This window comes from Eurosta solidaginis, chromosome 4 (assembly GCF_040869045.1).
Source record: "Eurosta solidaginis isolate ZX-2024a chromosome 4, ASM4086904v1, whole genome shotgun sequence".
Classification (NCBI taxonomy): Eukaryota; Metazoa; Arthropoda; class Insecta; order Diptera; family Tephritidae; genus Eurosta; species Eurosta solidaginis.
In genome coordinates this window covers 58501203-58645381 of record NC_090322.1, presented here as the reverse complement: position 1 = coordinate 58645381, position 144179 = coordinate 58501203, and the positions used below count along the sequence as shown (strand labels likewise).

General features: G+C 37.8%; 2 protein-coding genes, 2 long non-coding RNA genes and 1 pseudogene across 13 annotated transcripts in view; 2 read left to right on the top strand and 3 right to left on the bottom strand.

The window, feature by feature from the left end:
- Window positions 1-1623, top strand: part of ND-ASHI (NADH:ubiquinone oxidoreductase subunit ASHI) — a 4262-nt gene extending 2639 nt beyond the window's left edge. Inside the window, exon 3 of the mRNA XM_067781801.1 lies at window positions 940-1623. Within this exon, the coding sequence (XP_067637902.1) occupies window positions 940-1155 (216 nt within the window). The 3' untranslated portion in view covers window positions 1156-1623. The remainder of the gene's footprint in view (window positions 1-939) is intronic.
- Window positions 1624-35244: 33621 nt separating this feature from the next.
- On the bottom strand, window positions 35245-130798 carry Rcd-1 (Required for cell differentiation 1). Of its 5 annotated transcripts, none has more exons than XR_010952563.1 (7): window positions 130656-130798; window positions 130144-130258; window positions 49300-49680; window positions 49018-49212; window positions 48863-48954; window positions 45853-46842; window positions 35245-43438 (listed from the first exon to the last, which is right to left on the bottom strand). XR_010952563.1 is itself a non-coding variant. In XM_067781797.1 (6 exons), exons 2-6 carry the CDS (start codon window positions 130195-130197, stop codon window positions 46662-46664), a joined length of 903 nt encoding a protein of 300 aa, XP_067637898.1. In that variant the 5' UTR covers window positions 130198-130258; window positions 130656-130798; the 3' UTR covers window positions 35245-46661. The 5 variants fall into 5 exon arrangements, 3 of the variants coding, with proteins under 3 accessions (XP_067637898.1, XP_067637900.1, XP_067637899.1); XR_010952564.1 differs by having other exon boundaries at window positions 35245-42289; XM_067781797.1 differs by having other exon boundaries at window positions 35245-46842.
- LOC137249836 (uncharacterized) lies at window positions 63613-69322 on the top strand. Of its 2 annotated transcripts, XR_010952566.1 has the most exons (4): window positions 63613-63783; window positions 63868-64006; window positions 68836-69052; window positions 69120-69322. It is a non-coding gene; the product is annotated as an uncharacterized lncRNA (long non-coding RNA). The 2 variants fall into 2 exon arrangements; XR_010952565.1 differs by having other exon boundaries at window positions 63613-64006.
- Window positions 97781-98676, bottom strand: LOC137247597 (tRNA-dihydrouridine(20a/20b) synthase [NAD(P)+]-like; annotated as a pseudogene).
- Window positions 130799-131922: 1124 nt separating the features above from the next.
- On the bottom strand, window positions 131923-139857 carry LOC137249833 (uncharacterized). 5 transcript variants are annotated; one of them, XR_010952561.1, is made up of 4 exons: window positions 139528-139857; window positions 138656-139377; window positions 133657-133837; window positions 131923-133586 (listed from the first exon to the last, which is right to left on the bottom strand). It is a non-coding gene; the product is annotated as an uncharacterized lncRNA (long non-coding RNA). The 5 variants fall into 5 exon arrangements; XR_010952562.1 differs by having other exon boundaries at window positions 138656-139369; XR_010952559.1 differs by lacking the exon at window positions 139528-139857 and having other exon boundaries at window positions 138656-138886; window positions 138959-139519.
- Between the last annotated feature and the right edge of the window lie 4322 nt (window positions 139858-144179).

The following is a 144179-nucleotide window of genomic DNA, read 5'->3' as shown; positions in this document are numbered from 1 at the left end:
TCTCTCTGCTATCGGGCGCCAATTGATCACACCAAGGGATTTTGAATCGTTTCCCACCTGGTCCTTCCAGCGGAGTGGGAGCCGCCCTCTTCTGCTTCTATAGGCGGTTTCCGATAGAAACACTTTCTTAGCTGGAGAGTCATTATTCATTCGCATAACTATGTTGATGTCTGCGTAAAGCTCGTACAGCTCATCGTTAAATCTTCTTCGGTACTCGCCAGCGCCAACGCGTAGAGGTCCATAAATCTTTCGAAGAACTTTTCTCTCAAACACTCCCAGAGCCGCTTCTTCTGATGTTGTCATGGTCCATGCTTCTGCACCATATTTCACTGGCATAGGAATTGTTGATGTAGAGATGAGCCAACCATGTAGAGATGTGTTGAACCATGTTATTTTCAATGATTTACGAAAAATGGAAAAATTCGAAAAAAAAATTGAAAACTTTGTTTTCGCTGCACTTGCTGCAAAAGATAATACATATGGCGTTTTCAAAAGTAGGCACATATTTGGTTAGGTGAACGTCTTTGAGTGGTTGCGCATGCATTTTATTTTGATTTTCTTTAAATGTAGTTAAAGAGGTAACGGCTACTATTATTTATATTGTTTCTTTGGGGCTTCTGATAGATGTTCCCATAATGAAGCAAGTGGGCCTGTGTGAAACGAAAACTTAATTATTTCTTTAAATAAAATTATGATTCGATTAAGTTTCTGTGTGAAATTGATATTAGTCAATAAAATTATGAGACGATGCTTATGATATAAATCTCAGCTACATATGGTGTTCTCCAAACGAGTTTTGATATAAGCCGTATTAACAACAGTAGTCGATGTAGAGTGAAAATCCACGCCATCGATATACTAGATGTTGGAAATCACATTTGCAATACTTAAATTATACATATTTAATTTTTTTTTATGTCTACGCATGTCTATTTTCAGCTTCATGCCGACATTGATTTATACGGCGAGGATCGTTACTCACAACCGGAAAAGCCAAGATTCACCAATGCTCAATATTGGTTGTCCTTTTTGGGTGTAATGACTGGCTGCTTTTTATTATATTTCTGGTTAGAAGATTATAAAATGTATAGACCTGTCGCAGTGAAGCAATACCCAGGTGATGGTAGAAAACACTACACTTTTGAACGGGAATAGAAACTGAACAACATGAATTATGTATGTATAGCAAGTAATCTGGAGCGATTGGTATGGATGAAAGTTAACCTATATCGCGCCATCGATTTTTCGATAGTATTATGGGCTCAGGAAAAAAAGTTCCACTACGCATACCCAAAAAAATAATTTTTGAGCCTGCAAAAAAAATCGATTTTTCGACCAAAATTCTTCTAAATCTCCATAAAAGAAATTTTTTTTTCAAAAAACTGCATTTACCAATTTTGTATTTGCCAATTGACACGAAAAAAAATACATAAAAAATGATTTGGAGCCTTGAAAATGAAAAAATGTATAAAAAAAATTATTTTTTTTGGGTATGCGTAGTGGAAATTTTTTTTCCTGATCCCAAATCCTATTGAAAAATCGATGGCGCGATATAGGTTAATAAATCGACCCAGTCTAATGTATAGGAACAACTCCAATAAATTATATTGCTGGTTCAAAGTATATTTCGTTTTGCAATGTAGATCCGATTGTAAGTAAAAGGTGAATAGTAGGGCTGGGACTATCCGCATATTCGAATATCCGGATATCCATACGGATATCCGTTGACACGGATAAAATCCGGACGGCATGGATATCCGGTTAATATTCGTTTGTGAAACTATACGGTTAATAACCGTATTTTTGGATATAGTGAAAGCAACAAATTGATGTACCATATATGTTTATTTAACATTAATAACAATAAATTCGTGGGGCATTTAAACCAATTAACAGCGTTTTTTTCACAATATAAACCAGAGCCGGCCACACAAATACTAAAACAATTGCATAAGTGTGTGTAAAAATTGAGTGACAAGTCCCCACAGTGTGCTAAAAGAAAATGTGTACTGTGAAGTTCGAAATTAAAAAGGACTCTGGTTATTTGATTTCAAGCTAATCCTAACAATATTTACTCATATTCATATAACAACGCGAAGGTCGGGCTAGCCAGATAAAACTTTTTTATAAAAGAAGGTATGGTGTTTCTTCAATGCAAAATTTACTTAAAGAAATCACTTTTTCATTAAGAAAGAACTAAAAAACAAAGTAAATGAAAAAATAGAAAGAAATGTTTTCAAAACATAAAGTTATTCAATAAAAAAAAATGTATAAAAAGTAATAAAACTAAGTAGAACGTACAAAAAGTACTTATATTGAATTGTCAATATTTATTAATAATTAATTAACTATTATTAATTATTAATATTTAAATTGTCAATATTAATATGTATGTTCATAGGAACTTAATAATACTAACTAAAACGTTTTAAAAGTCACTTTAACCTTGCAGTATATTGTTTTTATTATGTGCCCAAAAAGTAGCATGGACTTTTCCTTTTGCATTCTCTATTGATTTTAGTGAGTGACAAGCGATCGTGGTCGCACATCGTTAGTGTCTGTGTGAAATACGAACTCAAATTGCACAATGTGCAACTTTTGGCCGGCTCTGATATAAACAAATGGTACTGTCGTTATTTTCACTTGTTTGTAAAATTGTAGCTTTTTAATTTTTGACCTTAATTTAATAATCTACAAACATATTTTGTGAATAATTTTTCGATGTTTAGTACGTTCAATTCTAATATGCAGATATTCAAGTTTTATATTCCAGTATCCGGACATACGGATATCCGGATTTTTCGTTTACGTATCCGGATAGCCGAACTGCGGATATCCGGATTTCCCATTTGTGAATCCGGATATTCGGATAGCCGCATTTTTTGCTTAGCTATCCGGCTATTCGAATATCCGGTTTATCCGGATAGTTGAAAATCCGGATGCAGTTCACAGCCCTAGGTAATAGGCATTTCCAATAATTTAAAACAAATATGACACTGTCTAAATTAACCGGAGCGATCAGGCGATATGAAATTTTTACCCATAAAGCGCTGTAATCGGATCATAAAAAACGCTCGACATTTTTTTATTTTCTTTTGTAAATCAAACATAACGTTTTTACACCTTTCATTAAAATTAAATGCTGTATTATTATGGCGGCCACCGTGGTGTGATGGTAGCGTGCTCCGCCTACCACACCGTATGCCCTAGGTTCACACCCCGGGCAAAGCAACATCAAAATTTTAGAAATAGGGTTTTTCAATTAGAAGAAAATTTTTCTAAGCGTGGTCGCCCTACAGCAGTGTTTAGCAAGCGCTCCGAGTGTATTTCTGCCATGAAAAGCTCAGTGAAAACTCATCTGCTTTGCAAATGCCGTTCGGAGTCGCATAAAACATGTAGGTCCCGTCCGGCAAATTTGTAGGGAAAATCAAGAGGACAACGACGCAAATTGGAAGAGAAGCTCGGCCTTAAATCTCTTCGGAGGTTATCGCGCCTTACATTTATTTTTTTTATTTATTATTAAGTTTGGTCCGAAATCGAAAATTGTAAGGAAAAAAGATAGACCCAGGACGACCTGAGTTGATTTAACCATGTTCGTCTGTGTGTATTTGTATTTGTATTTTATTTGAAAATTTGTTCCTAGCACAACAATTTTCACAAATTATTTAACAGTGCTAGTCATGAATAGCATGAGCTATAAAAATTGAACATTTATAATAATAAATTAGATTAATCGAATTAAATTAAATATAACAGATAATAGTTAAATATTTATGTATTTTTAGATATAAATCTTAAAACTAAACAAAAGTAATTAATAAATATTAAAAGACAGCAGTAGTGATGATAACCTTTGGCTGATTATAGATTGAATAGTATTTAACAAATAAAGAAAGAAGACACAGAGACAGGAAAAGGGACTTAGAAATAAACATTTGAACAACAACAAGTTGAGAGCGAGTTTAAGAGTCGTTAAAAAATGATGTTAGCTCTTTTTTGAAGTGCAGAGTATTACTTAAGAGTCGGAGACTTGTAGGTAGGGAGTTCCAAAGACGTATTACAGTAACAAAGAATTGGCGTTCAGAGGTTAGCGTGCGGTATCTAATGTGGGAAAGAAAAGCACCGATCTTGATGATTGCAGAAAAATAAGCTTACATAGGATAGTCAGGTTCTTTCGTGTGTATCAATTTATAGAGGAAGGACAGTGTTTTGACTTTTAAAAGATTTGCGAAAGAAATGTTTAGCATCCTTTCAGCATGTTGTGATACGTGATCAAGTCAAGTGTTAACCATAATGTTCGAAGCATTCCATACACTTTTCCAACCGTTCTAAAAATATGGTCTTTCCATGTCAATGTTTTGTTAAAAGTTACACCTAAGTTTTTCGCCGTATCTACGTATTCTATAACGGAATTGTCAAACACTACATTCTCTAAATCATTAGTGGGAAAAGGCCCTCTATGAATAACAATACATTTTGACTTATTCGGGTTTATACATAACCCATTCATAGTAGCCCATGAAAATATTTTATTCAAATCGTGGTTTAAGTTACTTATGCACAAGTTAGTTTGATCACGAGGACAACACGTAAACAACTGCACATCATCAGCGTAGATATGAACATTACAATACTTAAGGACATCGGGTAAGTCATTGATATACAGAACAAATAACAGAGGACTCAGGATAGAGCCTTGAGGGACGCCTCTTAAGACATGTAGGAAGTTAGACCTTTTACCATCTATACATACTGCTTGAGTCCTATCGCCAAGGTATGGTCTTATAAGGGCAACTGCATGACCAGAGAAGTTAAATAAGTTTTCCAGCTTCCTACAGAGCAGAGTGTGGTCTACAGAATCAAAAACTTTAGAGTGGTCAAGAAGTGTTAAGAAGGCAATGTAACTTTCTAACTTTCATCCACTCGCTCACGAATTTCTTCTGTCACAGATAATAGTGCCGTTGTACAGCTTCGCTTTGACCTAAAACCGGACTGACTGTCTGAGAGGAGCTTGTATTCATGTACATATGATACGATGTGCCCATGTAGAATACGTTCAACGACCTTAGAGAGGAAAGGGAGTATGGCTATTGGTTGAAACTCATTATTTTGTTTACGGATTGGAATAACTTTTGCAGCTTTCCAGTATATTGGGAAGACACCGGTCGTCAAAATTGAGTTGACCAAGTAAGTAATGTGGGGAAGGATTTTGGGAAGAATGACTTTTAAAAACTTTGAACATAGACCATCAAACCCCATTGCGTTAGACTTCACAGATAGTATGGCTTGGATAACATCACAATTATCAACACAAACAAACTCAAAAGGGCTAGTGTCAACATTAACACGCACGGAGTAGTTATCAATACACACATTGTCGGCTGAGTTTGGCAGTCTTACAAAAGTATTATTTATTTCGTTGATGTCAACATCAGGGGGATGAGACAGGTCACTTTTGGGCTTTCCAATTCCTATTTGTTTGATTTTGTTCCACTTTTCTTTTGTATTCAAAGTAGAACTAAACTTATACTTAAAATAATTTGCCTTAACCAACCTTATGGCTTTGTTTGCAGTAAGCCGAGCTGTTTTAAAGCAGCTATGCGCTTCGACTGTTTTGTACCTTTTCCACCGTGAGTAGGCTTGGTTTCGAACGTGGATTAAGTGTTTTAATGTAGCATTGAACCAAGGGCTATTACTGTATTTAGGTGTTTTTATTTTTAGTGGAACGTGATAATCGAATAACTTATTTATGTGTTTGAACGCAAACTAGTACATTAATTTTCGAGATATCTTGTTGTTGTTGTTGTAGAAGTGCTTCGCCCCATCCAATAGGCGCGACCGATCACAAATTGTCATCAATATCCTCTAACGGGAGTCATTGCAATCAGAAGTTACATTATGTATCTGGATAGGTAAGAGTTTAACCTGTTACAGTACCCAGATCGAAGTTGAGATAGTCACGCGTGTTCCCCTGAGGAGAGTGCGTTCCTCTTCTGCGAGTTCAGGATATTTTTCTTTAAAAATTGGATTCGCCGGGCAATTCCCGACATAGAGGTCCGACGCCTGTTTATGGATATCGCTGAGGACCTGCTTGTGCTTCTTTGTCATACGGCTGTATTCTCAGGTGCCGTATTTCCTAATTATGCTTACGGAGATGGCCCCTTAAGCCCCTGGGAGGTGTAGCCTCATCAATCAGATGTCTGCTGGGGTGCCCAGGTTACTGGGTATTCAACAGAAACTGTTTGTTCAACATTTCCTCTCTCTCTCTCTCTCTCTAATGGGAGCACTCTCGCCTCATTGTGTAGGTGGTGTTCTGGGGACATAGGAAGACAGCCAGTAGCGGTTCTGAGAGGGCAGTGTTTTGGCAGACCTGTGTTTCCTTCCAGTGAGTAACCTTAAGGCTTGGCGACCATATCGGGGACGCGTAGCATGCAATTGGCCGGCCAATTGCTTTGTATGTAAGTGCTAATGAGCGTTTCTTTGTCTTTACCCCAAGTGCTGCCGGGAAGAGATTTGAGGATCATATTACGGCTCTCAATTTTAGGCACAATTGCGGTAGCATGCTCTCCCAAATGTAGATCCTGATCGAACGTCACACCCAAAATGTTTGGGTGTAAGACAGACGGTAGCGTAATGCCATCGACGTGGATGTGCAAAATGGTCGACATTTTTCGCGTCCATTTTCCAAATAAGGTCGCCGATGATTTGGTCGGTGACAATGTCAGGTTTCACGATGCGAAAAAACTGAAGAGATCAGCGAGATAGCAAGCGATGTGTCCTTACATGACACAAACCACTGCCAGTTTCTTTGGACTCCCGTTAGAGGACTTTGATGATGTAAGGAGATATTCACCATACCTATAAACGGGCCTCTAGCTTTAATACAAATGCATCTGACATCGCTATTGATTGACCACACAGATGTGTTGCAGCCAATATCGAGTGAAAAAAAAAATTAATAGATTGATTCGCACACTTAGCGCGCAGCAGTACTTCGTTTTTAATAAAGTATATACATATTTAAAATATAAAGTTAAAACGCGAGTTTTTTATTGAAAGCAGCACAACTGCAAAATGCAACCGATGTAGGTGACCTACGAGGCATTCCACCAACATAGGCACCCACATAGCTACCATTTGGAGGCGGCGTCCTCCACGACGAACTTTTGGCTTTGGAGGTAAAGCAACCAGGACATTCTGTCTGGTTTGCTAATAACGGAGACTATATAAACGGTGAGTGCAGCCACATAGATTTATATCCAACATATGCGAATATATGTGCGATAAGTGCGGCTACCTCAAATAAATGCAACATATACGAATATATGCGCGATATGGCGACCGTGACGGTGGTACAGGGGCGGTGACAAAATACTACACACATTTTTAAAACCCAACCTACAAAAACCAAATATACCATCACATGTACCCTTGCCCGAAAATTAAATTGAAATTTGGATGTGGGTTTGGTGGTTAACCAAATATTTAAATATTTATTTTTAGAAATATTATTTTATTTACTTTTGAGTTTAAATATTTTCAAAACTAATTAGAATTTTCTTTTTTTGAAGTTATTCAAAAATTTTAAGTTAGCATGAAAACTCAATTAAAAATTATTTTAAAAATTAAAGTAAAGAATACAAAGTAGTTAACACTATATTTACTCCCCCTCCAAGAAAATTTGAAACAAACAAATTATTAATTAATATTAAATGTAACCTTTTTTTGTTTTTTGTTGTTTAATGTATTTGTATTTAAATTAGTGTTAATAAGTATGTTTGCTGGTTTAAGTAAATCAATTGAAATATTTTTAATAGTATTTTTGTATTGAATTGTAAATGTTTTATGTTTCTTAGAGATAACTTTAAAAGGTCCTTCATAAGGTGATTCTAAATTAGATTTACGAAGAACTTTAACAAAAACATACTCACAATTTTCTAATTGTTTGGGAACGAAAAAATGTTCTTTCTTATGATGAAAAACTTTAGAACGAACAAGTGAAAAATATTCTCTTATTTTATGAAGAGCGCCATCAGAAAAATCATGTTCTTTATTACTATTTGAAATAATTAATTCACCAGGTATTCTAAGTGTTTGGCCATAAACAAGTTCAGCAGATGAACATTTTAAATCTTCTTTAATAGAAGTTCGTAAACCAAGTAGAATGAATGGTAAAATGTCAGACCAATGAACCGAGTCGTTTGATGCTATAATTGCTGCTTTTAAAGTTCGATGAAATCTCTCTATCATGCCATTTGCTTGGGGATGGTAAGGAGATGTATGAATTTTATGAGAACCTAAAAGTTTAGTTAATTCCGTAAAAAATTTTGAGGTGAATTGTGAACCTTGATCTACTGTAATATTCAATGGTATACCAAATCGTGGTATATAATTTTGAATAAAAGTTTTTACTATAGTATTTGTTGAAATATCTTTAAGTGGATAAGCTTCAGGCCAACGTGAAAATCTATCAATAATTGTTAAAATATCAGAATTTTCATTTGAAACTGGAAGAGATCCAACAATATCCATATGAATATGTTCAAAACGGCCTGATGGTATTTGAATTTTTTGGATAGGAGATTCAGTATGTCTTGAAATTTTGGATTTTTGACAATTGATGCAAGATGAAGTCCAATCGTTAATTTCTTTACGCATGTTAGGCCAATAATATTTATTTTGAATTAATTTTCTAGTTGTTCTTATACTTGGATGAGATAATGAGTGAATTTTGTCAAATATAATTCTTCTCATAGAATGTGGAACATAAGGTCGAAAAGGTTGTAGAGAAACATCACACCAATATGTTTAAATTAATAATTGGAATATGAATTTCTTTTAAATTATTTTTAGAATTTGGATCAGAAATGGTTTTTTGTAAAAATGTATCAGTTTGCTGTTCTTTATATAAATTTTCTAGATTTATATCTTGAGTTGAAATTGCATTTATTTTAGGAATACGGGAAAGTGTGTCGGCAACTATGTTGTCTTTTCCACGTATATATTGAATATCATTTGTAAATTGAGCAATATATTCAAGATGACGTAGTTGACGAGGAGATCTATCTACTTTAGAATTTAGAACATGAATTAAAGGTTTATGATCAGTATAAATTGTAAAAGTTCTACCTTCAAGAAAATGTTTAAAATGTTTAATTGAATTATAAATTGCTAAAAGTTCACGATCAAATGTTGAATTTTTAGTATCTGTTGTAGTTAATTTTCTTGAAAAATAAGCTAAGGGTTCTAGTATATTATTGCTAGTTTGTTGAAGAACTGCTCCAATAGCAACATTTGATGCATCTACTGCTAATGATAAAGTACCATTTTTGTCGAAATGTGTAAGTAAAGTATTTTTAGCAAAAAGTTTTTTAACATTTTCGAAAGCTGTTGTGGTTTCATTTGTCCAATTTAATTGTTTGAGTTTGTTTTTAATTGCATGTGTTAACATTTCATCAAGTGGACTAAGTTCTGTTGCTAACATTTTAATATATCTGTGATAGTAATTTATCATACCTAAAAATTTTTGTAATTTATTTATAGAAATTGGTTTTTCAAAATTTGTTATGATTTCAATTCTATACAAAGATGGTGTAATACCTTCGCCTGAAATTTCGTAACTTAAGAAATTTAATTTATTTACACCGAGAGTACATTTGGAAGGTTTAATATTTAAATTATATTCTTCAAGTCTTTTGAAAACTGATTTTAAATGATTTATATGTTGATCTTCATTATCACTGGCAATAAGAATGTCATCAATGTATGTAAATACAAAATTGAAATCAGAAAATACTTCATTAATAAAGCGTTGGAAAGTTTGAGCACTGTTTCGTAAACCGAAGGGCATTCTTACGAATTCAAACATTCCAAAAGGGGTAGTTATTGCAGTTTTATGAATGTCTTCTTCTGCCATTGGAATTTGGTGGTAGGCACGCACAAGATCAATTTTGGAAAAAAATTGTTTGTTTTTTAAATCAATTGTTAAATCGTGAATATGTGGTAAAGGATACCGATCTGGTGTAGTAATAAAATTAAGTCTTCGATAGTCTCCGCAAGGTCTCCAATCATTTGGTTATTTTTTAGGAAAGAGATGAAGTGGAGATGCAATAGGAGAATTTGAGGGTCTGCATATACCAGTTTTAACTAAAAATTCAAATTCAGTTTTAGCAATTTTAAGTTTGATTGGATCAAGACGTCTGGGTTTCGAAAATGGTAAAATACCTTATGTTTCTATCCTGTGAACCGTATGGTGTTTAACTTTTTTAGTATAATCTGGTTCGCAGGTAATAGATGGAAATTCATTAAGTAATTTTGAAAACTTATTTTCGACAATAGGAATTTTGAGTGAGAAAATATCAGAAAATCCAGAAGATCCAGCAACTTTAATTTTTGTAGTAGAATCCATTATTTCTTTATTTTTAATATTGACAATAATTCCGAATTTTTCTAAAAAGTTTGCTCCTAAAATTGGTGTATCAATATTCGCAATAATGAATGGAAATTCAAAATCTCTTCTTAAACCTAAATCAATTTTAAGTAGTTTTGTACCGAAAGTTTCAATTGAAGAACCGTTTGCTGCAGTCAAAGTAAGATCCGAATTTCTTTTATAAATTTTAAATTTAGAAAAGGGAATAACTGATACAACTGCACCGGTATCGACAAAATTAAGTTTATTGAATTTATCAAATATGAATAGGCGACGAGTAGGTTTAATAATAGTTCCATTATCCGTCACCGTCATAATGGATCGTTTCAGTTTAAATTTTGTTCGTAATTTGAATTATGATTTTGATTAAAATTGTATGGGGGTATACATTTGAGAGCGTTATTCTTAAATTTTTTGTGATACCAACAAATAGTTGTTTGTGAATTAAAATTACGATTGTTTGAAAAATTTCTTGATCCTGAAAAATTTCGAGATTTAGATCTATTTCTATCTTTAGATCTTGAACGGATTTGTAATTGATTAATATAATTAAAAATTTTATTTAAATTTTGAAAAATAGCCGTGGTTAATTCAGTTAAATTTTTAACGCATTGTTCTAAAATATTATTATTTATACTTGAGACTACAGGAGATTTGGAAAAATGAGGATTATTGATTAAATCAAAAAGTTTGTCAGCTAAAATAATAATTTCATCTCTGTTTTGATTATTATTGGAAGTCAAATGAATTTTTATTTCTTGTGGTAATTTACGAATCCACAATTTAAAGAGTAATTCTTGGCTAACTATGGAGTCAGAACCTATAAGTGATTTCATAAATCTGAATAATTCAGATGGTGAACGATCACCAAGTTCAGCTTTTGAAAATAATTGATCTAATCGTTTTTTTCGCTAAGAGAAAATCTTTCACATAGAATTTTTTTGATTGTATCATATTTATTAAAAAGAGGAGGAGGGTTAATAACATCTAAAATTTTAGAAATAGTATCTCGTTGAAGAGTAATTAGAACATTTTGAAATTTTAAATTATCATCAGTGATATTATTAATTTCAAATTGTCCTTCAACAAGTAAAAACCAGGCATCAGGACAATATTGCCAAAATTGTGGTAATTTAATAGATTTAGTAGAAGGAAAATTTGTAAAGTTATCTTGTGTTGAAGTATCTTGTGTTATATTAGAGATGTTGTTTTGTGTTGTATTAATGTTAGAATTTTGAGCTGTATTGTGAGTCATTGTGTTATTTGTATAATTGTTGTTTTGATTTTCCGAATTTGTAAACTTACGGGTTCGTATTGGTGAACGTAGAACCATATGAAAAAAAAAAAATTAAATGAAAAATTTGAAAATTAGGAAATATTTAAGATTTTTTTTGGATAGGGAGTTAACAATTTGAATAAAGTATTTATTTTTATATAAACAATAAATAAATTTAAATAATTTATATAGAATTTTTAAAATATAAAAATAATCTTAAAATAAATTTGAAAATTTAAAGGGTTTAAAATTTTAATTTAAATTATAATAGAAGATTTTAAATTTAATATTAAAATAATAATTATACTTACATAAAATTTAATTTAATAAAAAAATATATATATATATATATATTAAAATTAATAAGTAGTTGATTGAGGATTGTAGAGATTTTAAGGGAATCAATTGCGTTTTTTGGAAGTGATAACAATTGAATACATCGTTGTTGCTGTTTATGCAATGGCTTTGTGGTTTTCTTTATAAATCTCGTCATTTTCAACGTGATGTCTTATATTTTAAATCCGTTCTTGTGGGTATTGTGCGTAAAATAGCTCTTGTTGTAATGAAGTGGATAACTCAATTGTAAATAGTTTTTAATTTTTAAGTATTTAGTTAAATTTTAAAGGTTTAAATATAGATAATAAAGTTTTTAATATTTGTATTTACGTAGATAGTTTTTTTATATTTGTATCTTTGTTCATAGTTTATATCTTTGTATACTAAATTTTTAAATTTGGATGTTTGTTTTATTATAATAACTTCTTTAGTTCACTTCATATAACAATTTTAGAGTTATTTTTAGATAAATTTCGGTTAAGAATTCACTATTTAATCTTCACTAATTCTTGTAGATATTTATATTTTCTTTGAGAAATCAGTTCACGCATTTTTGTATTGGGTCGTGTGCACATTTGCCGAAACCGGTTGAAAGTCTGCAATTGGTTCAGACAACTTAATAATTTTTTTTTGTTTTTGGTAGCACGTCACTTAGTTGCACTTCTATTTGTGATTTTGCATTGTTCAGTAGCTCTGTGATACGTAAAGCGCCACATTCAGCATTTGTATCAAATATCGATTTAAAAATTAGGTCCGGTGGTAGAATCGCCAATATATTTGATGGTTAACCAAATATTTAAATATTTATTTTTAGAAATATTATTTTATTTACTTTTGAGTTTAAATATTTTCAAAACTAATTAGAATTTTCTTTTTTTGAAGTTATTCAAAAATTTTAAGTTAACATGAAAACTCAATTAAAAATTATTTTAAAAATTAAAGTAAAGAATACAAAGTAGTTAACACTATAGTGGGCATACAATTTTAAAGGTGAGTTGGAAGAGTTAACCACGTTTTCGTCTAATGTATCCCAAATAATGGCATAGAGAAAAAACCAAAAACCACGCCACTCAAATAACGGGTCCGCAAACTGTACCACCGCCAGCAGCAGCGAACGTCAGCAGCAACCTACACCCTCAGCAGCGACGCCCAGCAGCAGCAAACACCATCGGCAGCGAAAGCCAGCAGCAACAGCGGAAACCGTCAGCAGCAGCCACAGCTTTAACGCCAGCGGCAATATAAGTATACGTAGGTATTAATATATGTATGCATTAATAAAAATTTATTTTGCCTACAAGTTTTACTACATATGTATATGTATACGAAAATTACAGTTTCTATTAAATATCCGGATTAACTATGATACATTTTTTGATAACAACGGTGCGTCCGTTCATATAAAAAACTAGACTTGCGTCTAAACTTTACTATTAATACTTTTTCAGTTTTCAACAATTTTAAAATTTTCTAACCATTTCTTCGACATTTGCATACCTACATTTAAATTTTTGCACCATTTTTCTCAATTTTTTTTTAACTCATTTTTACAAATTTACAATTTTTTCATATTTTCAAATTTCTAATTTAAAAATTTCTCAATTCATTTTATAAATTTTCATACTTTCAAATTTTCACACCATTTCGCAAATCTTCCATTTAAAATTTCTCTTAATCCAGGTAGAATTCCTTTAATACGTTCATTTTCCAACAAAATATCACCATATAAAACTGAGTGAATCAGATAATAGTTTACGTGTAATCGGTAAATTTTGGAATTTTGGAATTTTGATATAAACGGTGGTTGGTGGAAAACCAATTCAGATTTTTTGATATATGCGGTGGTTCCGTTAAAGACCAATTCATTTTTTTTTCTTGATACATGCGGTGGTTCCGTTAAAAACCAATAAACTTTTTTTAATATATGCGGTGGTTCCGTGAAAAACCAAATTGAGATTTTTTTGAATAAAGCGGTGCGTCCGTGATTACATTTTGGAATTTTACCAATTAATACACATACTTTTGAGCCATTTTAAAATCAATTACTTTTTACAGAGTTTTCATACAAATACTACAGTTTTAATTAATTCTTCCAATAAATAGTTAAATACTCCTTTAGTGACTATTTAGCTGCAAATCAATTCCCTTTTAAAAAAAATTTTTTTCTTCTATCTTTTCCTCAACAATTCAACTTTAAATATAAATTTAGACATTCAAATAAGTAATTATTAATTAACTTCATAGTTTGAACTGAACTATTTGTGCTATTCTGATAACTACATATGTACCTTAGAAGTGGTAAGCAAGTGCAAAAAAATTCAGACTCAGAATCCGATTCCGATAATTCAGCCTCAAGCTACGAAAGTTTAGCTTCATCCTCGACAGAAGCAATCACAAATAGATTTTCTTTGTCAACAGATTTTCCAGGCTTCGAAAATTCTTCCATTAAAAATTCAACTTCTAATTTAGATTCAAATCTTAACGATTCAAATAGTGCAAAACTAACTTCAACTCCTTTTACTTTAAAATCAGATCTTAACGATCCAAATAGTACAAACGTGGCCTCACCTTCTGCTAATTCAGCTCCAGATCTTAACGATCAAATCATGGCAACACCTGAGGAAAAGAGAATTTTCATTAACACATGTGCTAATTCTATTAGAGAAAACTACAGTGGTGATCCTCTAGCACTTGATTCTTTTATAGACAAAATTGCATTATTGGAACAATTCGCTACTGCAGATTTAAATGATACTTTTATAGCGTTCTTAAAATCAAAATTAGAGCGTAAAGCCCGTGAAGCAATACCAACACAAGTAACTTCAGTCAATGAAATTAAAACAGCTCTACGTAATAGGATCAAACCAGACAAATCGAAAGTTGTAGCAGGGAGAATTGCAGCGTTGCACGTTAACGGTAACAATTATACAGATTTTGCCAAAAAAGTTGAAGATTTAGCTGACTCACTTGAGCGGTCTCTTATTATTGAAGGGATCACTAAAGCGAAAGCTCATGAAATGGCAGTCGAACAAACCTATAACATGTGTCGTTTAAATGCAAAATCAAATTTGGTAAAAACCATTTTAGCCTCAACGGCATTTACTGATCCGAAAGACGTAGTAGCAAAGTTAATTGTAGAACAAAACAACGAAGTAACTGAACGTCAGGTTCTAGCTTTTCGATCACGTGGTAACAGTACATTCAGAAATTCACGTGGTAGTTATCGTGGCTTTTACCCAAACCGCGGCTATACTGGTTATAGAAACAATAATTCATTTGCATACAACAGCAACTATAACGGCAATAATAATCAAAGATATAGGAATTATAACGGAAATAGATACCAGAATAACGACAGTAATAATACGCGTCCAAATACAAATTCCAATTCATATACAAATAATAGTAACAATAGAAGCAACAGTTCAAGATCTTCAAACGGTAGAGGTCGAAACGCAAACGTTCGCGCTTTAAATGCCAGCGCCCCTCGGGAGCGAACACTGAGGGAGGACGAATTAAGCGAGTAAGCGAATTTCTTCACAGATAGCCATCTATTGTTTAAATTTAAACTACTCTGATTTCATAGTATTACAACTTAACGAGTCACAAAAATTTTGTTCTTTCCTATTAGACACTCAAGCAGACATTTCTTTTATAAAGATATCATGTTTAGACAATAATATTTCATTAAATACAAACGACATTATTAACATTACCGGTGTCACTTGAAATTCAGTTTCTACTTTAGGTAAAATTACCGTAAATTTAAATTTTTCTAACTTTTCTATTAAACATACTTTACATGTAGTAAATGAAGACTTTAATATTCCATCCGATGGTATACTGGGTAAAGATTTTCTGAAAATTAACAAATGCATTATTAATTATGAAAGAAGTAGTATTTCCTTTTGGGTAGGTAATGAAAAAGTCGCGATATCAATCCTACATGGAACAGAAAGCGATAGTTGTATCATTCCTCCCAGATGTGAAATATTCAGACTTTTTGATTTAGGAAATTCACCCGAGCCACTTTTCGTGGACTCGCAGGAAATTGAAAAAGGTGTTTTCACAGCTAGGTGCATTCTTAATTCCAGTAACCCAATAATTAAAGTCATAAATACCACGGATGATATAAAGTATGTGAAAAGAAAAAGTATTAGGACAGAAAAACTTTCAAACTATAATTTTTATACAATTAACAAGACAGAAACAGAGGACAAACGTACGAAAAAACTTATTTCGATTTTAAAAAATCAAATACCTCAACATGCTCTAAGTAAATTAATTGACCTTTGCATAGATTATGCCGACATTTTCGCTCTTGACACGGACAAAATGACTTTAAATAACTTTTACGAGCAAAAATTAAGACTGACAGACAACGAACCGGTATATGTTAAAAACTATAGATTGCCATACTTTCAACGCGAAGAAATAAATCGCCAAGTAAATAAACTATTAGACAATGATTTGATTGAACCCAGTTATTCGAATTACAATAGTCCTTTGATTGTAGTCCCAAAGAAAGATACAAATGGTCAAAAAGCATACCGTATGTGCGTAGATTTTCGCGCAGTAAACAAAAAACTCATTGCTGATAAATTCCCACTGGCTAGAGTTGACGATGTTTTAGACAATCTCGGTAGAGCAAAGTATTTTTCCACATTAGATCTTTTTTCACGATTTCATCAAATCCCCTTGCATCCTGACTCTCGTGACATTACGTCTTTCAGCACTGACCGTGGCGCATTTAGATGGAAAGTGCTTCCATTCGGCTTAAATATAGCACCAAATTCATTCTCACGAATGATGACCATAGCTTTTTCGGGTATACCACCCAATGTCGCATTTTTGTACGTCGACGATATTATCGTCATAGGGTGTAGTGAAGTACACCATATTAAAAATCTTTCAAAAGTCTTCGATACTTGTAGATCTTTCAATCTCAAACTTAACCCAAATAAGTGCAACTTTTTACGACCAGAAGTTACATTTTTAGGTCATAAATGTTCAGCCAAAGGTTTGTTGCCAGACGACTCTAAAATAAAAGCAATTAAAAAGTATACAAAACCGACTGACAAAGACGCGGTACGACGATTTGTCGCGTTTGCAAACTATTACAGACGGTTTATACCTAATTTTGCGTCTCTGGCAGCGCCTCTGAATCGATTAAGCAGAAAAAGAGTTGAATTTGTATGGGATGTTGAGTGCGAAAGAGCATTTTTATCTTTGAAAGCAGCGTTACTTTCACCAAAATTACTTCAATATCCAGATTTTACTAAACAATTCATTATTACCGTTGATGCTTCCACAACTGGATGTGGCGATATTTTAAGTCAAGAACAGCAAGGTAGTGATTTACCAATTTGTTTTGCTTCTAAAGCATTTAATAAAGCAGCGCAGAAAAACCAGTTATAGAATTGGAACTCTTAGCTATTTACTTTGCAATCAAGCAATTTCGACCATACGTTTATGGCACCCATTTCATTGTAAAATCAGACCATAGACCTCTAGTATACTTATTCAATATGAAAGACCCATCTTCAAAACTTTCAAGAATAAGATTAGAGTTAGCAGAATATAACTTTACTATAGTTTACATAAAGGGAAAATCAAACGTTGGTACTGTTGCACTATCGCGTATTACAATCGATGAGACTAAGGAATCGAACAAACAAGTTTTAGCAGTTCGGACAAGATCAATGACAAAACGGCAGAACGACAATAATCTTCATATTAAAACAGACAAAAACGTCGAAAGACAACTTACTTTACATGTCTACGACAAATTTTCATTTAATTTTTCGAAAAAAGTTCCACGAATAAGATCTGAAATTACGTACGATAAAAATAATAAAACAACAAGTTTAAGAATTTTTGCGCATATTAAACATAAGAAACTCTAGTTACTTAGTTTTGAGCTTGTTATCGAAAAAATGGCTTTAGAGAAATTACTTTCGAGGCTTGAATCAGAAGCCGGTAAACACAATATTAAGCAGATTGAATGGCCTAAAAACGATATTATGTTCGAACATTATACTATTACAAATTTCAAAAATATTGGAAATAAAATTTTAAAATCATTAGAAATTATACTAACAGATCCAGTGGAGGCAGTAACAGATGAAGATACAAAATTAAAACTTATGAAAATTTACCATAATGATCCCATTCCTGGTGGACATTGCGGAATGAAAAGACTTTACGCAAAATTGCGAACAAAATTTTATTGGAAGAACATGACTCGTGATATATAGAAATATATCAAAAGTTGTAAAGATTGTCTTTTAAAAAAGGTTAAACCTAAAACAAAAGAAAAACTTGTTTTAACACCAACTCCTTGTAAACCGTTCGATATACTAGTAATTAACACAATAGGACCCCTACCGGAGTCCAAATATGGTAACAAGTTCGCACTTACCATGATTTGCGACATAACTAAATACCTGGTAACAGTCGCTGTGCCAGACAAATCGGCAAAAACAATCGCTTCAGCAATTTTTGAAGGATTCATTTTAACTTATGGCACAATGAATGCCATAAAGTCAGATTTAGGTACTGAATTTAAAAATGAATTATTCGAAGAATTAACAAAGCTTTTAAATATTCAACATAATTTTTCAACTGCATAACATCATGAAACTGTTGGCACGATTGAACGTAATCATAGGGTCTTTAATGAATACTTACGTGCATATTTTAAAGATACTTTTTCTGATTGGGATGTTTATTTAAAATACTTTACTTTCCTACACAATGCTACGAGTAGCACAGTTTTCGACAATCAATTTTCGCCTTTCGAGTTAGTTTTTGGGAAAAAGGCAACTTTGCCAAATGAATTAAGTAAAGAAAAAATTGACCCGATCTATAACGTCGAAAACTATGCCAAAGAAGTTAAGTATAGAATGCAGTAAATGCACAAAATGGCACAAAACCTAATTAAAAAAAATTATTTACAAAGCAAAAATCTGTACGATAGAGCGGCACGACCATTAATTGTCAAAATCGAAGATAAAGTAATTTTACAGAAAGAACCCCACCACAAACACGAGAATATATATCAAGGTCCGTTTACTATAACTAAAATTAACGAACCTAATGTAACTATTTGTGATGAAGTTACGAGAAAAGAAAAAATTGTACACAAAAATAGAATTACTAAAATACATTAATAACTACTTGTTTATATTATATTCATATATATTAATATTCTTTTCAAACAGCCAAGAAGGCAGAACAAAAATAATACAAATTTAAATGTAAAACAAAAATATACAAATTTAGATGTCAAAAAAAACAAACATATTTTCCCATATTGTACTTATAAATTTTAATATAAATTTATGAAAATGAAAATTTATAACTAAACTTTGTATATAAAAACACAAAGCCATAATATAACTTGTAAAGCAGAAAAAATACTAATGTAACTGTAATTAATGTTAAAAATCTGGCAACCCAACTTTATCTCTTTATGTTTCTCTATTCTTCTACTTAATGTATTCCACTATAGTTTAGTCTGAATAAATCACTTAAAGCGTAAACGCGTGTACCTCTATTGTTTTTATTATTACGGACTCAACAAACGGTAATTTAACCCAACAAAGGTTATGGGCCCAGACACGTGGGTATTGTGATTTGCGAAAAGTTTATTTTAAATCGGAAAAACCGTGAGTGCTATCGCGAATATAGAAAAACTTTCTTCGGAAAACTACGCGACGTGGTCTGTGCAAGTTAAAAGTCTATTAATTACCCTAGACTTGTGGAATAGTGTAATTGGACAATGCCAGAAACAGAAGCGGAGAAGGCTCTGTGGCTTAGGGCTGACCAAAAGGCTTTGGCAAATATTACTTTGTGTGTGAAGCCAAGTGAATTAATTCATATAAAACAATGCACCACAGCGAAAGGTGCTTGGTTGGCTTTAAATTCAATTTACCGAACGCAAAGTGCGGGGCGGAAAGTTTCGCTATTCAAGAAACTAATACATTTTAAAATAGCAATGCAGGACAAGTTCGCGACGCGTTTAAATGAGTTTTGCTCAATCGTTGATGAGCTAAAAGAAATTGGTGTTCTAGTTCCAGACGATTTTAAGTCAATAATTCTTCTTTGCAGCCTCCCCGAAGAAATGGAGAGCTTTGTTGTTGCCATTGAGAGTCGGGACACTTTACCAAAGTTAGATATGTTAGTGTCGAAGGTTTTGGAAACCCAATTTCGACAAAGTGATAAAGTAGTTGGAAATGACGAGAAAGTATTTTTGGCCAAGTCAAAGAAATTTCGTTCTAAAAGTTGTAATGGCGATAGTCGTACAAGTGTTGTGTGTTATAAATGTGGGAGGAAGGGCCATATACGCTCCCAATGCAAAGTTTCCACATATAAGGGAAATTCTGGAGAAAAGGCATGTGGTTTGTTAGAAAAATATTGTGACAATCGCGATATGTGGATTATGGACAGTGGTGCCAGTTCACACATGTGTATGGATAAAAACAGTTTCATTAGTATTGAACCTAAAAGGCAAGAAATAGTGCTAGCTTCTGGAAAGAAAATTTATGCAGAAGGTTTAGGAACGGTGTGCTTAAAAACAGATTTCACGTATTTGAGGTTATGTAACACGTGGTATGTTCCAGAATTAACGGCGAATTTTTTCTCAATAGGAAAAGCCTTAGAATACGGTTATACAGTAAGGTTTTCTAAGAGTGGCGCGATAATGATAACGGCAAATGGTGAAAATACACTTAAAGCAAATTTAATCGGTGGTGTGTTCGTAGCAAACATGACTGTAAGAGAAAAAGTTGAAAATATAAATGCAGTGATGGAAGCCAATACACCGGAGATATGGCATAAGAGATTTGGACATGTAAACATGAGTGATTTAAGAGAATTATCTAATAAGAACTTAGTTCGAGGTCTAAGTGTGGGTACAACACCAAATGTGCAGTGTATGACTTGTGCTTTGTGTAAAATACACAGCTTTCCGTATAAAAGCTACTCCAAAGTATTATCAAAAAATGTACTCGATTTAGTACATACCGACTTATGTGGACCAATGCGTATTAAATCGTTAGGTGGTGCATCCTACTTTATAACCTTTATAGATGACTTTTCTCGGTACACAATGGTATATTTTCTAAAAAATAAAACTGAAGCTTTTGATGCATTTAAACATTTTGCTGTGACAGCGGAGACACAGACAGGCCGCAAAATAAAATCCGTGAGAAGTGACAACGGTAGAGAGTTTACTAATAAGTTGTTTGAAAAATATTTTAATGAAAAAGGAATTTTGCACCAAACAACAGTGCCGTACACGCCACAGCAAAATGGCGTGGCCGAAAGAGCCAACAGAACACTAGTGGAAATGGCCCGTTGTTTACTACAGGCTTCAGGTATGCCGCAATATCTGTGGGGTGAGGCGCTTAATACATCTGTGTACCTACGTAATAGATGTGTGACAAAAGTGTTAAGTGATATAACCCCGTATCAGGCGTGGTACGGTAAAGTGCCTTCGGTATCGCATTTTAAAATTTTTGGCTGTGATGCAGTAGCGTTGAAGAAGGGTCCACAAAAGGGCGGCAAGTTTGATCCAAAGGGTACAAAGCTCAAGTTTGTAGGTTATGCTGGTGCAAAAGGTTTTAGATTTTATAATTCAACTACACGAAGTATTGTATTGGCACGAGACTGCGTATTTTTTGAGAATTCATTTGAGCGTGTTAAAGAGGTTAACCCTACTGAGGAGGAGCCTTTCTATTATGAGGCCGAAATCACGTATGAACCGGATACGAATAATGAACGGGTAGATGAAACGCAAGTCGCACACGAAATTACTGAAGAGAAAAATGATATTGAATCGGAAACTGAAAGTGATTGTAGTGAGGTATATTCTTCAGGTGATGAAAACGCTCCAGTGGTTTCAAGAAAAAGAGGGCGGGGTAGACCTCAAATTATTCGGGATGGTAGCGTGGGTAGACCGAGAAAACAATATAAGTTGGCAGAGACCTTGAATTATATCATTGAGATTCCACAAACAGTAAATGAAGCCCTGAATTCGCCACAGGCAGAGCACTGGAAGAAAGCCATGCAAGCATAAATCGATTCGCTGGCTAAAAACAACACGTGGGTGCTTATCGATAGACCAAAACACAAAAATGTTATAGGAAGTAGATGGGTATTTGCTGTGAAACAAAATCCGAGTGGTGGTGTTGAGAAGTTCAAAGCAAGGTTGGTTGCGCAAGGGTGTTCGCAAAAAATCAACATTGATTTTAAAGAATCGTACGCTCCTGTAATCCGTCATTCTACAATACGGGTTTTGTTAGCCTTAGCAGCAAAATACAAGCTTTCGGTTAACCACATTGATGTGGTGGCAGCTTACCTAAATGGTGAATTGAACGACGAGGTGTATATGACGCAGCCACTTGCGTTTGAAGATCCGAGTTACCCAAATAAAGTGTGTCATTTGAAAAAAACCTCTCTACGGTCTAAAACAGGCAGGACGTGAATGGAATAAAAAGGTTTCCGATATTCTCATGACTATGGGTTTTCAACGGTGTAAGGCAGACAGTTGTGTATATTTTAAGAGGGAGCCCAACAACAAAATGTGTCTGATTGGTCTCTACGTGGATGATATTCTACTTGCTTGCTCAACCGCAAGTGATGTTAGATATATTTTAAAATAATTAAATAGTTTCGTCGATACTGTGGACCGTGGCCCGGTGACATTTTACTTAGGTTTAGAAGTTGATCGAAATCCCACTACAGGCGCCATATCTATTCACCAGACATGTTATATTCAGCAATTACTGAAGTCATGGGGCATGGAGAATTGTAATCCAGCAGCTACACCGTGGGTTGACGGCACTATATTGAAAAAGTGTGAGAAAAAATGTAATAATATTGATGTAAAGAACTATCAAAGTTTGATTGGCGGATTGATGTATTTGGCAGTACTGTCTAGGCCAGATATTACTCATGTTATCTCAAAATTATCCCAGTTCAATAACCATCCGCACGAAGAACATTTCAAAGCAGCTAAACATGTCTTACGCTATTTAAAAAATAGTTTGGAGTTTAGAATTACGTATTACCGGCACCAACGACAACTTAGTATGTTATACTGATTCCGACTGGGCTGGTGATGTGGAAGACAGAAAATCCTACACAGGCTACGTGGTGTTCATGTCAAATGGTCCGGTGTCGTGGGAATCCAAAAAGCAGTCTATTGTTGCCCTCAGTACAATGGAAGCTGAATATATAGCTCTGTGTCAAGGAGCGAAAGATGTCGTTTTTCTGCGAGGTTTGCTGAGTGAATTGGGTTACAGTGACTACGTTAGCGAGCCTAGAACTATTTATTGCGATAATCAAAGCGCGCAGTGCTTACTCAAGAACCCAATGGTTCACAAGCGCAGTAAACATATAGACTTAAGATTTCATTACGTAAGAGACGTTTTTGAAAAAGGAAAAATACAAGTTCATTATGTTAACACCGAAAATAATGCTGCAGATGTAATGACAAAATTTTTGAAGAAAATTAAACATCAAAATGGATGCAAACTATTAAAGCTAAAAGTTTAAAAGATTTGTCGCATTGTATAATTCAAAAATTATAATAATAATACTATGAACTTCAAGCAAACGTTTGGGTTGAGAGGGAGAATGTTAAAAATCTGGCAACCCAACTTTATCTCTTTATGTTTCTCTATTCTTCTACTTAATGTATTCCACTATAGTTTAGTCTGAATAAATCACTTAAAGCGTAAACGCGTGCACCTCTATTGTTTTTATTATTACGGACTCAACAAACGGTAATTTAACCCAACAATTAACTTTAAAGGCTAAAAGAAATTTCATTTAACATTAAAAATGTATAGTTGCTCCGAATGAACGAATATAACAAAAAAAGGAAGGTATACCCTAATGTAAACATATTCATTCAATCGAGGCAGCTTAACATATTTGTATAAAAAGAAGAATGTGACAAACCTGATCAATTTGTCAAATTCTTCTTTTCCTAAGGAAGGATGATGTAAGGAGATATTCACCATACCTATAAACGGGCCTTTAGCTTTAATACAAATGCATCTGACATCGCTATTGATTGACAACACAGATGTGTTGCAGCCAATATCGTGTGAAAAAAAAAATAATAGATTGATTCGCACACTTAAGCCCCCCATTACTGATACTTAGCATAGACTTGACTTGGCGTAAACTTGGCAACTTAGCCACGATTATACTCCACTTGGCGCATAAAATCTGGCATCATAATAAGCGTTGAAATTTATTTTTAAATAAATGTCAATTTGTATGACAAAATGTCAAAATGAAATGGAAACAAACAAATGGCATCTCAAAATGTAAACGTCACTTAGAACTTACATAGAACATCAAAATTCAACAGACTTCTAAGTCAAGTTAAGTTTTGAGTAATCAGTAACATGCAATGTTCATTTAACAGAACTGTAAGTGACAGTTCTCAAGCCAAGTCAAGTCTATGCTAAGTATCAGTAATGGAGCCTTTAGCGCGCAGAAGTACTTCGTTTTTAATAAAGTGTACATTAATTTGTTTAAGTCGAAACCTTGATCTTCATTCCGAGTGCAACCTTTAGCGAGTGTGGATGTTTTAACTAAATTTTAAAGTGAAACTTATAAATTGTGAAGTACAGTTCCTCTTTGCACACTAAGTGATAAATTTTATTGTTTTTGTATTCGCAATTGTTTTATGTGTCGCAAATTGAGACAAAATAGATAAAATAAAGTCTTGAAAACGTTTGTAGTGCGTTTATATGCACGAAAGTGCTTTAATATGTTTTATAAATAAACTACGCGTTAGTGCTTCAAACTAAAAGGACAATTTTTAAACGCGGACAAGCATAATAAAAACTCTGGGTAAGTGAAGTGGCTAAATTGTTAAATTCTAGAAAAGATAAATAAATTTCAACCCTAGAGTGCAGCTCCAAAGCTCACTCCTGGGTAAATTTAAAGATAGAGTGTCCGTTGGGACACGAAAAAGAAACACCAAAATGGCATCTTCATCGTCTTTAAGTAAAGATGGTGAACGTGGGCCTACAAAAAAGCCTAAAATTTTAAACGATGAAAATGTCACGAGATTCTTTGAAATGTCGAATAACGGCATCGTCAGAATAAAAGAAAAAAATGTAGGTAACGGGGATTCTGTTGCGTCTTCTCAGACTCCGTTAGCTACAGGAACAAAGACAAACGAAACATTAACACAAAAAACAACGGACATAACAAATGACAAAACTACTGCAGAAAGCAGTGTTGCGAACACACAACAGCACAGTGATGTACCAAAAAACAACAACTATGACTCAATAAAAATTTTATATCCTCCCAGATTTACTGGTGAAATTTTTGTATTAGTAGATAGCTGCCAATGCCCCAGCTTAAAAAACGAAAAATGTACAACTGGGCTTACTTTATGTAGCCAAATAAAAGACTTACGTTTTCGTGACATTGATCATGTCAAGGCCTTAGGAAGAACGCTCTATAAAGTAATTTTCAAGAATACCTATTCGGCAAACTCCTTCATTATGGACGAACGCCTAGCCAAAAGAGGATTAAGGCAATTTGTTCCCAGAACAGCCTTAGAAATATATGGGGTAGTTAGAGGTGTTCCCACATGCTACTCGGAACAAGATATTTTAAAAGAAGCTGAGTCGAGTGTACCAATAGTGTCTGTACGCAGATTTATCAGAAAAGATCCCACAACTGGTGAACAAACTCCATTAAATTCAATAAAAATTGGGTTTACTGGAAGAGAACTGCCAACATCAATTTTCTTCGAATATACTAAACTTGATGTAGATTACTACATCCCGCCCTTACGGCAATGTTCAAAATGTGGTCGTATTGGCCACACCATGTTAGGATGCAAAGCCAAGGAAAGATGCATAAACTGCGGCAGTAATGAATACAAAAACGCAAATTGCCAAAGTAACAATTGCATTCTATGCGGTAAAACTGGCCACAGTGCCAAAGAAAAAAACAAATGTGCAATGTGGGAGAGGGAAATTACAATAAACCGTATCAAGACAGTCAAGAGTCTCAGCAGGAAGGGAGTTTTAAATACGTATTTCCCTACCAAAAACAGGTTCGACATATTTGATTTGGATGAGGAAACACATTTTCCAACAATTCCACACAATTCTGATGATTTTCATGACAGGGAAGTAGTAGTAAACAAACGCTTAACAAGAAAGTTATATAGCGAAATAGCCAGCAAAGGTGACGAAATAGCTGTCAGGAGACAAATAACCCCAAAATCTGCTGAAAAACGAGAAAAGAAACTATCAACTAAACCTGCATTTGAAACCGATGAATACCAAAAAGGTATTGTAAAAGAATTTGAAAAAGTCATGACTGATCTCATGAAAGTCACACAAACAATATCCCTCCAAATTAATAACAAGGAAGTCTTGGAAGGTTTTTTCCAAGTTAAATCCAAATATGACAGACTAATGATAAAATTGGACGAGGAAAAAATTAATACCTTGTCACATTCCAAAAAACCTTAATGTTAATTTTACAACTAAACTGCCAATCATTTAAAGCAAATTTAGATGCCATTGAATTTTATTTATCTAAATATAACTTTGATATAGCTTGCTTTAATGAAATTTTTTTAACTAGAGTTAGTACTCATAGAAAACTTATAGGATTCAATTTAATCAAAAAATATAGAGAAGATGGTTATGGGGGTGTCGCAATAGCCCTCAAAAATACCATAAAATTCAAAAAAATAATTTTTGCTACCAACTTTGACATTTTAGTTATACAAACAACAAATCTTAAACCAAACCTAACTGTATGCACAGCATACCTTCCACCGAGCGTAAATACCTCCGAATTCAGCATTGAAATCCAAAGAACTCTAAATTTTCTTGACTCGCTTCCAAATACTCTATTCATTGGAGATTTTAATGCCAGGCATAGCAACTGGGGTGACACATTAAGCTCCAGCAAAGGAAAGCATCTCTTTAATTTGATTCAGGAATCTACTTTCCAAATACTTAATAATGGAGACTACACGTTCCAAAAAGATATCAGATCACCAGGTAGATCTGTACTTGATCTCGCTTTCTCCAATTTCAATGCCCCTTTTAAATGGTCAGTGGATAAAATCAGAATTGGGGGTAGTCACCACTATCCTATAACTATTGACATAAACAACATCAAAACCAACATTACCACCTTTTTGTCCAAAAAAAAGTTATTAAAAAACTTAAGCAATCTTGAATGCGAATCAAATTTAGAAATGTTTGAAAACAAATTCCAGGAAGAAATTAAGAATGCTACTGTCACAAAAAGTGATTCAAAAGTACTAAAAAGCTGGTGGGATTACAATACTGAAAAATTTTATAGGTTTCTCATTGTTGCTTTCAAAAAAGCCAAACGATATCCAAATCCCGAAAACTATCATGCTCTAACAGAAGCGAGGAAACGTTGGAAAAAAGAAATAAAGCGAGCCAAAAAAGCCAATTTTGATAATAAAATTAAAGAACTGAACTCCGGTATTGATAAAAATGGGTGGAAGTTCGTTAAAGCCATCAGGGGGGATTATAGTTCCAATAGTAAAAATGCATGGAACAGTGATAATAACTTAAATTTCCTGACCATGTTACAAAATCAAGTTCATCAAATATCTACCAGACTAGAAATTAACATTGCCACAGACACAGACCCAAACTTAATTATAACATACGAAGATCTGCAAAATGCTCTTAAGCAAAAGAAAAAGGACACAGCTATTGGAGTGGATAATATTTCCTACAGCATGATAAAGTCACTCCCTGATGTTACCTTAAATAATTTCCGAGCAGCACTAAATGACATTTTCCTTTCCAATAAAATACCAGACAGCTGGAGAACAATAAAAATTGTTCCAGTCCCAAAAAAGGAGAAAGACCTAAATAATTTCGAAAATTTTAGACCTATCTCATTAATATCTGTCCCTCTCAAATTATTAAATACATGCATTAAAGACAGAATATATAACTTCTTAGAAAAACACAACAAGTTACCTTTATCAACGTTTGCCTATAGGAAAAATAGATCGGCAACCTCATGTGTAAATCACATATTGCATCAACTTAAAGTCCTGAAAAGTAATAAAGCTCACTCCATTCTATGTACAGTCGATTTCAGTAACGCTTACAACTGTGTAGATATACATATTCTTAAAAACATTCTCTTGGACATGCAAATCAATGAAGCATACATAGAATGGATTTGTAATTTCTTATCATATAGGAAATTAAGGCTAGGTAATGACGAAGCTGAAGTTTTTAATGGCCTTCCTCAAGGCAGCTGTCTGTCGCCTCTTCTATTTAATTTATATACAGCCTCCTTACACAATCTCAGTGATGACTACACACATATTTACCAGTTTGCTGATGATTTGTTTATAATCTCATCAGGAAACAATTTCATTGAAGCAAATTTCAATCTTCAATCAAAATTGGACATTCTAATGGAAAAATGCAATCTACTTAACCTCAGTTTCAATCCAAACAAAACTAAAGCCATGTACATCAACCAAAGCAGTAAGAAAGAATTGAGAGTTGAAGTAAATGGCATCAATATAGCTCAAGTCCGTAACATTAAAGTCTTAGGGCGGTACATAAATTCATCCCTTAGTGCGAAGGAACATTTCTCAAACGTCATGGAAAAATCAAAATCCAATATCAACTTATTCAAATGTCTAACAAATATCAAATCAGGACTTCATCCGCAAACTGGTTTAAATTTATATAAGTCCTTAGTAAGGTCCAAAATTGAGTACTGTAGCACAACCTGTGTAAATGCTGCTCAATCTTCACACAACAAAGTTCGATCACTGCAAAACAAATTCTTACGTAGAGCTTTAGGTCTCACTCCGTCTACGCCGGTACCCCTACTCTATGCTATCGCAAACGAACTTCCACCCCAAGGAAGATGTAAGTGGCTTATGGCAAATGAAATGGTTACGATATTCACTACAAATGATCCAATAAGATCTTCTATAACTGAGTATTCGCATTTAAACACTAATTACACAACAATTTACAACCAATTCAAATGGATTTTCGACAGTCTTGGTACGGTGGATTTTTCTTTCCCTTACCCCAAGATCATCATCCGAGACAAAATTTTAAACTTAAAAAAAGCCAATATGACAAATGAATATGCTGTTGCAAACTACCATGAAATAATTGACAATTACAAAAATTTAGCTTTCGACATTATATTTACAGATGCTTCTCTTGGCGAAAACAAAACTGGTTGTGGTATCTTTTATTTAAACACCAACAGCGAACACTCTTTTTGTTTGCCCTTCAAATCCTCTTCTGCTTTTGGTGAAATATTAGCCATTAATTTGGCCATTACAAACGAAAGTGAAAGTATAGCTATCTTCACAGATAGTCTAGCGGTTTGTCACATTTTAAAAGACCGTCGAACAACAACTATATAGCTCAAAATATTTTTCGTACTATTCAAAATCACAATTTCAATCAAGTACACATAATTTGGACACCCAGTCATATGGGTATACCAGGAAATGAGAGAGCCGATACAATTGCCAAGAAAGCAACCGAAACTGACATCTTCAAAGATGTTAAACTTACCATACAAGAGGGTCTTAGACTCATTCGAAATGAAATATACGACACTTGGTACAACGAATTTTTGGAATTTTCAATTGAACATCCAAATTTATATGCAGACATACATAGAACTAGGAAAAATCACTGCTGGTTCAGGAAATTAAAATTTCCGACAACGGAACTGAAGAGACTAAACAGAATCTTGGCAGGTCACACATATGACAAGTCCTATTTATTTAAAATTGGCGCCAATAGATCCGAAAGATGTAGATGCGGCCATATTGATGACTACATTCATCAAACTTTCGTATGTAGACTTCTCAGCAACACCCGTGACACCTTCAATCTTTTTAAAAAGCATCATAATTTTAAAGATATTCTATGTGATAACAATTTAGCCAAAATCACTGAGCTCATATATTTTTTCCAAAAAGCCACTTTTAAATTTTAATCAACTTGACTAGCTATCAATGCTTAATAAATTTCATGTAATAACATGTTTTGTACCGTATATGCATATTATAATTTTTTATATAAAGGATACAACAAAATTTTGTTTGTAATCCTGTATGCCATCCACCAAGCATAAACCAATGCACGTCGGTTACTCGGTCATTATGACTTCAACATGTCATATGAAATGCGCTCGCTAAACAAACGTCAATTGACCAAATGTCATTCCGTTTCATTCAACACATTTGTACATACAAAAACTTTTTGTAATAAACTACAAAATCTCACACGAGTCGAATATAACCTGGAACCTTAAAACTAAAACGCAAACCTGGAATCAACAACACTACGGAATCACAACACATTTGGAATACAACCTGGCCTATTAGAGATTCAATTGATCCTGGCGGCAATAGAACTTTGAACCCAAAAAAATAATAAAGTGTATACATATTTAAAATATAAAGTTAAAACGCGAGTTTTTTATTGAAAGCAGCACAACTGCAAATTCCAACCGATGTAGGTGACCTACGAGGCATTCCACCAACATAGGCACCCACATAGCTACCATTTGGAGGCGGCGTCCTCTACGACGAACTTTTGGCTTTGGAGGTAAAGCAACCAGGACATTCTGTCTGGTTTGCTAATAACGGAGGCTATATAAACGGTGAGTGCAGCCACAGATTTATATCCAACATATGCGAATATATGTGCGATAAGTGCGGCTATCTCAAATAAATGCAACATATACGAATATATGCGCGATAATGATAATTTGTGAGTGGTCGTGCACACTGAATGGGGCGAAGCACTGTTAAGACAACAACAACAGTCGCCGTAAAACATATAGGTTTTGTCCCGCCAATTTGTAGGAAAAGATAAAAGGAGCAATACGCAAATTAGAAGAGAAGATCGACCTCTAAATCTCTTCGGAGGTTATTCCGCCTTGTATCTATTTTTTTTTTTGTGTGGATGACTCTGGGGGCCTTTTTGTAATTATAATTTTTTAAACGGCTGACTAGTGCAGAAATCCTTCATAGTGCTTACGGATATGACTCCTTAAGCTCGTAAAAGACGGGGCCTATTTAATTAGATGTATGTTGGGGTGCCCAGGTTTCTGGGTATTTAACAGAAACTGTTTTTTCAGCATTTCCTTTCCCTTATTTATGGACAGTTTTCTCGCATCACTGTAAAGGCGATATTAGACATCCCGTGGCAGTTCTGAGCGTGGTGTTTTGACAGGCGCCTGCAGTTTTCTCCAGTGTAATTCTTTATAAGTGGCTATGAGCGTTTCCTTGGGCTGTCATCGAGAGACTTGAGATGTTTGTAACGGCTCTGGAATATACATAAGTCCTGATCGAATGACTAACCCAGTGTTTTTGGATGTAACACAATCGGCAGCGTAATGCCATTGGCGTGGACGTCCAATATTGCCGACATTTTCCACGTCCCAGGACTAGGGAAATAGTCGTTAATTTCATAGCAAAGCCCATTAGTGGATGGGGCATAACAACTTGCCATTACCGTGCAGTCATCGGCGTAGGACACAATGGTAACGCCTTCTGGTGGGGAATAAGCTTCGATGTGTAAAAATTAAACACAAGTGGGAATATGACACCACCCTGCGGCACTCCTTATTTAATTCTCCTGGTTTTGATGTTACGTTTTGGAACCGATGCTTGCAGTCCACTTTTGTAAAAATGGGAGGAAAGGTAGACTTACAACTCTTTCAGTAACGTGCTCGCGCCCGGTTCTACTGCTTTAGATGGTTTAGCAAGTTCAACGGCTTCTTTAATGCTGGCCTGCCGTCTAGATTTGTCGACCGAGGAATGCATTACATATTGCCAGCAGAAAGCGCTCGTGCATTTCTGCTTATCCGATAACACATTATCAGCTAAGGTGATGGATATTTTGTCATTGTGCTTAGTCGGGTTTGAAAGGGACTTTACGGTTGACCATAACTTGCCTACACTGGCAGAGAGGCCCCCCAGCGGGTTAAGGGATCAGAATATACCCGCGGTAGGTATGCCTGTCGTAAGAGGCGACTAAAGTACCTTATTCAAGGGGCTGTGTAGCGCAACCCTTCAGGTTGCCAGCGCAATATATAGCTTCTCCAAACCCAATTGTCAACCTCACCTATCCGCGGCGAATCCTGTTTCACTAACAGACGAGGCTCTGGCGACCCCAAGCTCCTCATGGAATTTGGGGGTAGGGAGGGAGGGGAATGGCCTGAAGGTTTAATGTGGCCACATAAATCGTTCCCGAGATGGTCGGGCTAGCACCTTAATGGTGCTATGGCACCGGAGCGTACCGGATATGTATCCGGCAAAAGACCATCACATCGATGACACTCCCCAAAGCCTTCGGGGAGCAACCTTATCGCTACAACAACAACAACTGGCAGAGAGGGTCGTTAGACGTTCCTCTCATTTCGCCCTATTGTGTTTGTCCACAACTGTCTGTCTGATGTGCAGGTTTATGTGGGGTTGGCCAGGGTTTTTGCTGTCTTACAAAGTCACGCTCTCTCGCTAAATCGCCCTTGGGAGGGCTTCATATTCGTCCCGTTCACGTTTCTCGGATGCCATGAAATCGGCTGATCGCTCAAGCGAGAGGAGCATGGGTAGGTGGTCGGATGTCTATGTTACTATCGGCTGCCAGTTTACGCAGTTTACAAGCCTTACCATAAGTGTGGGGGTGTCCCCGTATGTTATGCAAAACGCCGTGTCCTCTATTTATTCCGCCATCCCACTCCCCTTTGCCTGCTTGTAGATCAGAACGCCACAGGTCATGTTGGGCATTAAAATCTCCTAGAATAATACGATTTTCCAATGGCGTCTGATTTAATGTATTAATGGCAGGATACCGGGGTCTGTCACCTTCCAATTGCAAAGGTTGGCCACATTTCTTAATTGTGGTAATCTAAATACTGCTAATAAATTCTAAAAGAAAAAATACGGTTGTCGCTTTGTCTACATGCTAAGTATCCAATAATTTTATTCGTTGAGCAAGAGGGAGAATTCGCTTATTTGATTAATAAGGACCATCCAAATATATATTATGTGGCGAATATTAGCGATACCGAAACGTGCACAGCAGCAATGTAAGCGGATGAGACAACAAATAGCTACGCACTATACACACATAAATAGAAGGCAAAAGCGAATATGAGATGCTGAGACACGAGAGAAGTGAATAAGGAACTAATCGAGAAGGCTGTCCGCGAAAAGTCCGGACCGTGATAGAAAATGGTGAACGAGGCAACCGAGTATAAAAGCAAGGTAAGGAGAAGTCCATGGTGGAATAACCAGGTGAAGTAAGCCGTCAATTGTCTCGCTCTAAATTCTTCTATGTTCTGTCATTCGGCTATCTGAAAAATTTTCACCAATGTTGTCCCAAAAAAGTGTTGATTTTTGCATTTTTCAGGAGTAAAATGTGTCACTTTTAGTACTTTTTTCACATAAACTATTAGGTGAGAACTTTACTTGGATTTAATTACAGAGATTCATCATTTGGGTATCTTCGGTGTTGGCTTCCATATGTAAGCCGTGCTAAACTAATACGTTCATATTTTTGGTGTTTCCATTATATATGTTGAATTTGTTCCGAAAAATTGACACAGATCTTTATTAAAACAAACGTTCTTCCCCTGTAAAGTGCTACTGAATACCTTCGGAGAATGTTTTTCTCATTCCTGCAAAAACACGAAAATTGTCGTATTATACATTATTTATGATAGGTTAGGTTGAACTGGCCGGTCCATGAGTACCTCACATAGACTGAATAAGTCCGTAGTGTTACCAGAAGTTTGTTTTAACGATCAAACTGAAAAACCATATCAAAAACCAGGACCTATGTTATAAAATAACTCCGTCCTCTTGGCAAATACTAGAAGCTGATAACACTTCGCTAAAGCAAATGATAAATTTTGGGGGATCTTCTGAATAAGTTTGTTGTTATATACATATTAGAAGGATATGTTTTACTTCCGACTCTCAACGACAAATCAACAGAGCAGATGAACATTTCAATGAATTTTTAGCGATGAAAACACATTTAAGAGTATAACGATCACTTTCAAGTGTGCCTGTAAACCTTTTCATCGAACCCGAAACCCATTTAACTTCTGCAAAAGGCGGAAAAGTTCAACTAATTAACTGGCGTATATACGTACTATATCAGACCAATTCTAAATATTCTCGCGGAATTTTGTTCTCCTAGGGAGAAGAATAATTGGGGAATGGGAATTTCGAATTTTCGAAGTCAGCTGTTTTGTCAATTGAAATTTCGTTGCGCATTTCTTATTTTGTTTAAAAAATAGAAAAGTTTATTTATTGCTGCGAATTTGTTTGAAATTAAGAAATAAAATATAAACAATGCATAGTATTGCATTTCATGTGGTATTCACTGAAATTAGTAATGAATTGGTGCCACAGCAACATCAACAGAGGAGCATAAGAAGAAGAAGACGGTGGGATAACACAAATCCGCCGGAGTTGTCTGCTTTCATTCAGCAAAACTATTTTCTGGCGGCCAAGTCGAGTTGAATTAGTCTTTCATCATATGCCAAAATCTATTTAAGTCTTCTTAAAAATCCTTGCGCAATTTCTGAATGGCTGCATCAAATATACGAAGAGCTCTTCCGCTGCTTAAGATATACTTTTCGACTTAAAATTAAGAATATTGTGGTTGTTGTTGTTGTTGTATTAACAGTGAAAATATTGTGGCAGGATGTAAATACATATTTTAGCACAAATTTACAAATAAGTGTTCTTTCTTAAAATAACCAATTTCCTTTAACTATTTTGATGCATTCCCTTTAATTTAACTAGTGAAAAAACTCCTATGAAATGGCAGAGAAATCTCCCTCTCCCTCATTTTCTCCCATAACCGGTTTCCGCTTTTTCGAACATTGTTCAGAATAGGAGGAAAGGGAGAAGTGAAAAAACTCACAAGGAATTTTTATTTAGAATACGAGGAATGGGAGAAGGGGAAAACTCGCACGGAATTTTCGTTTAGAATTGGGCTGATTGTGAAGTTCTACTACCAGAGCAGTGTTGTAAATAAAGCGTATTTTTTTCCTAAGATTCGCAACAATATGATATTTACATGTTTGTTGCGAAAAAAGTAAAACGGAATTGCAAAATAAAAACGATAAAAACTAATTTTTCAAAACTTCGGCAAATCGCACGATTCATCTTTAATATAAACATTTAAAAATAAATATAAATGTGATATGAATAATATGTAGGTATGTATGTACTTTTAATTATATAATAAGTATACATATTTAGTAAGTAATGCAAACACTATAAAAATATTAATTTGAGTTGTAGTAATTAAGTATACAAACTAAATTAGGCAATGTTTTGCTTTAGGATAAAAATTGAAAATATGATACAAATTTTAAATTATAGTATACATTTAAAAAAATAAATAAAAAATTTTTTACCTCGGTGTACAGTGTAGTATTTTGGATAAATTTCATAATCAACTGCCTATAAGTTTATTAATTTTTAAAACGACGTATATTAGTAAAAACAGTAAATGTAAACATCGAAAAAAACTCGAAAACGTTTACTGACGGGCAGGATATTCAATATGGACTTTTAAAGCGTTTTGACAGAATGTGTAATATGGCGGCGATCTGGCCAGCAATCCTCAGAGAGTGATAGACGTAGGGTGAGACCACGATAATAAAGAGGCGAATGCAGCTCTAAAGAAAATCAAAAAGTCTATATAAAAAGACACTCAAGAAATGTTTAGAAAAAAGTTCGTCTATCAAATTTCATTTTAAACTACGCAGCTCTCCAGAAATTTCTAACACTAAATTTTAAAAACTTTAGCAACAAGTTTACCCTATGGACACATTCAGTCTATGTAAGATCTTTATTCACCGGCCAGTTCAACATAGAAATAAGTTTACACGGAAGTTCGGGATTCCCAGAAATAATTGATTGGGCATTGTTTCTTAAAGAAAAAGTGACGTTTTAGACAACAAAAAAGTAAACAACAAAATCAAGCATTCATTAAAATCAGGGGTGGCTTTCCGTATTTCGATATCGATCAAGAACGAGTATAAAATAATCGTTTTCGCTTTCCGTAACACAAATTGTAGACGCGTCGTATCGAACGTTCGATACAAAGTGTTCGATAGCAAATTAGGTGTCGAATTGCCTTTTTGAAAGTTATAATTTTATGCTTTGGTGATTATTTAGAGAATGATTTTTTCTTCTGAGATTAAGAAACAAACGATATTTATAAAAGAAAATATTTTGGTGGCTCCAAAAAGCTTTCTAAACACCCTTTGAAATCTGCAAACAAAAGAGATCATACCAAGATAGGGAACTAAAATGGCATCATCGAGCGTTCGATATCGACTTGACGTATCGAATCAACGGGTGTCGACTATCGAATTACGGAAAGCCACCCCAGTTAGAATTATATATTCTATGTTTATTGTGCACCAATCACAAGGTGTCGCCAAACGACAAAAATTCTTGGTTGCTCCTATTTCTATGCAAAAGAAATAATTCAAATTATTTACCTTAGAGCTGCATAGTGCCACCAACTTTAAAAATCTGTGAGCATGTTTGTTTGTTATTTTGACGTCTACGATGTAGATATCACACTTGTGTGATTCATAATGGCTATACATTTTTAATATCGACGACTGAGTGGAAAATCACACTATGCCAGTTGGCAGCTCGAAAACATCCTAACTGAGAATATTTTTCAAATATATCCTGTTTCAGAACTCGTTTCAAAAACGTTCGTCATAGAATTCATTTGAAGAGCGCCATATATCAGATTGTTTTTTGTTTTTTTTTTTTTAGAAAGCTACAGTGAAAATGTATTAGATAGCGCAATTTTAAAACAAATAAAAAGCTACTTTAAAGACGTTTTTTAATACTAGTTTTTGAGTAATAAAATAAAATCACATTAGCATACATTGGAACTCTCTTCGCTGCAGGTCATTTTAATTTTTCAATGAGATTTTTGCAAAATACCTCACTGCACTGTTACACGTTTTATGTAACATACGTAGTTTTTTGTTAGATTTAATTTTTTTTTTTTAAAAAAAGTATAATTACAGTTAAACTTAACTTATATAGGATGCTGTGGTGATTTACAAAGAATGAATAAGGTTTGTAACTTACATAAGTTGTGATTAGACTATCCTACATGAAGGTTGTAATTTAACCCAACAATTATATTTTACATTAGGGAGAGCTAAATAAAAAAATGTTTTTAATTTTTTTTCAACATCTTGAGGTGACTCTCTGACAGAAAATAGTAATGAGTAGAATGTGTCGAATGCCAAAAGGACCCAACGCATCGGGTTGCATTGGTGAGGATGGAAAAAAAGTCTTCGTGAATGTCCTCAATGCAAACATTCCCTGACCCTGTGATGATCGCGAACTCAACAACACGAAACGTAGTCTTTAATTTTTAGGATCTGCTCAATATGGATTTTAAGTTTTTGAACCAAAAAAACATTGACTTTAATGTTTAAAAAAATTAAAATGATCTGGTCAAAATTTTAAACTTTTTAAACATATGTTTCATATTTATTTTTAATCATAAGTAAATCATTTCAATGTTAAAAAAAATTTTTTAAATATTCTGTTTCGAAAAAATTATTCTGTGATTGAGATGTTAGCCGGGAAATTGCGTAACCGGAATATGCGATCCGTATTATTTGGTAAAAATTTGGTATCTTAATATCGAAAAAGTAAAGACCCGCATTTACTTTTATTCATGACTTTAGAAAATAAACGTCCAAATTTTACTATTATACGACTTTACGCGCGTCTCCCTGGAAAGTCTGCTTTCCTCTTCTGGGTATTTAACTCTGGTAAGGGGTTCATCATAGTCAGATGATATACAATTTGTACACGCGCTGCACAACATTTTTGGATCTTCGATTCGGAAAATAGCTATTACTATTATTGATCAATTTGTAGCGCCCCCAGCGGGTAAGGGGGTCAGAATATACCCGCGGTAGGTATGCCTGTCGTAAGAGGCGACTAAAATACCAGATTCAAGGGGTGTGTAGCGCAACCCTTCAGGTTGCCAGCGCAATATATAGCTTCTCCAAACCCAATTGTCAACCTCACCTATCCGCGGCGAATCCGTTCCCGAGATGGTCGGGCTAGCACCTTAATGGTGCTGTGGTACCGGAGCGTACCGGATCTGTATCCGGCAAAGAACCATCACATCGACAACACTCCCTAAAGCCTTCGGGGAGCAACCTTATCGCTACAACAACAGCAACATTAATTTGTGGCTTTTGACTACGAAGCGGACATTAGCTTAGCCAGATTTCAAAATCTTAAATTGGATTATTTAAAAAAAATGGTTTTTATTTTTTTATTTCGCTCCATCCTGTGTTTATCATTAACAATATGTATGTACATATGCAAGTAGACAATTTTATATTAAAAGAGATATTTTTTGGTTTCGAATTTTCTCCTTTGACTTAAACGCATAAATAAAAATTAATATTAAGTTTCAAAATAAATCTTTACACAATTAAACATACACTAGAATGAGTTGCAGCTAGAAGTGTTTGCAGTTTGCTGTACATAAAACATGTCTAAGTTCACTTAGCTGAACATTTTTAGGGACTTTTCATCTTAAAAAATATTTATTTAAGTTTTCAAAATAGTTTTGTACACATGTCTTTAAGTGAATTAAATAAATAATAAGCATACATTATATTTTATTAAAAAAAAAAAATAACAATACGTTGTGAAATTTTCATTTGTTACAAATAAATCACAAAAAAATTTATTGGCATATTTCGAATTGTTGTTTTAGAGTTTTTACAGTTTTTGGAATTCATGAATATTGGCAGCCCACATTTTGTAGGGACAGTATCTACATTTTTTCTAGGGCAGTTTAAAATTTGTTTAACAGTACATCTGAGTTTGTGTTCTACAGTGTTGTTGTTGTTGTTGTAGCAATGTTTCGCTACCTAATAGCTGCGACCGATCACAAATTGTCATCAATATCCTCTAACGGGAGTCCAAGGAAACTTGCTGTTTCGAGAGGGGTGGACCATAATGAAAGGGGTGTTAGAGGCGTTGGTTCCACACTACAATTAAAGAGATGGTTGGTGTTATGTGGGGACACATTGCAAGCGGGCATACATTTTGTATGTCGGGGTTGATTCTGGATATGTAAGAGTTTGACCTGTTACAGTATCCAGAACTAAGTTGAGCCAGAGTGACTCTCGTTTCTCTGGGAGTATGCGTTCCTCTTCCGCAAGTTTTGGGTACTGTTCCCTGAGCACTGGATTCACCGGGCAATTCCCGGCATAAAGGTCCCACGTCTGTTTGTGGAGTTCACCAAGGACCTGCTTGTGTTTTTTTGCTTCATACGGCTGAGTTCTCAGGTGCCGTATTTCCTCAAAATGCTTACGGAGATGACTCCTTAGGTCCCTATGCGGTGTTGGCTCATCAATCAGATGTCTGTTGGGATGCTCAGGCTTCTGGGTATTCAACAGGAACTGTTTGGTTAGTATCTCATTTCTCTCCCTGATGGGGAGTATTCTCGCCTCATTATGTAGATGGTGTTCTGGGGACATAAGAAGACAGCCCGTGGCGGTTCTGAGCGCAGTATTTTGGCAGGCCTGTAGCTTCTTTCAGTGGGTAGTTTTTAGGCTTGGCGACCATATAGGGGACGCGTAGCACGCAAACGGCTGGCCAATTGCTTTATATGTGGTAATGAGCGTGTCTTAGCTTTTTTCCAAGTACCGCCAGCAAGGGATTTGAGGATTTTATTACGGCTCTGGATTTTCGGAACAATTGCGGCTGCGTGCTCACCAAAATGTAGATCCTGATCAAACGTTACACCCAAGATTTTGGGGTGTAGGACAGTCGGTAGCGTAGTGCCATCGACGTGGATGTTCAAAACGGTCGACATTTGGGACGTGCAAGTTGCAAATAAGGACGCGGATGATTTAGTCGGTGATAATGCCAGGTTTCGCGAGGTGAAAAAACTGGAGAGATCAGGGAGGTAGCCGTTTATTCTACAGTGTCGCAACCTGGTGTGCTTCTAAGAGATTTGAAAATTGAGCGATTACAGCTGAAATCCGAAAATATACTTTTCTTACATATTTTCGTAGAAATCGCAAATTATAGCTATTGCAGCGTGAGATCCATGTGCGGTTTTAGAAAAAAAATCATCATCAAAAAAAATCAACTAACTCTGCACTGAGGTAAGGTAGCGCATAAAACATTAAGAATGTTACTTTAACTAATTTCTGACCGAACCCGAACGATATTCAATATTCATTATAAAAACTGTAGTGAAAAACTGTACTTCTACTTAGTTCAAACAAACAATGTATATACATATGTAAATTAGAACAAAGTTGAAAATGTTCCCGTGGGTCCATTTATATTGTGACGATTTCAAAGCTGCAACCATTGCGTTAGTGCGCGATTCGCTATCTGCATATGTTTGTCTTTCTAGAAAATATCAATTTTTATTGGAATATCCAAGATTTAGTTCATAATATGGACATTTCTCAACCAAACAGCTACATTTTTCCCGGCTTAACCCAACACTTCACAGTATTCAAACAAAATTTTTTTTTTTTTAATTTTAATGTCAATTTCTACATTAAAGCCCCTAATGAACTCAATCTTCCATACAATATTCAAATTCTTAATTATCTCATTATTGCTGTATTGAATGCCTAATGGAGTGAAAAATCTATGTAGTCGATTTTGCTTAGTGTTTCGAATTCTATTGTCAATGTAACAAATGATAATCCAAAATAAATTATTTTCAATAATTTACAAAAAATAGATCATAAGAAAAATGCAAATTTTTATTTTCACAGAATTTGCAGAATTTTGGTTAGGTGCAACATCTATGAATAGTTACGCATGCATTTTATTTTGATTCAAAGTTAAAGAGCAAGGGGCTGTTATCCATTTCAACTTTTTTTTTTTTTGTAAAAAGCATATTTTTTTGGAGCTGCTGACGTTAATGAAGCAAAAGGCCCGGTGTGAAAAGGAAAAATTAGTTATTTCATTAAACGAGAGTGGGATTGCATTAAGTTTCTGTGTGAAATCAGTAAAAGCTTTGCAACGCAAAAAGCAATTTTAAAAATTAACTACCAAAGGGTTAAAATCAGAAAAGTTAAGATACCTAAAAATAATGCGCCAAAATTTAATCACAGAAACTGTGCAAAGTAGAGATGGTGAGAAACAGCACTGGGCCAATATGTTAAAGCAATTGACTTGCGATCCATTGCAACCCGCGCCATCACGCACCGATTAGAGAGGCATTCAACAAAACAAAAACATTTGCTGCAAAGAGTATATTTATAAAAGCTCGGTTATTCAACGATCCGTGAGCGAGTCCCGTTTTTTAAATCACAATAGCTCCGAAATGGTATAACGGATTAATAAAATATGTGAACTAGAGACAAATACTACTCGTCAAACCCGTAACTTATTATAATTTTGTGAAATAGTTTGACAGTTGCATAGTTATCGTTTGAGTGTAAATGGTTTTCAGCAGGCATGCTTAACCAACGAAACGATATCATTTCGTTACGATAATCAACGTTAATAAACGAAACGAAGTCATTTCGTTTCGTTTATTAACGTTAAGATCGTCAAATTAACGAAATGATTTCGTTTCGTTTTCTGCCATATCAAAACGAAATCAAATCGTTTATGTTGATTATTAATTTCAAACTATGCTGGCAAAGCTGATTGATGGCGGAGTCATTAAAGGTGAAAGCATTATCCAAGCTGATTGCAACTTTTCTCATGAATTTTGACAGTACGAACATTTCTCAGAGTATTTTTGACATTACCACCAACGAATTACACAAACAAATTACATAGAGTTTGTGTGTGTATGTGCGCTCGTTGTTGCCACCTTACGCCTTCACCATGGCTATAGCATTGCCAGCACAATTCAAACATAAAGTATCACGTTTTCGTTAACGTTTTTAACGTTAACGAAAGCTTTTCGTTTCGGTTAAAAACGAGATACAATTTATTTTGATAATTTCTTTGTCGATAATATTTCGAAGTGTTTCAACGGAAACGGTGGAAATTTTTTGATAAACGATTAGCTTAACGTTAAGGTGCAACCCTGGTTTTCAGTTACTGAACGTAAATCGGAACACGTGCCCCGTTCGGTACCCAAACTTTTCGGTCGGACACAAGTAAAAACCTGAAATAGAGTGTAGTTCAACATTATATACATATATATGTATATATACATATTTTTCATTAATGGTTGGAAAGATTTCGAAATACCAAATTTAATTTGCAAAAAAAAAAAAAAATTTAATTTAAAACTTTTATATCATCGTCCTCTTGCTAGAAACACAAATGTACTAGAAAAAAAGTTTTGGGAAATCAAGCATTAAAGCTTACGGTTTTCGAAAACCCCATACATTTCGTAACATCTATTTTACTTATAATGTAAAAATTTTTGGTTTCCTTTTATGCTTGGTATTGGGGATTTTAATATAGCTTAGACCACGAAATGATGATCGCACATTAATGCGAATATATGGATGTATTTGAGCGCAGTTGTTGCAGCAGTGTTACTTTGTAAGACAGACTATCACGTTTTTCGGCAAAGTTTGAGTTTGGAAATGTTAACCATGCATTTATCATCGTTAGCAAATCAAACGAAACATAAAAATTTTCCCTGCGCTATTGCAGCAAACTATCAGCTTGAGTATCAGCAACATTCCACCCATATCTAAAATGTATAAGCTTTTCGAGGTTGCAAAATGTAAATTTTAAGTCACTTTTGTATACCGCAGCATTTTGACAATTGGGGAGTTGCATGCAAAGAAAGTTGCATATTGAGATTTTATAAATCTTTTGAAGTATATAGATATTTCGTTAAATAAAGCAAAAAACTAGCATAGAATACTTTACAGAATTGCATGGGCCACCAAAACGCTTACTCGAGACATTTTTACCAGTTTTGAAATATTTATACTGCTTTCTTTAAATTTGCGAACTTTCGTAGTTTTATGTTGAAATATTCAAATTCAGCAATTAAAAATCGAGTAAGGGATTCACACTTTAATAAAAACTTTAGTTTCTATAAACACCACTCGTTTCGGAATCCGAATCCTAAAGAGTTTTTCTAAATATCTGGATCCATGCAGTTCATACTTTTCTTTTCACTTTTATATGCATTGAACTCAGGCTCCGAACTATATTACGTTCAAGGTTCTATGCGAAGTTACATCAAATCCATTGCAATATTCCACAAACACCCACTGAAATATTCGGATAAGCGACATGCCTTAGAAATTGTGGACCGCTGCTTGGTTCTTTTTACTGATCCCGAATGTATCTTGAATAAATAATAAAAAAAAACCTAAATAAGGCAAAATATCAAATTATTTCTTAATCATGCAGAATTTCCGACACCCGCATAAAACAAAAATTTACATTAGCAACATCCCTAGTTGTAACGCCCTTTTCATACTTGAACTGTTTATGTAATTTCCTTAATAACTACGGGAAAACAAACATGAGTGAACAAACCATATCAAAATCCTCAATAGAATGTTGCAACTTTCAAATTAAATTTAGATTTTAAAATAGCGTACATTTTGGCTCTCTTAAGTACAAATGTGGAATAGTCACATATATTATCTTTTTTTTGGCTTTAACACAAAGTGTGTATCAAGAAGTATTGTCAACACATATTGAATATATTTGTTAGTTCGATTAGGTATCATAGATATTACCACAGTCATCATCTCAATCAATCAACATCACACACTGTACGAAAATAAAAAACTTAAATCACGCTTTTGTAGCATGTATGTATCAGTTATCAGCCAGCTATAAGTTTAATTAATTTACATAATTTAGTACATAATTTAAATTTTTTAGAAAAGACTTACGAAGTCAATACTTCTGTCCACAATTGTATTACATTATTTTATAAACTCTTAGATTTGCTATGCATTTTATTGTTGAATTTTGCTAAATTCAAATACTGGAGGTGCTCATTGTTAATGTTGCTTTCAACCAACAGGCGTTTTTTTAACTTTACTATAATTTGTTTATATGAATTTTATAAGCGCTTTACTTTTTGGAAACAATTTAATTGATATAAAAATGATTTGATACTGTATCTGGTATTATTTGTCCACTGGATACAATATTACAAGCATATCATTGGAGAAAATGTTGTATGAAATACAACCCCTACCATGGAATATGATAATCTGAAAGTATATTATGTACTTAATTTTGTATATTGCAACGATTTTCCGTCATCCCTTGTCAAATTTGGTTTTGAGACAAACCGGTTTCGGCGTTGTGCCATCATGACGGAAAATCGTTCCAATATACAAAATTTGTCCACCCTGTCGGAAAATCAACCAAACAAGATAAGTACTTAATTTTCGTTCTTTGTCTGTTTCAGTTCAGTTTTTATATTTATGTACAATAATGCAAAGGTAAGTATCAGGTAAGTATTTCACAAAACTGGCAAATAATCTAAGAAATTTGAAACACACATATGTATATATAATTATTGAATACACGAAAATTGGTTTTCAGCTCTAAGCAGCATTCACTTGCATACGAAAAAAGGTAATGTTTAAGATTTGCATTAAAAGTTATATTTTTTATTTTTTAACTAACTTTGTAAACTAGATCTACATTTCCTTTACAAATAAAATATAATGCTTGTAATTGTAAACAAAGATTCAAGAAATTGTGGTTTAAGTAAAAAAAAGTTTAATAGCTTACACCTATAATTTTTATATAAAAGATGTAGACAATTCATAATCAACAGTGTCCCTGCAATGGATGCACTTTAAAGTGGTGAAATTATCGAGCAAAACATAACATATGCGATATAATACAATGCAGTTATATCTAATTTGTAGTATTTGCAAGAATGTAATGTAACTTCAATCTGTAATAAATTACAGTAATTACATATACACTTAGTATTAGACAATAACAGTACATAAATATATTAACTTAAAATATATGTAAGTAAAATTTTAAATTATGTATAGTTTTCCAATTATGTGACGCTGATCCGTTTACAGCCGGGGTTTGATAAGGAATAGCAAGCGTGGGCGATTTTCAATATGCCCATATTAATATCACAAACAATATACAATATAATTGAAGATTATGCAATCTCTTTTTGGAATAGTAAAAAAATAGCATCTAAATAAACATATAACCCGGTTGATATTTATGTTGCAAGATATTTCATGTTAAAATTCGTGTAAACTTTCTCCCATTCTGGTTTTCTTTTAAATTGTTTAATATGTTATGCTGATAACCATTAAATTAATTTACGATTTTATTGGCCCATATACATATATGCTTTTTTTAAATAAATAATGTAAAATTCCATTTCACATTTGCATTCTAAATATACAGTTGACCTAATAAATTATTTGTTTAATTACAAATTATTTTCCACTATTTATTAGCTTGAAATGTTTCAATATATTGCAACTACTACCGTATTTATACAACAGAGCTTGGCGATATGCTTACTGCTTACCCTTACATATTATGATTTCTGTTATCATGAAATAATATTAATTGTTATCATGGAAAAGGCATGTCATACATTTTAGCAGCATTAATTGATTTAAATTCCCTATTTAATATAATTTTTGTGCAAAAGAAATAAAACCTGGTTGGTTGCAATCTTGATCAGGCATTTGAGTTTTCGAGATTGCATTTATAGTAACCGTAAACGTAATGGTAATCTTGACTTACCCAGCTCTGGTATTCGGGGAAATGTTTGGTGTTATTTTTTTCCTTTCACTGGAAAATTAATATATTCGACTTTCTATTAAATCTGTGGTGTATTCGTCTTAGGTGAAATCAGCTCTCGTAGCAAAATTTTGTATTTATATATGTATATGAGTAATGCATACATATGTAATACATATAAGTATACTTAGCATTTATAACTTCAAATTTGTATGTTAGGTACTGTTATTTTCTAATTATTACACCATTTATTTTACGTTTTTCTACATAAATTTCTTTATATTTTTCATCAGTAATTAAATTTTTCTCTTTTTTTGGGATTTACTTAAAACCTTTTTCGTATTTTTTATGTTTTATCATATAAACAGTCTCCTTTATATATATCTATATATATTTTATCCTTATTATCATAATTTTTTTTATTAGTTTAATAATGCATTGATTTTGTTTCAATTTCTATCACGACTTCAAATTGTTTTTGTAATATGTTTAATTATTTCTTAGTGTTAAGTATTTAAGTATTCCCTTGTGGTACTGTGTGTGGTTTGATTTGCTTTGCTTCCAATTAGTTATTGTTATAAGTATTTTTTAATAAAAAATTATTTGGGTTTTTTTTCATTATTATTCTAGTTAGTTGGGTTTGAGTGTGTCTGTAGTCTTTTTTTTTTTATTTCATGGCTGGGTTTTGTTTGGACTGCACTGCGCGTATAATCTCTTATCATACAACAACAGCACCTTTAGCTGCACTTCGTTTTTGTATATGTATGTATTTTTTATATGTACTTTAAGGGCGCAAATTTACTTGCTGTTGTTTATGACGTCAGTGGCGACATGCCAATTTGACGTGGGTCTGTTGGCGCAACAGATCCCAGCTCTAAGTTCTTAATTAGTAAATGTAGCCAGTGTTTTGTGGATTTGTCATCCTGAAGACATACTGAAAATGTCGCATCACGAAGCTGGTCTGGAAGACATTGTCGCAAAGCCTCACGTGCTCTATAAGAAAATAATACGTAAGCTAAAATTAATCAAATGTTTTATAATATTAGAATAGATCTTAACTTTGGTTAGATATACATACGAATATATGCAAGTAGTAGTAATATAAACGTTGCAATCAAATTATACATACATACATACATATATGAATTAAATTTGCTATCTCAATCGCAAAGTTTCTGCACTATCTTTAAAATTCGATTAAATGTTTCGAATTTAGTTGTTAGTAATGGCCCCGCAGTAAAGTGGGCTTGCCCAGGTCACAGATTTGAGAAACAGTTAGTCAATTTAAAAAAAGAAATCGATCCTCGGTTCGGAATCCTGATTTCCGTTTGTAATACATCGAACTCAATGGCTCAGGAAATTTATTCTGTTATTCAATCGACTTTTATTTTATTTTGTAAGAACAACCAAAGTAAATTTCAGGTTCAGGTAAATACTTAATTGGTCCTTCAATAGTGAGCTATTTTAAAAAGAGCAAGCACAATATAGTGTTATAATAGCTAACGTTAAATCAATATTTGAAAACCTCAACAAATAAAAAACGATTTGGAAAAAGGCACATTGTCTATTTTGTTCTATATCTCCTTAAAATTTTAATTTTACTTTGAATATCAAATAGTAAACATTAATGGAACTATTCAGTACTTTTGGTCGAAAAGCACAATTACAAGTGTTGCAATAATCAGCGACACCTGTTAATGGATATACCGTTTTTGAAGTAAACATTTGGAGAAATGTGTGTGGCTAGTGCTAATCCGATACCAACTTTTGTACTCGATACTGGTTCTCATTTAAAAGTAATCGATACCAAAAAATGTCAGTACATTTTTTGCAAAATTTATGTTACTTGATTCATTTACTCATAACTTTCGAACGATAAAATAGGAAAGGTGAATCGGTGTTTGGACACCCCGCAAAAAAAAAAAAAAAAAAAAAAAAAAAAAAAAAAAAAAAAAAAAATAGTCTCACTTTTTATCATAAACTGCACTGATATAAATTTCCTGCTTTTGTTTTAAATTTTATGTGAATCTTACTAAATGCACAGACTCCTTTTGTTTTTGTGTGCCGTAACTAATTGAAACGCACATCGATGCTTTGTGCCAGCTACTTTATGAGCCGAAGTCTATCGTTTTTTAAGGTAGCATTTCTTTTCGAAAAGTACTGCAGCCCAAACTCAACCAACTGATTAGACCTTATCACTGCCAAAGACTGATGGAAGAGTAAAGATGTTGCAGGCGCAAACTTCGGTGGAAAGCAGCGGAGCGTAACAAAATTCTAGTAGGTTACTTCCACCACACCACAAACTTTAACACAAGTTTTAACATAATTAAGGCACACAAAATTTACTGATTGTTGTTTTTGAGTGTAAAAATGTAAATTCTGAACAGATTAGCTGAATAAAAAGTGCACAAATAATTGTTAAATAACAAATACAGACAGTGGTAGTTTAACAAATTCTGCTGTGGTAAGTGGTGAATGTGACCTACTAGAATTTTGTAAAGCTTGCTCCACATTATTTTTCGTCCTTGCAACATCTTTACTCTTCGATCAATCTTTGTCACTGCTGCTTCAGAAGCAGAGGCCTGGCTTTTGGATTGCCTTTTTACGCAACGGCCAAAATCGCTTAGGCGCTTAAGCGAAAATTAATAATGGTGATTTATTCTAAAGTTTTCAAGAGGTCGGCTTTTTTCTGGAAGCCAGTTTATGAACGGAATGCAACATTCTTTTTGGACAATTTTTATATGGGAACTCGATACCTCAGAAGGTTCTTGTATCGATATTCAATTAATCTTGGATAAAATCTGGACATATACATGTGATTCTACTCCATTCACAGGTTAATAGTAAAGTAACTCAAAAACGAAGCTATTTTCATATAAATTTGCGATGTTTACACGATCTAAGACCTTTGCGAATGGTTTTTAAGCTGTCATGCGTTGCCCTGGTATTTGTTACATACATATATATTTATTCACAACTGTACATATATTTGTTCACAACTGCACAAACTCACCTGGGATTGTCGGAAAGGCGCAAATAGCAACGTACGACATGCTTCAGTAGACGTGCAGATGGCTCCTTGGCGAGTTGTATTACCATTTTGCCCTGTAATTTATAGTATAAACTAAAAATTTTATATACTTTTATTTACTTTGTAATAAATTTTACCAAAATTATAGCAACATGCGAAAAGCGCTCATACGTTTGGCAAATATACGAGAGTCCACTCTCGTCCAACAAAATTTTTTGCAGGATAAATGTAGCTACGGTTTTGCTAAGTTCAGAGCCGGTTTCCATTATTCGCAGACACAGTGGAATGATTTCAGTTGCTAACAGGAAAGTTATCACTTCTTGCTCATCAGCCTAGTATAAATAAAAAATTGAAAAATTAAAAAAAAAAAAATTATAAGCTGTATAACTTTTTTCTTTAACAATTAAATGAAAATATACCTTTACTAGTGCACCTATAACACCTAAACTTGTAAGCCTAAGATATTCAAACGGTCTTGTTTTTGATGTGGTTTGTAAAAATGGATACAGGAACAACGGTATTTGTGCCTGCAGGAACACAGTACGAGTTTCCGGATGTGATGCGACACATTGTAGTAACGACAACGCACTACAAACTCGATTTGATTGATGCGCAGTAAGTGTGGCAGGATTGATCGATGGATAAATGTTAATTATCTCCTGTAGGAGGGCGGCAGTAGTGCCAAAGCTATGCCATAGCATTGGCGCGAGATCTGTCACTGTTTCGCGTTTCTTACTCAATTCCAGCAAAGCAGTTTCGCGGCTTTCAGGGTGTGCCAATTCATTGATCCATTGGAAGACCTATAATTATAAACAATAAAAATAATCAATTAAGTTTTGACTTCATTAGCAAATGCGATACATTTTTTGACGAACTTGTTAACTAGTAAAATGTAATAATGAAATTGTCTACATTAAGCTAACAAGATACAATAAAAATATATGTTCTGACAACAAATAAAATGTTGCTCCCTGGGCAGGGTAGGGAAATTTTAAATAAGTTTCAAATCAGCCTACCAAACGGAACATCTAACAAATGGCCTTAGTATTTTTGTTCTTACGGGCTGCATGCCAAGTCGGCATGACCACTCAGAATTGTCTTGAAAATGTTTTAATAGAAGTAACAGAAACCTTGAAGAATCGCTAAATTTGCGAAAAGGAACAATTTGTTCAAATGTATTTTATTTCATTTTATCCCTTTACAGAACGTGAGTAACGCCCTGTTCGTTAAAAGGTTTATTTGGGGTAGCAATTGAAAAAAAAGCTTAGTCATGCGGGGACATACCGGCTGACTACACGATATACACTAGGTATGCCTTCTCTTTAGAATTACTAGTATTTAACCTATTGCTGTATTCAGATCGAAGTTCAGCCAGTGATTTAGATGATTCATTCTGAGGATTTAGCACCGACTCGGATCATTATCTCGTCGCAGCCAAGATACGCGCCCGAAGCTAAAACTAAAAAATGATTTCGCTAGTCGACTCGCACGCCTGCTCTCTGATATCACAAGTCAACCCGACGGAATACAGGAGCAGTGGGAGCATATCTCTAAAACATTTCTGGTTACCGGCTACCACAAAAAAACCACTGGTTTGAAGAAGAATGACGCGTTACAAGAAGAGTGTGTGAACGGTATCGCGAGTTGAAAAGTGAGTGCGAGGAGCTGAGCTGCTAGCCACCAGGAATAACGCGACAAACGGAAGTTTTTAAGTCAGCGCAAACTCCTATAAAAATGAAAACGGCGACCTTGTAACCGATGCACAGAGAGTACTAACATTATGGAGGGAACACTTCTCGGTTCTCGGGAATAGAAACAGTGATTTACCGCAGAGGGATGATCAACCCGATCCCGCAATTGATGATGATGGAATAAACGTCCCCCACCCGATTATGACGAAGTCATAATTCCAATAACCAGATTGAAAAACAACAAGGCCGCGAGCGCGGATGTATTGCCTTACGGAGCTATACGGAGGTGAGGAATTGGTGAATTGAATGCAGCTGCACGCCGGAACCTTGTTTCAGAAAAAAACGCTATGGACGAGAGCACGCCCGACAGTTGGAATCTAATGGTTGTTTGACCCAGTACGAAAGCTTGACGCTCACTGTGAATCGACTGATTGGCCTTCGACAGCACGAGAAGGAACTGTCTACATGCCTTGATGCTTGAGAAAATTATACTAGCTGCATAGCGTACGGCCTGCACACCCGCCGTAAGTTCTGCTTACTCCAAACTGAAAAAAAAAACGGAAAAGATAGGTTTAACCTATAACTCACTTTTCGTATCCGTCCTGGTATATGGTGCAGAAGCATTTTCCATGACAACATCAGACGAAGCGGCTGTGGGGGTGTTGACGACAGCGAATACCGAAGAAGATTTAATGATGAGCTGTACGAGCTTTAAGCAGACATCAACATACTCCGGCGAATTAAAACGCTGCAGCTATGTGGCTAGGCAATGTTATATGAATGAAAGTTGGCGCTCCGGATTGGAAAGTTTTTTATTGGAAGCCGCCTATCGAAGCAAAGAAAGAGGGCGGCCCGCACGCTTCCCAAGGCAGTCGGTTCTATGTACCGGAGCGACTCGGGATTTTTCCCAACCATCCGACCACCTGCCTATACTTATTTTGCTCGAACGTACCGCCGACTTCTTCGTCACAGAAAAAAGCACTTTCATAAATTTTAAAAAAGGAAAGTGGGAAGAATACAAATCCTTTACAGACAACCGCTTTGCTGCCCTCCCCATCCCGACTGATGCTGTTGTTGTTGTTGTTGTTGTAGCAATGCTCGCCCCACCTAATAGCCGCGACCGATCACAAATTGTCATCAATATCCTCTAACGGGAGTCCAAGGAAACTTGCCGTTTCAACAGGGGTGGAAAGGGGTGTTAGAGGCGTTGGTTCCACATTACAATTAAAGAGATGGTTGGTGTCATGTGGGGACACATTGCAAGCAGGGCATACATTTTGTATGTCGGGATTGATTCTGGATAGGTAAGAGTTTAACCTGTTACAGTATCCAGAACGAAGTTGAGCAAGAGTGACACGCGTTTCCCTGGGGAGCATGCGTTCCTCTTCTGCGAGTTCTGGATATTTTTCTTCAAGTACTGGATTCACCGGGCAATTCCCGACATAAAGGTCCGACGCCTGTCTATGGAGTTCACCAAGGACCTGCTTGTGTTTTTCCGCTTCATACGGCTGGGTTCTCAGGTGCCGTATTTCCTCAAAATGCTTACGGAGATGACTCCTTAAGCCCCTAGGCGGTGCTCGTTCGTCAATCAGATGTCTGTTGGGATGCCCAGGTTTCTGGGTATTCAACAGAAACTGTTTGGTCAGCATCTCATTTCTCTCCCTGATGGGGAGTATTCTCGCCTCATTATGCAGATGGTGTTCTGGGGACATAAGAAGACAGCCCGTGGCGATTCTGAGAGCAGTATTTTGGCAGGCCTGTAGTTTCTTCCAGTGGGTGGTTTTTAGGCTTGGCGACCATATGGGTGACGCGTAGCACGTAATCGGCTGGCTAATTGCTTTGTATGTGGTCAAGAGCGTTTCTTTATCTTTTCCCCAGGTACTGCCAGCAAGGGATTTGAGGATTTTATTACGGCTCTGAATTCTTGGAACAATTGCGGTTGCGTGCGCACCAAAATGTAGATCCTGATCAAACGTCACACCCAAGATTTTGGGGTGTAGGACAGTCGGTAGCGTAGTGCCATCGACGTGGATGTTCAATATGGTCGACATTTGGGGCGTCCATGTTGTAAATAAGGTCGCGGTAGATTTAGTCGGTGACAATGCCAGGTTTCGCGAGGCGAAAAAACTGGAGAGATCAGGGAGATAGCCGTTTATTTTATTGCATAGCTCATCGATCTTTGGGCCTGGGCCTGTAGCCATTATTGTGCAGTCATCGGCGTAGGAAACGATTGTGACTCCTTCCGGTGGTGAAGGTAGCTTAGATATGTAGAAATTAAACAAAAGCGGGGATAGGACACCACCCTGTGGCACCCCTTGTTTAATTCTCCTTTGTTTTGATGTTTCGTTTCTGAATTGCACCGATGCCTGCCGACTACCCAGATAATTTGCGGTCCACCTTTTAAGACATGGGGGAAGGGTAGACCCTTCCAGGTCTTGCAGTAACGAGCCATGGTTGACCGTATCAAAAGCTTTTGATAGGTCTAACGCTACGATTACTGTTCTATGGTGGGGATATTGATTCAAACCGCAATTTATCTGGGTGCTAATGACATTTAGCGCGGAGGTAGTGCTATGGAGTTTTCTGAAGCCATGCTGATGAGGGGCTAGCTGCAAATGTGCTTGGAAATAAGGGAGCAAAATGGCTTCAAGCGTCTTTGCCACTGGCGATAGGAGAGATATCGGACGATATGACTCACCTACGTTAGCTGGTTTCCCAGGCTTTAGTAGCGGAACCACCTTGGCCATTTTCCATTTCTCGGGTATGACAAAGGTGGAAAGAGACAGGTTGAAGACATGCGCCAAATATTTGAAACCCTCTTTCCCTAGGTTTTTAAGCATCGGCATGGCTATGCCGTCTGGGCCCACTGCTTTGGATGGTTTAGCGCGACCAATGGCGTCCTCAACCTCTCTAGCGGTGATGGTAATTGGTGACGCGCTGAGTTTGTGTTTATGTGCGTGTCTATTGGCTCTCCGTCTATCTTTGTCGACCGTAGGATGCATTATATATTGTCGGCAGAAAGCGCTCGCGAATTTTTTCGCATCCGACAGCACCTTATCGCCAAAGGCGATGGAAACTTTGTCTTTGTGCTTAGTCGGATTCGATAGGGACTTTACGGTGGACCAAAGTTTACCTACACCGGTAGAGAGGTTACAACCTCTTAGGTGCTCTTCCCATTTCGCCCGCTTGTGTTCGTCCACAAGCAATCTGATGCGTTGGTTTATATCCCTTATTTGGGGGTCGCCTGGATCAAGCTGTCTTATAAGGTCGCGTTCCCTCGCTAAGCTCGCGGCCTCCGCCGGGAAGTGGGGCCGGATTTCGGGAATTCTCCCGGCGGGAATGAAATGTGCCGAGGCGGATTCAATGACCTTACGGAAGGCACGCTCCCCTTGGCGGGCATCAGTCGGGATAGGGAGGGCAGCAAAGCTGTTGTCTGTTGCAGATTTGTATTCTTCCCACTTTCCTTTTTTGAAGTTTATGAAAGTGCGTTTTTCGGTGACGATGAAGTCGGCGGTACGCTCGAACGAAATAAGTATGGGCAGGTGGTCGGATGCCAATGTTACCATCGGCTGCAGTTGACGCAGTTTACGAGTTCTGCGCTCACGATTGAGATATCTGGCGAGCTATGACAGCTTCCTACCATACGTGTGGGGGCGTCTCCGTTTATTGTGCAGAACGTCGTTTCGTCTATTTGATCCGCCAACATCTCACCCCTACCGTCCGCCCGCAAGTTTGAATGCCATAGGTCGTGATGGGCATTGAAATCGCCTAAGATAATGCGATTGTTGCCAGTGAGTATGGCCTCGATATTAGGGCGGTATCCACTGGGGCAACAGGTGACAGGAGGGATGTAGATGTTGATGATTTCTAGATTTGCATCGCCTGACCGGACAGATAGGCCTTGACGTTCTAAGACATTGTCACTGCGGTCGATGCCAGGATCAAATATATGATATTGCACAGAGTGGTGTATAATAAACGCGAGGCCGCCTCCATTTCCGCTCTCGCGGTCTTTCCTGTGGACAATATAACCAGAGCAGGTCTGCAATGCAGATCTTGCTGTGAGTTTAGTCTCTTGAATCGCAGCAATGCGGATGTTGTGCCGCTTCATGAAATCGACTATCTCCGTAATCTTCACAGTTAGTCCATTACAGTTGAACTGCAGAATTCTGAAGTGCATGAGGGGTGACGCCGCCACTCTAGGGGTAAGTGAGGGGTGACTACGCCTAGGTTGTGGAAGGCCAGGACGCAATTGCTGTTGTGGCCTTGGGACTGGGCGCCCTTGGGCAAGCATTGGGGTACCCGGATGATTTGGGTTTGCGACCTGGCAACATGGCGCGATGAAACCCGTCGAGGGGTTGCCGTCGCGGAGACCAGAACATCTAGGAAAGTGGCACCACCCAAGGCAGGAGCTGCATTGAGCGGATGTCGCAAACCTGTATATTCTGTGCTGGCAGACGGTGCAAACGGAGGCAGGGACTAAGAGTCTGTTTCCCTGACCTGCACGATTGCTGCCAGAAAAGAGGGGGGGGCGGGGGAGAAGAAGACGGGGGCAGGGGCTGATGCTCAGCATTGCTACCAGCTCTACTACGAAGATAGTAGTTATGAGTGGTATCAGCTGTTTGAGTTGTTGGCGCCGTGGGGCGCGAGCAGCAGCGGGTACTTGTTGTGGCTTGCTGAGCAGCGAGGCTGCTGGAAGGTAGTGGGGGGCGCTTAGGCGTAGACTGCGGGACGCCCTTGAGCGTGAGCAGCAAGGAGCCACAAAAGATTTATAAAAGTTACGTGGACGTCGGGTTTTGGGATCAAGCCCAGAACAACCTGTCCGATGCAACCATCCCTTGCACGAGACACACTGAACAGAGTATGACCGTCCTAAAAAGATTCTTTTCTGGCAAATGCAGCAAAACCATTTCTCAGGACCGGGGTCAGGAGACGGGCCCGGATTGGGTTCGATACCTTCCCGGAGTAAGAGAATATGTAGCAGTCCTGCTGCAAGGAGCTGCTGGGAGGATGACAATTTGTGGGAGGGACGAAACAAATTAAATGGGGTCACACTGAAATGACAGTCCTTGGTCGGGAAAAATCCCGAGTCGCTCCGGTACATAGAACCGACTGCCTTGGGAAGCGCCCGACTGATGCTCGCGAAGGGGAGCGTGCTTTCCGCAAGGTCATCGAATCCGCCTCGGCTCGCTTTATTCCCGCCGGAAGAATTCCCAAAATTCGACCTCATTTTCCGGCGGAGGCTGCAAATTTAGCGAGAGAACGTGACCTTATAAGACAGCTCGATCCCGGCGACCCCCAAATAAGGGATATACACCACCGCATCAGATTGCTTGTGGATGCCGGTGTAGGTAAGCGTTGGTCCACCGTAAAGTCCCTATCGAATTCGTCTAAGCACAATGACAAACAATTTCCATTCTTTCTGCCGACAATATATAATGCATTCTACGGTCGACAAAGATAGACGGATGGCCAACAGACACGCACATAAACATAAATTCAGCGCGTCACCTAATACCATCACCGCCAAAGAGGTTGAGGATGCCATCGGGCATGCTAAACCATCCAAAGCAGTGGGCCCAGACGACATAGCCATGCCGATGCTTAAAAGCCTAGGGAAAGAGGGTTTCAAATATTTAGCACATGTCTTCAACCTGTCCCTTTCCACCTTTGTCATTCCCGAAAAATGGAAAATGGCCAAGGTGGTTTCGCTACTAAAGCCTGGGAAACCAGCTAACATAGGAGAGTCATATCGCCCGATATCTCTCCTATCACCAGTAGCCAAGACGCTTGAAGCCATTTCGCTCCCCTACTTCAAAGTAAATTTGCAGCTAGCCTGTCATAAGCATGGATTTAGAAAACTCCATAGCACCCTCACCGCGCTAAATGCCATTAGCACCCAGATAAATTGCGGTTTAAATCAAAACCCCCACCATAGAACAGTACTCGTTGCGCTAAACCTATCAAAAGCTTTTGATACGGTCAATGATGACACGCTACTGCAAGACCTGGAAGGGTCTACCCTTCCCCCATGCCTTAAAAGGTGGACCGCAAATTATCTGGGTGGTCGGCAGGCATCGGTGCAATTTAGAAACGAAACATCAAAACCAAGGAGAATTAAACAAGGGGTGCCACAGGGTGGTGTCCTATCCCCACTTTTGTTTAATTTCTACATATCTAAGCTACCTTCACCACCGGAAGGAGTTATTATCGTTTCCTACGCCGATGACTGCACAATAATGGCCACAGGCCCGGCCCCACAGATCGATGAGCTTTGCAACAGAATAAACGGCTACCTCCCTGATCTCTCCAGCTTTTTCGCCTCGCGAAACCTGGCATTATCACCGACTAAATCCTCCGCTACGTTATTTACAACATGGACGTCCCACGTGTCGACCATTTTGAACATCTACGTCGATGGCACTACGCTACCGACTATTCAACACCCAAAAATCTTGGGTGTGACGTTTGATCAAGATCTACATTTTGGTGAGCATTAGGCCACAATTGTACCGAAAATCCAGAGCCGTAATAAAATCCTCAAATCCCTTGCTGGCAGTACTTGGGGAAAAGATAAAGAAACGCTCATTACTACTTACAAAGCAATTGGCCAGCCGATTGCATGCTACGCGTCCCCTATATGGTCGCCAAGCCTAAAAACTACTCACTGGGAGAAGCTACAGGCCTGCCAAAATACTGTGCTCAGAACCGCCACGGGCTGTCTTCTTATGTCCCCAGAACACCATCTACATAATGAGGCGAGAATACTCCCCATTAGGGAGAGAAATGAGATGCTAACCAAACAGTTCTTGTTGAATACCCAGAAACCTGGGCATCCCAACAGGCATCTGATTGCTGAGCCAACACCGCCCAGGGGCTTAATGAGTCATCTCCGTAAGCATTATGAGGAAATACGGCACCTGAGAACTCAGCCGTATGAAGCCAGAAAACACAAGCAGGTCCTCAGTGAACTCCACAGGCGTCGGACCTTTATGCCGGGAATTGTACTATGAATCCAGTACTCAAAGAACAGTACCCAAAACTTGCGGAAGAGGAACGCACACTCCCCAGGGAAACACGAGTCACTCTAGCTCAACTTTGATCTGGATACTGTAACAGGTTAAACTCTTACCTATCCAGAATCAATCCTGACATACAAAATGTATGCCTCGCTTGCAATGTGTCTCCAAATGACACCGACCATCTCTTTAATTGTAATGTGGAACCAACGCCTCTAACACCCCTCTCATTATGGTGCACCCCTGTTGAAACAGCAAGTTTCCTTGGACTCCCGTTAGAGGATATTGATGACAATTTGTGATCGGTCGCACCTATTGCATGGGGCGAAGCACTGCTACAACAACAACAGGGCAGCCCGCACTGCGCTGAAAGGACCAGGTGGAAAATTATTTAAATTCCCTTGGTGTGACCAATTGGCGCCAGTTAACCCAGCGAAACGAATAGCGCTGCTTGTGGGCGGCCATCTATCAATCTACAATTCAATTGCTAAATAAAAGTTTTTGCGTCACTCGTAATGTATTTCACTTCGCGGCGGTGACTTATTGTATCTGTTAAAGCCATAACTTCGGTCTAGTCGTCTGGAAACAATTTCAAATACTCCGAGCACTGACAGCCAAATACGAGCGAAACGTATACAACCGCGATACGTTATTATCGCTTCGCACGGCAGCCGGTTCTATGTGCCAGAGCGACTGGGGATTTTTGTCCTCGACCAAGGGCTTTAATTTCAGTATAGCCCCATTGAATTTGTTGCGTCCCTCCCACTTTTTTGTCTTTGCTATCTACCTCTCACTCTCTATGAATATCTCATTCTCTTGATGTTCCTTGTTCAGTTAAATCTTACGTCATTCCGTTATAATGAATCTATCATCCACCACATCACCCCCTTTCTGTACCACCTAATCTTTATATGCTTTCCCTACATATTACTCCATCCATCTCTCTTGATTTTCTTCAAATGTTTGCAGTGATGAACGTTTTTGAAACTATGCGCCTCATGCCTCATATTTTGTTGCTGGAGCAGAAATAAAAAAAAACCCACCTTTAACTCGAAAAATTCAGTCTGAGCAAATGCTCGCTTTTTATGCATGAGAATCTTTGTGAATTACGACAAGCACGCCTACCGATGGAATATTCTAAGCCCCTCAAATCACATGCGACAAGTTATTGTCGCTGGGTGTAGCGAATATCACCACAGTTAGAGTGTTGTTTTTGTTGTAGCGACAAGGTCATTATCATTATCCTTAAAAATAAAATTAAAGAAAAGAATTTTTTAAAAATGAGCTTTTATTATTGGTTAATAAAATTTGGTAAAATTGGTTAATAAAAAAAAACAAACGCTATGAATTTATTCAATCTATATTTTATTTTTACCAAACTGTATGGCCATTTTGCGCAATTTTACTAACTCGTAATTTTTCTGTTCGCTTATGAGCTAGTTTACCTGCATCTTTCCTCATTTGGCGAAAGTCAGCCCAGTTGTTGATAGCATTGTTTTGTTGACGTCGTATGATTCCCACATTTGGCAGCACAAACAAGTAACACAAGTCTACGCAAAGATTTTGTTTATTTGGCTTTGCGTTCTGCTCAAAAAACAGGTACAGCATATTTATAGGTACATACATAAGAATAGAAATGAATTAAAACAAATTTAAGTATATACATACTATATCATGCTCAAAGTAATTTAAAAGCCGAAGTTGTTATTTTGAAAATGTGTACAATAATAATCATGATACAAAAAATGGAGGTAGTTCCATTTAGTGTGACGTTAGCCACTTGACTTTTGCGGGGACAATGACAATTTCACCAAAAACAAGCTACCTGATTGAAAAATGTTACGAATTTCTCTAATTTTGATGGATTTCATATTAACGATTACTTTAATAGTTATTTTAAATATAAAAAAAAAACAATGAGCCCCATGCCTTGGAAATATTTTAATACGAAATATCAGCATAGAAAAGAAGGGTTCTAATAAGATTTTCGAGCTCCCGAAAATTGTTTTGGTGGAAGAAATATGGATCGAAGTATGCAAAGCAAGGGAATATAGCCTTCTTAAGTGTCCGTACGTTTGTTCAGAACATTTTGACAAAACATACACGGTTTGTCAATTGCTTGCTCAGAGGAAGTCCTTATAAACCGACACCGCAATTTCTTGATAAATTGGCTACAACCACATTTTTTATTTATTTATTGTATAATTCAAGCGTTGCGCTTTATGAGGGAGTTGTTACAACTATTTTTTGGGAGAACATTACTCTGTAGCTCTGCAGGTTAGCCACTAGTTATGAGAGTGTTTCTGCCCGTTGTACCAGGGATCACCTTGGGGCAGCCCCCCTTATACACATTCTGTGCCCTTTTAGCATTGACATGGATGTGCAGACTTTGGAGGTACACTTTTTGTCAACACGCCTAGAGAAATATCCACTGTAGGGGCACGAGAATAGGGCCATACTAGAACAACAGGATTTTTCGTGTATTTTTTTCCTGTCTAGGGGTCAAGCTGCCATAAAAATATTAGTCATTAACCAATGTATGAGTCATCCACTATTTTTCAATAAAATTGCATGTTTTACGGTATTGTCAATCAATATATAAGCACATATATCGTGCTAAATCATATTATTATTGTCTCAGGTGACCATTACGTTTTCATGCTAAAGGAAATTTCTATCTCGAAAAACCACAATTTCGCATTAAACAGTAACGGTATGGCAACGCTTCTCGCAAAACAACAAACATTATGAAACGTCAAAAATCCCCAAATACGTCAAAAAGATTTGAGTGGAACTACCTTATATTTTGTATCATGGTAATAATACCAACTTGTGGATAACACATTAACATACATTTCAACGGCTGAGAAAAGAGTTGTTATTTTATAAGCTTTTATTTACTTTCACTTGGCTGTTGTCTGTAATCAAATCTTGCAAGTTAAATTTGATATACTTCCCGGTGTCCCATTGGGCTGAAATTTTGCACACATGTATAACTCCGATGATAATGCAATATTACTTTGCGAGAATTCGATAAATTAATCGATAACAGAGTTATCGGTAAAGCTTTGTATTCACAAGGGAATAAAAGCCTAAGTCCTCAAGAACGCAGGTAACTTCGCCTTGTTTGTGTATGCAACAAACGTAGAAGTTAGGCTGTTATCGCTAAATGTTGCATACTTTTCTGCGCACTTGATTTTGCTTTACAGATTTTTGGCGATGGAACAGAGCAGAGATCTGCAATGAGTAGTTGTAAACTGAAAGCGACATAGGCAAAGTCACAAAATATGATTTGAAGTTAGTTAACACTCGAATAGAAGAACTTGACTGTTCAAAGTTGACTTCGAAGAAACCTTGTAATGTTGATGCATTAAAAGAAATGGATAGGATGAGCAACGTTACAAATAACTAAGTAAAGATTACATAACTAATTTAAACAATATTTTACGCTACTAAAAATTAAAAAAATCATATTTAAATTAAATTTAAGAAAAAAGCTTTTCTAAGAACAAGCTTCTATTACTTGTTAATAAAATTAACTAAAAAGTAAAAAATAAATTGACTGTAAAGAAATATAACACTTTATAAGTTCATTGTAACCTTTAACGATAATTGGGCCTCTTCGTCTGCAACAAAAAAATTCCATATTGTACATAATTATATATTTTTAACATTAAAACTTTACACCTAAATTATTAAATCTTACAGTTTATATCACAGTCCTAATTGTTCTACATTGTGATAGCAAGAAAAGGAGGTCCTAAATGTTCTTAATTATACCATCAAAATTTAACACGCTTTTTATTAGATTTTATTAGGACTGTGATATAAACTGTAAGATTTAATAATTTAGGTGTAAAGTTAATTTTATTAACTAAAAAGTAAAAAATAAATTGACTGTAAAGAAATTTAACACTTTATAAGTTCATTGTAACCTTTAACGATAATTAGGCTTCTTCGTCTGCAACAAAAAAATTCCATATTGTACATAACATTAAAACTTTACACCTAAATTATTAAATCTTACAGTTTATATCACAGTCCTAATAAAATCTAATAAAAAGCGTGTTAAATTTTGATGGTATAATTAAGAACATTTAGGACCTCCTTTTCTTGCTATCACAATGTAGAACAATTAGGACTGTGATATAAACTGTAAGATTTAATAATTTAGGTGTAAAGTTTTAATGTTAAAAATATATAATTATGTACAATATGGAATTTTTTTGTTGCAGACGAAGAGGCCCAATTATCGTTAAAGGTTACAATGAACTTATAAAGTGTTATATTTCTTTACAGTCAATTTATTTTTTACTTTTTAGTTAATTTTATTAACAAGTAATAGAAGCTTGTTCTTAGAAAAGCTTTTTTCTTAAATTTAATTTAAATATGATTTTTTTAATTTTTAGTAGCGTAAAATATTGTTTAAATTAGTTATGTAATCTTTACTTAGTTATTTGTAACGTTGCTCATCCTATCCATTTCTTTTAATGCATCAACATTACAAGGTTTCTTCGAAGTCAACTTTGAACAGTCAAGTTCTTCTATTCGAGTGTTAACTAACTTCAAATCATATTTTTTGACTTTGCCTATGTCGCTTTCAGTTTACAACTACTCATTGCAGATCTCTGCTCTGTTCCATCGCCAAAAATCTGTAAAGCAAAATCAAGTGCGCAGAAAAGTATGCAACATTTAGCGATAACAGCCTAACTTCTACGTTTGTTGCATACACAAACAAGGCGAAGTTACCTGCGTTCTTGAGGACTTAGGCTTTTATTCCCTTGTGAATACAAAGCTTTACCGATAACTCTGTTATCGATTAATTTATCGAATTCTCGCAAAGTAATATTGCATTATCATCGGAGTTATACATGTGTGCAAAATTTCAGCCCAATGGGACACCGGGAAGTATATCAAATTTAACTTGCAAGATTTGATTATAGACAACAGCCAAGTGAAAGTAAATAAAAGCTTATAAAATAACAACTCTTTTCTCAGCCGTTGAAATGTATGTTAATGTGTTATCCACAAGTTGGTATTATTACCATGATACAAAATATAAGGTAGTTCCACTCAAATCTTTTTGACGTATTTGGGGATTTTTGACGTTTCATAATGTTTGTTGTTTTGCGAGAAGCGTTGCCATACCGTTACTGTTTAATGCGAAATTGTGGTTTTTCGAGATAGAAATTTCCTTTAGCATGAAAACGTAATGGTCACCTGAGACAATAATAATATGATTTAGCACGATATATGTGCTTATATATTGATTGACAATACCGTAAAACATGCAATTTTATTGAAAAATAGTGGATGACTCATACATTGGTTAATGACTAATATTTTTATGGCAGCTTGACCCCTAGACAGGAAAAAAATACACGAAAAATCCTGTTGTTCTAGTATGGCCCTATTCTCGTGCCCCTACAGTGGATATTTCTCTAGGCGCGTTGACAAAAAGTGTACCTCCAAAGTCTGCACATCCATGTCAATGCTAAAAGGGCACAGAATGTGTATAAGGGGGGCTGCCCCAAGGTGATCCCTGGTACAACGGGCAGAAACACTCTCATAACTAGTGGCTAACCTGCAGAGCTACAGAGTAATGTTCTCCCAAAAAATAGTTGTAACAACTCCCTCATAAAGCGCAACGCTTGAATTATACAATAAATAAATAAAAAATGTGGTTGTAGCCAATTTATCAAGAAATTGCGGTGTCGGTTTATAAGGACTTCCTCTGAGCAAGCAATTGACAAACCGTGTATGTTTTGTCAAAATGTTCTGAACAAACGTACGGACACTTAAGAAGGCTATATTCCCTTGCTTTGCATACTTCGATCCATATTTCTTCCACCAAAACAATTTTCGGGAGCTCGAAAATCTTATTAGAACCCTTCTTTTCTATGCTGATATTTCGTATTAAAATATTTCCAAGGCATGGGGCTCATTGTTTTTTTTTTATATTTAAAATAACTATTAAAGTAATCGTTAATATGAAATCCATCAAAATTAGAGAAATTCGTAACATTTTTCAATCAGGTAGCTTGTTTTTGGTGAAATTGTCATTGTCCCCGCAAAAGTCAAGTGGCTAACGTCACACTAAATGGAACTACCTCCATTTTTTGTATCATGATTATTATTGTACACATTTTCAAAATAACAACTTCGGCTTTTAAATTACTTTGAGCATGATATAGTATGTATATACTTAAATTTGTTTTAATTCATTTCTATTCTTATGTATGTACCTATAAATATGCTGTACCTGTTTTTTGAGCAGAACGCAAAGCCAAATAAACAAAATCTTTGCGTAGACTTGTGTTACTTGTTTGTGCTGCCAAATGTGGGAATCATACGACGTCAACAAAACAATGCTATCAACAACTGGGCTGACTTTCGCCAAATGAGGAAAGATGCAGGTAAACTAGCTCATAAGCGAACAGAAAAATTACGAGTTAGTAAAATTGCGCAAAATGGCCATACAGTTTGGTAAAAATAAAATATAGATTGAATAAATTCATAGCGTTTGTTTTTTTTTAAAGAATGTTTTATAAGAAAACAGAAAAAAATTTAAACCTTGGGATTCATCCTTTTCCCAAATATTCCTTTGTATCTTTGAAAGTTTATATATTGTATATATTGTATGTAGTTACAAGAGTCCTGTTGTTGTTGTTGTTGTTGTTGTAGCGATAAGGACACTCGCCGAAGGCCATGGGGAGTATTATCGATGTTGATGGTCATTTGCCGGATGGAGATCCGATACGTTCCGGTAACAAGCACCATTAACGTACTAGCCCGACCATCTCGGGAACGATCACATGAATCCTTCTAGGCCAGAACGCCCTCCCACCCCTACATCCATAACGAACTTGGGGTCGCCAGAGTCTCAGCTGTTAAAGAAACAGGATTGGCCACAGGTAGGTGAGGTTGGCAATCGGGTTGGAGAAGCTATATATTACGCTGGCAACCCCTTGAAGGGATTGCGCTACACCACCCCTTGAATCAGTTTGGTAATTAAGTCGCACGACAGGCATACCGGCAGCGGGTATATTCTAAACCCCCTAACCCGTTGGGAGTCCTTTTCGTCATCATCATCGTCATTAATTGACGCTTATCCGCCTACGCGATTTCGGCCGTTTTGTAACAAGTCACACCATCTATCCCTCTTTCACGTCAACTGATGCCAACTGGGAGCACCAAGGGAGGTCTAGTCTTCCTCCACTTGCCTCTCCCAACTCAGTGGATGTCTCCCCCATCCTCTGCTTCCAAACTGCGGAGCCGAATGAAACACTTTCTTGGTCGGAGCGTCTTCTTTCAATCGCATAACATGAGCTAGCCAGCGGAGCCTTAGGGTTTTTATTCGCTGCACTATCTTCATTCATATTTCTTTTTGATCCGAAACTGTGTTTCAACATGTATATTTCATCTATTGCCAACAAAGCGTTAGGAGTACTTGTGTTCGTTAAAAGATGGGCTAAAGAGAGATGATCCGTATCTCACTAAGATTCTTTACACATCGCTGGTCCGTCCAATACTCGAGTATTGCTCTTGCGTTTGGTGCCCTGTTTCTCAAAACATCATATAAAGCGTCTTGAGTCAGTTCAAAAGCAATTTTTGATATTCGCATTACGTGGCCTTAACTGGGACTCAAGTCTCCACATTCCACCATACAGAAATAGACTTCTTCTTTTTAGCTTACCCACTCTGGAAAACCGGAGAATATAACTGGGGGTATTGTTCACCCATAAGCTCATTATTGGAGAAATTGATTCTGCTGACCTTCTCAGCCGATTTTTTTTTGCAGTTCCTCCTAGGGTTTCCAGACACTACGTTCCTTTTTATTACCCCCTATGTTTATCTGGTGCTCGCATTACAATGACTTGTATAGCTCTATCAGTCTTGAATGTACTTTTGCCACTATACGTAATGCAATACTCGCCTATCTAAACTAAGAGATACAAGCTAATTTATTTTTTAAAAGCTGGAATTATTATTTCTTCCGTAGAAAACTGGCACGATATCGTATAAGGATGGATTGGATACATCGATACTTCAACCGATTCGCGCGTTCCCCCTACTGGGCATCCGGCTCCTTTATGAGCACGTTGCGTCAGCCCCCCTTATGGGCACCAAGCTCCTTTCTGAGTACCTCGCGTAAGCTCCCTTCTGAGCTCCTCACGATGACCCGCCACTGGGGACACTTATATTAATCTTATATATACTATATATATTATATTTAAAATTTTTAGCAGTCGACCGCTTTGTTTTTGAGTCGACTATAATTTTTTTTTTTTTTAAATAAATAAATAAATAAATATCTGCGTAAAGCTCATACAGCTCATCTTATTCCTCCTCGCCGTCGGCATTACGGATATGACCATAAATCTTCCGGAGAACTTTCTCTCGGACACTCCACGAGCCATCTCATCTTCTCTTAACACAGTTCATGATTCCAAGCCATAACATCAGGTCAGGTATGATGAGCGACTGTGATTTTTGTTCGTCGAGAGAGCACTTTACTTTTCAATTGCCTACTTAGTCCAAAGTAGCATTTGTTGGCAAGAGTTATTCTCCGTTTTTCCTCCAAACTGACATTGTTTTTGCTGTCAATGCTGGTTCCCAAATAAGCGAAATCCTTCAGTCTTGAATTCTTATCCGTCAACAGTGGCGTGGGTGCCAAGGCGCGCATGCGCCGCTTCTTTCTGGGATGACCGCTTCGTCTTGCCCACGTTCTTTGCTTCTTTATCTAATCCCGAGAAGGCGGAACTCACAGCGCCAATGATATCAATATTGTCAGCATACGCCAATATTTGTACGCTTTTATAATAGATTGTACCATTACGGTTTAGTTCTTCTGCTCCTTCCTCGAGTATTATGTTAATGAAATCGCACGAAAGGGAGTCACCTTTTATGAAGCCTTGTTTGGTTTCGAATGGCTCGGAGAGGTCCTCCCAATCCTTACGGAGCTGGTGGTGTTGCTCAACGTCATTTGGCAAAGCGCTATTAAATCTGCAGGTAACTTAAATTCAGACCCAGCAGCTTCTTTTCACGCTGTCAAATGGTGCTTTGAAGCGAGTCTTCTCCAGGAGCTGGTGCATCGTGAAGATCAGGTGGATAGTAGATCTACCAGGACTTTTCGTCATACTCGTAATTTTTTTTATCTTGCTTTTGGTGTCGGATGGACAGAACTTAGCTTCCAACTTGTTACTCCTTGAATAAGAAACATCAGTTTTAAGGTACCTTCATATTTTTGAATAAATAAAATAAGATTTTTAAACCACGTAAGTTTTTTATGAATATGGGAGTTAGCAGTTTGTAATAAGGATGCTATATTTAAACTATAGCTTTCGAAAATATCATAGCACCGTCACAGTGCTAAATGCCATTAATACTTAAATGATTTCCGGATTGAACGACGTGTGGGAAATGTCGGCAAAATTGTACATCTACGTCGATGGCATTACGGCACCGAATGATCGGCACCCAAAACTACGGGGTTTGACTTTCGATAATGGCCTGCATTTCGGCGAGCTTGCAGCCGCACTTGCACTTTTAGTTCAGAGCCGTAACAAGATTCTCAAGTCCTTCGCTGACAGCACAATTTGGCAAAGATAAATAAACGCTTATAGCGACTTATATTGCAATTGGTCGGCAGCTTGTGTGCTACGCGTCCCCAATATGGCTGCTAAAGTTAAATTAAACACATTACAGGCCTGTTAAAACATCGCGCTCAGTTCTGCCACGGGTTGCTTTTTTATGCCGCAAGAACATCAAGTACACAGTAAGCGGAAATACACCGCACCAAATGCTGAACAGTTTCAGTTAAATACTCAGCCGCTTGAAATAGAAAGCATAAACACGCCCTCAGAGAATTAAAGTCGTATGCCGATAAATGCCCGGCGAACCCCATAACCACAGTCCAATGTCCGAAACGCCCATTAAAGAAGAGTTCTTAGGGAGATTTGTAGTTGAACGCACCTATTGGCTGAGGCGAGGCACCGCTCTAGAAGACGAACGACCCCGCTTAATAAAACTGTTTCTTAAGTATTTTTTACTTTTCCCAAGTCTTGGAGCCAGGACCACAGGTTTGATAGGCGAGCACCGTACCTCCAAACTACGGTGGCAGCCATTCCTGCTGACACATTCCTTAGGATTTAAGAATTTAGTAATGTAATAAATAAATTTTCAAAGTTCAATTGCTTTTTTGCAAATATGAAATTGAAAATTCAAAATCAACAATTTCTTGTTTGCATGCTTATTCTAAAATATATGTTATATATTAACACAAACAAAATATTTATTCAAGCGATAAAAAGCAATGATTTGTGTGCCCTCGCGAATCCATTTAGAACGCAATTTGTACCTGAATATCTATGCATGCGCTCCGAATGTAAATATATACGTACGTACATACATACATACAAATATGCCTATCTACTTCAATTTAGATGAAGAAATATGTATGTATGCATAGCTGAATTTCATTTTAGGTAAGTTCTACAAAATTTAATATTACTTAATCTCACTTACAACCCTACAAGGCGGAGGTAACTAGTTCACCCACACATTCAAAGCTTTTTTCGCTCTCCACTAACACATCGACGTTTCATGCTGTCATCGAAATGACAGTTCATTAATTATTCCGGAAAACATTAAAACGAAGAAAAAATATAATTGGTGAGATGTTAATAAAAGTCTTACAAGGTCTCGCTTAACCTGGTGTGTAAAAAGGAAAAATTCTTGTGCTTTTAGTTGTGACATGTGTTAACTTATACGTTAACCTGGCGCTTTAACTAGAGGCAACCAAGTCCTCTTGCCACCAATTGGAATTGGGAGATTCGATTTCGAAAACCAAAAAAAGGTAACTAAACTAAACAAAGGTGGTATCAAAAGACGCGTGTCGAGCTCCGTTTTTAGAATCCGAAAGCGGAAATTAAAAATTTTGTTCCACAGAACACCTTTCTGCGTTGGCGGCTTTCCCCCAAAATAATATTAAGTTGTGTAGAATCAACGAGATGGCCTAGAAGGTTTCATGTGGTCATACTAAATCGCTCCCGAGATGGTCGGGCTAGTACTTTAATGGTGCTTGTTCCCGGAACGTACCCGATCTGCATCCGGCAAAGGACCAACAAAGTCCATAACGGGGAGTGTCATCGGTACAACAACAACAACATTATTTATTTTCTGCTTTTCATTCATACGTATGTGCATTTTTAAATAATAAAATAATGTTATATTATTCTAATAGATAACATCTCTGCCGGGGTGCGATTCAGCTCAGAATATGCCAAAACAAGAGGAAACATGCAATTAAATGCAGATTCACGTATCATTTGCCAAGGATTTACCGGTAAACAAGGTACTTTCCACAACCAACATGCTTTGGAATACGGTAACACACTGGTTGGATGTATTTCCCCAAAAAGGGTGGAACTACGCATCTTGGTTTGCCAGTATTTGCTTCGGTAATTTATATATGTGTTGACTAAAATTGCAATAGTAGATAATGTAATGTGAATTAAAATTGAATAGGTAGCCGAAGCAAAAAAGGCAACTGATCCGCATGCAACTGTTATTTATGTCCCGCCACCGGGAGCTGCTGCTGCTATCCTAGAAGCATTAGAAGCAGAAATTTCTTTGATTGTTTGCATCACCAAAGGTGTGCCCTAACATGATATGATTCGCGTTAAGCACGCTCTCTTAAGGCAAAATAAATCGCGTCTAGTCAGACCCGATTGTCCAGGAATCATCGCACCAGAAAGGGTAAGTAAATTGCCTACCATTTTAAATATGTAAACAACATGTATGAATTTGTTAGTGATAATTTGTCATGCTTTGGTTGATAATCAACTGAAGAAAGCAAATACCAACGAGTTCGAAGTTCATGTAAGTACCAATTGATTTCTTTAATTAGCGTTTGGAGAATAAAATACATATGTATGTATACATAGAACTGCATAGAAAGGGAGGAATTAATTAATTATGATCAGTAGATTTACAAGATTTTTGTAATTTTCCTTGCGTCGCCGTTGTCATTACATTGCGTTAAGAGAGGACATCATCACCTTATTACCGACAGCCAGTTAAAATTTTACTAAATTTTGCTCTTTTCATTACTGATTCAAAACGTGGAAAGTTATATATCGAGCATTCCATGGAGAATGGTAAATTTTAGCAGACTTTCGCATTGCGGTCATTATTAATATTCAATCCCTAGAAGGTTTAATGTAGTCATATCAATAGTTTCCGAGATGATCGGGCTAGTACCTCAATGGTGCTTGTTACCGGAACGTAGATATATAGATAATTTGTTGAGGATTGCACAGTGACTTGCACATCTCCTTCACAGCACCTCATCCTAGTCGACTTCCTTGATGGACTGTAGCAGTGTTCTTGGCTTGAGGGATTAAATGTGGGAATGCTCTGGCCATGGTGAGCCCATGAACTTACCCCTACGTCTTGAGATTGCATCGCATTCTGGGAGGATATGGCCGTCTGCTGATCGATCACAAAATCAGCATGTGTTATTCGATAGTATGCCCAGGTTCTGCATACGGCTGTTCAGTCTATAATGCCCTGTAAGAACAGCTCTTGGGATTCTTAGGTTATCTTGCGACAGGTCTATTATTGCCCTGTATCGACTTGTGCTATAACCTCCACAGTATCTTAGTTTGTCTGAAACCTGGCTTATGGCTGCAGTGTTCTTCTCTCTTTTCCCTCCCTTCTGAGCCAACTGGCACGAACGGCTCAGGATCGATGGGTGATGCAGTTGCTGCCTCTGTTGTTGTTGTTGTAGCAGTGCTTCGCCCCACCTAATGGTTGCGACCGATCACAAATTGTCATCAATATCCTCTAACGGGAGTCCAAGGAAACTTGCTGTTTCAACAGGGGTGGACCATAATGAAAGGGGTGTTAGAAGCGTTGGTTCCACATTACAATTAACACACTGACAAGAGTATGACCGTCCCAAAAAGATTCTTTTCCGTCAAACGCAGCAAAACCATTGCTCAGGACCGGGGTCAGGAGAATGACCCGGATTGGGTTCGATACCTTCCCGGAGAGGAGAGTATGGCACAGACCCGCTGTAAGGATCTGCTGGGAGGATGACAATTTGTGAGAGGGACGCAACAAATTAAACACTGAGTCCGCCTGCTCATTAACCTCTACTCCCGTGTGGACTGGGACCCAGGGCAACAGTACTACGTTGTGTGCTCCTAATTAATTCAGCTTTTCTACGCACTCAACGACCAGTGCTGGCTTTATTTCGAACGACGGAATTGCCTTTAGTGGGGCCTGACTGTCTGACTAAATATGGCAATTGTTTCATTGTAGTATCAGCGCTTAAGCGTCAGCTTAGCGCACTAACTTATAACGGATGTGCTTTTAGAGGTACTGATATTTTGGCTCTGGGTCCGAAGACCAATGCCCAATGCCCTCTGGCGTTTTTGAGTCATCTATGGACCATACGATCTTGAGCAGACTAGTAATACATTGCACCCGCCCATACTTATACAGCCGTACCAAGAGACGGAGCAGCCCATTACATATTGGCACAACCGGAGCACTGCTGGACATCCAATCTATATTAAAGCTATGCATTCAAAAGTGTTTGTACCAGTGGCTGGTGCAAATCGAACTGGACCAATGTATGCTATATTGATGCCTGCACAAATACCAAGCAATGTTTATGTAAATAATGTTACTGCTAATGTCAATTTGCACGGTTGAGCACATACAATACCTACGTTTATATAAGATGGAACACCGCACTACCTCCATGGGGATGTAGCCACCGATCACGTTGTAAGAGATCACTTTAAATATGTTATTCATAAACACTAATTCTTATATGTTCATTATCATTAAAAAGAGAGGACTGTAGACTCATAACGGGTATTCTGACTGGACACTGCTCGTGCCCTGCGCTTGCCAGGCTAAGACTCAAGCTATTAGGTGTGATACAGCTGTCAGATCTAGAAGCAGCAAGTAGCTTAAATCCTAGGAAGCTTTTTATTATTATTATTATTTATTTATTACGGCCAGAAGCCTAATTCGTAAATTAGAATATATTACAGTTTTTTATCTTAGGCGGCCACCGTGGTGTGATGGTAGCGTGCTCCGCCTACCACACCGTATGCCCTGGGTTCGCACCCCGGGCAAAGCAACATCAAAATTTTAGAAATAAGGTTTTCAATTAGAAGAAAATTTTTCTAAACGGGGTCGCCCCTCGGCAGTGTTTGGCAAGCGCTCCGGGCGTATTTCTGCCATGAAAAGCTCTCAGTGAAAACTCATCTGATTTGCAGATGCCGTTCGGAGTCGGCATAAAACATGTAGGTCCCGTCCGGCCAATTTGTAGGGAAAATCAATAGGAGCACGATGCAAATTGGAAGAGAAGCTCGGCCTTAGATCTCTTCGGAGGTTATCGCGCCTTACATTTATTTTATTATTTTAAGGTTTTACAATATTCATACAATTTTGTTTTAAATACTGTTATTTGGTTGCAACTTTTTATATCCATATTTATTATTTAATAGGGGGGAATGACCCGACTTTTATTACTGCGGTAAGGGAGGAGGTCCTGGACCTCACCCTGGTTAGTAGATAACTGGTCGGTCGGCCTTTCAGCTGTCCTGCCCATTGAAAACTTACAGGGGGAAGGGCAAGCCGCCCTGGTGGTTGGATTCTCTTGGCGACCTAAGAGCGCCCAGTCGGCGGCTCTTCAACAGAGCCAGGAGGAGTAAATTACCCTCGGACTGGGAGCTCTATAAGGTGAGTCTGGGAATTTATAAATATGAAATAAGGATAGCCAAGCGAAATGCATGGCGAAGCTTCTGTGAAAACGTAGAAGGCTGCAATGAATCCGCGAGATTTAGAAAAAATACTCTCTAGGAACCCCGCTCCTCTGGGGTATCTGAGAGATGATGGTGGGGACTGGTCGATGAGTAGCGAGGAGTCCCTAAGGCTTTTACTGGACAATCATTTTCCCGATGTCCCAGTTGCGCAGGGATCTTCGCCTGCATGGTCGGCGGTCGTTGGCCATGCAGAAGTGCCTGCCATTCCAATACGGGAAAGTCAAATAACCTGGGCTATAGGGTCGTTCCAGCCCTATAAGTCTCCGGGCCCGGATGAAATCATTCCTGTGCAGCTTCAAAGGTCTTTGGGGATTTCCTGCCGCTGGTTGGCCATCATATATACTAACTGCCTCAGGCTTAACTATATCCCGAAGTCTTGGCACACGGTTAGGGGTATTTTCATTCCGAAGGCCGGCAGCTCTTATTTCAGTCCAATCAGTCTCTCGTCGTTTCTTCTTAAGACGTTTGAGCGGTTGATTGACCTGTACCTACGGGAAAGGATACCTCGGGGGTTACTGTCGGCTTCAGATCGACGGAAACGGCTCTTCATTCGATTGTAAAGCAAATAGAGGGGTCCCTAGAACACAAAGAGTATGCTCTGGGTGCCTTTCTAGACATCGAGGGAGCTTTTAACAATGTCTTACCGGGGGCAATCGAAAGAGCTCTGGTGGGTTTAGGAGTCGAGGCGACTCTGGTTTAATTTATTAGCAAACTTCTATGCGGCAGAATTGTCGCAGCGGAGTGGGGAGGGGCCATAATTAAGAGGAAGGTGTGCAGGGGCACGCCACAGGGGAGTGTCCTATCTCCTCTCCTCTGGGTTGTGGTAGTCAACGAGCTTCTTGTGGGGCTGGAAGCCAATGGTTGCCGGGTGGTTGCCTATGCAGATGACCTCGCTTTCCTAGTAAGAGGCAAATTTCTGGGCACCCTGCGCGATGTTCTGCAGGGCTACCTGGATACTGTGGCTAGGTGGGCTGAATCATGTGGATTGGCGGTCAACCCGGGAAAAACGGAATTGGTCCTTTTCACAAGGAGATATAAGATGCCCGATTTCAGAACTCCCTTGATTGGAGGGGTACCGTTGGTACTTTCTGATAGGGTTAAATATTTGGGGATTGTTTTGGACAATAACTGTCCTGGAGACCCAATGTGGAAGATCGGGCCAGGAAGGCCGCCATTGCCTTGTACTGCTGCAGAGGAGCTATCGGAAAGAGATGGGGACTCTCGCCAAGAATAGTACACTGGCTTTATGAGATAGTGGTCAAACCGATTCTGCTATATGGGGTGCTGGTCTGGTGGAAAGCACCTCCAAAATGTTAGTGTCAGTGCAACGGACGGCGCTGATCGGTATCAGTCGCGCTCTCAGAACAACACCTACCTTGGCACTGAACGTCATGCTGAACATATACCCAGTAGATATTGCGGGAAAGGCGGCCGCGGCAAGGTCGTTGGTCAGGCTTCGTGATATGGGATATAGACTTTCTGACCGCGGACACTCTAGCCTTCTTACCAGTTTCGACTTCATCCCGGACAGAACGGACTACTGTATGCCGATAACTGCTCCCTATACAACCTTCACCCCAGTTATTCCAGAGAGAGGATTGGGGAAGAGGAATTATCTGGGGCATGGGCCCGGTTAACTTGTTCACGGATGGGTCAAAGCTGGATGGAAAGGTTGGTGGGGGGGTCTTTTGTCAAGAGCTAAATTTAAGCCGCAAGTTTAAGTTGGCTGATCACTGCAGTGTATTCCAAGCGGAAATTGCTGCGATTAAGGATGCGGTGGATGGAATGCTATCCAGTGCTACCACGGTTAGCGAATTTAACATCTAATCTGATAGCCAAGCGGCTATCAAGGCCTTGAGCTCAACTACAGTGCGATCGAGGGTGGTCTGGGAGTGCCTGACCTCGCTTGCGATTGCATCGAATTATTTTACAATTAAGATTACCTGGGTCCCGGGCCATAGTGATATCCCGGGTAACTGTCAAGCGGATCTCTTAGCCCGCATCGGTACAACTGAACCGGATGAAGATGGCTGTAGGGATTTCGGGATCCCGCTGGCCACCTGTGGATTGCTCCTCCATAGTTGGGCCTCGAATCAGCTCAGCAAACGTTGGGCGGATACCACGTCTTGCAGGGTAGCAAGATATGTCTGGCCAAAAGTGGATGGCAGGAGGTCTGCTGAAATAATTGGGTTCACTAAGGCTCACCTATCAATGGTCATTGGGGTTTTGACAGGGCACTGTCCCATGGGTATCCATGCGGTACGTCTCAATATACTGGAAACTCCATACTGCTGCAGCTGTATGGAGGATGATGAGGTGGAATCACCAAATCACTTTATGCTTGATTGTCCAGCTTTTGCCAGAACTAGGCGAAAGTACTTCGGTCGCGACGCACTTGGATCTCCCGAGGATATATCCAAAGTTGAGATCGGTATCATTCGGAGCTTTATCGTTGCTACCCAACGATTCTCTAAGTAGCTAGATCTAAGTCACCGTTATTTTTGGTGTATGTGGTATCACAACGGACCTTCGTGTTGTCCAAGTGAGCTATCCTTATCAGGGCAGCTACCACCTAACCTATATCCATAGGCAGATCATTGCAAATTTTCAGACCCTTGTAGAAAATGTTCTGTTGATCAATTTCAGTTCTTGTATTTATGTTGTGAGTTTGCTCAACTAATGCTATATTTTTATTTAGATACTCAGGTACATTTCCATGTTTGATATTAAATATGAATTTCATGGAGTGGAAAAAATCTTTTGTTTCACACTTAACCAGTCTAAAGCCTTCAACATGTCAGCCGTTCGTGTATCTCTAGGTTTCTGAAGAATAAATCTCATGTATCTATTTTGAAGCTTTTGGAGCTTGTCTACTTCTTTATCCGATATTATGAATAGAATGGACGGGCAGTACACGAAGTGCTGTTCTATAATTGATTTATATAAAATTATTTTGTACTTTTTTTGAATGAATTTAGTTGTTCTCTGCATGACTCCTATTTTATTAGCAACTTTTTTAATTGTATAATTTATATGATCTTCAAATTTGAGTTTATTATCAATTATTATTCCTAAGTATTTTATACTGTTAACTCTTTGTATGATTTCATCATTTATTTTTAGCTCGGCTATATCATCCTCATTGATAAAATGCTCCACGTTATTATCATATATTTAGTTTTATTTATATTTAGTTTCAGTCTATTACCACACAACCATTTATACAAGTTATTTAGTTCATGTTGAATTTTGGCCAGTGCAGTATTAATATTATTTTCACTTATCATAATTAATGCATCATCCGCAAAAAGTCTAATTTCACAAACTTCGATATAATTGACTATGTTATTTATGTATATAAGAAATAATATAGGTGCCAATACTGAACCTTGAGGTAACCCTATGGGTAGCTCTAATTCATCCGACGTCACAGCATTTATAACTGTTTTCTGCTTTCTCTGCTTCAAATAGTTGCGGAACCCTTTAAGTTCAATATAAGTTATGCCAATCCGCTGCATTTTTTTTATTAATATCTCTCTATCCAACGTTTCAAAAGCTCTTTTGAGGTCAAGGAAAACTGAAACCACTACTTGTTGTTTAGCTCTTCTTTCCAATCAGATATCGCCAAGTTCAGCGGTGTCTCACAGGAATGTTTTTTCCCAAATCCTGACTGTTGGTAGACTAGTATATTATTTACTTCAAGATGATTCACCAACTGATTCTTAACAACGACTTCGAGAATTTTAGCATCACTTGGCAGGGTATTTATGGGTCTAAGTTCTTCAGGATGCATTGTCTTTTTAACCTTTCCCCAAGTATTATTGTTGACGTTTTCCACATTTCAGGTACCACACCATCTTCTAAGCTGTTATTGATTATTTGAGCATAGAAATATCCGGTATACGATATACCTTCTTTTAGTACACCTTCGGATATAAGTTTTCTTCCATCTATTTTATATTTAAAGTCTTTTAGGATATTGTGACGAGTATGAGTGACACTAAGTGATACTCACATCCCTAGTCTGATGCTAAGTAAATGAAGTCACAACAACAATAAAGCAGACAGTCACTTGTATCTACATAAAGGAATCAATCATTATGTCTACACATATGTACGTACACGTAGCTGAGAAGCCACGCACAACCACATGCATATATCTGAGATACTCCCGAAAGTAGGCAATGAGAAAAGCTATAAAATCGTGCATCTGTAGTTACAGCTGAGAAATTTGATAGCTGATGGCCAACTAGTAGATTCTGGAAATGGAAGCGCCTAGAAGATGCGAACGAGGAAATCAGAGTGTATAAAAAGCAACACCAGTAGAGGCGCAAGAATCAGTTTTGATTAAGAACGCAATCTGTCGGGCAATAGTAGAGTTATTTATCGTGAAGTACTTTAATAAAGGTCATTTTGCATTATTAAATATTGGAGTTATTTATTCAACAGTTTAGTGATTCGAACTTAGCAGAAGGTTGCAAATAAGAGAATTTGCAAGTAAATTCGTTACAATATTAATAATATCATTGGTGGTAATTTTAGCAAACTTTAATTTTGAATGGACTTGTGTATCCTCTAGTGCTACTTGACAGGTTTCTATGTTATTATTAATTTCAATCACACTGTTTACAAAAAATCTATTTAGACCATTTGCCAGATCGGTTTCGTTTTCAACCAGTATGCCATCCAGTATCACCGTTTTTATCCCTTAGTTATCTTTAGTTAGGTTAACCGTTTGCTTGAGATATTTCCACATTTCTTTAGCATTATTTTCATTCAAAATGATTTTATTCTCCATGTAATTTATTTTTTTTAATTTGACTAATTTTTTGTATGACCTATTTATATTTTTATATTCATCCCACTCTCCAGTTTGTAACGCACGCGTGTACATATTGTATTTGTATTTATTCATTTGTGCCAATTCTCTGTCATACCATTTATTCATTAACTTGATATGCACTTCTTTCTCGTGGGTTAAACTTTCCATAGCCTGAATCATTATATTATTAATTAATTCAACTTTTACATCAATTGGTAAGTTTATAGTAAAGTTGAAGTTAAATGATCTAAGGATGCTTATTAATATATCACTATTATATTTGTCCCAAGCTATGATTTTCTTGGTCAGTCTCATCTTGTATACTTTGGACGTTTTAATATTAAATTTTATAGTTTCATGATCAGATATTTTGTATTCCTGCAAATTATTAGAGTGAATTTCATCCGAGTTTGAAAATAATAAATCAATTTTCGATTCACTTGTATCTGTGATTCGCGTATTAAATTCTATTTTTTGGCTCATACCCATCACAGCAAATATCTCATTTAATTTAGTACTATATGTTGAAATGCAGTTCATGTTAATATTAAAATCACCGACTACTATATTATGGTTACTTTTTTCATATTTATCAATTAGAATTTCATTTAGGTATTCTACAAAAGCTGCATAACTAGTGCTTGGCGAGTGGTACAGAACTCTAATCTGCCACTTTTTATCAGCCTTTTTCAGCTTTATTACAATGCACCATACGTTTTCATTTATGTTATCATTATAAATTACTTTAACATCAATTGTACTATGTACATAAACTAACACACCTCCTTTGTGCCGGCTATGGGAATCACATCTTATCATTTTATAGGTTGCTATTTCTAATTCATTGTCTAGAATATCTTTGGTTGTACATGTTTCAGAGCACAGTATGATGCCTGGTCTATGAACTTCCGCCAACACTTCCAACTCTGATTTGTTAGCTACTAGGCTATTTATGTTTAAATAGATGCATTTAAAGTCATTGTTGATGTCCTTTGTGGATCTTCTTTGGTACCTTGATACCCTACGTTTCATAACATTAGCATGGTCCAGGTGAGTCAGTGGTCTGATTGTTAGTTGCTAATACTCTAGCCTTTGTTTTTTTACATTTAAGTGTTTTAAGTAGACAGGGCAATGTCTGCTATTGCACGGGTGATTGATATCAAGCCCTAGATTTAATTTCTCATTAGCTCTAATACAATTTATGCACATGTTTTTAGGTGGTTCCTTGCACTCCATGGGTTTATGTTTACCCAAGCATTTGCTACAAACATCTTCATTTTTGCATTCACTAGCTTTGTGGTTGTATCCTCTTTACATTTAAAACACATTGTTATATCAACACCATCGTATACTTTGCACCTTTCCCATCCTATGTTCAGTTTATCTAATTTTAACGCTTCAGTAAATATTTCCACATCCACATCATTGCATTATAATAATTTTTATACTCAGTTGAGCAGAGCTCACAGAGTATATTAACTTTGATTGGATAACGGTTGGTTGTACAGGTATAAAGGAATCGAGATAGATATAGACTTCCATATATCAAAATCATCAGTATCGGAAAAAAATTCGATTGAGCCGTGCGTCCGTCGGTCTGTCCGTTAACACGATAACTTGAGTAAATTTTGAGGTATCTTGATGAAATTTGGTATGTAGGTTCCTGGGCACTCATCTCAGATCGCTATTTAAAATGAACGATATCGGAAAATAACCACGCCCACTTTTTCGATATCGAAAATTTCGAAAAATCGAAAAAGTGCGATAATTCCTTACCAAATACGGATAAAGCGATGAAACTTGGTAGGTGAGTTGAACTTATGACGCAGAATAGAAAACTAGTAAAATTTTGGACAATGGGTGTGGCACCGCCCACTTTTAAAAGAAGGTAATTTAGAAGTTTTGCAAGCTGTAATTTGGCAGTCGTTGAAGATATCACGATGAAATTTGGCAGGAACGTTACACTTATTACTATATGCCTGTTTAATAAAAATTAGCAAAATCGGAGAACGACCACGCCCACTTTTTAAAATTTTTTTTTTTTAAATTCAAATTTTAAAAGAAAAGTTAATATCTTTACAGTATATAAGTAAATTATGTCAACATTCAACTCCAGTAATGATATGGTGCAACAAAATACAAAAATAAAAGAAAATATCAAAATGGGCGTGGCTCCGCCCTTTTTCATTTAATTTGTCTAGGATACTTTTAATGCCATAAATCGAACAAAAATTTACCAATCCTTGTGAAATTTGGTCGAGGCTTAGATTCTAGGACGATAACTGTTTTCTGTGAAAAGGGCGAAACCGGTTGATGCCACGCCCAGTTTTTATACACAGTCGACCGCTGTCCTTCCGCTCGGCCGTTAACACGATAACTTGAGCAAAAATCGATATATCTTTACTAAACTCAGTTGACGTACTTATCTGAACTCACTTTGTATTGGTGTAAAAAATGGCCGAAATCCGACTATGACCACGCCCACTTTTTCGATATCGAAAATTACGAAAAATGAAAAAAATTCCATAATTATATACCAAATACGAAAAAAGGGATGAAACATGGTAATTGTATTGGTCTATTGGCGCAAAATATAACTTTAGAAAACAACTTGGTAAAATGGGTGTGACACCTACCATATTAAGTAGAAGTAAATGAAAAAGTTTTGCAGGGCGAAATCAAAAGCCCTTGGAATCTTGGAAGGAATACTGTTCGTGGTATTACATATATAAAGAAATTAGCGGTACCCGAAAGATGATGTTCTGGATCACCCTGGTCCACATTTTGGTCGATATCTCGAAAACGCCTTCACATATATAACTAAGGGCCACTCCCTTTTAAAACCCTCATTAATACCTTTAATTTGATACCCATATCGTACAAACACATTTTAGAGTCACCCCTGGTCCACGTTTATGGCGATATCTCGAAAAGGCGTCCACATATAGAACTAAGGCCCACTCCTTTTTAAAATACTCATTAACACCTTTCATTTGATACCCATATCGTACAAACAAATTCTAGAGTCGCCTCTGGTCCACCTTTATGGCGATATTTCGAAAAGGCGTCCACCTTAAGAACTAAGGCCCACGCCCTTTTAAAATACTCATTAACACCTTTCATTTGATACCCATATCGTACAAACAAATTCTAGAGTCACCCCTGGTCCACGTTTATGGCGATATCTCGAAAAGGCGTCCACATATAGAACTAAGGCCCACTCCTTTTTAAAATACTCATTAACACCTTTCATTTGATAGCCATATCGTACAAACAAATTCTAGAGTCACCCCTGGTCCACCTTTATGGCGATATTTCGAAAAGGCGTCCACCTATAGAACTAAGGCGCACGCCCTTTTAAAATACTCATTAACACCTTTCATTTGATACCCATATCGTACAAACAAATTCTAGAGTCACCCCTGGTCCACCTTTATGGCGATATTTCGAAAAGGCGTCCACCTATAGAACTAAGGCCCACGCCCTTTTAAAATACTCATTAACACCTTTCATTTGATACCCGTATTATACAAACGCATTCTAGAGTCACCCCTGGTCCACTTTTATAACGATATTCCGAAAAGGCGTCCACCTATAGAACTAAGGCCCACTCCCTTTTAAAACACTTATTAACACCTTTCGTTTGATACCCATATTGTACAAACGCATTCCAGAGTCAACCCTGGTCCACTTTTATAACGATATTCCGAAAAGGCGTCCACCTTAAGAACTAAGGCCCACGCCCTTTTAAAATACTCATTAACACCTTTCATTTGATACCCATATAGTACAAACAAATTCTAGAGTCACCCCTGGTCCACCTTTATGGCGATATCTCGAAAAGGCGTCCACATATAGAACTAAGGCCCACTCCTTTTTAAAATACTCATTAACACCTTTCATTTGATACCCATATCGTACAAACAAATTCTAGTCACCCCTGGTCCACCTTTATGGCGATATTTCGAAAAGGCGTCCACCTATAGAACTAAGGCGCACGCCCTTTTAAAATACTCATTAACACCTTTCATTTGATACCCATATCGTACAAACAAATTCTAGAGTCACCCCTGGTCCACCTTTATGGCGATATATCGAAAAGGCGTCCACCTATAGAACTAAGGCCCACGCCCTTTTAAATACTCATTAACACCTTTCATTTGATACCCATATTATACAAACGCATTCTAGAGTCACCCCTTGTCCACTTTTATAACGATATTCCGAAAAGGCGTCCACCTATAGAACTAAGGCCCACTCCCTTTTAAAACACTTATTAACACCTTTCGTTTGATACCCATATTATACAAACGCATTCTAGAGTCACCCCTGGTCTACTTTTATAACGATATTCCGAAAAGGCGTCCACATATAGAACTAAGGCCCACTCCTTTTAAAATACTCATTAACACCTTTCATTTGATACCCATATCGTACAAACAAATTCTAGAGTCGCCCCTGGTCCACCTTTATGGCGATATTTTGAAAAGGCGTCCACCTTAAGAACTAAGGCCCACGCCCTTTTAAAATACTCATTAACACCTTTCATTTGATACCCATATGGCACAAACAAATTCTAGAGTCACCCCTGGTCCACGTTTATGGCGATATCTCGAAAAGGCGTCCACATATAGAACTAAGGCCCACTCCTTTTTAAAATACTCATTAACACCTTTCATGTGATACCCATATCGTACAAACAAATTCTAGAGTCACCCCTGGTCCACCTTTATGGCGATATTTCGAAAAGGCGTCCACCTATAGAACTAAGGCGCACGCCCTTTTAAAATACTCATTAACACCTTTCATTTGATACCCATATCGTACAAACAAATTCTAGAGTCACCCCTGGTCCACCTTTATGGCGATATTTCGAAAAGGCGTCCACCTATAGAACTAAGGCCCACTCCCTTTTAAAACACTTATTAACACCTTTCGTTTGATACCCATATTGTACAAACGCATTCTAGAGTCAACCCTGGTCCACTTTTATAACGATATTCCGAAAAGGCGTCCACCTTAAGAACTAAGGCCCACGCCCTTTTAAAATACTCATTAACACCTTTCATTTGATACTCATATAGTACAAAGAAATTCTAGAGTCACCCCTGGTCCACGTTTATGGCGATATCTCGAAAAGGCGTCCACATATAGAACTAAGGCCCACTCCTTTTTAAAATACTCATTAACACCTTTCATTTGATACCCATATCGTACAAACAAATTCTAGAGTCACCCCTGGTCCACCTTTATGGCGATATTTCGAAAAGGCGTCTACCTATAGAACTAAGGCGCACTCCCTTTTAAAATACTCATTAACACCTTTCATTTGATACCCATATCGTACAAACAAATTCTAGAGTCACCCCTGGTCCACCTTTATGGCGATATTTCGAAAAGGCGTCCACCTATAGAACTAAGGCCCACGCCCTTTTAAAATACTCATTAACACCTTTCATTTGATACCCATATTATACAAACGCATTCTAGAGTCACCCCTGCTCCACTTTTATAACGATATTCCGAAAAGGCGTCCACCTATAGAACTAAGGCCCACTCCCTTTTAAAACACTTATTAACACCTTTCGTTTGATACCCATATTGTACAAACGCATTCTAGAGTCAACCCTGGTCCACTTTTATAACGATATTCCGAAAAGGCGTCAACCTATAGAACTAAGGCCCACTCCCTTTCAAAATACTCATCAACACCTTTCATTTGATACCCATATAGTACAAACAAATTCTAGAGTCACCCCTGGTCCACCTTTATGGCGATATTTCGAAAAGGCGTCCACCTATAGAACTAAGGCCCACGCCCTTTTAAAATACACATTAACACCTTTCATTTGATACCCATATTGTACAAACGCATTCTAGAGTCAACCCTGGTCCACTTTTATAACGATATTCCGAAAAGGCGTCAACCTAAAGAACTAAGGCCCACTCCCTTTCAAAATACTCATCAACACCTTTCATTTGATACCCATATAGTACAAACAAATTCTAGAGTCACCCCTGGTCCACCTTTATGGCGATATCTCGAAAAGGCGTCCACCTATAGAACTAAGGCCCACGCCCTTTTAAAATACACATTAACACCTTTCATTTGATACCCATATTGTACAAACGCATTCTAGAGTCACCCCTGGTCCACTTTTATAACGATATTCCGAAAAGGCGTCCACCTATAGAACTAAGGCCCACTCCGTTTTAAAACACTTATTAACACCTTTCGTTTGATACCCATATTGTACAAACGCATTCTAAAGTCAACCCTGGTCCACTTTTATAACGATATTCCGAAAAGGTGTCCACCTATAGAACTAAGGCCCACTCCCTTTCAAAATACTCATTAACACCTTTCATTTGATACCCGTATAGTACAAACAAATTCTAGAGTCACCCCTGGTCCACCTTTATGGCGATATCTCGAAAAGGCGTCCATCTATAGAACTAAGGCCCACGCCCTCTTAAAATACTCATTAACACCTTTCATTTGATACTCATATCGTACAAACAAATTCTAGAGTCACCCCTGATCCATCTTTATGACGATATCTCCAAACGGCGTCCATCTATAGAACTTAGGCCCACGCCCTTTTAAAATACTCATTAATACCTTTCATTTGATACCCATATCGTACAAAATAAATTCTAGAGTCACCCCTGGTCCACCTTTATGGCGATATCTCGAAAAGGCGTCCACCTATAGAACTTAGGCTCACTCCCTTTTAAAATTATCATTAACACATTTCATTTGATACCCATATCGTACAAACAAATTCTGATCCACCTTTATGGCGATATCCCTAAATGGTGTCCATCTATAGAACTATGGTCCACTTCCTCTTAAAATACTCTTTAATACCTTCCATTTGATACACATGTCATACAAACACATTCCAGGGTTACCCTAGGTTCTTTTCACAACATGGTGATATTCCCTTACTTTGTGTCCACAGCTCTCAACTGAGTATGTAATGTTCGGTTACACCCGAACTTAGCCTTCCTTACTTGTTGTGACTAACTTTAACATTATATTGCTTAATAATTTTTACTTCATCCTGTTCAAAGCATTTATTTTGTTTTCGTAGACATTCACCATTCTTTTAAAATTGCATACCTGTTATAAATAGTCTTGGTTTATATTCACGAGGTATCTTTGTCTCATATTCATTACTAATTTCTTTGTCCATTATTTCTTTTATTTTGTCTCTTTCATTTTCATCAACGCTATCGATCACCATAATACCATTATTACCAGCTTGAATGTCTGCTATCTTTAGTTCCTTGGGATTAATTTTATTGTTTAGATCTTTCTTGGTTTTTCACACGTTTGTTTTACTTTCGGTTTAACAATAATAGGAATACGTTTCTTTAATTCAGGCACTGTAGTATCTTTGCCTTTGTTTTCACATTTTATGTTATTATTTTTCATTACTTCTGCGTATGACAGCCCTTTTTCATTGTTATTACTACTAATTTTCTTAATTTCGTTACATACCTTTTCATTGTCTTTACCAATTATTTCAGTTTTATTTTTAACTTCTTCTATCATTTCATATAAGCTTTTTATCTCACCAATTTTTTTTTTCAAAAAGCTTTTGCGATCTTTCCATAGTTGCTACTCTTTGAGTATATTGACCCTCTACAGCTTTCAATAAAGCTTTTATTTCGTTTTGGCTTTTCTTCATCACCACTTCAAACTCATTTTTATACTCATTTAATATTGTATTGTTTTTCTTAACACTCATTTGCATTTCTTGTAGCACCAATTCTACATTCTGAATATATGTAACACATTCATCACACATAAATCGTGCCATGGGTTTTTCCTCAAAAAATTTTACAACTATATTTATCAACACCTGCACATGCAAGGCTTAAATGGTACACTTTATTACACACACCCTCGCATCGTATACCTGTCTCCTCTCTTATAGAGCGATTGCAGTTCGCGACATACTCATTTTGCTTTTGCCTTATTTCGATTTACTTCTCCGTTTATTAGTATATGTATGTGTTTAAATTTGTTTATTAAATACATTTATTTGAGTCTTTTTTCTCAAAGTTAACTCCTATTATATTAGGAATTCAATGACGTATTATTACATTATTTGTTACATTTTGTAAAGCGCGAACAAAACACTTTATTTTGCACAACTTTTTATTAATTTTCTAAAATGTTTTACCACAATTTTTCTGCTCGGAAAATGTGTACAAGGTTTTCACGTCTGCTTTGTCACAAGTATTTGTCAAGAGGACGGAGTTATGCTATGTTCAAACAGAAAAATAAATTGAGGCAATATCAATTCAAATTGAGTGGTGTTCATACAACTAAATTTAGCTTACACAATAGTAATTTGATGGCCAGTTGGCTCATCTCTACAGCAACAACATACCTGTGTTCAGAATGTCAAAATGTGCGTGTTGGAATTATGTGAATGGAATGGAATGAAAACATAAAACTTTAAAATTTTTATGTGTTGTAAGATAATGTGTTCAATGTTTTGGTTTCATTTTGAGTTTGCTATCCTCTTTTGACAATTCCTACTCCAGTGAAATGAAAAAAATAATATCAGCTGATGAGATGAGCCAACCATATAGTTGAGCCATGCGCAGCTGACGTTTAAATCTACTCAATAAACACACTTTACAAGGTTGTATTTACAGTTTGAAACAATTTATTACGCAATTTTTTTTAAATTGGCAATTTGTTATTACAATTTATTATATGATAAATTGCGTAATAAATTGCCCAAATGGTATAAATTGCCAATATGGCGTGTGTTTGTACCTAGTATTATTTTATAAAATAGGTCCTGGTTGTTGATAGGGTTTTAAGCTTGGTCGTTAAAACAAACTTCTGGGGACACGACGGACTCATTCAGTCTATGTGAGGTCCTCATGAACCGGCCATTTCAACCTAACCTATATTTTGCTTTTTACTTTAGAACCAACCGGTTAAGTAAGCGATGTCAGCTAACTAAGCGCCTTCAAATGTAGATCCATAAGGAACATGGGGTCGCCAGAGCCTCGGCTGTTAAAGAAACAGGATTCGCCAAGGGTAGGTGAGGTTGACAATTGGGTTGGAGAAGCTATATATTGCGCTGGCAACCCATTGAAAGGGTTGCGCTACACAACCCCTTGTATCAATTTGGTATTTTAATCGTCTCTTACGACAGACATACCTACCGCGGGTATACTCTAAGCCCCCTAACCCGCTGGAGCCATGAGAGGCGTGAGTGACCTTGGGTGTCCCAAGGAAAGTTCCGTCGTGATTGGTGTTGTTGGGTGAGCGACCAGGCAGCAGTGTACAACAAATGCACTATTCAGGAGGATACCCTTGCTGCGCCCAGAAAATCTGGGAAAATTGGATGTACTGATCGGATGCAGCAAACGAGTATATTCTTTAATAGCATATGATCAACTTGGAGACAACGAAACGTTTATTTTCCTATCCAACAGGGAACTGGCGCTAGACCCTGCTGCTAAAGAAGGATAGGCGTAGTCATATCAATTCGTTCCCGGGTTAATTGGGGAAAGCAGTTTTAGCAGTACTTTGCCCTTTTCATACTGCATATCCATACAAGAACTTCGGATAATGAATCAAACAGTCATCTGCATTTGCTTGTTTTTGTAGCACATCTAATTTACTTCGTAACATCAATTTATCCCTTGTTATAATGTTGAGTTCTCTATGAATGCAACAGCGAAGTATCTTCGGATACCCCTGATTCTAGTTATCTGAAATCTCCTTGAGTCCCTTGTGCCTTTGGCCTCTCAGAAAAGAGCTAATTGTAAAGGTAACCGGTACGGGTAACCGGCAGGCCGTTAACCTTATTGTTGTTGTTGCATATGTTTTGTTTAGCGATAACGCAAACATACCTAATGAAGTAACTTCAAAATGTAAATAACATCGAGAGAGAAGGAATGTCGAAAACACAATAGGTAAGAGCGAGAAAGCGAGTCACACGTACACTATTTTGAGAGAGCGCGTGCGTTACTTTTTCACGACAACAATGTAAAAATCATTAACACGATAATTGGTGACCAAGTTATCGGTGACGATTAAATAATCGATTAGGTAACGAGTACCTGTCTTGTAGGGAAGTTATGTTTTGAACTCAGAGTTAGCTTTTCTCTAGGGGTTAAACTCATACAATTTTGACAAATTTAAGAATCAACTCTGATACAAAAGTTCTGCAAGTTGGCCTTAAGGCCGTGACACAATGACATTTTTCATATAGATGTGTTTAACACAAACTTATGCATGACAGTAACAGCGCCACAATCAATGATGCAAGATGGCGTATTTGTAAACAGAAGTCAGCTGATGTTTATTTTCGCCAAATGTGCAAATTTGTTTATCTACAAAAAGTGTAACGCTTTTGCGTTGCGAGCAGGCAACAATTTTCACAGAAGAACGAAATACCCCGTAAAGGCTTTGCCTGCTTTTTAGAATAGAACAAAATATATTTACAACCCGCAATGGAGTCATTTTTGAATTAACTTTCTTAATCTTTTCATTTTACCTCTCTTGGCAAAATAATGAATTTCATACTTGTTAAAATTATACTTCTTTCATATATATATGTACATATATATTATCTAATAAATAAAATTCTTCTGTCACGGTGTTAGAGGCTTAACTCCTCCGAAACGGCTGAACCGATTGTCATGATTTTGTGAGCATATTGGGTAGGTCTGAGAATTGGCCAACGACTACCTTTTTTTCGCTACGTGCATAGGGTCTTGAGATCAAAACGTGGACCCGGGTACCCCTAGAATGTGTTTATACAATATGGATATCAAATGAAAGCTGTTAATGAGTGCTATAGTACAGGATAATTTTCATACAACTGGGAGGCTAGAGTCTCGAGATATAGCCCAAAAGGTGGACCCGGGACCCCTAGAATGTGTTTATACAATATGGATATCAAATGAAAGCTGTTGATGAGTGCGATAGTACAGGATAATTTTCATACAACTGGGAGGCTAGGGTCTCGAGATATAGCCCAAAACGTGGACCCGGGTACTCCTAGAATGTGTTTATACAATATGGATATCAGATGAAAACTGTTGATGAGTGCTATAGTACAGGATAATTTTCATACAACTGGGAGGCTAGGGTCTCGAGATATAGACCAAAACGTGGACCCGGGTACCCCTAGAATGTGTTTATACAATATGGATATCAAATGAAATCTGTTGATGGGTGCTATAGTACAGGATAATTTTCATACAACTGGGAGGCTACGGTCTCGAGATATAGCAAAAACGTAGACCCGGGTACTCCTAGAATGTGTTTATACCATATGGATATCAAATGAAAGCTGTTGATGAGTGCTATAGTACAGGATAATTTTCATACAACTGGGAGGCTAGGGTCTCGAGATATAGCCCAAAAGGTGGACCCGGGACCCCTAGAATGTGTTTATACAATATGGATATCGAATGAAAGCTGTTGATGAGTGCGATAATACCGGATAATTTTCATACAACTGGTAGGCTAGGGTCTCGAGATATAGCCCAAAACGTGGACCCGGGTACTCCTAGAATGTGTTTATACAATATGGATATCAAATGAAAACTGTTGATGAGTGCTATAGTACAGGATAATTTTCATACAACTGGGAGGCTAGGGTCTCGAGATATAGACCAAAACGTGGACCCGGGTACCCCTAGAATGTGTTTATACAATATGGACATCAAATAAAAGCTGTTGATGGGTGCTATAGTACAGGATAATTTTCATACAACTGGGAGGCTAGGGTCTCGAGATATAGACCAAAACGTGGACCCGGGTACCCCTAGAATGTGTTTATACAATATGGACATCAAATAAAAGCTGTTGATGGGTGCTATAGTACAGGATAATTTTCATACAACTGGAAGGCTAGAGTCTCGAGATATAGCCCAAAAGGTGGACCCGGGACCCCTAGAATGTGTTTATACAATATGGATATCAAATGAAAGCTGTTGATGAGTGCGACTGTGCGGGTGACTCTAGAATTTGTTTGTACGATATGGGTATCAATTGAAAGGTGTTAATGAGTATTTTAAAAGGGAGTGGGCCTTAGTTCTATAGGTGGACGCCTTTTCGAGATATCGCCATAAAGGTGGACCAGGGTTGACTCTATAATGCGTTTGTACAATATGGGTATCAAACGAAAGGTGATAATGAGTATTTTAAAAGGGTGTGGGCCTTAGTTCTATAGGTGGACGCCTTTTCGAGATATCGCCATAAAGGTGGACCACGGCTGACTCTAGAATTTGTTTGTACGATATGGGTATCAAATGAAAGGTGTTAATGAGTATTTTTTTAAAAGGGCGTGGGCCTTAGTTCTATAGGTGGACGCCTTTTCGAGATATCGCCATAAAGGTGGACCAGGGTTGACTCTATAATGCGTTTGTACAATATGGGTATCAAACAAAAGGCGATAATGAGTATTTTAAAAGGGTGGACGCCTTTTCGAGATATCGCCATAAAGGTGACCACGGGTGACTCTAGAATTTGTTTGTACGATATGGGTATTAAATGAAAGGTGTTAATGAGTATTTCAAAAGGGCGTGGGTGTTAGTTCTATAGATGGACGCCTTTTCGAGATATCGCCATAAAGGTGGACCAAGGGTGACTCTAGAATTTGTTTGTACGATATGGGTATCAAATGAAAGGTGTTAATTAGTATTTTAAAAAAGAGTGGGCCTTAGTTCCTTGGGTGGATGCCTTTTCGAGATATCGCCATAAAGGTGGACCAGGGGTGACTCTAGAATTTGTTTGTACGATATGGGTATCAATCGAAAGGTGTTAATGAGTATTTTAAAAGGGAGTGGGCCTTAGTTCTATAGGTGGACGCCTTTTCGAGATATCGTTATAAAGGTGGACCAAGGGTGACTCTATAATGCGGTTGTACAATATGGGTATCAAACGAAAGGTGATAATGAGTATTTTAAAAGGGAGTGGGCCTTAGTTCTATGGGTGGACGCAATTCGAGATATCGCCATAAAGGTGGACCAGGGGTGACTCTAGAATTGTTTTGTACGATATGGGTATCAATTGAAAGGTGTTAATGAGTATTTTAAAAGGGAGTGGGCCTTAGTTCTATAGGTGGACGCCTTTTCGAGATATCGTTATAAAGGTGGACCAGGGTTGACTCTATAAAGCGGTTGTACAATATGGGTATCAAACGAAAGGTGATAATGAGTATTTTAAAAGGGTATGGGTGGACGCCTTTTCGAGATATCGCCATAAAGGTGGACCACGGCTGACTCTAGAATTTGTTTGTACGATATGGGTATCAAATGAAAGGTGTTAATGAGTATTTTAAAAGGGCGTGGGCCTTAGTTCTATAGGTGGACGCCTTTTCGAGATATCGCCATAAAGGTGGACCAGGGTTGACTCTATAATGCGTTTGTACAATATGGGTATCAAACAAAAGGTGATAATGAGTATTTTAAAAGGGTGGACGCCTTTTCGAGATATCGCCATAAAGGTGGACCACGGCTGACTCTAGAATTTGTTTGTACGATATGGGTATCAAATGAAAGGTGTTAATGAGTATTTTAAAAGGGCGTGGGCCTTAGTTCTATAGGTGGACGCCTTTTCGAGATATCGCCATAAAGGTGGACCAGGGTTGACTCTATAATGCGTTTGTACAATATGGGTATCAAACAAAAGGTGATAATGAGTATTTTAAAAGGGTGGACGCCTTTTCGAGATATCGCCATAAAGGTGGACCACGGGTGACTCTAGAATTTGTTTGTACGATATGGGTATTAAATGAAAGGTGTTAATGAGTATTTCCTTTTCGAGATATCGCCATAAAGGTGGACCAGGGGTGACTCTAGAATTTGTTTGTACGATATGGGTATCAAATGAAAGGTGTTAATGAGTATTTTAAAAGGGCGTGGGCCTTAGTTCTATGGGTGGACGCCTTTTCGAGATATCGCCATAAAGGTGGACCAGGGGTGACTCTAGAATTTGTTTGTACGATATGGGTATCAATTGAAAGGTCTTAATGAGTATTTTAAAAGGGAGGGGGCCTTAGTTCTATAGGTGGACGCCTTTTCGAGATATCGTTATAAAGGTGGACCAGGGGTGACTCAAGAATTTGTTTGTACGATATGGGTACCAATTGAAAGGTGCTAATGAGTATTTTAAAAGGGAGTGGGCCTTAGTTCTTTAGGTGGACGCCTTTTCGAGATATCGCCATAAAGGTGGACCAGGGGTTGCTCTAGAATTTGTTTGTACGATATGGGTATCAATTGAAAGGTGTTAATGAGTATTTTAAAAGGGCGTGGGCCTTAGTTCTATGGGTGGCCGCCTTTTCGAGATATCGCCATAAAGGTGGACCAGGGGTGACTCTAAAATTTTTTTGTACGATATGGGTATCAATTGAAAGGTGTTAATGAGTATTTTAAAAGGGAGTGAGCCTTAGTTCTATAGGTGGACGCCTTTTCGAGATATCGCCATAAAGGTGGACCAGGGGTGACTCTAGAATTTGTTTGTACGATATGGGTATCAAATGAAAAGTGTTAATGAGTATTTTAAAAGGGAGTGGGTCTTAGTTCTATAGGTGGACGCCTTTTCGGAATATCGTTATAACGGTGGACCAGGGTTGACTCTAGAATGCTTTTCTACAATATGGGTATCAATTGAAAGGTGTTAATGAGTATTTTAAAAGGGAGTGGGCCTTAGTTCTATAGGTGGACGCCTTTTCGAGATATCGTTATAAAGGTGGACCAGGGGTGACTTTAGAATTTGTTTGTACGATATGGGTATCTAATGAAAGGTGTTAATGAGTATTTTAAAAGAGCGTGGGCCTTAGTTCTATGGGTGGACGCCTTTTCGAGATATCGCCATAAAGGTGGACCAGGGGTGACTCTAGAATTTGTTTGTACGATATGGGTATCAATTGAAAGGTGTTACTGAGTATTTTAAAAGGGAGGGGGCCTTAGTTCTATAGGTGGACGCCTTTTCGAGATATCGTTATAAAGGTGGGACAGGGGTGACTCTAGAATTTGTTTGTACGATATGGGTACCAATTGAAAGGTGTTAATGAGTATTTTAAAAGGGAGTGGGCCTTAGTTCTATAGGTGGACGACTTTTCGAGATATCGCCATAAAGGTGGACCAGGGGTTACTCTAGAATTTGTTTGTACGATATGGGTATCAATTGAAAGGTGTTAATGAGTATTTTAAAAGGGCGTGGGCCTTAGTTCTATGGGTGGCCGCCTTTTCGAGATATCGCCATAAAGGCTGACCAGTGGTGACTCTAGAATTTCTTTGTACGATATGGGTATCAAATGAAAAGTGTTAATGAGTATTTTAAAAGGGAGTGGGTCTTAGTTCTATAGGTGGACGCCTTTTCGGAATATCGTTATAACGGTGGACCAGGGTTGACTCTAGAATGCTTTTCTACAATATGGGTATCAAACGAAAGGTGTTAATGAGTATTTTCAAAGGGAGTGGGCCTTAGTTCTATAGGTGGACGACTTTTCGAGATATCGCCATAAAGGTGGACCAGGGGTTACTCTAGAATTTGTTTGTACGATATGGGTATCAATTGAAAGGTGTTAATGAGTATTTTAAAAGGGCGTGGGCCTTCGTTCTATGGGTGGACGCCTTTTCGGGATATCGTTATAACGGTGGACCAGGGTTGACTCTAGAATGCTTTTCTACAATATGGGTATCAATTGAAAGATGTTAATGAGTATTTTAAAAGGGCGTGGGCCTTAGTTCTATGGGTGGCCGCCTTTTCGAGATATCGCCATAAAGGTGGACCAGGGGTTACTCTAGAATTTCTTTGTACGATATGGATATCAAATGAAAAGTGTTAATGAGTATTTTAAAAGGGAGTGGGTCTTAGTTCTATAGGTGGACGCCTTTTCGGAATATCGTTATAACGGTGGACCAGGGTTGACTCTAGAATGCTTTTCTACAATATGGGTATCAAACGAAAGGTGTTAATGAGTATTTTAAAAGGGAGTGGGCCTTAGTTCTATAGGTGGACGACTTTTCGAGATATCGCCATAAAGGTGGACCAGGGGTTACTCTAGAATTTGTTTGTACGATATGGGTATCAATTGAAAGGTGTTAATGAGTATTTTAAAAGGGCGTGGGCCTTAGTTCTATGGGTGGACGCCTTTTCGGGATATCGCCATAAACGTGGAGCAGGAGTGACTCTAGAATGCGTTTGTACAATATGGGTATCAAATGAAAGGTGCTAATGAGTATTTTAAAAGGGCGTGGGCCTTAGTTCTATAGGTGGACGCCTTTTCGAGATATCGCCATAAAGCTGGACCAGGGATGACTCTAGAATTTGTTTGTACGATATGGGTATCAAATGAAAAGTGTTAATGAGTATTTTAAAAGGGAGTGGGCCTTAAATCTATAAGTGGACGCCTTTTCGAGATATCGCCATAAACGTGGACCAGGGGTGTCTTTAGAATACGTTTGTACAATATGGGTATCAAACGAAAGGTGTTAATGAGTATTTTAAAAGGGAGTGGGCCTTAAATCTATAAGTGGACGCCTTTTCGAGATATCGCCATAAACGTGGACCAGGGGTGTCTTTAGAATACGTTTGTACAATATGGGTATCAAACGAAAGGTGTTAATGAGTATTTTAAAAGGGAGTGGGCCTTAAATCTATAAGTGGACGCCTTTTCGAGATATCGCCATAAACGTGGAGCAGGGGTGTCTTTAGAATACGTTTGTACAATATGGGTATCAAATGAAAGGTTTTAATGAGTATTTTAAAAGGGAGTGCGCCTTAAATCTATAAGTGGACGCCTTTTCGAGATATCGCCATAAACGTGGACCAGGGGTGACTCTAGAATGCGTTTGTACAATATGGGTATCAAAGGAAAGGTGTTGATGAGTATTTAAAACGGAGTGGGCCATAGTTCTATAGGTGGACGCCTTTTCGAGATATCGCCAGGGGTGACTCTACAATTTGTTTGTACGATATGGGTATCAAATGAAAGGTGTTAATGAGTATTTTAAAAGGGAGTGGGTCTTAGTTCTGTAGGTGGACGCCTTTTCGAGATATCGCCATAAAGGTGGATCAGGGGTGACTCTAGAATTTGTTTGTACGATATGGGTATCAAATGAAAGGTGTTAATGAGTATTTTAAAAGGGCGTGGGCCTTAGTTCTATAGGTGGACGCCTTTTCGAGATATCGCCATAAAGCTGGACCAGGGGTGACTCTAGAATTTCTTTGTACGATATGGGTATCAAATGAAAAGTGTTAATGAGTATTTTAAAAGGGATACCCATATGGGTATCAAACGAAAGGTGTTAATGAGTATTTTCAAAGGCGTGGGCCTTAGTTCTATAGGTGGACGCCTTTTCGAGATATTGCCATAAAGGTGGACCAGGGGTGACTCTAGAATTTCTTTGTACGATATGGGTATCAAATGAAAAGTGTTAATGAGTATTTTAAAAGGGAGTGGGTCTCAGTTCTATAGGTGGACGGCTTTTCGGAATATCGTTATAACGGTGGACCAGGGTTGACTCTAGAATGCTTTTGTACAATATGGGTATCAAATGAAAAGTGTTAATAAGTATTTTAAATGGGAATGGGCCTTAGTTCTATGGGTGGACGCCTTTTCGGGTTATCAACATAAACGTGGACCAGGGATGACACTAGAATTTTTTTGTACGATATGGGTATCAAATGAAAGGTTTTAATGAGTATTTTAAAAGGGAGTGTGCCTTAAATCTATAAGTGGACGCCTTTTCGAGATATTGCCATAAACGTGGACCAGGGGTGACTCTAGAATTTGTTTGTAGGATATGGGTATCAAACGAAAGGTGTTAATGAGTATTTTAAAAGGGAGTGGGCCTTAGTTCTATAGGTGGACGCCTTTTCGAGATATCGCCATAAAGGTGGACCAGGGGTGACTCTAGAATTTGTTTGTAGTATATGGGTATCAAACGGAAGGTGATAATGAGTATTTTAAATGGGAATGGGCCTTAGTTCTATGGGTGGACGCCTTTTCGGGATATCAACATAAACGTGGACCAGGGGTGACTCTAGAATTTGTTTGTAGGATATGGGTATCAAACGAAAGGTGTTAATGAGTATTTTAAATGGGAATGGGCCTTAGTTCTATGGGTGGACGCCTTTTCGGGATATCAACATAAAGGTGGACCAGGGGTGACTCTAGAATGCTTTTTTACAGTATGGGTATCAAATGAAAGGTGTTAATAAGTATTTTAAATGCGAATGGGCCTTAGTTCTATGGGTGGACGCCTTTTCGGGATATCAACATAAACGTGGACCAGGGGTGACTCTAGAATTTGTTTGTAGGATATGGGTATCAAACGAAAGGTGTTAATGAGTATTTTAAAAGGGAGTGGGCCTTAGTTCTATAGGTTGACGCCTTTTCGAGATATCGCCATAAAGGTGGACCAGGGGTGACTCTAGAATTTGTTTGTACGATATGGGTATCAAACGAAAGGTGATAATGAGTATTTTAAAAGGGAGTGGGCCTTAGTACTATACGTGGACGCCTGTTCGAGATATCGCCATAAAGGTGGACCAGGGGTGAGTCTATAATGTGTTTGTACGATATGGGTATCAAATTAAAGGTATTAATGAGGGTTTTAAAAGCGAGTGGTGGTAGTTGTATATGTGAGGCGTTTTCGAGATATCGACCAAAATGTGGACAAGGGTGACCCAGAACATCATCTGTCGGGTACCGCTAATTTATTTATATATGTAATACCACGAACAGTTATCCTTCCAAGATTCCAAGGGCTTTTGATTTCGCCCTGCAAAACTTTTTCATTTTCTTCTACTTAATATAGTAGGTGTCACACCCAATTTACAAAGTTTTTTTCTAAAGTTATATTTTGCGTCAATAGACCAATCCAATTACCATGTTTCATCCCTTTTTTCGTATTTGATATATTATTATGGCATTTTTTTCATTTTTAGTAATTTTCGATATCGAAAAAGTGGGCGTGGTTATAGTCCGATATCGTTCATTTTAAATAGCGATCTGAGATGAGTGCCCAGGAACCTACATACCAAACTTCATCAAGATACCTCAAAATTTACTCAAGTTATCGTGTTAACGGACGGACAGACGGACATGGCTCAATCGAATTTTTTTTCGATACTGATGATTTTGATATATGGAAGTCTATATCTATCTCGATTCCTTTATACCTGTACAACCAACCGTTACCCAATCAAAGTTAATATACTCTGTGCGCTCTGCTCAAATGAGTATAAAAACTAGATATATTTATAAACGAATAACATTTCATTTCTAATAATGTATTCAAAATAATTTTAATACATTAAATTTAATAAATTATTAACTCTTATAAAATCGAGATTAATATTATTACTATTAATTATTTAATAAACCCCGATACGCAAGGTACAAAAAATTAATTTTTCTTATAAAATCAAAATTTTTCAAATTATTTCAATAATCTTCCAAAATACAAATAAATTATAATTAAATTTATTTTTTCATTAAAAATTACTAAAACACTAATTTTTATACTTACTTTTAATATAAGTTAAACAAATATTAATATTAATAAATAAATCATAAATAAATAAATATTAAATTCAATTTATATTGATTTGCACAAACATCTTTTCAATGTAAATGAAATACTTTACTTAATAGGCTTTAAATTGTCTTTCTAGATACACCTTCCGATACATCTACTATGTTACGACTTATCTTATTTTAGAATAAGAGCGACGGGCGATATGTACATATATTTAGAGCTAAAGTCAAATTTTTTATCTTTAAAATTTTACTACCAAATCCAATTTCATTAAACATTTAAAATTAAAATTCATTTAAATAGTTTTATTGTAACCCATTTCTACTTAAATATAAGCTACACCTTGATCTAATATAAATTAGTGAAAATTATTATTCTAATAAAATATTCTAATGACGGTATATAAACCTAAAACTAATTTAAGTGAGGTACATCGTGGACTATCGATTATAGAACAGGTTCCTCTGCATAGACTAAAATACCGCCAAATTTTTTAAGTTTCAAGGACATAACTAATACTACCTTAATGAAAGATAACTACATTTTTTATAATATGGTATCTAATCCTAGTTTAATAATAAAATTTCTAATTAATCAAATTTCACTTAATAAATGTATATATATTTTTAATTTATACCTTTCATCTAAAAAATTTTACTTGTATTATTTGTATAACCGCGGATGCTGGCACAAATTTAACCAATACTGAATAAAATTACTAATTCCAATTTTAATTGGTTAATAAAACTAGTTACTGAGAATAAAATTTAAAATATCAATTATTAAAATAAATAATAATACACACAAAAATTTGCATATAAAATAAATTTATAACAAAAAATAAGCTAAAATAAAACTTTATATTTAAAAATAATATTTATAAAAACCACAAAAATAATTAATAAATATTAAATCCAAATAATAAAAATGATCAATTTAAATTATAAAAATAAAAATTATGAAAATGATCGATAATTCTAAAATTTTTAATATTGTAAAATTAATTAATAATTTTCAAATAAATAATTTAATATAGTAATTATCTTCGAATTCATTGAAAAATTTATCATCCGATTCTCATTCCAAGTGATCGCATCTGATGATTTATTAACTTGGACCCCGTCATATTTTACTTGAGGCTATATACACTTAGTACATTCCAAGGGACTATTATACGATTCTGTGTGGGGCTTTAAGCCATAACGTTCCTCAAAAAATTTAAATATTTGTTGATTGCTCGTAAAATTGTTGAACTCCAAGCGCAGGTTCCTTTTCATATGACTGCTCCACATAAATGTAAGATGGTGCTGAAAATATTAAATATGTATGCGATCACCAGCACGTGTGGCAATATCCAACCATTGCTGCACACATTCCATCGATGTTTCGGCTTCCCCGTAGTGTTCGTTAAAAAGTGTAGGATTTGAAAGTAAACCTTGTGCGGCCATTACACCATCAGCCTGTGGTTGTGCATGCAAATGTTTAGCGTCTTTCCAGGTGCGAACATTGCCATTAACAATAAGTGGTTTTTGGATGGATTTCTTTACTTCAGACATAGCGTTAATATTAAGAGGATCTGATACCTTCTGCCACATGTTTCGTTCATGTAATGACATAAATGTGGCACCACATTTTTCTAGTTGACGTGCCAGTTCCACTGTATAGCGTACTGATTGCTCTCCACTGCCATTTAATCAGCGTAATTTTACCGATAGCACACGCATTGTAGTTTGTACAATATATTTCATCAATTCTGGATGTCTCAGCAGACCACAGCCATATGTTTTAGAAATTGCTCAGAGCCACAATTCAAATCCATGCCATCAACATACGGATATATTAACTGGGCTGCTAAGGAGAATCCAGGCATGCTTAACGAACGAAACGATATCATTTCGTTACGATAATCAACGTTAATAAACGAAACGAAGTCATTTCGTTTCGTTTATTAACGTTAAGAACGCCAAATTAACGTTAATTTGACGATCTTAACGTTAATAAACGAAACGAAGTGACTTCGTTTCGTTTATTAACGTTGATTATCGTAACGAAATGATATCGTTTCGTTCGTTAAGCATGCCTGGGAGAATCCATGCGCATCGCACGCAGCGAATTGTGATATACAGGGAATGTCCTCTAAACTTGTGGTAAATTCATTATCACGCGTCTTTTTACTATTTATAAATGAATCAGCAATGATCATTGGTGCCAATGTCAATTTCACACTATGTTGACGAAGAAGCCGCCTGAATGCCAATTTGCTATATCGCACCATTGGCGCACTGACTTTGTAAATCCATGTGATGTATTCTTTTCAGTGTTAAAAGCATTTAAGATATCTATATTTGGCCTTTGTTGATATTATTGCAAGTTAAATTAGCAGTTAATTACATTTATTTACATTTTCCAATTTTGGTTATGCTCTTTATTTCGACCCTCAACTTGTAAACAAATGTCAAATTCTTCTTCTAATGATTTGTTTGAACCAAATTTGAGAGTTGGCTACTTTTCAATATCAGATGGCGCCAGTGTCGCTCAATCTACCGTTCCCCATAAAAATACGTGCAATCTACTCATAATGCATAAGCTTGGGTTAAACTCATCTATATGCTTATGTGACGGAGCTATTAATAATATAAACACCTCAATAAATATCTTAGTACCTAAAACGCCTTTCTTTTATCACTTTGGAGTTTAAATTACTGATCAGTAACAACTAACCACTTTCAAATACACTTTCGACTCAAGGTATCACCAGCCAGCATTTGCTGCGTTCTAAATTCGCTATTTCGTTGTAATGTTTCTAGTCTTCATGAACTATTGTACAGATATAGTTCATAATTGTTTATACCGAGTTTGTCAAGCGATGTGATGTTTTATGGGCCAATGTACGACCTTGTTGCCCGCTTCGCACCATTAAACAGGCACCATGCAAACCCAGCTATGAAGCAAAAATAGTTATTATGCTATGTACAAACATATTTACTTGTGAGATCTACAAAGTCAGCGTATTATCACAACACCTCTATGTATGTACATATGCCGCTAGTTCATGCTATGTACAACTGCGGTTAAAAAAATAGCAGTCTGAAGTATATTAGAGACGTGTTAGTATGTCAAAAACAAATCCTAATGTTGTTGTTGTAGCGCTGGGTTATAGTCCTTTGCCAGATACAGATCCGGTACGTTCTGGTTAAAAGCACCATTAAGGTACAAGCCCGCCCATCTCGGGAACAATTTAATATGACCACATTACACCTTCTAGGCCATTCCGCCCCTCCCCCTATTTCCATGAAAAACTTAGGTTCGCAAGAGCCCCAACTACTAAAAAAAACAGGATTCCTCACGGGTAGGTGAGGTTGGCAATTGGGTTGGAGAAGCTATAAATTCGCTGACAACTCCACTTTATTTTGCGTGTATGTAATTCCATACGCTTTTTTTGTCTCACAATTGTTACTTGGAATCCACCTCGTTCTTAATTTCTTAGATATACTTCCCTTACACGCCAATTACACCACAAATAATTTACCATAAAAGTACTGCTGGTACAGACAGGGTACATTCGCAAACATCAGAGTGCCGATATATTGCTTTTAAATGGTTTTGGTTTTTTTTCGATAAGGGAATGTACAGTTATGTCCCAAAAATAGCAGCTTTTCATGCGCAAGTTAACAGTACATTTCCCACAGTGCTCCTATGGTAATTATAAACAAATATTCCACTTCTCAAGCCACTGGCATTTCATTAGAGAAGCGGATGCAATACCAATCGAAATATTTATAAACAAATACTCCATTTCTCACGCATCGGGTTTCATTAGCGAATCTGAAGGCCGTGACACAATGACATTTTTCATATATATGTGTTTAACACAAGCTTATGCATTCCAATAACATCGCCACAATCAACCAAGATGTTGCGTTTGTAAATATGGAGGAACTTCAGACTTGGCAATTTAAGTTTATTACGTCTTGCCCATTCACATACAAAATTTCGCGAAGCACTGTTATAAACATTCTCCCTATACAACAAAAATACTTGCTAACATATTTTGTGTCGTAATCGATTGTTATATTGCAGTTTTTAATTGCGAAAAATGTTAGAAAATGTACCGACCAGTGGGAAAAATAATTTCACTTGCAAAGTGTGCCAACACCCTTAGCCAAAGCAAATGTCAAATTCTTCTTCTTATTATTTGCTTGGAACAAAATTGGGGAGATGGCTACTTTTCAATATTAGATGGCGCCAGTGTCGCTCATTCTACCGTTCCCCATGAAAATACGTGCAGTCTACTCATAATGCATAAGCTTGTGTTAAACTCATCTATATGAAAAACTGCTTATGTGTCCGAGCTATGATGCAATGCTTATGCTAAGTGTCCAGTTATTGTAAATATTAAAGTAAGTTAGGTATCAAAATCAATAAGCTAAAATTAAGTTATAAATAAGAGTAATTCAGAAGAATAAAGTCAGTTTGGTGTCAACGTTACGTTCGGTAACCAACCACTCGAAAATACGTTTTATTATTTTTTAAAAACACCTAAAGTAGGAGGCTGTTAATTGGCGCCCAACGTGGGGCACGCGTTGTAAATTTTTCCAAGTATCCTCACGGGACGAGAAAAAAACAAAAAAAAAACACAAGAAACAAAACTTTACGTAAAATTTAATGAAACCGCAATGAGCAACGGTAACAAAATTGCTACAGCTAAAAAAATATATGTAATACTCCTATATTGCTACAAAAAGCTAGGTACATTCCCAAAAATCAGAGTGCCGATATATTGCTGTTTAAACGTTTTTGTTTTTGTATTCAGTAATAATGTACCTAAATTTTAATTTTCTGTTGTCACACTTATGCGGCTACAATCACAAAAATTTTGTAGGCTGTCTTGTTTTGATTTCGAATTCAAAACACATTGCAAGCATTTTCTATTAGCAATATAGGAGTATTACATATATGGCTAAAAAATTAAATAAAAAAGAACTGTGATAAAAATTAAGCCGATTTTTCTAATTCACATGAAAATTTTTGCAAGAGACAGAAGTCGTGATTTTTGGATGCAGTGACCTTGTTATTGGAGGAAAACACGTGAAACTCAAAGTGAAATATTTTATACTCTGCCAAATATTGAAAATAGTAGATAGCACAAAAAAAAATGCGACATAAAGAATTCTTTGTGCGTGTATTAAAAAAATTTTTGTAACGCTGGCCAAGCGAAAAGAATAGTGAAAAGACAACAGATTCAAATTAGCAGCAGAAGCAACAATTGCACTGGGAACTTTCGCAAACGCAACAATTAAGGATATAATTGATTCAGCGATTTCATAATTGCACTTACAGGACCAGCTCATCAATCACACGACGTACGGACTACCTGATTCCCTATCTGCGCTTCGAGGGAGATCTTAAGGCCACAATAGAGGTGGACGGTTAGTGCAAGGGTGCGCAAATGGCGGACGACAACCGTGTTAACTTTTATATTGACAGTCAAGCAGCAATTAAGGCAATAATCTCGCATAGCACAGCATATAAATGCGTGTTAGAGTGTAAGCAGTCTCTGGAGAGAATAGGGACAGGGAGAAGCATACATCTATATTGGGTCCCAGGGCATATGGGAATAGATGGGAATGAAAAAGCGGACGAACTAGCTAAAAAGGGCGCATCCCTTGAAGCTTGCTTCGTAGACGTCCCAATTAGACTGGGAGAGATTAAGCGAAGGCGAGAGGTGCACATGATCGACCAAGCGGGAAAGGCGTGGGTTCAAGCGCGGGTCTGTAAAGTGTCGCAGATTATGTGAGGTCTTACAACCTTAGACTAACAAAGTTGCTTCTATCATTAAAAAGATAGGACTGTAGACTCATGACGGGTATTCTGACTGGACACTGCCTTATGGCGTCACATGCCTTTAAATTAGGCTTGGTCAGTGATAGCAGATGTAGGAAGTGCGAGTTGGAGGAGGAAACGATCGAGCACGTTCTGTGCTCGTGCGCTGCACTTGCCAGGCTAAGACTCCAGCTATTAGGAGTGATACAGCTGTCAGATCTAGAAGCAGCAAGTAGCTTAAGCCCTAGGAAGCTTCTAGTATTTGCCAAGAGGACGGAGTTATTTTATAACATAGGTCCTGGTTTTTGATAGGGTTTTTCATTTTGGTCGTTAAAACAAACTTCTGGTAACACTACGGACTCAATCAGTCTATGTGAGGTCCTCATGGACCGGCCAGTTCAACCTGACCTAACCTACGGGACCAGTGAGAGCAGCAGTGGATGAAAAAAAAGAACGTGACCAAGTAAGGAAGGCTAATTTCGCGTGTAACCGAACATTACATACTCTGCTGAGAGCTTTGTAGACAAAAGAAGAGAAACCCATCATGTAGGGAAATGAACCTAGGGTAACCCTGGAATGTGCTTGTATGACATTGGTATCAAATGGAAAGTAATAAAGAGTATTTGAAAAAGAAGTGGGCCATAGTTCTATAGCTGGACGCCTTTTCGAGAAATCGCCATTAAGGTGGAGCAGGGGTGACTCTAGAATGTGTTTGTACGATATGGATATCAAATGAAAGGTGTTAATGAGTATTTTAAAAGGGAGTGGGCCCTAGTTCTATAGGTGGACGCCTTTTCGAGATATCGCCATAAAGGCGGACCAGGGATGACTCTAAAATGTGTTTGTACGATATGGGTATCAAATTAAAGGTATTAATGAGGGTTTTAAAAGGGAGTGAACCTTAGTTGTATATGTGCAGTAGAGATATACGCCACCGATAAACGCCGCCGCCGATTCGCGACGTTTCCGCACGCCGCCGCCGAATGGCAAAAATATCGGCGCGGCCAATCTTTGTTCTAGGCCAATTATTGTTCATCTCGAAAGTTGGTCCGATATGGTCGAACGGGGTATCAAGGGATGCAAAATTTAACACTTTCTAACCGTTCAAAAGTTATTTGAGCTTCTAGGAAAGTGACGTCAGCGAAGGTATGAGTTCGAAGTCGCAGTCCTGTAGCTTCTGTGCTGGCATATGGTATAAGGGCCAGGATGCGTGGTAGCGACTGGTGGTCGGGATTGCTACTGTTCGCACGTCGGGAAATTTAGCTCCTAAAAACAGCAGAAAAAACTGAAGGTGCCCTTTGGCGCGATCAACAATAAGCCAGCATTGATGGTAATCGTTAAAAATGTGCCACGAGAGTCATGACTATTAGTAGATAATTGATAGCAACCGTAAGCCGCCTTTGTGCGTGACCATCATGTAGCCCCAAATGATTTAAAGAAATCATGCCGACGACGGATATTAGAGTTAGCCCAGAACATCTCCTTCGGTGAAACTACAAAACTGTGAACATTTTAAGTATTTCTATTTCTCCCTCTCTCCGCAAGGAGCTACTCCCGAAATTTTCTGAACGATACGCGAGATTTTGAGGAAAAAACCGCGGATCTTTCGGAATACCATTGACGTCAGCAATATGTTTCCATATTCATTAGTTGTGGACAATGTGATACTCTGAAGTCCAGCCATTCAATTAAGAGGTTTACGCCGATCACTTTTGTCATATAAAAGAGCCTACGCCGCCGCCGCCGATTACGTGACCGGCGTAAACCTCTAATGTGAAGGCGTTTTCGAGATATCGAACCAGGGTGACCCAGAACATCGAAAAAGTGAGCGTGGTCATAGTCGGATTTCGCCCATTTTTAATACCAAGATAAAGTGAGTTCAGTTAAGTACGTGAACTAAGGTTAGTAAAGATATATCGATTTTTGGTCAATTTATCGTGTTAACGGCCGAGCGGAAGGACAAACGGTCGGCTGTGTATAAAAACTGGGCGTGGCTTCAACCGATTTCGCCCATTTTCACAAAAAACAGTTATCGTCATAGAAACTTTGCCCTTACCAAATTTCACAAGGATTGGTAAAATTTTTGTTCGACTTATGGCATTAAAAGTATTCTAGACAAATTAAATGATTTTGAAATTTTCTTTTATTTTTGTATTTTGTTGCAACATAAAATTACTGGAGTTGAATTTTTACATCATTTACTTATATACTGTAAATTTTTTTGTTAAAATTTGACTTTTATAATTATTATTTTTTTCAAGTGGATGACGAAGATTTTGCTAATTTTTATTTAGCATATATATAGTAATAGGAGTAACGTTCCTGCCAAATTTCATCATAATGTCTTCAACGACTGACAAATTACAGCTTGCAAAACTTTTAAATTACCTTCTTTTAAAAGTGGCGGTGCCACGCCTATTGTCCAAAATTTTACTAATTTTCTATTCTGCGTCATAAGGTCAACCCACCTACCAAGTCTATATCTATCTCGATTAGTTTATGCCGTTACAGGGTACCGTTATGTGAACAAAATTAATATACTCTGTGAGCTCTGCTCAGATGAGTATAAAAATAAGGCAGTAAAGTAAGATTAATTTTTGTGCTTACTATGTTTAGTATCTAAGAATTCCCTGTTATACTTATGCTATTTAAAAACAATTATTAAAAATTCTAAGTGTGGATTCATTAATACAAGTCTTTGGAAATATGTCATTAGAAAATGAAAATGAAGCCCTAGTGGCTAGGTTAATAGCCGCAACTAACGCTTCTTTGAATTTAGAGCTACCGGAGTTGCGCAGACAAATCGAGGGGATGACTCATGCAACTACCATTGCGGAGTGCAAGCCTGAGACTTTCAACCAGCAAATAAAATGCGAGGAGTCTTTAGAAATAATAAAGTCTTTGCCCGAATTTACGGGAAAGCAAAGCAAATATGTTAGTTGGAGGGAATCCGCTAATAACACGATGAGTCTGTACGTTAGAGGCAGCCGTATGTATTTTGCTGCACTAATGATATTGAGAAATAAGATCACACAGGAAGCCAATGATTTGTTATCAAATCATGACACAGTACTTAATTTTGATGCCATTTTGGCACGATTAGATTTTGCATACGCCGACAAGAGGCCAGCTCACATCATTGAACAATAGATGAGCATTCTGAGACAGGGCTCTAATTCAATAATTGATTATTACAATAAGGTCAACGAAAAATTAACCTTGCTAATTAATAAAAACTTTGACCTACGGTACTGACAGTTCAGTCACTAAGGAACTTAATGCCAAGAATAGGCGAGATGCTTTACGCATATTTATAACCGGACTGAATGGGAATTTATCAAATATCCTGTTTTCATTGTCGCCAAGCGATTTGCCGAACGCTATGGCAAAGGCCCAGGAGTTGGAGTCGAATAATATGCGAGAAAATTTTGCTGTACATTTTGGTAGGCCAACCCATTTTTCGCCCTCAGCAAATAATGGGCAAACTAACTATAGCCATAAAAAAAACTTCTATAATAAGCTCAGGTTTCCACAAGCACAGCCTCAAAGAAATTTTAACCAAAGAATTGAAAGAGCGCAACCCCGACAGACCCCAATGGATGTTGATTCCAGCATTAGTGTACAAAATCGGCCGCAGCTCAACCCTGCTTATAATTACCAAAATAATAACAATCGAAGTGGTAATATAGAAAAAAGAACACATGGAAGCACGCAACGGACCGTGCAACCGCCCAATAAAACATTACGTGTTAACAATATAAAAGAGGATCATTTTTTAGACCAAATTAGCTTTGCCATACATTTTCTTGTATGACAGGGCAATAGGTAAACATTTTAAAATCTTAATTGACACAGGAGCAACTAGCTGCTATATAAAGTCAGATATTTACAAGAATAGAAATGAATTGGCTATACAAAAAAAGTTAAAACAATTCGTGGCTATTCAATAATACGTTACTATCATACCCCAGCGGGTTAGGGGGTTAGAATACACCCGCGGTAGGTATGCCTGTCGTAAGAGGCGACTTGTTTGCGCCTAATTGGCATCTCTATATGTAATCATATCAAACGTCAATTAGTGGCATTGGCAGCACTGACTGTCAGCTGTCAATGGCTACTTCCGTTTATCTTTATAGTAATTAAACAAAGAAAAACAAGTGCAAGTGTTTTTTATAATCGGCTATAATCCTCGCGTAAGTAAACCTTACAACCCGCAACCCGCATTTTAACGCTAACATTTTGGTCCTTCGAGACGGATCGCGCAATATTTCCGCAAAATACAGTCCACATCGCTTTAATTAAAACATTTCATAAAAACCCGCAAATAAAAAATGTCTTCTTTGAAAGTTCGCGATTCTGCTTTAAATGCATTAAAGCGGCATTTGCAATCTAGCAAAGCCGATTCGCTTGCAGTCGATGTAGAGGCTGCAACCACATATTTGCAATTGCTAGAGGAGCAGTGGGAACGTTTCTGCAAAGCACAAGAAGAAGTGGAGGTGTCGTGTGGCGACGAAAACACAGCAGTAGAAGAGCAGGCACGAATTCAAGGTGAGGAGTGGTATTTGATCGCTAAATCAAATTTTAAGCGCATTCTTGCGCCACAAAAGCAACCAACCCCTACAATAACTCCGACTGCACCTGCACGCATGCCGCTACCGAAGAAGCAGTTACCATAGCGGCGATCCAACAAAATGGATCACTTTTCATGACGCATTCTGTTCACTAGTGAATTCCAATGCAAGTTTGTCGGACGGACAGAAGTTGCAATACTTGCGCAATTGTTTAAATGGTGAAGCATGGGATATGCTGACAGCACGCTATAAAGTTATGCGTATCATAGTGGACAGCCATATAAAAGCATTATCATCGATCGAAAAGGCATCGAAAGACTCCGCAAAAGCAATTAAACACGTTTTAAATTTAACATTGCAGCACGTTGGTGCGCTACGTGCCCTCAAACGCCCGGTTGAATTTTGGGACGACGGGATTTGACTGTTTCGAAATTAGCCTATGAAACGCGAAAACAGTGGGAATGATCGCTTGTAGCCGACGATGTGCCATCGTTTACATCGCTTCGAGATTTTTTGGAAACGCGAGCCCGCTCTTTGGAGATGGTGCCCGCTGCCGCAAACGCACGTACAACTGCAAAGCACGTTTTGCATACAACATGCAACCAATTAGTACCAAAAAGTCATCCATCATCAAAAACCGCTAAAACCACATCGTGTACATACTGCAAAGGTGAGCATCGAATCTACACTTGCGAAAAATTCAACCAACTCGACGCGAGAGCAAAGCTATCCACAATCAAATCAGATGGTGCATGTCTAAACTGCCTTAGTAAAGGACATGTTTTCGCTAACTGCCGCAGCTCGTCATCGTGCCGCATATGCCAACGCCGCCACCACACACCTCTTCATGCTGGTCTCAATACAAACGAGGCAGCTCCTGCTATGCAAAATGCGTCCAAAACATCGTAACGTCGCACTACGCCGATGCTGAACGCGTAGTATTACTAGCTACTGCTGACATTTTATTGCAAGATAACTCCGGCCGCTGGCAGCCAGCCAGGGCACTGTTCGACAACGGCTCACATGCTTCGTTCATCACGGAGCCCTGCGTTCAACGAATTCGTTTACCACGAAATACGTCATCAGCTTGCGTCACGGGTATTGGATCCGTACAAGGAGGTCGCACAAAGGGTGAGGTCAAGTTATCCATAGCGCCAAAGTCACTAAACTTTAAATTTCACGTGAGTACGCTTATTTTATCTAAAATTACTAACGACCTACCAACAAACGCCTTGTCCGAATCACGGTGGCCGCATGTCAGTGGCTTACCGCTTGCTGACCCTAACTATTTCAAACCTGGTCCGATAGATGTCTTGATTGGCATGGACGAAATGGACAAGTTTTTACTCGACGGCCTAAAAAAGGGTGAAAATGGCACTCCGATGGCACAGAACACCGTGTTTGGGTGGGTGCTGTTTGGGAACGCGACTCCCTCACAAATAAAACCCCGGGTAATCTCAACGCATTATTGTAATACGCAACTAACTGACCTCCTCGCTAAGTGTTGGGAGCTGGAAGAGCTACCACCTAGAAAGTTTTACACGCCCAAAGGGTTATATTGTGAGAAGTTATTCGATAATACAACACAGCGCGCAACTGACGGCCGATTTATTGTACGTTTACCGCTAAAACCCGAGGTGTTGATTGGTGAGTCGCGTAACGCAGCCGTTCGGGCATTGTTGCGAATGGAAAGCAGGTTCGCCACCAGCAAAGACCTTCACGAAGGGTACTGCAAATTTATGAAGGAGCTTCTTGACTTGGGTCATATGGAGCTAGCTACTCCAACAACGCAAACCGCATACTATATGCCACATCACGCCGTGGTAAAAGAAACAAGTTCCACTACTAAGCTTAGGGTCGTATTCAACGCGTCAATGAAGACGTCGTCAGGGCACTCGTTAAACGACGCGCTAATGGTTGGTCATCAGCTCCAACAAGATCTCATCCTGATTTTAGTCCGCTTCCGCACCCATCGCTATGGTATAATTGCGGACATCGAGAAAATGTATCGACAGGTCTACGTCGATAAACGGGCGTCGACTATCAACGCATTGTATGGCGTGAGCATTCATCGCAGCCAATACGCGACTATCGTCTATTAAGGGTTACCTATGGGGTAGCATCCGCTTCTCATCTCGCTGTCAAATCGTTGCATCGCGCGGCACAAAAAGCTGGCGCGTTATATCAAAATATCGCAAATATCGTTAGGTCAGATTTTTACATGGATGACTTGCTCTCCGGCTCCAACTCTTCCCAAGAACTGACAGCGCTTCAACGTAACATCTCACACGTCTTATCTCAGTGTGGATTCGAGCTCCGGAAGTGGGCAACAAATTGCGAGCCATTGAGACAACAGATGCCGCATGCGTCTACACAGGTGTCCCATCTCTTGGCTGATGTAAGCGATATCCGAACTCTAGGATGTATTTGGCACACGGATACCGACTCTCTTGCGATAGCCTTCAATATAGAGCCACTCCAGTGCGAATTAACAAAACGCATTTTTCTCTCCGATACCAGCAAGATTTTCGACCCTCTCGGCCTCATATCTCCATGCACCATTCGCTCAAAAATTTGGTTGCAAAGAATTTGGCGTTGTAATGTCGATTGGGATGAGTTAGTTCCGCCTGAGATAGCTACAGATTGGTTAACGCATAGAAAAGAGCTGGCCATGCTTTCATCGCTCAAGCTAAATCGCTGGCTTGGTACTAGTCCAAACGCCGACACAGAGTTCCATGTTTTCACTGACGCATCAGAGGCTGCCTATGCAGCCGCTATTTACTGCCGCACTCAGTCATCGGACGACGAGATAAACGTCGTGCTCATTGCTGCGAAAACCAAAGTAGCTCCGCTAAAAACAACTTCGTTACCTCGTCTGGAACTCTGCGCAGCTCATCTACAAAGTTTTGGTCACAAACTTGGAAAGCTGTACGCGTGGTCAGACTCAACGATAACGTTGGCATGGCTGCAATCAAATCCAAATCGTTGGGCAACGTTCATTGCAAATCGTGTAGCCGACGTACAAGAAGTCTTGCCGTCATCGCATTGGAGACACGTCATCTCAGAGCATAACCCTGCAGATTGCGCTTCTCGGGGTCTCACACCTGCACAGCTTCTCGGTCAGCGCTTATGGCGGCAGGGGCCACATTGGTTATCCGAAACCGATCGTTTTTGGACGCAGCACATAACGAAACATACTACGAATTTGGATTTGAAATCAATCAAAGCTAGTTCTCATGTAACGCAAACGCACGAAGATTGGGATTTACTAACGAAATTTCACTCTTACAGCAAACTCAAACGAGTGACCGCACATATACTTCGCTTCATAAACAACGCTCGCATATCTGCTCAGAAGTCGACTGCACACGAACGGCTGTCCGGACCGTTAACATGCTCTGAAATCCGCAAAGCCGAATTATCTTTGGTAAGGTATTCCCAAGCTAACGTTTTCCAACAAGAAATTTCTAATTGCAGGCCAGGGAAGCCAATACCGATACGTAGTAGCCTCGTTCGTCATCAGCCGTTTTTAGACGACGCAGGAATCTTACGAGTAGGAGGTCGAATTAGAAACGCATCGTGCACGAACGATATAAAACATCCGATTATTTTGCCTAAAAATTCACCGCTCGCTAAGCAATAGCCGCTGAAACTCACATCGGTATGTTGCACGCTGGCCCGCAAATGATGCAAGCTGCTATACAACGTAAATTTTGGATCCCTGGCATTCGCAATTTAGTTCGGGGTACATACCGTCATTGTGTACGATGCAAACGCTTGAACCGCACACCGCTACAGAAGCAGATGTCCGATCTACCACCTAGTCGCGTTACGAGTACGCGGTGCTTCCTTCAAAGTGCGGTCGATTTTGCCGGCCCATATAACGTAAAATTTACTCATGGTAGAGGCGCGAAATCAACAAAGGCGTACATTTGCTCATTTATATGTATGAGCACAGGCACCATGCACCTAGAATTGGCCGGATACCTCACGTCTGCAAGCTTTATCGCCGCATTCAAAAGTTTCACCAACCGAAGAGGACATTGTCAGCATATGTTCTCCGACAATGGCACGAACTTTGTCGGTGCCGAAAGGGAGCTACGTGCCGCGTTTGAAAGGTGCGTTAAGGACGACAAGTTGGCATCTTACTTCGCCAACACCCAAGTCACCTGGCATTTTAACCCTCCAAGCGCTCCACACATGGGCGGCTATTGGGAGGCTGGAATTAAGCGCATAAAGCATCATTTAAAACGCGTACTAGACTCCGCGTTACTATCTTACGAAGAGTTTTCAACAGTCCTAACCGAGGTGGAAGCATGCGTCAATTCCCGACCACTCTGCTGGATACCTTCTGACATACAAGAATTCGAAGTGCTAACACCTGGCCACTTTATGATCGGCGAACCAATAAAGGGGTTACCGGAGCTTGACACAGAACCTTTCAAAGGCAACCTTCATCAGCGGTGGCAAGCAATCACAGCAATAAGGCAGCACTTCTGGAAGCGATGGCGAGACGAATATCTCGCGAATCTTCAGCAAGGATCGAAGTGGGTTCGTCCAACGCAAAACCTACAACGAGATGATGTCGTAGTTATACACGACAACAACGCTCCGCCCACTAAATGGAAGCTTGGTCGAGTTCTCGACAGCCATACCGGCTCAGATGATCGCGTACGAATTGTCAACCTACGAACATCCGAAGAGCTGCTAAGACCTATTGCTAAGACCTATTTTTTCACTTTGAATTTTATTGATGTAAACTTTAAATACTTTGTACCTTTTTCTAATTTTGAACGGTCGTTCAAGGCGGCCGGCATGTTTGCGCCTAATTGGCATCTCTATATGTAATAATATCAAACGTCAATTAGTGGCATTGGCAGCACTGACTGTCAGCTTTCAATGGCTACTTCCGTTTATCTTTATAGTAATTAAACAAAGAAAAACAAGTGCAAGTGTTTTTTTATAATCGGCTATAATCCTCGGGTAAGTAGACCTTACAACCCGCAACCCGCATTTTAACGCTAGCACGACTAAAATACCAGATCAAGGGGTTGTGTAAGCAACCTTTTCAGGTTGCCAGCGCAATATATAGCTTCTCTAAACCCAATTGTCAACCTCACTTATCCGTGGCGAATCCTGTTTCATTAACAGCCGAGGCTCTGGCGACCCCGAACTCTTCATGGATCTAGCTCAGCGATGGGCAAAACGGCTCGTATAAGTCTCTTGCTCATACGGGCACGCTTTGCACATTTAAGTGCTAGGTGAGGGACGATCTAGTGCAGGTATGTGGGGCGAAGAACACAGGAAGAGAATAATTTACAAACACACATAAGATTGATAAAAAGAGAGTATTTGGCTATGTGGAAAATAGAGCTGCCACCGCTCCTTGTGATTCACAACTCAAACTGAATTTTCAGTTGTAATTTTAAAAGTTCCTTTATGATTCAAATCATAAACAAAGCAAGTTTTAAAATTCGAAAAATGGTCGCCGTAAATTAAACAAACATGCAACACATGCTCCAACAATTTTTGCAGTATGGATTCAACGATATATGTATGTGAGCTGAAGAAATTTGAAAATTCCTCCATAATTTGAAATTTATAAATGAAAGCAGTTATGTTTATAATAAATAATAAAAATAAATGTAAGACGCGATAATCTCCGAAAAGATCTAAGGCCGAGCTTCTCTTCCAATTTGCGTCGTGCTCCTCTTGATTTTCCCTACAAATTGGCCGGACGGGACCTACATGTTTTATGCCGACTCCGAACGGCATCTGCAAGGCAGATGAGTTTTCACTGAGAGCTTTTCATGGCAGAAATACACCCGGAGCGCTTGCCAAACACAGCCAAGTGGCGACCCCGCTTAGAAAAATTTTCTTCTAATTGAAAAACCTTATTTCTAAAATTTTGATGTTGCTTTGCCCGGGGTGCGAACCCGCGGCATACGGTGTGATAGGCGGAGCACGCTACCATCACACCACGGTGGCCAAATTAGTGGTTGTTTATGCGATTGGTACCTTTTTCCAATGTATTTTTTTACTCCCCTAACACCCCAAAACACACAAACGTCTCACCTAGCACTCGCTGGCACTGAAACTGATTTAGGGGTCGAAAATAGGCCCATCCCTGATCTAGGGGGTGGGACGGCGGTATGGCCTCGAAGGTTGCATGCGCAAATCGTTCCCGAGATGGTCGGGCTTGGTACCGGAACGTACCGGATCTGCATCCGGCAAAGGACCATCAACTCGATAACACTCCCCAAGGCCTTCGCGGAGTGTCCTTATCGCTACAACAACAACAACAACGTTACTATCATTTTATAACGTTGTTTGGTAAAAAGCAAATTTTTTATGAAACTGAAAATTTAGAAGCAGATTTATTAATCGGATATTAGTTTTTGAGAGATATAAAAGCGGTCATTAATCTTGAAAAGGATAAAGAAGAAGAAATATTGAGCTTGGGAAGTGAATCCGAGCGACAGGAAACTTTAGAAAATGAAAATACTTTGGGAGCAAGGACTTCTAAAGTGCCAGCCGATGGTAATACCGGCAAAAGAAAGAAAAGGAAAACATTCGGGACAAAGAAATCCTGAAACGCCAGCCGAAGGGAATTCCGGCAAGTTATAAAGTAAAACACGTTAATAGAAATAATTTGAAGACAAAAATTTCGGGAGAAGATCCTGAAATCCCAGTCGGTTAGTTATCCGACAAGATAAATAGTGGAAAAGGGGCGTTGAATGCAATTACTTTGGAGGAAGAATCCTTTGAAGCACCAGCCGATGTATGTTCCGGCAATGCAGAAAATAATTACAAAACTTGTAGTAAGAAAGAGCCAAATAAATGTATTGTTAGGGAAAAGGAAATAATAGCGGAAATTAACAAATTCTTTCTGGATTAGATATGAATTTTTATTTAGAACAGATGTTATAGCGGAGATTCGTAAATAGTAAAAAAATGTAAGGCGCGATAACCTCCGAAGAGATCTAAGGCCGAGCTTCTCTTCCAATTTGCGTCGTGCTCCTCTTGATTTTCCCTACAAATTGGCTGGACGGGCCCTACATGTTTTATGCGGACTCCGAACGGCATCTGGAAGGCAGATAAGTTTTAACTGAGAGCTTTTCATGGCAGAAATACACTCGGAGCGCTTGCCAAGCCGAGGGGCAACCCCGCTTAGAAAAATTTTCTAATTGAAAAACCTTATTTCTAAAATTTTGATGTTGCTTTGCCCGGGGTGCGAACCCATGGCATACGGTGTGGCAAGCGGAGCACGCTACCATCACACCTCAGTGGCCGCCATAGCGGAGATTCGTACTGCGACTAATACTCCGATTTGGAGTAAGGGAGTAAGCAGTATCAATATCCGCTAGCTGCAAATAGCTTTGTTAATGAGGAGATCGGGTTTTTTTCCAAGATGGTGTGGTTCGTCCAAGTAAACATCCAATTCCAGACAGCAATGTCATACTGTCTAATTTGGGGGGCTCTAATATTTTTCTACAATTGACCTTGAGTCGGGATTTCACCAAATTTTAATGAAAGATAGTGATGTGGAAAAGACAGCATTTTCAGTTAATAACTGGAAATATGAATTTGTAAGAATGCCTTTTGGACTGAAAAACGCACCTAGTATTTTTCAAAGAGCTATGGATAACGTTCTTAGGGATTACATTGGCAAATTTTGTCTCGTATATATAGATGATATCATTGATGATACATTTAAGGAGCACACGGAAAATTTAAAGGCGGTTGTTGATACGTTGAAGAAAGCAAGTATGAAAATTTCATTGGAAAAATCGACATTTTGCAGAAAGGAAGTAGAATTTTTGGGGTATATTGTAGCAAAAAATATTATTAAAACCAGGCTTGCTTACCCACGAAACGATATCATTTCTTTACGATAATCAACGTTAATAAATGAAACGAAATGACTTCGTTTCGTTTATTAACGTTGATTATCGTAACGAAATGATATCGTTTCGTTGGTTAAGCATGCCTGATTAAAACTGATTCGGAAACGATTGAAGCGATTTCGAGGTATCCATTACCTAAAACAGTGAGACAACTTCGTAGTTTTCTGGGGATGACAGGTTATTATAGAAAATTTATTAAAGATTATGCAGCGATAGCGAAACCATTGACGAAGCATTTATCAGGGAAAACTGGACATGTTTCACAGCACATGTCTAATAAAATTGAGGTTAGATTAGAACAAGACGCAATTATGGCTTTTGAAAGATTAATGAAATTACTTGCAAACCAAGTCGAACTAACTCAGCCGCATTTTACAAAGAAATTTATATTGGTAACAGATGCCTCAAATGACGCATTGGGAGGAGTATTATTAAGTCAGAAAGGAAAGACTATTACTTTTATATCGAAAACATTGAATTCGACAGAACGAAATTATGTAACAAACGAACAGGAGCTTTATGCCATAGTTTGGGCACTGAAAACTTTAAGAAATTATCTTTATGGGGTACCAGATTTGGAGATTTACACAGATCAGCCATTATCATTTTCGGTTTCTCCAAGAAACCCTAATGTTAAAATGAAAAGATGGCATACTATAATCGAAGAATATAAATAAAAATAAAAAAATAAATAAATGTAAGGCGCGATAACCTCCGAAGAGATCTAAGGCCGAGCTTCTCTTCCAATTTGCGTCGTGCTCCTCTTGATTTTTTCCTACAAATTGGCCGGACGGGACCTACATGTTTTATGCCGACTCCGAACGGCATCTGCAAGGCAGATGAGTTTTCACTCAGGTTGTCTGAAAAATTTTCTACTTACTATTCCAAAAACAAAATACAATTTTTCAAATTTAGAAAAATTAAAAAATAACAATAATTATCATTAGAAAAAAATTATTGTTCTGGCCTTGAGCTTGATTCGAACCTGGAATGATTTATCAATAGGCCGATAAAAACAAAAACAATTATTTTAAAAGAATGTATACAACCAAATCTTATGACTTCACCAGAAGATCTATATGCGATTAAAACTAAATTGTATTGTATTGTATTTTGTATTGTATTGTATTTTATTAAACATTTTCCAGATGCATACTTATTAACCTAAGATTACAATATTACATTAAATAATTTCAAATTACTATGCAGCATAGGAAAAGTATATGGCATTTTTTATATTAAAGTTTAACATAGTTCTAAATGCCAGTCCTAGCTTTGGTATATTGTTTTGTGTGGGGTGTACAAAAATAAAAATTTCATAAAGAGTTTAAGTTATACATTAAATTAAATCATCAAAGATATGAAAGAGAATCAATACTAAATATTTGCAGCTTCCTAAGGTATGTACGGTTTATAGGGTCATCCTCAGCATCGTTTCTAATTCATAGTGATTATAACCAAAAAGATACAGCTTAACTTCTTTTCTAAATAAGTTGACATTTCTTATTACCTGTACAGTGGGAGGAAGGGAGTTGAAAAATTTGCACGACGTGTATGTGTAAAAACTTCTAAAGTGCGACGTCCTAGTATGCGGAATTTGTACCATCGGAAGTAGATTTCTTCGTAAGTTGTAGACTTCCGAAGGAAAGCTTTCCAGGTAGCCACACCGTATAAAGAATGTTTTTAAAACTTTGTAAAGATAGAGATGTCGACACGGAAATATATCTAGTTTCCTAAAATATAGCATAGAGTGAGACCTATAGTTTGCACTACAGATTCGCCTTATAACCCCCTTTTGAATTGTTACCACTGCTGACAGCTTATTAGCCGAAGCGCCGCCCCAGCATGTGATACCATATTGCAGTTTAGATTGAAATATTCCGTAGTAAACTGTTTTTAAAGTGGATATTGAACATAACTTTTTCAGACGATAAAAGTGACGAGTGGTATATAGAAAGTATTTTTTTAGAGCATTAATGTGCTCAGACCAACTCAAGCGGTTGTCTATTATAATTCCTAGGTACTTGAAATTCTCAACAACTTCAACCCTGAAGCAGCTCTCACTACAGTTTCTATTACAATCAAAAGATCTCATCGCGTCACTTTGAGTGCACGCTATATGGTGCATGTTAAAGCGAGAGCACACTGCGGAGTGAAATATGACATCATAACTTGGTTGTTCTTTGAGAACATGACTGAAATACATAAGTCTAGTTTTACTACTTACAATCAGTTTGTGTGAAGCGAACCAGGTTCGTAACAAATGTATATCATGGTTAATGTCACATATTAATTCAAAGTAATTCGGTGTACTGTACGCAATTGCAAGATCGTCTGCAAAGGCAGTGGCCTTGCCTCTCAATGGAAGCTTAAATATTGAATTAATATAGACCAAGAACAATATTGGACCAAGAACTGAGCCTTGGGGAACACCCAGATTAACAAGCTGTAAGCTACTGTAGCTACATTCTACTTTAACTTTTTGTGTTCTGCCCGATATATACGATTTAAGCCACTTATGCATAACACCGCGGAATCCTGCACTATATAATTTATCCAATAGTACACCCCTATCGACCATATCAAAAGCTTTTGTTATGTCCACAAAGAGACCAGCACAACTTCTTTTTTCATCCAGAGCTTTGTAGACGTTGGTGCAAAAATCTAGCAAAGCGTCTTCTGTTGAAAGGTCAGAACGAAAGCCAAACTGCATGGAGCTAAAAAAGCTCGCTTTATTTAGAAAATTAACAATTCTGGTTTTAACAGCCTTTTCAAAAACTTTAGATATGGCCGAAAGTAGTGAAATAGGTCTGTAATTATTAACATCTTTTTTATCCCCTTTTTTCAAGATCGGAATTACAATCGCACATTTCAAACCATCGGGAAAAATACCCTGAGTAATGCTGGTGTTGAATAAGTATATCAGTATATCAACCACATTAAAATATATCTTTTTTAAAATTAAATTGGAAATACCATCCTCACCGCATGAACTAGAGTTTTTTAAGGTTTTTATAATGCTTATAATTTCGAAACCTGTGATAGGGTCAAAAAAGAAGCTATTTCGAGCATATTGGCCCGATGGTAAATGGGTCGCAAACCGACAATTGCAGTTAGTTAATACTGTGTTCCAAACCGTTGTAAAGTGCGTGTTAAGTTTATTAGCTACTTCCACAGCATCCGTAATCGACTGACTTCCAGCTTGTAATGCTATTCGCTCATTATCTTTTTCACCGTTTCGATTAAGAAGATTATTGACAACTTCCCATTCTTTCCTAATATTACCAAGTGCTGAATTAAACTTGTTTCGAAAGAAGTGTTCCCGCGTCAGTCGTATGGCCTTATTGGTGCTATTACTTATTTTGTTGTATCTAGTGCGGAGCCTTCTATTACTAGGATACTTAGCACATTTTTTTCTTAGTTGGTTTTTGAGCTTTATTTTCTGTAGGAGATCCCGAGTAATCCAAGGCTTAAGTCTCACATTTTTTTTACGATTATTTACAGTATACGAAGAGTTGAGAATGTGCGCGTTTAAGGTATCTAAAAATATGTAAAAAGCTACTGATATGTCATTTTCAGCGAGGACATTCGACCAACTTTCGAAACATAGCTTATGGTTCAGCATAGGGAAATTAACTTTGGTATATGATTTCTGAACGCGATTTGCTTTTGGTTTGTCGAAAACAATTCCAAATATTTGCAAACCCGTCATCGTGTGATCAGTTATTTGCAAGTCAATGTTAAAACTATTACAATATCTATATGGTACGGCATTAAAGCGGCAAAAAATATGATCAATACACGTACCCGAACTTAAGCGCGTCGGCTCATTAATATAGGAAGTATAACCATTTCCAGCCATCAAGGCCAAATAATCGTCAGTTGTATTACAGTGATGCAAAAGGTCTAAATTAAAATCACCCAGTATGAAAAAGTTTGTAGTTTCTTCACACAGCACGAAACTGGAGTATTCTTGAATAAATACAGAAATAGGAACAGATTGTAGTCTGTATACCCCTAGGAAAACAAATTGTTCGCCTTTTATATTAAGAGAAAGTTGTAGCATATCAGCACTATAAAGATTTTTACTTACTGAGGTACACTCATAAGTATCGCGCACAAAGGCTCCAACACCTCCCGCACTGTATCTATCATTCGCATTGGCATAAAAATTGAAATGAGGTATGCTGTAGTCACTCACTTCATAAGAATATATCCAAATTTCCGTTAAAAATATAATATCTGGTAGGCAACCTAATGCATCGATATGACTTAAAAATAAATCAAAATTCTGCCTAAGGCTACGTATATTCTGATGCACAACTTTTATATCGTTAGAACCTACTGAGGGCGCTTTATGAAAAAAATTTTTGCTAGCGATGATTGGGTTATCATCAATCAGAACGTCAACAAACATCGAAGAAAAATAAATGAAGAAAAAAAGAACAAAGAGTATAGCTACAGAGTAGCTAATCAACAATAAATTTGATGTCTTCAAAAGTTCTGATGTTGATAACCCTCTCATTTTCTGCTCTTTTTAATAGGAAGCTCGATTTCCCTAACCATAAATATTTGTAGTGTTTCTCTTTCTTTAATTTATATGCTGCCGTAAACAAAGCTCGATTAAAACCCGTGAGTGCATCATTAATATATATTTTGCTATTGCTAGTTCCATCAAACATTCGCGCTGTCAGCTTACGTGCTTTTGTTTTTCTCGCTGCCATAACTCTCTTCTTGGTATCAGTTGAGGAGAAATGCACGCGTATAACACTGCGGGTGAGCGAAGCGTCATTTTTTTGCTTTATGCTTCTTACTACGCATTTTTCAATCTCAGATGGTGTTACTGAGATTCCCAAAGTGTCCACGATTTTCTGCATACATTCTTCCGCATTGTTGCTGTGTTCTTGTGGAATGCCAGCAATTTCAATCACGTTGTTAAGGTCTCTCTGGTCTCTCCAGTTAAGCTTGCTCTCTAACGTAGTCACCTTTTCTTTTAATGCTTTGTTTTCATCAGCAAGCATACTCAGTGTGCTAAGCATTTCAGAGTTAACACTTCTGAGGGCAACTATCTCTTCATATAGCAGCTGAAGAGTTATTGGCTTTTTGCTGCTATTCGGTAATCCGCAAGGTTGTTGACTCGTAGATGCCTGAATTTGACTTTTTATTTGATTGTTACCTTTATTTTTCATGCTAATCGTATTGGAAACGCTTACAAATAAATTTTTGTATGCCAGAAATATTCCTATAGATGTAGCAAACAGGGACGACCAAGGTGCGATAATAGAAGAAACACATAACAGAGCACACCGGAGTTTTGAGGAAAATATAAAACAAATTGTACTATTGGCCTAAAATCAGAGGAATTGTATTTATTAAGCAATTCAGCCCAGCACAACAATTTGGCAAAAATTATTTTATAGTGCTAGTCGGTAAAAAGCTTAAATAGGAACAATTTAAACTTCAAACTTAAAGCTTAACATTGGTTTACCACAAGGCTCGGTCTTGGGGTCTTGGCGCCAATATTGTTTACATTGTATATCAATGATATCAAAAGATGCTTAAAATATTGTAAAATAGGTCTATTTGCGGATGATGCATTGCTTATCATAAGTGAAAAATATGCAGAATGTGCCATGCTGAAAGTACAAGAAGACCTGGACTCGCTATACAAATGGTTATGCCTTAGAAAACTGAAATTAAATGTCGAAAAAACTAAGTTCATGATATTTTGTAAAAACACTAATATCATAAGTAACAATAGTTTAAATAATATTACGCTGAAGGTAAAAAACATGGAAATCCAAAGAGTAGACAAAATTAAGTATTTAGGAGTTTTGATTGATGATAATCTAAATTTTGGAGAGCATGTAACTTATCTGGAAAGGAAAATTGCACAGAAAATAGGCTTCATGTATAGAACATGTAAACATATCAGTCAAAGTCATAAAATATTGGTATATCGTTCAATTATTGAACCACACTTTATTTATTGTCCTACTATTCTGCTATTAAGTAATGATATATATATTAAGAAACTTCAAATACAGCAAAACAAGGCAATGCGATTTATTTTAAAATGTCCTCCAAGAACGCCAAAAATTGTAATGCTCAATAGATTAAACTGGCTTAGTATTAAACAGTCAGTTAGTTATTTCACATTGAAATTTATACACCAACTTAGGTTAGGAATGTTACCGAATTACCTGAGTAGTAAAATACATTATAATCATGAAATCCACAATTATGGAACAAGAAATTGCAATAATATAAGACTGCCTAGAATAAGAACTGAGTTCGCCAAAAGGTCTCTTGAATATTTAGGGTATAAAATGTATAATGAGTTACCTTCTGATTTGAAAGACTGTGAAAATATTAGTAAGTTCAAAGAAAAATTGTTTTTATATTGTACGTCACTAAATGTGACATAAGTATTTATGTTTAATCTCTTATTTTAACCTAAACTAGGTCTTAAAGACCGTAATAATAAATAAATAAATAAATAAATAATAACTATGACTAAGAAAAGGTTACAATAAATAATCTATTTAATAAATAATAAAAAAACGAATGATAGAGTACTTTTGCTTAGACAGAAATCAGTATTTTAATTGTCTAGGTTATTATAGAAACTTGTTAATTCTTTATTGAAGAGCAGAGCATTGCTTATAAGCCTAAGTCTAGAAGGGAGTGAGTTCCAAAGACGTAATGCATAAGCAATTCATAGAATGTATTAGAAACTGCGATATTTGTAATAGAAATAAATATGACAGGCACCCGAAGAAAATACCGATTGGAGAGGCTCCTTTACATAAGGATGAAGGAATACAGTTTCATATAGATATATTTTATGCTCAATTTTTGATATTTATTACATGTATTGACGCATATACAAAGTTTTTGGTGATGAAACAATTTGAGGATAAGATTAAGTATTAGATATATTACAGGGTTTCCTAATGTAAAGATGATAACACTAGATAATGAACCTTGTGGTACTCCTGATGTAACGATTATAGGCTTGGAGAGATTGCTGCCGATCTTTACTATTAATTTCCTGTTTTGGAGATACGACTCAAGCCAACTTAGGGCGTTGGAGTGGATTCCGAGTTTCTCGAGTTTATTAAGTAAAAGATTATGATAGAGACTATCGAAAGCTTTTACGAAATCAGTGTACAGAGTGTCCACTTGTTCGCCGTCCTCAATCGCATTAACCACAAAATTAACAAATATTGTGAGATTTGTGCTGATGGATCTCCCTGGATAAAAACCATGCTGTTGAGGAACAATATAGTTTTTAAAAACTGCAAATAGCTGGTCATTTACAATTTTGTCCAGCAGCTTTGGGATGATGGATAGCTTGGCAATGGGTCGATAGTTGTCTACCTTGTTTCGAGGGCCAGACTTATAAATTGGCGATAAGAATGCCACTTTCCATTCGTCAAGGAAATTACCACATTCAAGGGACTTGTTAAAGATTTTAGTAAGAGGCGGATAGAGTGAAACCGCACAATTCTTTAAGAACAAGGGTGGCAGAAGATCGTATCCAGCCCCCTTAGATACATCAAGGTTCATAAGGGACTCCAGGACTTCTTCCTCTGTAACCGTGAACTGACCAATATTTACAGACTCCGCTATGGCAGTTGTATCACATGACGTACTAACTGTCCGGAACCTGTTAAATACCGACCCGAAGAAGTCGGCAAAGAGCTCACATGCTTCCTGAGTTGAGGAAGCAACTTTGCCTCCAAACTCCATTGATTTCGGCATACCGTTATATTTTCGTTTTGAGTTAACAAAAACCCAAAAAGACTTCGGGTTGGCTTTTATGTTAGTCTCAAGCGAATTAATATATTTATCATGAAGGAACTTTGATAGGCATTCAATTTTCTTCCTGCACTCAGCAAATTTTGCTTCGTCATCAGCAGAGCCAGTTTTCTTAAATTTTTTATGCGCTTTGTTTCGTTGGTTTTTTAACCTCAAAAGTTCTTTTGTGTACCATGGGAGATTGAAATATCTCTTTTTTCTGTGGGCTGGGACGTATAAGTTAAGGCTTTCTTCTACTACGCTCTTGAACGTTATATACATATTTGATGTCTAATTGCTCAAAGATTAAATTCCAATCAATGGAGTCGAAAAACGCATTCAGAGCCGTAAAATTCGCCTTATAAAAATTGAAGTAGTACTCGGGTTCAATGGAGTTATTATCGTATTTATAGAAAGAGAACTGGATAGAGATTGCTTTGTGATGAACCGATTCACAGGTGAGTGGCATATCACACTTATAAATATCACAGGATATATCATTGTTAATAAAAATTAGATCTAACACTCTGTTTAAATCATTTCCAATGTCGTTAATTTGAGATAGGTTAAAGGAGTACAATGTATCACAAAGTAAATCCTCGACATCCTTTTTAGATGTAAAGGGGGTTAAAAAGCCGTCATCAGGATCTCTCACCCATTGAATAGAACCCAGATTAAAGTCACCCAAAATACAGGGCGTTTGGTGAGGTAATAGAGAATCAATAATAAAGCTGATATTATTAATATGTGACTTGTACATTCCATAATTGTTATTTGGTGGGATGTAACTAGCAATAAAGAAAATTTCATTTATACTATCAAGGAACGTTTCTCCTATATTTACAGAAATACAAATTTGCTCAATGTTGGCATCATTAACGTGTAGTTGCACTTCACGACTTGCCAGAGAAGATGCTACAGCCACCAAAATACCGCCCCTCTTGTTACCCCCGGTTGCAGTACTCTGTCCCTTCGATAGACATTATAAAAACGATCAAAAAGCTCTGATGATAAAAAATCTGCAGTCAGCCAAGTTTCCACGAGTATGATGACATCAAAGTCGTGGGTTGCTGCCGATTGAAATAGCTCATTTGTTTTTGTACGCAGACCACCGGCATTGTGATAATATATTAGGAGCTTTGGATTTGTGATAGGCGCATCACTCACTGTCCTCCCTCTCTCGAGACAAACTTTTGAAAAAACTCAAACGGCCGGATTTTGACATTTGACGGCCACAGCCCCGAGTCCATAATTTTTGCTCTATCTGAGGACGGAACTCCAATTTTGAAGTTAACTTTACTTACTGTCTCTACCGCTACATCTTTTTTTTATTAATTTATAGCATGATATAGAGTTTTCTTTGATGCAAGTATGTTTTGCTATATACGTAGCGATGTCAGTAGTTTCTACGGACGGTTTGAACGATCCTACATGAAACCATTCCAGACGAGCAGCGACATCAAGCTCACAACTTGTTCTTGTACCAACAACAACTTTACGTGCATTATTGGTGTTAGCGGCAGCAGAATTATTTTCAAAAGCATTGGTATTGGTATTAGCAGTAGCAGATTTATCACGAGCACGCTCACTGGTGGTAGCGGACGGTGACGAAGCGACAGACGCAAATGAAGGAGGGATAGGTGCAGCGGGAGCTGTTGTTGTTGTTGTTAAAGACGATGTGTTATTAGCTGTCTGTACCACCGACCCAGGCCGAGATTTACTTTTATTATTGTGCAATTTAAAACTTTTATGCAGAGACTTCATATTGAGTACAACAAAAGGACAGCTTGAAAGAGTTCATTCAACGATAATTGAGATTGCAAGATGTATGCAGCAGGAATATGATTTGATAGGTTTTTCTGAATCTGAATAGAGCGGTTCATCAGTATAATAAAATAATACACTCCGTAATTGAAAATAAACCTTTTGAGGTTCTTTACAATAAGGTTAAACATGATACTGTGCCACCAAAATTACTATTGACGCAAGAAGAGATGTTAGATAGACAAAACAAAAACAGAAAAATGAATGTGGTGTTGTTGTTGTTGAATGTGGTCATATTAATCGTTACTGAGATGGAGCAGTCCAGCTGCAAGGAGCTCCTCCGACGATGACAATTTGTGGGTGGAACACAACAAATTAAATGGGGTTACGCTGAAATGACAGCCATTGTTCGGGGGAAAAATCCAATGTCGCTCCGGTACATAGAACCGGCTGCCGTGAGAAGCGCTGAACATGCGTTCGTTAGTATTCAAAATTTGTATGAAAATGTCATTTTAAAATGCCTCACAAACCTTTTTTTTTATTTTTATGAATATGTGGGTTAATCCTTAAACATTTCCGAAAGTTTTGGGTTAATTTTTTTTATTTTTGTATAGCAAAGTGTAAGGCCTTTTTTAAATGAAGTTGCAGTCCAATACTTTACTGCAGCGTCCGAGATCACCTATTTCCAAAATTTGAGACTGATTTATAATAACTATAAATTCGTATACATACCCACTAATTCATAAAAAATGCAAAAGGTTCATACAGCTTTTCAAAATGACGTTTTCATACAAATTTTTAATTATAAATGCTTTGTAAACCTATTTTTTTTATTGATAATTTAATTTAATTCAGGAATCGAGCGGCATGTTGTTGCTGTGCTCCGCCCATCCAACTCACAAGTTGTCATTTTTTCTCTAACGGCAGTCCGGCAATTCCCGGCATAGATATCCGATGCGTTTTTATGGATTCTTCTGAGGTCCTTTTGTTCCTGTTGTTGTTGTGGCGATAAAGACCCTCCTCGAATGTTTTGTTGAGTGTTATCGATGTTGTTGTTGTAGCAGTGCTTTGTCCCATCCAATAGGTGTGACCGATCACAAACTGTCATCAATATCCTCTAACGGGAGTCCAAGGAAACTTGCTGTTTCGATGTTGATGGTCTTTCGCCGGATATAGCCCGGTACGTTCCGGTAACAAGAACCATTAAGGTACTATCCCGCCCAGCTCGAGAACGATTTAGTGTGACCACCTGAAACCTTCTAAGCCGTACCGCTCTCCCACACTCTAAGTCGTGCCCCATATTTCGGACCCTCTCGGGTTCATTTAATGGTTTTTTGTAAATATATTTCAACAGAAATAGGCTTTTTATTTTCCGCTTTCAGATTCTAAAAACGGTCGGAACGCGTCTTTTGATACCACCTTCGATAATTTTTGATAAAAATTAGGTGATGCATCGTTTTGTAAAACGGGTAACGTTTTACAAGACGGTGCACCACCTAATCATTAACAAAAATTATCAAAGGTGGTCCCAAAAGACGCGTCTTGACCTCCGTTTTTATAATCCAGAAGCGAAAATTAAAATTTTTATTTCTGCCAAAAGATATAAGCAAAAAATAAGTTCTAATTTTCATGTGGTTGTTGTTTTTTGTCAGATTTGCAGAAAGGTGTTCTGCGCGCATTTAGTTTTGATCCCCAAACCGGTGTCGGACACACTTAGGGTAATTTTTTATAATTATTATTATTAATTTATTTATTGCGGCCAAAAAATCCTAATTCATTGTATAGCACAATTCATAAATTCATAATTGTTTCTTAAAACTATTTCATTAAAAAGAAATGAGTAAATTCATTATTTATCTAGTATTACATATTTAAATTTTTACAATATAGAAAAAATTTTTCTTTAAACTTAACGTTTTCACAGTCTTTTATCTCTGCTGGTAGTTCATTATACATTTTATAGCCTACGTATTCTAAGGTCTTTTTTGTGAACTCGGTTCTTACTTTGGGCAGTCTTAAATTGCTGCTACTCCTAGTTCCATAGTTATGGATCTCATGATTGTACTGTATCCTGTGTTATGTAACGTATAAACTTCAAAGAGTAATACCAGATACCCCAGCGGGTTAGGGGATCAGAATATACCCGCGGTAGGTATGTCGTAAGAGGCGACTAAAATACCAGATTCAAGGGGCTGTGTAGCGCAACCTTTCAGGTTGCCAGCGCAATATATAGCTTCTCCAAACCCAATTGTCAACCTCACCTATCCGCGGCGAATCCTGTTTCACTAACAGACGAGGCTCTGGCGACCCCCAGCTCCTCATGGAACTTGGGGGTAGGGAGGTAGGGAATTGCCTGAAGGTTTAATGTGGCCACATAAATCGTTGCCAAGATGGTCGGGCTAGCACCTTAATGGTGCTATGGTACCGGAGCGTACCGGATTTGTATCCGGCAAAGGACCATCACATCGATAACACTCCCCAAAGCCTTCGGGGAGCAACCTTATCGCTACAACCACAATAACAACAACAGTAATACCAGATTAATTGTTTAATACTAAGCCAATTTAACACAGGAAGCATAATACTTTTTGATGTTCTATAAGAGCATTTTAGTATCAAACGCATTGCTTTGTTTTGCTGTATTTGGAGCTTATTAATTAACGTATAATTTGTTACTAGTAGTATTGTTGGGCAGTAAATAAAATGTGGTTCTACAATTGATCTATATACTAATATTTTGTGATGTTGGCTAATATGCTAAAATGTTCCGATACATAAACCATATTTTCTGTGCAATTTTCTTCTCTAAATGATTCATATGTTCTGTGAAACTTAGTTTCTCATCAATTATTACACCTAGGTATTTCATTTGATCTACTCTTTCAATTGCACTGGTTTTTATTTTCAGACTAGATTCGATTAAGTTATTATGGTTCTTGTGAAATATCATATACTTAGTTTTATCAATATTAAGTTTTAGCTTTCTGCTGCACATCCACTTATATAAATTATTTAAGTCTTCTTGTATTTTCATGACAGCAATCTACATTTTTGTCACTAATGCTAACTAATGCATCATCTGCAAAAAGACTTATTTTACAATTTCTCAAACAAGTTTTATATCATTGATGTAAATTATAAATAATATCGGAGCAAGTACTGAGCCTTGCGGCAGCCCAATGTTAACATCAACAACCGATAAGCGCGGCCGAAGGCCGCCAACGCAGAAGGGTGTTCCATGCAAAACAACTATGGATAGGGCCCCATATTTCGGACCATCTCGGGGTTTTTTGTGAATAACTTTCGACGGATAGACGCGTCTTTTGACACCACCATTGACAATTTTCGATAAAAATTAGGTGGTGCAGCGTCTTGTAAAACGTTACCGTAGAACGTTACCCAAAAGAAAAGGACTTTAAGTCAATACATTCCCTATGACTTGAATTAATTAGAATATTGATAACCTTCAACCCACTAGGTTATACGAAGAATCTCAATTGCCCTTGAGTTGTAACGTCTCATTAACTTTCCCTATTTTTATGTATGTATGTATGTATGTATTTATTTGAAAATTTGTTCCTAGCACAACAATTTTGACAAATTATTTAACAGTGCTAGTCATGAATAGCATGAGCTATAAAAATTGAACATTTATAATAATAAATTAGATTAATCAAATTAAATTAAATATAGCGGACAATAGTGAAATATTTATGTATGTAAATGTAAATCTTAAAACTAAAGAAAAGTAGTTAATAAATATTAAAAGACAGCAGTAGTGATGATAACCTTTGGCTGGTTATAGATTGAATAGTATTTAACAAACAAAGAAAGAAGACACAGAGAAAGGAAAAGGACTTAGAAATGAACATTTTAACAACAACAATTTGAGATCCAGTTTAAGAGTCGTTAAAAAATGATGTTAGCTCTTTTCTGAAGTGCAGAGCATTACTTAAGAGTCGAAGACTAGTAGGTAGCGAGTTCCAAAGACGTATTGCAGTAACAAAGAATTGGCGCTCAGAGGTTAGCGAGCGGTATCTGATGTGCTTAAGAAGAAGCACCGATCTTGATGATTGCAGAAAAATAAGCTTACGATATAGATAGTCAGGTTCCTTCGTGTGTATCAGTTTATGGAGGAAGGACAGTGTTTTGACTTTTAAAAGATTTTCGAAAGAAATGTTTAGCAACCTTTCAGCATGTTGAGATACGTGGTCAAATCTTTTCAACCCATAAACATATCTAGCAATGTTGTTGTAAACAACATTTAGTTTGTTCTTGCACAGATAGTCACAGTTTGAGTAAATCACACAACCATGGAGTAGCGTAGGTATTAAGTACGCTTTAGCCAGAAGTAGTCGTATGTGCAAAGGCGTAAAATACTGTGTTAACCATAGTGTACGAAGCATTCCATACACTTTCCCAACCGTTCTAAAAATATGGTCTTTCCATGTCAATGTTTTGTTAAAAATTACACCTAAGTTTTTCGCCGTATCTACGTATTCTATAACGGAATTGTCGAACACTACATTCTCTAAATCATTAGTGGGAAAAGACCTTCTATGAATAACAATACATTTTGACTTATTCGGGTTTATACATAAGCCATTCATAGCAGCCCATGAAAATATTTGATTCAAATCGTGGTTTAAGTTACTTATGCACAAGCTAGTTTGATCACGAGGACAACACGTAAATAACTGCACATCATCAGCGTAGATATGAACATTACAATACTTAAGGACATCGGGTAAGTCATTGATGTACAGAACAAATAACAGAGGACCCAGGATAGAGCCTTGAGGGACGCCTCTTAAGACATGAAGGAAGTCAGACTTTTCACCATCTATACATACTGCTTGAGTCCTATCGCCAAGATATGATCTTATAAGGGCAACTGCATGACCAGAGAAGTTAAATAGGTTTTCCAGCTTCCTACAGAGCAGAGTGTGGTCTACAGAATCGAAAGCTTTGGAGTGGTCAAGAAGTGTTAAGAAGGCAATGTAACTTTCATCCACTCGCTCACGAATTTCTTCTGTCACAGATAATAGTGCCGTTGTACAGCTCCGCTTTGACCTGAAACCGGACTGACTATCTGACAGGAGCTTGTATTCATGTACATATGATACGATTTGCCCATGTAGAATACGTTCAACGACCTTAGAGAGGAAAGGGAGTATGGCTATTGGTCGATACTCATTATTTTGTTTACGGATTGGAATAACTTTTGCAGCTTTCCAGTATATTGGGAAGACACCGGTCGTCAAAATTGAGTTTCTTACTACAATCTTAGCTAAAGCAAAATATAAAACCCCTGACACATCTTAGGGCTTGGTACCTTATGTTATTATAACATTAGATATACTTGGGTAGTAGCTACATAAATGAACAATATTATATGACTATACATGCTAAACGCAATTAATAGAAATCAAATATGTACATACATATGTATGTCGTTTGTCAACTTACCCTTTCCTGTTCGGTTGATGGAGTCATGCAGGCGGGACTAGGCTGAGCACTCATTATAACTTATGAATTTACTATTCGATTCCACGTTGAAAAATTATTCACTGATAAAATAAGGCTGAAAAAAAGGTATAAAAATATTGCTTAAGTATTTGCTTTCCTTTTACACGAAATAAGCAGAGTAATCGGTTATGTTCGCTATGAAAATGCGAAATTTTTCACAAATATGGCGGCAATACACGAATTGAAAAATTTCTTATTGGTAAATATAATGCACTAAATAAGCTAAATATAGCTCAAATTTTATATTGTTAACTATGATATATGGAAATATTGTCGAATAACTATTTTTTGTGGTTGTTTTGGTTATTGAACAAATTTTGCAAAGCTCGCATATTTTCCTTTCTTTTCGACCACTCGCTTTAACGTCTTTCGCAATCACGTCACACACACAATGCCACCAAACTGCTTTATAAAAAATGTACTTCTTAACAAAATTTAATCTTCTAACTTACTTATGGTTATTAAAAATTTCTAATATAGCTTTCGCTTTATTAAAAACTAATTTTTATGGATTTTATTCGACCTTAATTTTATGAAAGCAGCAATTTATGAACGCGAAAAATTGGACTACTTTTGCTACACGACCAATACCATAGATTAGATTGATACGAATCTTTTGGTTACGCTCTCATATTTGCGCTCTCACGAGGGATTTATCTTCTAGTTGTTGCTGGCAACAATCACAGATAAATCCCTCGCGCCAGCTGAAGCGGGTGCCAGAACAAAAAATGTGCCAGTCAAAACGAAAAACGGCCGAATAATTTCGGTAAACTTTAGTTTGACCTACAACTGTAGAATAGCGTTCAAAAATTATGGGAAAAAGGATAAAAATACTTAATTTAGTCTATATATTATTAGTTCGAAGGCGAAGGGTAAATATTATTTCCCATTCAAAAGTTATCACTAACAACAGGTTTTGTAAATATGAACTCCTGATGCAACCACTCCATTTTGATCACAGAACCTGGAACGCCAGACATGTAGGATAAGCCCTATCCATTAAATAATATTAACTGTTATATCGTCCGATTTACTGAAATTTCAAAAGAATATATGGTTTTCACTGCGAGTTAAATGCGTTACAATATTTGACTAAGTAATTTAATTGAAATGTAAATTTTACTTAGATTTGTTTATATTTAACTCTAACGAGTCGTATTATTGTAAAATAAGTTTAAAGAAATAAATATTTTACAACTATCATTTTATTAGATGATTGAAACTATAATCGCCGAAATTTATGTCAAAAATCCCAATTTTCAGATCTATTCATTTTTGTTTAGAGTGGCATCATTGATAAATGTTATAAAAAATGTGCATTTTGACAGCGCTCTCTCGAAACAAAGAGTTGCAAATCCATTCATCTATGACCACCCTACAAGACAGGTACCCGTTCCCTAATCGATTACTTAATCGTCACCAATAACTTGTTCACCAACTATCGTCTTAATGACTTTTACATTGCTGTCGTGAAAAAGGTAACGCATGCGCTCTCTCAAAATAGTGTACGTGTGACTCGCTTTCTCGCTCTTACCTATTGTGTTTTCGACATTCCTTCTCGCTCGATGTTATTTACATTTTTAAGTTACTTCATCAGTTATGTTTTCGTTATCGCTAACCAAAACATATGCAACAACAACAACACGGGTAACTGGTCTATCGGTTACCCGTATCGGTTACCCTCTGTCAAATCGCTTTTTCTATGAATGAAACGCGTCCTTTATGTTCAGATAATATTTAATTATAAATTTTTCATATATACAATGTTTTTTTACAATTTAAATTATTGCCTTATTACTCTAGCGAACTTTACATATGTGAATTTTATATATTTATAAACTATATAAATACATTAACGTCTATTCATAGTCGCGCCCTTTCCGAAACCTTGTTTTGAAGTTCTTATTTTTCCTGCGCTGGTAGTGTTGCTCATCAGTTTGCAGTCATATTAGTTTGGTAGGTATAGTAACATCAGACGTAGGGAAATTAGGAAGCATGTCAGGAGTATCACCAGAATCCAAAGAAGCATGGTGATTCATTTCGTCACCTCCGTTTTCTTCCATATCCGGATTCATTCCATACTAGTCATTATAAATAGCTTGTAGATGCCACATAGGTGTAACCATACCCTCAAGATATTTCCGTTCAAATCTTGTGGTGCACACGTAAACTTGTATTTGTTCTAAATTATTCACCACATTCTAAACATAGAAAAGATGTATTAAGTGTTTGCGTAAATACCATTGTGATTACAATATGGACAAACATTCAATTCTAAACTTTTCGTTGTTACATCAATTGTTTCAGCGTGTTGTACACGTAAATGAAAATTCATACTTGAATGTATTTTCGTCTTCCAATCGCATAATTTACATTTTAAATAATGACTATTAGGCATATGAGAAATCTCATGGTCCAATAATTTGTTGAAGCTGGTGTAGCTGCTTGAATATCACAAAATTTACATTTTGCACCACGTTCGTTATATTTAAATTGTAAATGTTCTGGTTTCTCTACACGATGCATAAAGTTTAGATGCTTTTTCCAACAATGTGCTGAATTTAATTGAAATACATACATTGGGCATTGTCTCATGATACATTTTCCATAAATATACTGAGCCTTTTTATGTAGGCTCTTTTCTTAACATCTAATTCTGGTCGTACCGGATATGACAGTTTTGCTTCAGGTTATAATCCACACTCATACTATTTTCAGATTCTGTTTCATAATTTTCATCATTTTCAACATTGGACTTTGCATCAACATCATTATCATCATCGTCATTTTTTGATAACTCTGTTTTAAGCTTCATATTTATCAAAGGTTCATCTTCCTTTGTATTAGAATTAGAAACATTGTCATCTTCGGTTAAGTTTTTATCAAGTTTAGCTTTTTTCCTAGGTTTAAATTCTTTACTATCCGTACTAGAATTAATACCATCATCAACATTTTCCGTGGTCTGTTTGAGTTTTTAAATTTGCCAATGGTTCGCCTTTATCAGTATTAGAATCAGAATGGCCTTGGCCATCTTCACCGTTTTGCAAAGTAGGCGACACATGTTGGTGTTGATGTTTGCGCATATTGCGGATATGTTGGTGGTTCACTAGTCATTAATTGTTTAGAAGTTTCAACTTGTTGCGTTTGTTGTTGTTGTTGCTGGCTGATGATGTGGTGTTAACGTTTGTTGTACAATTTATTCGGGTGATTGCACATATTGTTGGTGTGTTATAGTGCTGGAAAACCTTCCGATATTGAAAGTCCTTGATTAGTGTAATCCCCACGTAGTGAACTACTCCTGTGACCGCGTCCGCGGTAACTATTACATCTGAAGGCGCTTACGTTACAGGCATAGCTGACATCGCTTATATAACAGGTTGACTCTAAAGTAAAAACCAAAACAAAATAATAGAATCAGTGTTTATGAATAACATATTTAAAATAAGCTCTTACAACAACGTGATCGGTGGCTACATCCCCGTGAAAGTAGTGTCGTGTTCCTCCTTGTATAAACCTAGATACTGGATGTGCTCAACCGTGCAGTTTTCTTCTAATTTGAGCAAATGTATGTTCTTACAGCCACAGCTGGAATATTTGGGATATTTCTATCCTCACATCGTCAAAATCAAATTACCTAGAATGAAAAAGAAACTCATATCAGTAAGAATAGATTAAAAGTTTTTAATATAAGCCGAAAAGTGTTCCATAAATAGGGCTCCACACATAGCTCTTTTCCAAAGGCACAAGAGAAATTTCAGATAACTAGAATCAGGACCTGGTAAAGTAACTTCAAAGGCGATTTAGTCGCCACTACTTCGTATGCGCATTTCTCTACGCTCCCTTTCGGCATGCATCATCAATTTCGTCATTACTATAAAGGCCATCTTGCTCACAGCAATCCAACAATCTATTTGTCCGCAAATTCGTGGAACTAAATTCCTAATGGAAGGTTCCTCTCCAAAAACTCTGTTTACAGACAGTCTTTCGCCGTGAAAACGAGGGCAGTGAAATATTACAGGTTCTGCGCTTTCCAATTCGGACGGACAGATTGGACAGAAAGGATCCTCCTCTATCCCACGCTTATGTAGATATTTCTTCAAGCCACCGTGCCCGCTCAATATCTGTGTGAGATGGTAATTTAGTTTGCCGTGTTTTCGCTCGTACCATTCCGCTATATTCCGGACTAGCATGAAGGTTCAGCGCTCTTTTCTCGAATCTTCCCGCCGTTCTTGCCACCTAACTATTGTTGGTGACCTTGCGCTTTTCTTAGCATCTTCAGATGGTCGGCTGAATCCAATGCCATACAGATCGGCCATTTCACCTGAGAGTAGATCTACTGGGATTTTCCTGGATAAAACATGGATCGCGTCGTCGGAACAGCACATGCTATTCGTATAGCAGTAATGCGGTAGGCTGCTAGTATATCTTTTTGGTGGACCATTTTAGATCTGTGCCATACTGGTGCTGCATATAATATTATAGAGCTGGTTACGTTGGATAATCGCTGACGGGTAGCTTCGCTTGGGCCGCCGATGTTGGGCATTATTCGCGTTAGGGTTCCACTAACTCTAGAAACTTTGTCCCCCACCGCCCTGAAGTGCTCCCTAAAAGTTAGTTTTGAGTCAATGATTACTCCTAGATATTTCAAGGAGGGCTTTGAATTTATTTGAAAATCTCCTATGGTTAGGACCAACTCATCCACAGTCCGCTTTGAGCTCATCAGAACCACTTCTGTCTTATTGCTAGCCATCTCCAGCCCCGTGTTCGTCAACCATTCCGTTATTCTTCCCATGGCGTCGTTACATAATGCGTGGAGCAGATCAAGTTTCTTGGCCACTGCTACTACGACAATATCATCTGCATAGCCGACAATTTCCGTGCCTCCGGGAAGGTCGATTTGTAGCATCCCCCATACACCGCATTCCAAAGAGTTGGACCTAGAACAGATCCCTATCTAATCTATCTATCTATCAAATTATTCGGAGCAGGTACGGAACTTGTCTTGGGGCACCCAAAGTGCACTCACGCTTCTCATGGCTCCAGCGGGTTAGCGGCTTCCTAGAACTTAAGCCACTTGCTGCTTCTAGATCTGACATCTGTCAGCTGGAGTCTTAGCCCAGCAAGCGCAGGGCACGAGCACAGAATGAAATCTATCGTTTCCTCCTCCAACTCGCACTTCCTACATCTGCTATCACTGACCAAGCCTAATTTAAAGGCATGTGACGCCAGAAGGCAGTGTCCAGTAAGAATACCCGTCATGAGTCTAGTCTACAGATTAATGATAATAAAAATATAAGAATCAGTGTTTATGAATAACATATTTTAATTAATCTCTTACAACAACCTGATCGGTGGCTACATCGCCATGTAGGTAGTGTGGTGTTCCACCTTGTATACACGTAGGTACTGTATGTGCTCAACCGTGCAAATTGACATTAGCAGTAACATTATTTACATAAACATAGCTTGGTATTTGTGCAGGCCTCAATATAGCATACATTGGTCCAGTTCGGTGTGCACCAGCCACTGGTACAAACACTTTTGAATGCATAGGTTTCATATAGGATGGATGTCCAGCAGTGCTCCGGTTGTGCCAATATGTAATGGGCTGCTCCGTCTCTTGGTACGGCTGTATAGGTATAGGCGGGTGCAATGTATTACTAGGCTCAAGATCGGAAGGTACATAAATGGCTCGAAGACGCCAGAGGGGATTGGAGCCAGAGTTTTCGGACCCAGAACCAAAATATCAGTAACTATAAAAGCACATCCGAGCATTTTCGAGCGGAAGTATTCGCCATAAGTTAGTGCGCTAAGCTGAACCTTCAGCGCTGATACCCCAATGAAACAATTGCCATACTCAGTCAGGCAGTCAGGTTCCACTAAAGGCACTTGCGGCGTTCGTAATAAAGTCAGCACTTGTCCTTCAGTGCGTAGAAAAGCTGAATCAATTAGGAGCACACAACGTAGTACTGTTGGCCTGGGTCCTAGGCCGCAGGGGAGTGGAGGGCAATGAGCAGGCGGACTCCACTCTCCCACGAATTATCAACCCCCCAGCAGATCCTTGCAGCGGGTCTGCGCCATACTCTCCTCTTCCGGGAAGGTATCGACCCCAATCCGGGTACTTCTCCTGACCCCAGTACTGAGAAATGGGTTTGCTGCGTTTGCCGGAAAAGAATCTTTTTAGGACGGTCATATATATAAGGGCCTGAAATATTTCAATGAACTTCCTAATCACATAAAAAGTAGTAATAACTTCAATACTTTTAAAAAAAGTTTATTGGAGCATTGTAAAACCCTTCCAATAAGATAGTTTTTTTTTTCTTTTATTTTTTTACATGATATACCGATACTGGAGCGCGAAAAGGGAATGGTAATAATGGTAGCAGCAAAATACAATGCATCCGGCCATAAGGAAAAGAAAATCGGTCGCCACCTGTAACTCCAGACAGTTCCAACAACTAATTTCGCTGGAATTCGGTATTTCCAGCTGGTATTTACTGTTGCTGATCGGAATCATTCGCATTCCGACAGCATAAATATAACAATAAAATTATATAATGTGTAACAAAAATAACGAAAATAAGGCCAAATAAAAGTTGGAGCAAGGGGGATTGGAAACACGTCCTTTTCAACCTCCCATTATATGTTGAGCTGTGCTAATCGGAATCTTCATGCATTCCGACAGCGTCTTTACTAAACAAAGTTGAGGGGTGATTGGATACACGTTATTTTGAATTTCCAACATCCAAAGACATGTTTAGCTGCATTGATCGGAGACTAATACATTCCGAAAGCTTAAAATACACATATAATTGAAAAATATAAATTCCAAATTTTGTTGCCTTAAGCTGGGAGCACTGGAGGATTGGAAACGCGTCCTTTCCAACCTTCCTCGTAACTTTTATAAATCTTTTGTGGCTCTTGTTGTTCACGGCCTCTTTACATTATGAGGAAATACGGCACCTGAGAACACAGCCGTATGAAGCTAAAAAACACAAGCATGTCTTCAGTGAACTCCACAAACAGGCGTCGGACCTCTATGCCGGTGATTCCTGTACTCAAAGAACAAAACTAGCAGAGGAGGAACGCACTCTCCCTAGGGAAACGAGAGTAGTCACTCTAGCTCAACTTCGAGCTGGATACTGTAACAGGCTAAACTCTTACCTATCCAGAATCAACCCCGACATACAAAATGTATGTCCTGCTTGCAATGTGTGTCCACATGACACCAACCATGTCTTTAATTGTATTGTGGAACCAACGCCCCTAACATCCCTTTCATTATGGTCCACCCCTGTTGAAACAGAAAGTTTCTTTGGACTCCCGTTAGAGGACATTGATGACAATTTGTGATCGGTCGCACCTATTGGATGGGGCGAAGCACTGCTACTACAACAACAGCAGGCGGACAAGACGGAAAGAGAGGCAGCAACTGCATGACCCATCGATCCCGAGCCGTTCCTGCCAGTTGGCCCACAGGGGCATTTATTAGCAGAAGGGAGGGAAAAGAGAGAACACTGGCGCAATATGCCAGGCCTGAGTCAATCTAAGTTACTGTTAGGGGGTTACAGCACAACTCGATATAGGGCATTAATAGGCCTCTCAAAAAGATAACCTAAGAACCCCAACGGCTATTCTTACAAGACACTGTAGACTGAGCAGTCACATGCAAAAGCTGGGTATAGTATCGAACAACACATACCGATTTTGTGATGGATCAGCAGACGGTGGCCCATATCCTTCTAGATTGCGGCGCAATTTCAAGACGTAGGGCTAAGTTTATGGGCTCACCAAGGCCAGAGCATTCCCACATTTAATCCCTCAAGCAAAGAACACTGCTGGGGTTCATCAAGGAAGTCGGCTAGGATGAGGTGCTGTGAAGGAGATGTGCAAGTCACTGTGCAATCCTCAATAAATGATCTATCTATCCGGTAACAAGCACCATTGTGGTACTAGCCCCACCATCTCGGGAACTATTGATATGACTACATTAAACCTTCTAGGGATTGAATCTTAATAATGCCGGCAATGCGAAAGTCTGCTAAAATGCACCATTCTCCATGGAATGCTCGATATATAACTTTCCACGTTTTGAAACAGTGATGAAAAGAGCAAAATTTACAATAATTTTAACTGGCTGTGGGTAGTAAGGTGTTGATGTCCTCTCTTAACGCAATGTAATGACAACTGCGATGCAGGGAAAATGACAAAAATCTTGCAAATCTACTGATAATAATTAATTTTTCCTCCCCTCCTATGCAGTTCTATGCATACATACATATGTATTTTTCTCTCCAAATGCTAATTAAAAAAATTAATTGGTTTTCACATGAACTTCGAACTCTGTCGTATTTGCATTCTTCAGTTGATTATCAACAAAAGCATGACAAATTATCACTAAAAAATTCATACATGTTGCTTATATATTTAATATGGTAGCCAATTTACTTACCCTTTCTGGTGCGATGATTCCTGGACAATCGGGCCTGACTAGACGCGATTTTTTTTGCCTTAAGAGAGCGTGCTTAACGCGAACCCTATCATGTTATGGCACAACTTTGGTGATACAAAAAATCAAAGACATTTCTGCTTCTAATGCTTCTAGGATAGCAGCAGCAGCTCCCGGTGGCACCACATAAATAACAGTTGCATGCCGATCAGTTGCCTTTTTTGCTCCGGCTACCTATTCAATTTTAATTCACATTACATTATCTACTATTGCAATTTTTAATCACTACAAATCAATATAAATTACCGAAGCAAATACTGACAAACCAAGATGCGTAGTTCCACCCTTTTTTAGGGAAATACATCCAACCAGTTTGGTACCGTATTCCAAAGCATGTTGCTTGTAAAGTACCTTGTTTTTGTAGATTTCCTCTGATTTTGGCATATTCTGAGCTGAATCGCAACCCGGCGGAGATGCTATCTATTAGAATAATATAACATTTTTTTTATTATTTAAAAATGCACATACGTATGAATGAAAATCAGAAAGTAAATAATGTTGTTGTTGTTGTAGCGATAAGGACACTCCCCGTTATCGACTTTGTTGGTCCTTTGCCGGATGCAGATCGGGTACGTTCCGGGAACCATTAAGGTACTAGCCCGACCATATCGGGAGCGATTTAGTTGACATAAAACCTTGTAGGCCATCCCGTCGATTCTATACAACTTAATATGGTAACGATTTAAAAGACGGTGCACCACCCAATTTTTATCAAAAATTATCAAACGTGGAATCAAAAGGGGCGTCTCGAGCTCCGTTTTTATTATTATTTGATATTTTTAAATTAGGTGGTGAACCGTCTTGTAAAACTTTACCCTTAATATTATTTTGGGCGAAGGCCGCCAACGCAAAAAGATGGTCTCTGCAGCAATATTCTTAATTTCAGTAACATGTCACAATTCAAATTAACTTAATGTTATTTTGGGCGAAGATCGCCAACGCAAAAAGGTGTTCTCTGCAACAAAATTTTTAATTTCCGTCACATGTCACAACTAAAAGCACAAGATATTTTTCGTTGTAAACAATTTATATTTTTTTTGCGTTTCAATGTTTTCCGGAATAATTAATGAACTGTCATTTCGATGACAGGATGAAACGTCGATGTGTTAGTGGAGAGCGAAAAAAGCTTTGAATGTGTGGGTGAACTGGTTACCTCCGTCTTGCAGGGCAATACTTTGTGCCAGTACTGCCAACCACAGACAAAATTTTCCCAACTGGAGAATTATAAATCAGTAATGCTTTAGTTTTGAAAAAGGGTTATTACAAGGCCAAGTGCTAAATTAAATTCCAGTTAAGCTGGAGTCATTGGTGCCGTATGTCGTATCGCTGTATCCTTATCCCTAACGTAATCAGCTGTTTATCGTTACGACGGCGCTTCCCAAGGCAGTCGGTTCTATGTACCGGAGCGACTCGGGATTTTTCCCGACCAAGGACTGTCATTTCAGTGTGACCCCATTTAATTTGTTTCGTCCCTCCCACAAATTGTCATCCTCCCAGCAGCTCCTTGCAGCAGGACTGCTACATATTCTCTTACTTCGGGAAGGTATCGAACCCAATCCGGGTCCGTCTCCTGACCCCGGTCATGAGAAATGGTTTTGCTGCATTTGCCAGAAAAGAATCTTTTTAGGACGGTCATACTCTGTTCAGTGTGTCTCGTACAAGGGATGGTTGCATCGGACAGGTTGTTCTGGGCTTGATCCCAAAACCCGACGTCCACGTAACTTTTATAAATCTTTTGTGGCTCCTTGCTGCTCACGCCCAAGGGCGTCCCGTAGTCTACGCCTAAGCGTATCCCCACTACCTTCCAGCAGCTTCGCTGCTCAGCAAGCCACAACAAGTACCCGCTGCTGCTCGCGCCCCACGGCGCCAACAACTCAAACAGCTGATACCACTCATAACTACTACCTTCGTACTAGAGCTGGTTGCAATGCTGAACATCAGCCCCTGCCCCCGTCTTCTTCTCCTCCCCCCCCCCCTCTGTTCTGGTAGCAATCGTGCAGGTCAGGGAAACAGACTCTTAATCCATGCCTCCGTTTGCACCGTCTGCAAGCACAGAATATATAGGTTTGCGACATCCGCTAAATGCAGCTCCTGCCTTGGGTGGTGCCACTTTCCTAGATGTTCTGGTCTCCGCGACGGCAACCCTCCGACGGGTTTCATCGCGCCATTTTGCCAGGTCGCAAACCCAAATCATCCGGGTACCCCAATGCTTGCCCAAGGGCGCCCAATCCCAAGGCCACAACAGCAATTGCGTCCTGGCCTTCCACAACCTAGGCGTAGTCACCCCTCACTTACCCCTAGAGTGGTGGCGTCACCCCTCATGCACTTCAGAATTCTGCAGTTCAACTGTAATGGACTAACTGGGAAGATTACGGATATAGTCGATTTCATGAAGCGGCACAACATCCGCATTGCTGCGATTCAAGAGACTAAACTCACAGCAAGATCTGCATTGCAGACCTGCTCTGGTTATAATGTCCACAGGAAAGACCGCGAGAGCGGATATGGAGGCGGCCTCGCGTTTATTATACACCACTCTGTGCAATATCATATATTTGATCCTGGCATCGACCGCAGTGACAATGTCTTAGAACGTCAAGGCCTATCTGTCCGGTCAGGCGATGCAAATCTAGAAATCATCAACATCTACATCCCTCCTGTCACCTGTTGCCCCAGTGGATACCGCCCTAATATCGAGGCCTTACTCACTGGCAACAATCGCATTATCTTAGGCGATTTCAATGCCCATCACGACCTATGGCATTCAAACAGACGAAACGACGTTCTGCACAATAAACGGAGACGCCCCCACACGTATGGTAGGAAGCTGTCATAGCTCGCCAGATATCTCAATCGTGAGCGCAGAACTCGTAAACTGCGTCAACTGGCAGCCGATGGTAACATTGGCATCCGACCACCTGCCCATACTTATTTCGTTCGAGCGTACCGCCGACTTCATCGTCACCGAAAAACGCACTTTCATAAACTTCAAAAAAGGAAAGTGGGAAGAATATAAATCTGCAACAGACAGCAGCTTTGCTGCCCTCCCTATCCCGACTGATGCCCGCCAAGGGGAGCGTGCCTTCCGTAAGGTCATTGAATCCGCCTCGGCACATTTCATTCCCGCCGGGAGAATTCCCGAAATCCGGCCCCACTTCCCGGCGGAGGCCTCGAGCTTAGCGAGGGAACGCGACCTTATAAGACAGCTTGATCCAGGCGACCCCCAAATAAGGGATATAAACCAACGCATCAGATTGCTTGTGGACAAACACAAGCGGGCGAAATGGGAAGAGCACCTAAGAGGTTGTAACCTCTCTACCGGTGTAGGTAAACTTTGGTCCACCGTAAAGTCGCTATCGAATCCGACTAAGCACAAAGACAAAGTTTCCATCGCCTTTGGCGATAAGGTGCTGTCGGATGCGAAAAAATGCGCGAGCGCTTTCTGCCGACAATATATAATGCATCCTACGGTCGACAAAGATAGACGGAGAGCCAATAGACACGCACATAAACACAAACTCAGCGCGTCACCAATTACCATCACCGCTAGAGAGGTTGAGGACGCCATTGGTCGCGCTAAACCATCCAAAGCAGTGGGCCCAGACGGCATAGCCATGCCGATGCTTAAAAACCTAGGGAAAGAGGGTTTCAAATATTTAGCGCATGTCTTCAACCTGTCTCTTTCCACCTTTGTCATACCCGAGAAATGGAAAATGGCCAAGGTGGTCCCGCTACTAAAGCCTGGGAAACCAGCTAACGTAGGTGAGTCATATCGTCCGATATCTCTCCTATCGCCAGTGGCAAAGACGCTTGAAGCCATTTTGCTCCCTTATTTCCAAGCACATTTGCAGCTAGCCCCTCATCAGCATGGCTTCAGAAAACTCCATAGCACTACCTCCGCGCTAAATGTCATTAGCACCCAGATAAATTGCGGTTTGAATCAATATCCCCACCATAGAACAGTACTCGTAGCGTTAGACCTATCAAAAGCTTTTGATACGGTCAACCATGGCTCGTTACTGCAAGACCTGGAAGGGTCCACCCTTCCCCCATGTCTTAAAAGGTGGACCGCAAATTATCTGGGTGGTCGGCAGGCATCGGTGCAATTCAGAAACGAAACATCAAAACAAAGGAGAATTAAACAAGGGATGCCACAGGGTGGTGTCCTATCCCCGCTTTTGTTTAATTTCTACATATCTAAGCTACCTTCACCACCGGAAGGAGTCACAATCGTTTCCTACGCCGATGACTGCACAATAATGGCCACAGGCCCAGGCCCAAAGATCGATGAGCTATGCAATAAAATAAACGTCTATCTCCCTGATCTCTCCAGTTTTTTCGCCTCGCGAAACCTGGCATTGTCACCGACTAAATCTTCCGCGACCTTATTTACAACATGGACGCCCCAAATGTCGACCATATTGAACATCCACGTCGATGGCACTACGCTACTGACTGTCCTACACCCCAAAATCTTGGGTGTGACGTTTGATCAGGATCTACATTTTGGTGCGCACGCAACCGCAATTGTTCCAAGAATTCAGAGCCGTAATAAAATCCTCAAATCCCTTGCTGGCAGTACCTGGGGAAAAGATAAAGAAACGCTCTTGACCACATACAAAGCAATTAGCCAGCCGATTACGTGCTACGCGTCACCCATATGGTCGCCAAGCCTAAAAACCACCCACTGGAAGAAACTACAGGCCTGCCAAAATACTGCTCTCAGAATCGCCACGGGCTGTCTTCTTATGTCCCCAGAACACCATCTGCATAATGAGGAGAGAATACTCCCCATCAGGGAGAGAAATGAGATGCTGACCAAACAGTTTCTGTTGAATACCCAGAAACCTGGCCATCCCAACAGGCATCTGATTGACGAACGAGCACCGCCTAGGGGCTTAAGGAGTCATCTCCGTAAGCATTTTGAGGAAATACGGCACCTGAGAACCCAGCCGTATGAAGCGAAAAAACACAAGCAGGTCCTTGGTGAACTCCATAGACAGGCGTCGGATCTTTATGTCGGGAATTGCCCGGTGAATCCAGTACTTGAAGAAAAATATCCAGAACTCGCAGAAGAGGAACGCATACTCCCCAGGGAAACGCGTGTTACTCTTGCTCAACTTCGTTCTGGATACTGTAACAGGTTAAACTCTTACCTATCCAGAATCCATCCCGACATACAAAATGTATGCCCTGCTTGCAATGTGTCCCCACATGACACCAACCATCTCTTTAATTGTAATGTGGAACCAACGCCTCTAACACCCCTTTCCTTATGGTCCACCCCTGTTGAAACGGCAATTTTCCTTGGACTCCCGTTAGAGGATATTGATGACAATTTGTGATCGGTCGCGGCTATTAGGTGGGGCGAGCATTGCTACAACAACAACAACAACGGTAAACCAAAACCCAATTGGTTGGCTACGATACGGTTACGACCTTAGCGGCACCAATAATCGATTGCATT

What these genes read in the sequence shown, in the direction of transcription:
- Rcd-1 (XM_067781797.1), bottom strand. Translation starts at nt 130,197, where the DNA reads ATGAGTGCTCAGCCTAGTCCCGCCTGCATGACTCCATCAACCGAACAG. An exon ending in CATCAACCGAACAGGAAAGG is followed by an intron (nt 49,681 to 130,143) that starts GTAAGTTGACAA and finishes TTATAATTATAG; the next exon opens with GTCTTCCAATGGATCAATGA. An exon ending in CGCATGTTGCTATAATTTTG is followed by an intron (nt 48,955 to 49,017) that starts GTAAAATTTATT and finishes TATAAATTACAG; the next exon opens with GGCAAAATGGTAATACAACT.